This window comes from Lissotriton vulgaris, chromosome 12, assembly GCF_964263255.1.
Source record: "Lissotriton vulgaris chromosome 12, aLisVul1.2, whole genome shotgun sequence".
NCBI lineage: Eukaryota > Metazoa > Chordata > Amphibia > Caudata > Salamandridae > Lissotriton > Lissotriton vulgaris.
The window spans coordinates 581,212,921-581,357,099 of NC_141700.1; the positions used below are offsets into that span (position 1 = coordinate 581,212,921).

The following is a 144,179-nucleotide window of genomic DNA, read 5'->3' on the forward strand; positions in this document are numbered from 1 at the left end:
GTGGATATTCAAAGAAAATGTTGAAAAGGAACGGGGGTGTGGAAGGGTAAGAAATGGTGCATTGCTGGAGTTGAAGACTGAAGGCCTCATTTATGAGGCCATGCGTCACTTTAACGCCACCAGAGCGTCACTTTTTGTGACGCATCAGTACAGTAAAAAATGCACCTTATTCAGTCATATTTACAAAGTGGCGCATCTAGGTAGATGCGTCACTTTGTAAGCCCCTGCTCCACATTATTCCTACGTCAGGTGTAATGTATGCAAAAGGGACGTATTGGCGCAAGAAAGGGTCGTAGAGGTGACGCAGTGAAATCTATGAGATATCACTGCGTCACTTTTATGTCGCTGTTGCCTCCAAATATTACGCCTGTTTCACAGCAGACGTGCAGGCCCTTTCACATGGGCCTGGCCCCATGTGAAAGGATGCATTGCTGGATTTGCATCATTTTTGAGACACACTCCAGCAATGCATCACTTTTGCGCTTACAGATACGTCTGAAATACTGACGTATCTGTAAGAACTTCCAACATAATAGATCATAAATTTAATATGACGCATGAGTAGAAGACTAAAGGCCTCATTTATGAGGCCATGCATCACTTTAACACCACAGGTGAGTCACTTTTTGTGACGCACCAGTGCTGTAAATAATGCACCTTATTCAGTCATATTTACAAAGTGACGCATCTAGGTAGATTTGTCACTTTGTTAGCCCCTGCGCCACATTATACCTACGTCAGGTGTAATGTATGCAAAAGGGACGTATTGACGCAAGAAAGGGTCGTAGAGGTGACGCAGTGAAATCTATGAGATATCACTGCGTCACTTTTATGACGCTGTTGCTTCCAAATATTACGCCTGTTTCCCAGCAGGCGTGCAGGCCCTTTCACATGGGGCTTGGCCCCATGTGAAAAGATGCATTGCTGGAGTTGCTTCATTTTTGTGACACACTCCAGCAATGCATCACTTTTGCGCTTACAGATACGTCTGAAATACTGACGTATCTGTAAGAACTTCCAACATAATACGTCATAAATTTAATATGACGCATGTGTAGAAGACTGAAGGCCTCATTTATGAGGCCATGCGTCACTTTAACGCCACCGGAGCGTCACTTTTTGTGACGCACCAGTGCTGTAAAAAATGCACCTTATTCAGTCATATTTACAAAGTGGCGCATCTAGGAAGATGTGTCACTTTGTAAGCCCCTGCGCCACATTATTCCTAAGTCAGGTGTAATGTATGCAAAAGGGACGTATTGACGCAAGAAAGGGTCATAAAGGTGACACAGTGAATAAACTGGGGGCCTCGTTTATGAAAAGTGACGCATCGCTGCGTGAAAACAGCGATGCGTCACTTTTCAGTGCGCACTCCTTACGACATTCCTGATGCGTCATATTTAATGTATGACGCATCATGTCGCAAGGAGTTACCGATACGTCAGTATTTCTGACGTATCTGTAAGCGCAAAAGTGACGCATTGCTGGAGTGTGTCACAAAAGTGACGCAACTCCAGTAATGCGTCCTTTCACATGGGGAAAGCCCCATGTGAAAGGGCTTGCGTCAGTCTTACGCCTGCTGTGAGGCAGGCGCAAGATTTTGACGCAACTTTTAGGACGCGTTTCGAGGCTGAACTCCCCATAATCATGGGCAGCACACCAAGAATGCAAGAATGCAAAATCAACACTGAGAATGGCGAACCTACTCAAGGCTATCACTGCAACTCACCTGAAAGGACTACAACGACCATCATGCCATTAGGCATCTGTTGTGTGCCACACCCAACCAGGGCGTTTTTTCCATTAAAAAACGAATGGATAAACAAATCAGGTGAGCTCTCGCATTCTTGGTGTGCTGCCCATGATTACGGGGCGTTCAGCCTCGAAACGCGTCGGGATGGAATTAATGAAGAAGAGGATGCAATGAGCGAGTTACAGCGAGGCATGAAAGCCGGATGGTTGGTGTCAGCGTGTGTGACCTCTGCAAGCACAAGGGCGTTTGGTGGCAAAACATTTACACGGCAGCTCTGGCCGTGGCAGAGGAGCACCATTTCCCTTCAAAGTGTAAACGGGAAAGGCTTAGGAGTGAAACTTCTTCTCTCTGTTCAAGCGCGCTATACCCAGGAGTACATAACTCGCTCTATTGACAATTCTTGCCTACTCAAGGTTTAAATAGACTTTGCAAAATCAACACTGAGAATGGCGAACCTACTCAAGGCTATCACTGCAACTCACCTGAAAGGACCACAACGACCATCATGCCATCAGGCATCTGTTGTGTGCCACGCCCAACCAGGGCATTTTTTCCATTAAAAAAAATGGATAAACAAATCAGGTGAGCTCTCGCATTCTTGGTGTGCTGCCCATGATTACGGGGCGTTCAGCCTCGAAACTCGTCGGGATGGAATTAATGAAGAAGAGGATGCAATGAGCGAGTTACAGCGAGGCATGAAAGCCGGATGGTTGGTGACAGCGTGTGTGACCTCTGCAAGCACAAGGGCGTTTGGTGGCAAAACATTTACACGGCAGCTCTGGCCGTGGCAGAGGAGCACCATTTCCCTTCAAAGTGTAAACGGGAAAGGCTTAGGAGTGAAACTTCTTCTCTCTGTTCAAGCACGCAGTACCCAGGAGTACATAACTCGCTCTATTGACAATTCCTGCCTACTCAAGGTTTAAATAGACTTTGCAAAATCAACACTGAGAATGGCGAACCTACTCAAGGCTATCACTGTAACTCACCTGAAAGGACTACAACGACCATCATGCCATTAGGCATCTGTTGTGTGCCACGCCCAATCAGGGCCTTTTTTCCATTAAAAAACGAATGGATAAACAAATCAGGTGAGCTCTCGCATTCTTGGTGTGCTGCCCATGATTACGGGGCGTTCAGCCTCGAAACGCGTCGGGATGGACTTAATGAAGAAGAGGATGCAATGAGCGAGTTACAGCGAGGCATGAAAGCCGGATGGTTGGTGACAGTGTGTGTGACCTCTGCAAGCACAAGGGCGTTTGGTGGCTAAATATATATATATATATATATATATTACCTACTGGCGGTCGCCAGTAGGTATATATAGTTAGGACCTAGTTTCCATAGGAAATCCGCAACATTCTATTGGGAATAACTTTGGCGCTGGTTGATGAATCTTAGCAAATTTCTTAAAGAAGATGGCCCACTCTGCTCCTCTCCTTCCCTGAAAGTTTTGGGGGGATTAGTCAAGTGGGGGCTGAGAAAAAAGGGGGGTCCCAAAACGTGTCTTTCCCATGTTAATTTCAAAAGGACCTTTAGACACGGCTACAGCTTGAACCGCTGAACGGAATTACACCAAACTTGTCAAAATGGTAGAGTCTGGTACTCAGATCACGCCGTGCGCGCACCCCGCGATTTTTCGGAAAAAAAAATTGGGGGGGGGGGGGCCTTGGGGGGCTTCTCTATTTTATTTTAATCTCGAGGGTGCCCACTCCTCGTTTTGCCCCCGAGATCACCGCCGCGGCCCGAGCCGCCTCAAGATGGCCGCCGCCTGGTTGTGGGCGGGGCCGGGAGGACGTGGTTTCCCCTTCCCCCTGCCTGGGGGAAGCCTTTGATGTGCCCGTCCGGTTCCCGTGCCGCGGGGGAGACCGGGTGATGCTGCCGGCCCGAGGAAGAAGTGTGGGCTGGTGCGGGGCTCCCGTGTGCTGAGGGAGCCCCGGGAAAAGAGGAGATGCCGCCCGTACCTCAGCGGGGACCCCTGGTGTTGGGAGAGCCCCGCAGCTGCCGGCGGAGAAGAGAAGGCGAGCCACAGGAGAAGAGCCCCGCCGCACCTGAGGAGTGCCTCCTCCGTACCGGTGAGTGCGGGAAAGTACTGTGTGGCCCAGCCGGTCTAGTGGAGTTTCCAGGCACGCTGCAAAGTGAGTGCCCTAGGGCTGGGCCATTCTTTTTTTTTTCTAACACCCAACCTGAATAATGAATTCATTTGTGTATGTATGAATGTATCTGCCTGCGCATGTGTGGGTTGTGAAAGGATGTGTGCGCATGTATAAGCTTATGAATGGTGGGTGTATGTGTGCGCTTGTGAATTATGTGGATTTGTGTGAGTATATGTGTGTCTTTGTGGAAGAGACTGCATGTGTGCCTACCCTGTCACTGCTGCTTATTTCGGGTTGCAACAACTACCAATATTACTAGGAGCGTTTTACTATTCAAGACATTCAACTCATTGGATCATAAAAATGCAAAATAACTGGAAGTGTTCTACACTCTTGATTTGTTAAAATAACTGCTACTTTGATAACAGTGCTTTGGATGAGAACATGAATGTGCCTGAAAGTGAACCAATTCATGACAAAGATTGACTTAAATGAAGTCTTTGTTCCTGTAGAACTTCACTGAAAGAATTGCCTTTGGTGATTTGTTGTAAATTGGTTCAGTAATTTTTCAGCAGTTACCATTTAAAAAGTGTTCCTGTCTGGGCATGAAGGGGTTACATTTTACAGATCTCTTAACAGTTGGAAAGGTATTTTTTTGATTTGCGTTAAGTGTTAGCGCTGACAAATTTGCACAAAATCCAGCAGATGCTTAACATGTTTAGTTTACTCTTAGTATGTTTATATTTGTGCAGATTCGTCAAGGGAGGCACATTTTAAAGAGCCAAAAAATGTCCATTGCTAATAACTATGACATCATTTCGCATAATTTGCTGAATCCAAATGAGATTTGGCAGACATTTAGTATGTTTGCTTGCTATGCAAATGGTAGTCTGTATTTAACACTGGGTGTATCAAAGGTTATATTAGAGTGTGAGGAGGTGCATTGTATTATCACATGAATGATGTAATCAGTGATGTCATCAGTGATGTCAAATGAGATGTCATCAGTGATGTCATCAGTGATGTCATTTGAGATATCATCAGTGATGTCATCAGTGATGTCACTGACCATGTCATGAATGATGTAATATGTGACATCATCAGCAGTGGATTGCGGGTGCGCCAAATATAGTTAGTCCAACTAACTATATAGGAGCAATTTCAATGGTTTTTTATATGTTAATTCCTAACTATATAAGGCCTGAAGCCTATGTTTTTTTCAGTGAATATATATATATATATATATATATATATATATATATATATATATATATATATATATATATATATATATATTCAATGAAAAAACCATAGGTTAAAGACCATATATAGTTAGGGATTTGCATTTACAAAACCTTATTTTACTCGCATAAAACCATTGAAATTCCATATATAGTTAGTTGCGCTAACTATATATCGCGCACCCGCAATCCACTGCTGATGATGTCACATATTACATCATTCATGACATGGTCAGTGACATCACTGATGACATCACTGATGACAACTCAAATGACATCCCTGACAACATCACAGATGACATCATTCATGTGTTAATACGATGAACCTCTACAGACTCTGATTTAACCTTAGATACACTCAGTGAAAACAGACACTCACAGATTGTCACTCATCCATGGAGTTACTCATACACCTAGACAGTCATGCAAAGAATCAATCACACCTCCAATTCCTCAACTATACAGTTATACACACCTTACTTATTCAAACATATACTAACACATATTTACTCTCTTATACAATCCCTGATACAAGTTCACAATGATCAATACAGCCACTCACACATTCACTGGCTCTTATGCACAGTTATTTATATATGTCAACTCTCACATGTACTGTGTTTTAAATATGTACTTACTTTGACATGTAGCACTGAGATATCCATTCACTCACCAATACACTCATGCACACAGTCAACCGCCCATACAGCTGTTTCCACATGCACTTTTGAACCCATACATCTAGTGTATCAACTGCTCACACATCTATGCACAGAGTCATACACCTCCCAGCCACCCACACACACACTCAGTCTCCCATACAAATACTTGGGCAACCAATCAATAATCCATATAGTTACTCATATAGCTACTGATCAACACATGCAGCAGTTTACAGAACAACAGACATAATGATGCACAAATTAAGACAGTTTAGTCACTAACCCATGCACTCAGTGAGACACATTTAATCACTCACTCATACAGTCAGTCATGCACCTACTAAATCCTTCATCCAGACACTTATACATCCACTCATTCTTCAATATGTAAGACATATTTTAACTTCACAGAAACATACAGTCACTGGATGTTGTCATCAGTGATGTCATCAGTGATGTCACTGACCATGTCATGAATGATGTAATATGTGACATCATCAGCAGTGGATTGCGGGTGCGCGATATATAGTTAGCGCAACTAACTATATATGGAATTTCAATGGTTTTATGCGAGTAAAATAAGGTTTTGTAAATGCAAATCCCTAACTATATATGGTCTATAACCTATGGTTTTTTCATTGAATTTCAATGGTTTTTTAAATGCAAATTTCTAACTATATATGGTCTATAACCTATGGTTTTTTCTGTGAATTTCATTGGTTTTTTAAAAGCTAACATCTGTAGCTGTAAAATGTATTCTTCTTTAAATCCCAAAATATATTTAGATGTTTATTGATAATTTTTTTTTAAATATTTTTTTTCTTCGCTTCTAGTTCGCGAACCGGGAAGCTTTCCGTTAGCTCATCTTGATGCCGCGATCTAGTCCGCGAACCGGTCAACGTTACGTTAGCGGAACTGTGACGCGTCGCGGAAGCGCGACGTATCACGTTATCGCGTAATGCGTCTAATGACGCGCCGCGTTAGCGCTCCCGGAAGTGCTCCGGACCGCGAACCGGAAGCGATCTGGGACGCGGCGCGCGCCGCGTAACGTAAGCGGAACAGGTCATGTGACTTGTTTATCAAACTTTTCATTGGTTCATTTCACTTTTGGTTTCCAAATGATGTATGACTAGGTCATGTGACCTAAAAATAACACTTTTCATTGGTTCAGAACTTTTGCTTTCCCCAAATCATGTAAACCCCTCCTTATTTCCTCACTCTGACTTTCATCTTGGTGAGAGAAAGACCATTTAGCTAGAATTGAACAATGGCTTCTGTACTTGCTGCAGCTGGTGGAACCCCACCACCACCTCCACCTCCTCATAAGAAGAGAGGACCACCTAGTCAATTTATCACTAACAGAGAGGAGGAAGAGGAGGAAGAAGAAGAAGAGGACAGAGAGGAACAACAATTTGTCCAAGAGTTGCCCCGGGTTTCAAAGCGAAAAACAAGTTTCATCTGGCAGTTTTTCTCCATCCCTCCTGGATCAAAGAAGGTGAATGCTAAATATGCCACCTGCCTCATCTGTGATTACAGATTGTCGAGAGGCACAGATAAGAAATACAGTATGGGCAACTATACGATGCATCGACACATGAGCAGGTGGCATCCCTTAAACTACAGCCGGGCTGAGTTAAGGGATCTTCAAGACAATCCCACGACAACTCCTGTGGCCAGATCTACCTCCACAATGTCTTTGACGGGAAGAGAGGCACAAGAAACTGTGCCAAACATTCAACCCAACTTCCAGCATATGAAGTTAATTTGTATATACTGTGGTGGTATGCTGTCGTATGGCAACATGAGCGTCAACCTGATGAACATGGCGTTCGAAAATCATAAATGCCCTAATGCACCCAAGAAGTAATTTTTTTTTTTGCTCCAGTTGAGCCGTTTTCAATGCCTGTTTTTTGTTGTCTCCCCTCCATAAAAAACACAAAAAAAAACATAAAACAGTTCTAAAAATACAAAAAAATCAAAAAATGTTAAAAAAAAAAAAAATAAATAAAACAACAAAAACAAAAAAAAACAGTTCTTTTCAGAACTACCTCCCCTTTCAAACAAAATTGCTAGAATGTTTATCACTCTGGCAAGCTCTATTTCTTTTGGTTCGCTTCAAGTTCGCTGACCGGTTCGCGAACTTTAAGCGAACTAAAAAAATATTTTTTTTAAAAAAAGAAGAGTTAGTATAAGGGAAGTAAACAGAGAATAATGTAAAAAGAAAGACAGCTATAGAGAAACCAACACAGAAAAAGTTATTGCGGACAATGATGACTCAGATTTCATGGATGAATCACGGGACCATGAATTAGTTCAATGTGTAGAATCAGTGGATCATTTACTTCATTATGATGACGGTCAAATGTTTGAACTTATGTTCACTGAACAAGAACACATATCAGACAGTGAAATGCTAGACGTTGTATTAAATTTCGAAAAACAATCCGAAAAATAAAATTGTATGTAATATTAAAAAATTGTTTGAGTCTTTAATCATTTTTATATGTAATTCATAAACTAGTTAAATGTTAGAAATGTTATTAAATTTTGAAACACAATCACAACAATAAAAAATTGCTTAAAAAATAAAAAAATTAAAAAATAATCAACAAAACCAACAAATAATTAACATACAGTATTAGAAAAGTCTTTCATTCTTTTATCCATAAAGTTCGCTGCCCAGAACGCTTTCCGGTTCGCGAACTTGGCGCTTACCACGCAAAAAAAAAATTTTTTTTTTTTTTTTGGACCCTCCTAGGCCCTTTTAAAACCTCCACATAAAACCTAGGGGGTCAACGAGGATCTACTATGCCCCCTTATGGTAATTTCCCCCTTTGTTTTGGCCTCCTCTTGTCTCTCGATCCTACCGAGAGACAAGATGGCGGCCGCTCCGGACTGTTTAGAATGTTGACAGACACCGGAGGGCCAATCAGCTTCGCATCGCAAAGTTCCGATACGCGAAAGGTTCGCTAACCGGATCGCTGCCCGGAGCGCTGTTACAGATATATATCTTGATTTAAACGTTAATTTCTCAAAATCCACTGAAGCACATATATTGAGACCTAGCAAAGGCACATCGGGCTAACAGTCCCTACAATTTTGCCAAGTTTCGTGAAAATCCATTCAGCCGTTCGGGCTAAAAGTGAGTCCAACCGCCCTATGGAAAACTCAATGCAAAAAACGCGTTTTGGGACCCCCCTTTTTTCTCAGCCCCCCCTTGACGAAACCCCACCAAATTTTCAGGGGCTGCTCAGAAACAAAATGTGCCATTTTCCTGAAAATTTCAGCCAATTCCGTCCACAAACGCAAAAGTTATTAGGCATAGAATTTTCAGAAATCCCATAGGGAAAAAATCCTAACTATATATACCTACTGGCGACCGCCAGTAGGTAATATATATATATATATATATAAAAATATATATATATATATCACTCGTTCCGCTTCCAAAACGCTTTCTGGAGTCTCGCCAGCCGGCAAGGAGACACGGACACGGACCAATTAGGTGCTGAAGTTCTTTATTCGCAGAGAATAGTCAAAGACGTTTCGGCTCAACGGAGCCTTGTTCACATGACAATGTTGTCTTGAAAGGACAGCCCTTTTAAAGTGCAAGTGTTGAATAAAATTAACATCACCTGTGCATTTTTAGTATGGACATAGAAAACATACTACCTTCACTTAGTAGTTAACCTAAAGCAACCAAATTATAGTCACTTCATTGTAATATCAGTAAAATACCCTGATAAACACACTTGATAATATAATATCACAAAATGTAAAATTACGTGGTTCGCTAGAAAAAGAAATCACAGTAAAATACTTGTTTTTATCTAATATATCATGTTCCAGGTATTTACATTTTATACAAAGCTTTAAAAAGGTAATATTTATCTGACATTTCAAAGTATTGCATGAATTAACAAATTGTCTGGACATATGGTCGAGAGTAAAAAATAAAGTGCAAATGCATAATTAAGGATGTGCAAATGTTGCTTTCAGTGCTTAGTCATGTGCAAATATCGCAAAATGTGCAAATATGGCAAATTGGGCATACTGTCCACCATTGATATGTGCAAAATACGCTATTATCTCTAATTCTAGACCTAAATCCACATTCATGGCTGATATTACTTTCATAACCAGTAAGTGAAGAATAAAATATACACCTGGGGTCGCAGCACACCCTGTAGGCACTCGGCCTATGGGGTGGGACCCCGATGATGAAGCATGTCACCAACTAGGTTGGTGAGTGGGGGGTCTTCTATAAGGACTATGATTGTCCAATATAAAAAGGTTGGGGCAATTTTTTGCTAAAACCAGAGCCTTAAGCTCCCGATACTGAAGGAATCTCTTCTGAGTATAAATTCTTTTTGGCCCATAGGGGGTACTCCTCCACTGTTTGTTTAATTCTAGTTTAGGGGACCAGGAGTTCCCACCACACATAAGACTGTGCAAACTTCCCTTACTCTCCCTTTTTGTTATACACATCGTCAGATAAAAACCTGTCAAATTTATATCAAATATAAAACCTGTCAATTCTCTATCATTTGTGCAGTTCAACAACCCACCTAATTCACAGTCTCAAAATAATCAAAATACATTGTTTCTAGTCCATGTTTTGTGATACCACACAAAAAAATTCCTAAAACAATAAATCACAGAGGACTGATTGGATATCAGGGTCCACACAGTCCCTATCTGTATAAAGTGCTCAAAGTGGTGAATTTAAAATCAATGTCATATCAATATAAGTAGCAGCTTAAATCAGTTACTGTTCTCGGATATATGTCAGGTCGCAGCCTCCCCATGGTGCACATATGTAGTCATCCAGCCGGGTGACTCCTATATGTGCTATCCACAGGGAGGAGACCTCTGACATAAAAAGTCTTTTATTTATGAGATCTTCAGGCAAGCATGTGTATAGATCTTCTGTAATATTAAGGCCTGCAGGGGTCTTTGTGTAAAGTAAGAGGATGTATTTAGTTTCGAGCCTTCTAAGTTTTGCGTCCCTGTCCCCTCCTCTTCTACTGTTCATGACTGCGTCAATCACCCAATATTTCAGGCTGATATTGTTGCTCTGATGACACTCCCTAAAGTGGAGTGCCACAGGATAGGTGTTGTCACCATTCGTGATTGCACGCAGATGTTGGAGGATGCGTTTGTGGACAGCATGTTTGGTGCTGCCCACATATCTGAGCTGGCAGGGGCACTGTAAAATGTAGACTGCAAATTCCGTTTTGCAGGTAAGGACCTGTGTGATCTGATGTTGAATATCTGAAAAACCATCCTTGTAAGTTTTGGTGTTTACTCCGTGGAGGCAGGCCTTACAGGTTCTGCATTTGTAAAAGCCTTTGTTTTCCTGCCACCATGAAGATTTTACAAAGGGTTCGGGGTTTGTTACCACTATGTGATCACGTAAGGATGGAGCTTTGCTAAAGGTGAGGGATACTCTTTTTGGAATATCTTTACCAATGATATTATCCTTCATCACCAATGGCCAGTGTCTATCAATGATCCTGCGCACTTGCCGATGTTGTTTGTTGTATCCTGTTATTATTCGGAAACAACTAGCTCCCTTCTTCCCAACATTCTGTGTATCACTAGTAGATATTGTCTGTCGATCAGATTTCTTCACCAGGAGTTCTTCCGTAGAAAGTACCATGGATTTCTGTTTGGCCCTTTTTATTAATTGGCTCGAATATCCTCGCTCAAGAAGGCGCAACTCGCTTTCTCCCTGGGCCTTCTCTAAATCTACAGAGTTGCTACAGACTCGTCGTAGTCGTAGCATTTCCCCATAGGGGATGCTGGAAACCAAATGTGCCGGATGTGCACTTGCAGCATGAAGAATGCTATTGCCAGCAGTCGCCTTGCGGAAAATTCTGGATTCTAGGTGTCCATTATTAATATACAGTTCAGTGTCAAGGAATGTTACCTTCTCCTGACTACGGGTAGCTGTAAACTTAAAATGTAATTTGTTTTCATTGATGTCATGGATGAACTTAAGTGCATCATCCTGACTACCCCTCCAAATAACCAACAAGTCGTCGATAAAACGAAACCATGCCACCAAGTTGTTGCGAATGTTGTGTTGGTATTCAAAGCCAAGGACCAGCTCCTCCCAAGCCCCCATGTGTAAACATGCGAAGCTTGGGGAGAAGCTGGCCCGCATTGCTACTCCCTGTAGTTGGCGGTATAATTGCTGGTTGAACAGGAAAACATTATTGACCAAACAAAATTCTAACATTTCTAGATGCATTGCATTGTGTTCATTACATTCAGGGCCCCTTCTAGATAGATAATGTTGAACTGCATTCAAGCCATCACTGTGAGCTATACTTGTGTAAAGTGATGACACATCAAGGGCGATTAGCGAATCCCCAGTAACCCATTCAACATCCTTGATTTTCAGTAAAAAGTCCCCTGTGTCTTGAACATATGATCCAAGTTGTTGCACATACCCCTGTAAAAAATAATCTATATACACAGAGGTATGTTCCAGGAGACTGCCTCTGGCAGAGATGATAGGTCTTCCCGGTGGGTGCAAGGAGTCCTTATGTACTTTAGGTATAAAGTACAATATTGGTGTGATGGGGTTGTCATTTCTGAGGTATTTAAATTCAGCTTCTGTGATTAATTTAGAAGATCTCCACTTTGACAGTTTACGATGGTATTCCTCTTTGATGGTCATCAATACGCGAGTATGAATGCGTTCATAACAAGTTCGGTCATTCAACTGAATGTATGCTATCATAGTCAGTTTTGGTCATTAGGACTACATTCCCACCTTTATCACTGTTCCTCACCACTAGATCCTTTTCCTTTCTCAATCTGTTGGTGAGTGCTGTATATTGCTGGGACTGGCTGTCAAATTGTCTTTTATTTTTGCCCATACACATTTGAAGTTCTTTTAAATCTGCAACCACATTCTCATGAAATATATCAAGGTTGTCACGTGGTAGGATGGGGTAAAAGGTTGAGGGTGGCCTAAATTGGGTGTTTAATGAGGTTCTGTTCCCCCATTGATCAATCTCATTTGTTTTCATGTTTGTACCACATGTATTCTCATAACCTTCTCCATCAGTTTCCCATAGTTCTGTAATAATACGTGTACCTTGTGATGCATTGGTATTGCTGTTATTACTAGTGGGTGCATTATGTTGTGTATCTTCAGAATTTTCCTTCATAGTATAACATTTTCGAAGTTTAAGTTTCCTTACTGCCTTGTAAATATCGCATCTTATTGCTGGGTAATTGAAATTGCAAGGTGCCGCATAAGTGAGTCCCAATTTGAGGATTTCCTCTTCTTTCGTTGTCAATTTTAATGATGTTAAATTGACAATTGTTCGACTAGTGGCGTTTACTAATCCTGTTGGGTGACAGATCCCCGTCCCCTTCCGCCTCTTTTCCTCTTTTGGTATCCTCCTCTTTGCCGCCCTCCACCTCTGGCGTCGTCGGTCGTTGGCCCGCTGTTTTCTTGTTCTCTTTGTGTGTGGGACCTTAACGTTTTGAGTCTTTCCTGACATAAAAAAAGTAATTTCCTGGCCAGGAGATGGTTTCGGGGCTCCTCCCGCCTGTTCCTGTTTGCGGCGGTCAGAATCCGATTCTGTTTCTGGATCGGAACTTAGAGTAACATTGGATGAGTCACTCTGCGTGTTTTTTCCTTGCTGCTGACGTGTATTTTTGACTTTGGGTTGTGGTTTCGATAGGTCTTTACGGAGAGCCTCATATTTGCGTGAAAAGGTGAATATTTGTCCCAATTCATAATCGTTGCGGTCCCTTTGGAACTTGTATGCCTTTCTGTCAACGATTTGGGTTTCCTCTTTCTTGAGGTGATCATTCATCATTTTGTTTAGTTTAGTTCTTTCCTCTTCCTCCCCTAAGGCCTCCAGTTCTTCATAAATGGCTGCTATTTCTGCCAACAACCTAGCCCTGTCTATGTAAGCATATTTATTCAATATTTGCACTTGTCGGCGTGATGCCTCGAGGTTGCTCTCCGCCCACTCCTTCATAAGTTCAGGGTTAGGGTCCTCGTATGTGGGCGCCATGAGAATTCTTAGCCCCCGAGGTATACGATTGACTTCAATGTACCTTTGTAACGATTTAGATTCCCACCATTTTGCTTGCTCCTGGTGAGATTTTTTCTCCAGTGTTTTAAACAGTTCCTTAATAACTGATGTGCCGCTACCGCTATATATATATATATATATATAATACCTTCTTGCTAGCACCCCTCACCGGGCCGGTGCATCAGAATTGCCAAGTGTGTTCCCAGTCCGGCCCTGAGGCTTGGGGCTTTCATACCGACCTAGCAACTAAAAGCTGAGACCCTCCGGCATGCATGCTTTAGAGCAGAGATCTGAAATTAGTTAGGGCATTATTTTGACATTAAGTGAGGGTCAGCATCGTCAGATGGGTTTCAATGCGACCTTCTGAAAGTGTTGGAGGGGGCCCCTGTATAGGTACACTCCAATGGGTTTGGCTTAAGTAGTAATCAAATATTTTGTACTTTGTAGATGAAGGCGTTACAGAGGTCAGAATGTGGTAGTAAAATTGATGAACAGAGATGTAAATTGTAAAACCTTAATGTATCCTGCAATAAATATTCTGGGAGGATGTTGACTATTATTGAAAATGGGATTTCTAGAGGTAATGTATTGCATATCATTGATAAACTTGGGATGGCAGAACACAAGCAGGTGGTATTTACCAGGCACTTCCTGCGTTTCTTGGAGACAATGTGTACACAGACCTTTAACCCAAACTTGGAGCCAATACATGACTTCACAGAGATCACATTTGAGAATAGAGATTATTTATGTCCTGCTCACTAGAAGAAACTGCCAGCTTCACTTAGTGGTATGCAGAAGAGGAAGATCCTTGCCAGGGACTACTTCTTGTAGTTTACTTTCAGGATGCCTTAGACTTATTGGTGAACAGATTTTTGGAAGTGCATATTTAAGCATCAGAAAAAAGAAACTTTTAAACACCGTCCATTTTCTTTGAGGGAAATGGGCTGCATTAAAAAAATGTCTGCTTTATTAAAAAGCAATCACAGACATTGTGGCATGCTGACCCCAGCTGGCCACCATCCTGCAATGGCTGCGATTCCTAGTGGGTCACAAAAATGGTACCTACCTAATTAATATTCATGAGGTAGGTCAATTTGTGACTCCCTAGGAATCACTATTTTAAAAACAAAACAGTCCTACATTAGGAATTGTCATTTCCAAATTTCGATTTGGTGATCACTATTCCTAATCCTAGTGTTGCTACAACTACCCCTAAATGAATTAATAGTGATGGTCTCCAAACCTGAATAGGACCCTGTTGACTTTAATTCATGTAGCCCATTGTCTTGGATGAATACAAAATGTCCATTCACTCAGTAAAGACATTGTAGGAAGATTTATGTGGGTCTTTCCAATGTTTATATATTCTTATTAGTCCTGGTTAAATCTGTGATAATTAGCTCATGCAAAAGTTTTTTTAAATGAATGAGGAGGATTATCCTGCTTCATCTTTAGACATCAAAAAAGTCTCAACTTCTTTTGTGTGTGAAGTTTATTTCAGGCTTTGGAAAGGATTGAACATTTGTGTACAATGTCCCTGAGTGGGAAAAGGTAGAGAAATCTCTAGAAGCTGGGCATACAGTTGAGACCCAGAATGTAGTATGTAAGAAAATGGGTAACTGGTTGACTGGGTTATAAGCCCTGGTCAGGCACTAACCCCAATTCTAGTCAGGGTATGGCACAAACAAACCCCAAATTAACCTGTGCTCAACCCCCTGGTATCTGGGCACAGAACAGTTTGGCTTAACTTAGAGGTAATATATGAAGTATTTGTGCAACACTTAAAACAGCTAAACAGTAAAAAAAAACACACAAAAAGGATCCCACACCCCCATGTTATAAAAATAGAGGAAAAAGTAATAAATAAAACAAGACCAAAATAATAATAATCCAAGAAGTGGGTCGGATAATGTTCCAGATCAGTCCCACTGAAGGTTTGACATCCCACGTTTTGAACCAAGAGTCCCGTTCGCATTAGAGAGGGCTGTCAGGAGCAAAGAGGTGATTGCAGGGGGCATGGGGCAAAGATCAGACCGGGCATCATGGACCGGCCTATTGCAGCTTCTTGATGGCAGTCTTCCACATTCTTAGACATGTCATCCTTAGGGTGGTCTTTCCCCCATTTTCTTTTCCTTTTCCCCCCTCTCATTTCTGCTGGTTCTTTTTGTTGGCCTTAGGACTCTGACCACTTTACCACAGCTAACCTGTGCTAAAGTGCATGTGCTCCTCCGCTAAACATGATGACATTGGTGTATTCCTGAATGACATATTTGATGTACTGGGATGTCCTTTGTAGAGTCTTATACCACATACCCAGGGCCTGTATTTGATAAATGCTACTACTAAGCTGCAGCACTGATTGTGCCACCCACAGAAGTAGCCTTTCAAACCTGTCTCAGGTTTGACACTGCAGTACCTGTGTGTGCAGTTTACTGCCACTTCGACTTGACACTTAAAAACCACTTTCCAAGCCTTAAACTCCCCTACCATCACATATAAGTGACTCCTAAGGTAGACCCGAAGTAACCATAAGGGCAGGATGCTATGTAGGTAAAAGGTAGGACATGTATCTATATGTGTTTCATGGCCTGATAGTGACAAAAAATATATTTAGTTTTTCATTACTGTGTGGGCTACCCCTTTCGTAGGCCAGCATTTAGAATTCCGCAATACACTTTTAATCTGTACTTCCTAATCAGAGAGGAGTAGGTTTTTCATGTTTGATATACTTGAAATGGTAATGATAAATCCTCTTTGCTGGTGAAGCTGGATTAAACATTACTGTTTTAGAAATGCCATGTTTAGAAAGTCGACTTTTCTCTGTACCTACTGCTCTCTTGTGCCTGACAGCCTCGCTCCAATACATGTCTGGGCTGAGTGAAAGCTACACTTTGTGCATTCCCTCTTGACAGCCACTAAAAGAAGAAGGTGAGGCTCATCTGCATTCTAAACACTCACCTGAATCCTGATGGGTCTTCCTGGGCAGGGAGAAATGGGAGGGGCTGACACTTGCACTTCAATAGGTAGTGTCCTGTCCAGAAACAAAGCACTGATCTACCCACCTGGGTTTGCCTGGCCGGACAGGACTGGGTTGAAATAGAACCTTTTGCACTTCAGAGTTTTCTTTTGATGTTGCACCCTACATTATTTTTGCTGGTGAAGCTGGATTAAACATTACTGTTTTAGAAATGCCATGTTTAGAAAGTCGACTTTTCTCTGTACCTACTGCTCTCTTGTGCCTGACAGCCTCGCTCCAATACATGTCTGGGCTGAGTGAAAGCTACACTTTGTGCATTCCCTCTTGACAGCCACTAAAACAAGAAGGTGAGGCTCATCTGCATTCTAAACACTCACCTGAATCCTGATGGGTCTTCCTGGGCAGGGAGGAATGGGAGGGGCTGACACTTGCACTTCAATAGGTAGTGTCCTGTCCAGAAACAAAGCACTGATCTACCCACCTGGGTTTGCCTGGCCGTACAGGACTGGGTTTAAATAGAACCTTTTGCACTTCAGAGTTTTCTTTTGATGTTACACCCTACATCAAAGGTACTTTTGGGTATAAGTACTGGGTCTCTAACCCCCTAAAATCAGGCACTTCTGGATCTTGAACTGAACCGCTGCCAGAATTGCTTTTCTGGAAGGACTGCTTTTCTAATGCTCCCTGACTCTGCTGGAAGGACTCTGCCTTCCCTCCAGGTGATCTCCAATGGCTTGCTGGCTTCCTTTTTGTTTTCTTAAGTCTCAGGGACACAAAAGACTTCGTACAATTCTGCTGGTGTTGCTGGACTCTACCTTCTGTGAGTCCTACCATTGCCTGAGGTGCCCCCTCCAAGCTCTGACCCTCAGAATTGGGTTCTGCAGCTGCTTTAATCAAAAACTGATGCATTGCATCTACTGTGTGAGAAATTGGTTGCATTGCTCTTTGATGCCAACCCAGAGGTGGCCCGACAACCGTGATTCCACAGCCTGTGAGGCTCAATGACGACACTTTATGCAGTTTGACGATGACGCATAGCATTCACTTCAACAGAGTTCGACGATGACTTGGAATCCCCTCTGCGCAGCCTGACCATGATGCAGTAGACCCTTGACTAGGCCCGGGAGTCGTTTACAAAGCCATGCCACACAGAACTAAGCAAAGTGGTAAAAAACTCTGCAGGACTACACAGAGTTTTGCAAACATGCGAAATTGTTTGCCGCGCCTTTTCGGGTAATGCTTTGCATCATACGTAACACAAGGTATGTTCTTGTGCCAGAAATCGCACATGAATGGCACCCTCGCAATTCGTATGGGAGTGGCCAGCTTGTTTTTTGCTGTGTTTTTAGTGCTAGGCCTGTTTTCAATCCCTTTCTAATCCTCTTAGTCCTACTTCTCTGAAACCTATACTTTTATATCTATACCTTACCCTGTGCCTTTGTGTTTTTATATTTTCAAATTTTTGTGTTTTTGCTTCACTTTTGTACTTTTTTATTTTTTGCTTTACTTTCTTACTCTTTTCCTTCCTTCCTTCTTTTTCCTTCTCATTTCATTCTTCTACCTCCTTCTCTTCTCCTGCCCTCACCTAGCGCCATGGAAGAGAGGAAGAGCTGCAGTGCCAGGCCCCCTAGAACCATCTCCCATAGATGCTTAGCTTGCAATAGGCTATGCAGCGAAGGGGTGCAGCCCAGTGCCTTATTCACGGAGGTGGAGGTAGTTGCACTAGTGTTTTATGTGCATGTGCAGAGTCACCTCCCATCCACCCTGACAGCAGACAGCAGGCCTTGTAGTAGGTACGCACTCAAGGAGCGAAAGCAGCAGTGGGAAAGGGTATACCGGGCTCTGGAATCTGGCGCGCCCAACAACAGCTTATGTACCGGTGTGCAGACATCCTGGATAGCGACCAGGAATTGCTTGACCTGCCTGGGCATAGAGGTTGTGGGGCTTGGTGAGTAATATTTATTTATTTGTTGTGGTCTATCTATGCTATTTTTTACAACTAGCGAGCATATTATTTACTTTCCTTTTTCTGTGCATGTCTCCTAATGTTTTCCAATTACACTTTGATCTGTTCCTAAATCCTTCTTATACCTGCATTATCCTATTTGTTACTTACATGCTCTATATTTCAAGTTTGTGTACTTGACTGCAAAACTATATGTATTAATCTGTAGCTTCCCTTTTCATCTGCTTTATCAATAAGCTTTTCATCTCCCCTTATAGGCTGGTGGTACAGCAAGTCTCAGGAACCCATTTTATGTCAGGTACTAATGTGAAGATTGCATGCCCAGTTAAGTTATTTTACGCATGTTTGTTGAGAAGGTTTTCTTTTTCTTGCGCATGCTCAAACAGTAAAACAAGGGAGTGTCCATGGTCATGTTAGACCCCCTAGTCTTGTGTATGTATTATTATCATAGTATACCGGCAATTTTTGACAGTCTAGCATGGCTGAAAGTAAAATAAGGAGAATGGCCCCATTCCACTTACCAACTAAAACCATACGTCCTTCATTGATCAATTATTGTACAACTTTATTGCACTTCAATAATTCAGATACATTATAGCTGTGCCCCCCATTACAAAAAAGTTTTTGTTTGGCTGGACTACCGGGCTTTTCAATGAGTGCCGACTAACAAAATGCCAAATGTGATATTTTAAATTTTTTATAGAAATTGAGATACTGTGACCGAACTGTAGGGATGTTTTGTGGTTGTATTTTGCCTTAAAAAAATAGGGGTAGGAATATCTGGCATCCAATATTATAAATGTTTAATGTTTATTTTACTTACACAGATCACCAGATGGCACCAGCTGGGGCGGGCAGTAGTAAGTCACAATGCTTACTAATTGACAAAGAGCAATATACTCACTGCAAGGGTGTTGGCTGACTCGTGAACAACCTGCTTTATCAGATATAATGGCAGTTGAGTAGTTATGTTCTCTTCTATCTGTAACTCAGCCGACAAAGGTTCATAGATGAACTTTAAGAATAAAGGGTTAATGGGAAAGGCAAAAATGGATGGTGAAAGGATGGGTGAAATATGTGTAATATATTAGTGAAAAAATGCATATAATGGGTGATGATGATATTAATCAATGTGCACGGCTGGGTGAAGTATTATTAAAATGGTGTATATTGGTGAAACTGGAGGGATGATTGTCTCAGTGGGTGTGTGGTTGAATGGAATACATGTGGGTTAAGGTAAAGCAGGATGGGTGAATGGAATGGGTAAAAGCAATGTTCCCATGGGTGGGTCAATGGATGGTGAAAAGTTTGTTCTGAACTATGTTTGGGTGGATGTATTGAGTGGATAATGAAGACTAGTTTTCTATGGTGAAAAAGTGGATGAGAGAATGCAAAGCTTATATGGTGCATGTGAAAGCCAAGGATGAAGATGGTGAAGATTAGGAATACTAGAACAACAATGCAATGCTGATTGGATAATACAATTTGCTGGGCTTCAGTGGATGCGCTAGTTTGCGATGAACTTGCCAAAGCTATGCACCGGTCCTTAATCCTTTCACTATCTGTACTGCAGTACATTGCTTTTCCTACTGCATACTTGTAACAAAATTAACATGCACATAGCAACACAAGAATTCTTGTTTGGTAATCTCTGTTGACAGCTTGTATGACCAGCTACCTAACAGAAAATACAAATACCTTAACCCAAGATCCAGAAGGCTTGCAGAGATAAAGTTCCAATCACTTTGGACAGTTTGTAGCGGACTTATCTACTATAAAAAAATGTGCAAATTAAAAGGTCAGACTACAGGTGCTATTAAAAAATTTAAGTTGTCTGATAATACCAAAATCATTTTTGTATCAAAAACTAGGACATTCATTAGTAAATGGGCCTAATTCATGAAGCTCCTAACCATCTAAACACTTTCCTAGGAAATCCTTCAAAAGAAGAGAAAAACTGCAGTTTACAAAAAAGCTGTGTTGCTGTGTTTATTCTCCCTTAATTCCCTTTAGAAAGTTAGAGCATTTGCCACTTGCCTTTAGTTTTATGAGAGTGGGTAATGGTGGCTGTGACTCTAATCACATCAAATTAAAAGGCCCTAGGGGAACATCAATGTATTGCTACTGTGCCACGCACTACATAATTTTAAACAAGTTTGTGGTGCAGAATATTCTTAAAAATTTATTTTTGTCTTTCTAGCTGCTGTTATCACCAGAATCCATCTCATCAGGATGCAGCAGCCCAGTTGGGGCAGCAGAAGCTGTAGACAATGCAGGCCGAATATGAGAGGCTTATGGCCCAGGAGGAGGAGGAGGCAACTACCCAGGCCCGAGTGAGGCACCAGCACCTCTAGCTTTCCAAGCACAACAACAGCGCCACAGTCTGTAGGCAGCTGTACGCCAGCCAACACACACTGCTGCCCCCCTCTACGACCACATCCTACTCCACATTATCCTTTTGAAGGCTGGTGCAGATTGAAGCCCAGCAGAGACGAATGGACCAGCACCCCAATGAGGTCCTGAGCCTGATCTGCCATGCCTAGTTCCCTCAACCCCTTTTTCACTTTCATTTTGGTAGTTGGAATGTGTTTGATGTTGTGGGGGGGGGTGATGTGGGAGTTGGGGATCGGAGTTCCATTTCTTTCTACAGTTAAAGTAAAAATTGGCTGATAGTGTGAAACAACAATTAGGCATGTGCTATGCCTATATGGTACAACCTTTGTCCAACTACTCTCTTAGTGTCTACAGTCTGCGGATCTATGACAAAATACCGAGAAAAAAAAATCAACCTACTAAATAATCGAGTCCTAAACATCGATGACAAATAAATCGACCTCCTATAGTTAACTAACAAACAACATAAATATTGAGTTAACAATATCGTTAAACACTAATATCGATCACAAAAAAATTGTGAGCACACATTTCGAAAACAATTATATCGACAGTCTTAAATAAATATATCACATATCAAAAATATTGTTAACAAAAATATAGACATCAATATTATCGACAATACATAAATATCGACAGCTACAAAATACAAATAAATCCGTGGTTTCCACACTATAATTGTAAATAATTAAATATACACTCATAAAGATTTGAAATAAACATAAAAAACACAAATAAAACAAAACGTTCCCAATAAAAATAAATAACCATACTAAATAAACTAAAACATTTTCAATAAACACACTTAATTTATAAAATAATTATTAACAATATAATACCTTTTCAAAAATAACATACCTTAAATAAACCTTTCATAAAAAGACAAAAACACAGCAAAATTCGACGTAACAAATTCACATACAATTAACATAATTAACAAACTTAAAAAATTCAAACTAACCAATAGAAACACATATAAACATAACTAACCAATAAAAATCAACAACTATTTAAATACTCACTATATAAAGAACCAAACTGATAACTATCACACCTTCAAGGAAAGAAACAAGGAGAAACTCTACCATAACTAGTACAACTTTAAGGACTAAAGTGAAAACGAGACAACTACAAATATCAAAAAGTAAGTAAATAAAAATGTATAAATAAACTAACAATTTACTTGTAACCTGCCTTTCATCATCAAAACATAAATAAAAATGTATATTTCTATCTCTCTATATAGCCACAACAAACCCAACTGCAAAAAATGGATGAACATTTTCTACCTACAAAAACAAGAAACGTAAAAAGTAAGTATACTATTCTAATTCCTTAAACACTAAATAAAAGACAAGTAAACAACTAAAATGTTCCAACTTTAAAACAAATGCCATTCTAACTTTTAATATTTTCTAAAAATGTTAACACATTTTTTAAACACAAATTAAATAAATCCAGTCTTTAAAAAATGTGAACAGTTTGTAAAAATAAAATTCAGCAAATAAAATACAAATTACTTTCTCTGCACAGCCAACTGAAGAAATAAAGCAGAAAAACATTACAAGAACATCAAAACTGAAGTGCAAAGGAACAACAATTGGTAAGTATATAATAAAAAACACATGTACTACTAATAATGCTTAATGTTTAAACATTTCTAAAGTTAAGTTAATGAAACAACGTTTCCATGTTTTTGAATACTTTTATGAAATACTTATAAAATAAAATTAATATGCTAGTCATAAAACATAGAATCCTACAAAATGCTACCACCAAAAAAATATTTAAAAAAGAACTAAAATGTAATCATTTTATTTCCACAGATCACTAACATACAAAACAGCATCAACCAAAGAAAACCAAAACTGCATTCAAAATCTACAAAAATATAAGTGGTAAGTATATATTAAAAATGCATAAATTATTACTAATACCTAAAATATAAAAACATTTGCTTATAATCTTTTCAACATTTATTCTAGAAATAACAAATCCACAATGACTGAAGATGCAAAATGTATCACATCTCAAAAAGGCAAATTTCTGTTATGCTATATGGGGTATATTTATACTCAAGAGAAACAAAAAGACCTTAAAGTAAATTGGAATTGTATTACTCTAATAAATGTTATGGTTGTGCAACAACTAGGGAAACAAGTGTGATAAATACAACTGAACACAACCATCCACCTAATCTATCAGAAATAGAAGTTAGATCCACTATGGAAAATATTAAAGAATTAAGTAGCACATCAGAACTACCAACAAGTGTAATACTTAAAGAAGTACTTCCTAAAGTACCTACAGAAGCTAGAGGTCAACTACCAACTATATCTTCTATAAAAAGAACTATAACTATAACTAAAAAATCTACTAGACCCACAATACCAACAGCTAAAACTTTTGAAGAAATAATAATTCCCCCTGACCTTACCGTAACTCATAATGACGAACCTTTTATCTTTTATGATAACAACAATAAAGATAAAAGAATAACTATGTTTTCTACAATAAACAATATAAACAAGTTAAAACAAAGCCAAACATGGCTGATGGATGGCGCTTTTAGTATATGTCCCAAGCCATTCTACCAATTATATACAATACATGGACAATACCATAATACCTGCATTCCATTTATCTATTGTTTGTTACCAAACAAACAAACTTCAACATACACAGAAATCTTGACCAAAATAAAAGAAGAAAAAGCAGACTTCTTTCCCCTAAAAATAATAATTGACTTTGAACAAGCCATAATAAATACCATCCTTAAAATAGTCCCTCACACATCCATACAGGGATTTTACTTCCACTTTAATCAATGTCTATGGAGACATTTACAAAAATCAACACTAAGGGGCTCATTAGGATGGCCGCCCGCCACCCTAATGGAAAACGGGACTGCCTGCCATAAGTGCGGGGGTCCCGTAGGGGGAATTAGGATGTGCCCGCCACAGTGGCGGGCCCATCCTGTATTTTCAGTATTGTGGCGGGCGGTGCTCTCTGCACCGCCTGCCACAATACTGAAAATGACATGCAGCATTTGCATAACCAAAGCGGCAGGCACCGTGCAGTGCCTGCCGCTTTGATTATGTAAATGTGAGGGGGTACCACAGGTACCCCCTGTGCACCCCCCATTCTCCTTCACTCTGGGGGCCCGCAGGGGGCCCCCAGAGTGAAGACCGCCTGCATTTCTGTGGCAGCATTGATGCCACGGAAAGGCATGTCAATTTGCCCATTGTAATATGGCTGGCAGTGTTATGAAACAATTTCCGCCCCGGCCGCAACCACACCACAGTTTAAAATTTTGGTCAGCCAGCACACACACCCAACAACATTCCTTTTTCCATTTTCCAAATCAAGTAAAATCAACGGACCTCTCTCACCTCACCACAACTCCACAGAGTTGGGTAGGCCTCTTTAAAAGTCATCACCAAATCGGTTGGTTTCAGTGAAGTTGATAACTTCCTTCTTCTAGTGGTACTTGTTAAAAGTAGTTATCACTTCCTACCATCATCTTCCTGACTTGTAGTACAATGCTGTTGATGAACAACAAGAGAAACACATTAGGTCGGTTTTTGTGTAGACTAGATTTGTGTTTGTTAACTAAAGAGAGTGGTCTAATCTGTGAGGAGTGTGAATCAGTAAACAAAGCAGTGTGGACCCGACAAACAAATCTCACTAAGTTTCAAAGGGGAAGGAAAAAAAATCACCTTCAGGAAAAAAAATGATTAGCTGTTGTTGGGCCACCAACATTCTAAATCATACCAAACTCAATCAAGCCTAAAAGTTATAGTAATAAAAATACAAATAAAAAATATATATATGTAAAATAAAAAACCTAAAATTAAAAATGATAAATAAGTAAAATTATCCTAAAGTATATAATTTATTAAACTGCTATCTCATTTCTCAACCATCCATGCAAGCCTATGGCAAAGAGTCACAGTAGCTGGATACACAAAAAGGCTGCAAGCCAGTGCCACATGGCCATCAACAATAACACTACTGAGTAAGAAGGCATGGGGAACAAAGAGAAGACATGCAGGCCTAAGGCAAAAGCACACTGGCTGCCTATAGAAAATGGCCACCGACCACATGGTGAAACAGCAAGCAAGGAGGGATGTCCACAACATAATAAGAGAAGAACAACACATGCAGGCCTATGGCAAAATCACACTGGCTGGCTACAAAAAATGGCCGCCAGCCACGTGGCGACTCACAATAAGCAGGAGGCCTGGAAAACAAAAAACACACCCATCGACACTGACTAAACAAAATGGGCCCTGGCCCTGATTTGGCTAAAGCAACACCCCCAGGATTTCTGTTTTACCTTGAATAGGCCTCTGAGGAGGGGTGGGGGCCTAGCAGTCATATATCATGACTCTATGAATCCCATTTTTCACCCAGCTTCCAATACGTTTTGCGAGGCGCTATCCTTCAATTTCACTATGGAGCATTATAAAAAAGTTCAAAGGGCTATTTTTTTATCGCCCTCCAGGCCCCAGAGCTGGGTTCCTGGAAACAATAGGCACCCTTCTTGAAGACAGAATGTGCTCAGCAATATTTGCGGCATTAGGGGATTTGAACTGTTTCCTTGAGGATACCTTCGACCCGGATACCATTAATCTTGATAGAATAATGGAGACTGGGGAATTGAAGCAGTTGGTGGAAGGTTCCACGCATTTTAAAGGGCATAATCTGGACAGGATTTATTCTAACAATCCTGATATTTCCTGGTACAAGGTTTAACACTCGGCCTGGTCCGATCTCATGGCCATCATTTTTAAGCTGCAGGAATCAAATGCCCCTAAATCCAAATCCTTGCCCACAAAGATGCTGGAAAAAAGAATATGGAAGGACTTAGACGGGCCTAGTTAGAAGAGGAATTGTAGAGATCCTCTCTCCCACTCCCACTGGAGGTAGATAAAGCTGTTGTGACGTACACAGACTGGCTAGATAAAGCCTGTAAAAAACTGGTCCCCGTAAAAAGGTGGACCCCAAGGCGGGCCAAACCCTTGTCCCCTTGGTATTCAGACAAACTTAAATCTCAGAAATTGGTCTGTAAAAAATTCTAACAGGCTTGGAAGATGGCATATAAAAACACTGATAAAGAAATTTACAAGCACAGTCTTAAATGTTACAAAGAACTGTTGCTGGAAACCAAAAAGAACTTCTACGCGCATGAAATCCTTCTAGCGAAGTCTAACGCCAAAAATTATTTAAAATGGTTAAAAAACTTGCCTCACCTAACACTCCTAAGATTGCTAGTAGTCCAGAAGTGTGCAATAAATTGGCCATTTTATTCCAACATAAGGTGGAAGGTATATATTCCACTTTTTCTCCAGCTCAGAAGGGAGAAGGAACACTATAATTGGAAATGGCTCAGACAGAACCCAACATGGGGCTTGTATTTGATCAGTTCATGCCACTAGAAAGATCAGATACTATTAAACTCCTGAATTCCATACACTCAGGCTCACCTACAGACCCTTGTCAAGTCTCAATCCTGAAAACCATTTCAGAAACTATAGGATCCGCCTTACACCCCCTGATTAATAATATCTTTGACTCTGGGTGTTTCCTTAAAGAATGGAAAAGAGCTTCTATTCTTCCCCTATTGAAAAAACCAACAATGGACCCCTCAGACCCCAGTAGTTATAGCCCAGCAAAAATCATTGAGAAGGCAATGAACATCCAGCTTAGTTCTTATTTTCAAACCAATCATTTACTTGATCGAACACAATATGGTTTCAGAGCTGAACACAACCATAACCAAGAACTGGCTCTAATTAAATCTATAGAAGAAGTAAGGGAGGCGCTGGACGGTGGAGGGAAGGTGGTATTGATCTTGTTAGATCTATCGGCACGGTCCATCAAATGGTTTTGATGGATCGATTGTCAGAGGTAGGAGTACAAGGTGTGGCGTGGAAACTACTGCAATCCTTTATCTCCAATAGATCACAGACCCTCGACTTAGACAATAACAAATCCCATCCATTCTGCCTTCCTTGCGGGGTCCCTCAGAGATCCTCACTGAGCCCCACTCTTTTCAATATTTACATGATATCGCTGACAGGCCTAATAAAATCTTACAGTTTTCAGCTAACCTCATACGCGGATGACACTCAAATAGTGTTATCATTTATTGATGGCGAGGAAAAAGAAACAGAAGTGCGCTTTCATGATTGTATGAAGGAGATAGCTGGATGGATGGCATCAAGTTGTTTAAACTAAATTCCACCAAAACTAAGATCATTGTTTTCGGAAATAATCCCCATATTTGGACGCCTGACAGGTGGTTAGCAGATTTGGGCAATTGCCCCTCCCTGACACTGAAAGCCAAGATTTTGGGTGTAACATTTGACAGTAGATTGACATTTAGCGATCACATAGGTGCCGTGGTCTCTGCCTGTTTCCTGATATTACTCATTTTAAGGAAAATTAAACCTTACCTTTCAGAAGAAAATTTCAGGGCAGTGGTCACGTTACTCGTTATGTCAAGACTGGACTACTGCAATGGTATCTATCTGAACCCCAAAACAACTTATGAACAGGCTTCAGATAGCACAAAATGCAGCAGCAGGCTGCCGTCAGGCACTCCCAAATTTGTTTCAGTGAAAAAAGAATTAATCAGGTTACATTGACTCGCTTTAGGTTCGCTTTAAGGCCTTATGTGTAGCTTTTAAGGCCCATATTGGTATAGGCCCTGACCACTCGCAGAATAAATTCAAGTGGTATGTCCCCGACAGGACTCTTCAGTCTACTGGAGCAAAAAATATCCTAACCCCTATTGTTATAAAGACCAGTTGGGGAACTAGGAGTTTTATTGCATGTACATCTAAGGCTTGGAATGATCTGCCATTCGATCTGAGGAATGCTTCGATCTCCTTCCTTTCAGGAAGGGATTGAAGACCTGGTTGTTTAGCCAATGACCCTTTCTCCATTACGGCTACGCAGGACACCCCAGGGTAACTGCCTCGCTCAACAAATTCAATTAACATAACATAACTCATGGCATCGGGAAAAAAGGCAAATAGTGGCCTATGGCAAACACACACACACACTAGCCAGACAAAGGAGGCATGGTAACACAAATAACACAGCCTTAATCAAGCAATTCCAAAAATGAACATGAACATGGCTAAAAATGTTTACAGTAACACACATCCTCCATGGGCATTTCCCCACCTATACATTGTGTGCAGGAAGAAATTAAATGTGAAATACAACAAAAAGACATTTTGCACCCTAATCCAATGCCATCCATGGCCTAAATGATGTTTAAATTCAACAGACACCACAGAAACAGATGTTGCATGCACCCACAACTAGTACTGGGACTACTGGCTGTAAGGCCCATTGGCAGTCTAGACCAAATTGTGAATTAAAGGATTTTTGCAAACATGGGCATCTACAGGGGGGGGGAAAGGGGGGGGGCGTCACTATTGACAGCCCCCAGAGTGGTATTTGTCTGCAGGGCCGACAATATTAAGAGCGTGAGAAAGCACTTGCAATGACGGTCCTGCTTGATGACCGGGAAAACTGCTGCTGATCAGCATGAGAGAAGGTCCGGGCCTGGCTGCTGCCATAGCTTGAATTAAGCATAACGTCTCCTGTTTTCTAGCTAGCTCTCACTTGCTGAAAACCGTGACTCCAAGGCTTCCCTCTCCTTCCTTTGCTTCATTCATTCTTTTGAAATGGATCTAAAAAGGAAGTAATACATTTGCTGGAAACAGTACCGGCTTTAGGGCGGTGTGGGTGGCACCGGTGCCAGAATTGGGGTGGGGGGCACCATTTGCACGGCTGTACCGAAAGCACATACCATTGTGAATCCGAAAAGAATGTGCTTTCAAAGTGCATAAACAAAATTCCCTGTGTCCGGTGGGGGGCACAGTGCTTAATTTGTGCCAACCACCAGCATGTATTTTTCAGCACCAGCATTCTGCTCCTACTACGAGCCAATATTACCAGTAAAAAAAAATGATCTATGTAGTTACCCCAGCATTCACACCTTTGGCATTGGGGAAAGGCCGTGACATTATAATAAACAGAGCATTTGATCGCGCCTCAGCCTTGCCTACCTTCAATTTATTAATGGAAATTGGGGCGGGCGCGCTCTGTGGGACGAGTTGCCTGCGGTGGCATGTGCGCTATAAGAGTGATTTGAGAGCATATGTATAGTGGTTATGGTTCCTACAGAGTGTTATGTTCTGAGAGGGATCGTGCTCTAGCCCTATTTCTCAACCTGTACCACCTGTCTGAAGTCCCTTCATTTTTAAAGACTGCTTAAAGATGTCTCTGTGTTCCATCGACTAAGTACCCTCTGCTTGGAGCAGTCCTCTGAACCCATAGCAATATTGCACCTTGGCTTCACCACATTCCAATTGATCTCAGCGAGAATAGGTGTGGTGTCCTTTGTGCTTACTGGCAAATTGTGTGTATGGGTGAATGTGTAACAGACACTACACAGCTATAAAAGTTCAAATGATGTGTTTTATGTTTCAGTATAACTGCATTGTATGTGTGTGCAACATTGTGCATGTATGATTGTGTAATGCAGCACTGTGTTTGAGTAAGAATGACAGTGAGAGAGTGTGCGTGGCCTTTTGCATGATACATCAGTGTGCAGTCCATAGTGTATCAGACAACAGCCATGTATGTGGTAAGAGAGCCTCGTGCCGGACTGCCCTCGCAACTTGCTGTCTGTGACACTTCTGTACCTATGCCCAAGTGTCTGGAAGGAAACTGTATATTGGATTGTGCAAAATAGTGATGCATGAAGAAGCTTAGTATGAGTTGCAGCTTTTACCATGGCAGGAACTAATTCGAGAAGTCTGAATCTGTAGCCTTTTTTTGTACGTTTGAGAGAAAATTGTGTATTGCTATACGTGCTGCAAAGTATGGCAGAAATGTGTCTGGAAAGATACATTTTATTAAGGGTTGTGGTTCAGAAAAGTATGTCTGCCTCTGAAATGGCAAATGTGTGAGGTTGAGTCTCTGAAACAGCACTTTGTATGCTTTGAATCTGTGTCGCTAAAAGCACGCATACCATGTTTCCACGCGATTAATTTAGTGTTGCTGTATCTAGGTTGGTTGAATTTGAAGTAAAAAAGTTTTTACAGCATCGCTGTTTTCATTAAACCTGAACAGGTCTGGCTCAATATTGTTGTCAACATGTGAGAGGCATATTCCCAGCTGATGGCTGGTGTGGTCATGTGATTTATGTCTCCTTTTGGTCATGTGTGGTATACATGTTTGTAACGAAGCCTTGTCTGCCACATACCTGACCATCAAGAAAGCTCAGTGGCCCTCAACAAAAGGTAAAACTTACTCAGATAGCAGTAAAACACAATGCATCTATCTTGGACTGCAACGTGGCATTAACCCAATGTACATACAGTTTTCTAACTTGCCATTGGGCTCAGCTGCAAGCGCTGTTATTTGTAGTACCTGACTTGACACTCCCAGCTCTGTCACTACAACCTCAAGAAGTGTGTCTACACAGGCTGCCAGGAAGTGCTCAACCTGAAGGAAACAGAATGGCACATGTATAAGAACTATGTGCAGAGATCGCTGGCATCCTAAATGTATCTGTTAGCCCTGGGCATCTGTGTCCTAGCTTTAGCAACACCAGAAACACCAGAATGAGCTGAAGCTACCTCATACCCCCCTCCCCCCATCTATAGTACTTTTTTACTCTCACCACGTCACCTTTTTTTAAGTGACCTCAAAACACGGTTTCTTCTCTAGAATGGGCAAGGCCCCTGAATAACGTAAAATATGACATCAAGCTTGTCCACCATTCCTAGCTGAATGTAACTCCCAAGTCTGTCAGAACTCCATCTCACCAAACCCATGAATTCCATTCTGTCCATCTTTAATGTTGCCTTTTGGTCTCTGCCTCTGTTTTAAAGAGGTGTGCATTAGAGGACATGTAGCCCTGCCATTTTCTTATTCAATGACTTGTAGAGTACACCTAAAACCTACTAATTTATCAGTCCCCTGCTGTCCTTGTTTCAGTTTTCCTGCACCTGCCCTTTACTTCTGCACTGAGATCTCCCTCTCTTGCTTTTCTACAGACTTTAAAGGGGGCACTCCTCTGTGAGTTTCTTTCCAAGTAGCTAGATGGAATCAGTGATAGCTTAGGTACTTAATGAGTTTCTTCATCAATATTGTTCCAGACAATGTGGCTTGGCAAGGCTGCTCCTACAAGCTCTTGAAAGTGACACAATCACCCACTGTATCATCAATGAAAGGTTTGCTGATGTGGATCTCTCTAGAACCACATCAATCAGATTTAGATTTTTGTTTTCCGGCCATTTTTTATTTTTTTCTCTGTTTCATCGGAGTTGCCAGGTCATCTGCTGTGGAGCCTCACAAGATGTCCTCAATCATGTCGGAGGATGGTGATGTTCCCCCCCGGAAACATTTCTGCGGATGCCCCTGGAACAGGCCAGACTTTGTCAGACTCCTATGATGAGTGTTGGGTTCCTAGAAAAGCGTGCTGACTATCCCGCTTTTGTTCACCCTTGCTATTGAGCCATTGTAGCTGTGTAGATTGCGGGGACAGGGAAGGGGTAGTCGGGTGGCTGGTACTGAACATTTGATATCACTATGTGCTGATGATCTGTGGCTGTATGTGTGCGACATGGCAACTGATGTCTTTTTAATTTTTAAGCTTTTACGCTAGTTCTGGGAGATATCTGGACTTTGGGTGAACCTCACAAAGAGGTGTGTTTCTCGTGCCACCTGGCTCGGGCAGACGGCAGACTTTCATTCCGTAAATCAGCTGGGCTCCCTCAATGTTCCAGTACCTATTTACCATAACCTAGAAGATCCATGGAAGGGCAATTTGGGGTTGATATACTGCTCCTTGAATGGATAAGTAGCCTTTAGGCGCTCGCTCCAACTCCCCACTATGGCACGGATTGCATTAGCTAAGATGATTATGCTATCTCAGTTGCTTTTTATTTTACCAGCCTCCCAGCCTGTGTACCTATCCAATGGTTTCAGCAATTAAACTTGTTGTTGGGAGAGCTTATATGGGATGGGGGTGTCAGATATTGGGATCACTACCAGTATGGAAGGCAGACGAAATGAACGAGGAGAGGAGTGATAGGGTTCCAGATGTTTATTTACTATACGCATGTTTCACAATGTTCACTCAACAAGCTTCCTGGTTTGTTGATCCCGTCTTCACAGGACTCTTCTTGGGCGAGGGGGTTCGCTCTCGGTTCCACCCTCTTCCCAGGAGTCGGTATTGGTTGTGGAATACTCCGGATATTCAAAAAGAAAACAATATCGGGGTCAGTGGTTGGAAAGTATATACTTCCTGACTCAGGGGAACAGGAGTGAAGGAAGTAGTCACCGCTAATCCAACACCAAGTGGACCCCGTTGTGACCTCCCTCCATGCCACAGCCCTCCCTCCATGCCACAGCCCTCCCTCTCCTGTGCCCCGTGAACCCTTGGAATTTCGCCCGTACCTTGGCAAGCCACCCCCCTCCTGGAGGCTGGCTGGGCGAGACGCGGTCCGGTTGGACTCCCGGCTTGATGTGCTCGTCTGCGGCAATGCCTCTCGACTTAGCGTCTTCCTCTACAGTAGCTCCTCCGTTCTCGTCAGGTATCCTGCTTTCCTATCCTGCGTTTACTGTCCACGCCACAATATCTCCTCCCCTGGGGAATCCAGCTTCCGTCTTCGGCCAGAGACCCGGCCCGCTTGTGTCGCCCGCCTACTCATCCGATAGGCCGGCTTCTGGCAGTGTCATGGGCCACTCCCCCAAGGATTCTTCTTGGTGTTTCCCATTAAAGGGCCGAGACCTGCCTGCATAGAGGGCGATATGATGTCTGTAAACATCCTGTCAGTGTCAAAGGGTAACAAGGTCCGCAGCTTGTCATTGGATTTGTGACAGGGGGTGACACAGGATGTCCCTGGACATGCTTCGATAGCCTTTCTTGGAGGGAGGCCTGGTGGTGCCTGACTTTAAATTATACTATCTGGCTGCCGAACTACAATGAATTATGCTCTGGCTGGATGGCACAAACTTGGCTGAGCTGGGACTCATGGGGTCTGTGCCTAACCAGGGAGCACTCCAGGCATGACTATTTCAGCAAGTACTGGGGAAGGGGAGAGATGTCTTGCTCTTGATGACAGAGCTCCGGTGCTGGTGGTGCAGTGTTTGACAGACTCTGGAGTGCCTACTGTAAACCCCGCCCTTTCACTGGTGGGGTTACCACATGGGGCCTTCCTATTATCTAGGAGGCACTCTTGGTGGCTTGGATGGAAATGGGACTGGTGACAGTTGCTGAATGTCATGAGGCCTCCACATTGATACTCTTGGACGTTCTTGTTGAGGTGCATAGCTTCCTACCTTTTCAATTTCTTAAATACGATGCATAAGTCCGGACCTTTACAGCCCTATGGGATGCAGGAGTGGATGAGCCAAGGGCACATAACATCTTACATGTACTGCTGTCCCTAAGAAAGAGAAGACACCTTGTTAAAGACTGTATAGTGTCCTTAATGGAATGATGTGGAAACCTAAGATCATCCTCCAGCAAAATTGGAATATCATATTGGGCAGGGAGGTTAGCTTGAAGATGTTTGCCTACCCACAGAAAGTCTCCCAGAATACCCATTTTACAGTTATCCAATTAAACTACCTCTGTCAGACGTATCTCACTCTGAAGAAGCTGACTACAATAAATGGAGGGGAGGCTAAACAGTGCCCTGCTGTGCACTGGTGGAGGCAGATTTTTGTCACGTGACCTGTGCTCCCATAAGGGTTTTTTGGACTTTGGTGGTGCAGAGGCTGAATGTGACGCTAGGCCGGGTTGTGCCATTTACCTTGGAGGTGTGCCTTTTGGGACCCTTCCTCTGCCTGATATCCACACAAGCAGTGAACCATTTAATTGATTTGGCCTTTATAATTAGACATGAGGCAGATTTCCATGGTGTGGAAATCAGCAGTAGCGGCCCATGGTGGGAGTGCTGCTGGGTGCTGACGTGGGGCAGGGGAAGGGCGGGGTGGGGGGTAGTAAACTGCAGAATACGGCCGCACAGAGGTAAGTACACAAACAAATGAATAAAACAAATTTCGTTGCGCACCCTGCATCGCATTTGGCGATGCAGCACGAGCAACAAAATTTGTTTTATTTATTTGTTTGTGTACTTACCTCTGTGTGGCCGTATTCTGCAGTTTACTACCCCCCACAATGTCCCTCCCCCACCCCACGTCAGCGTCCAGTAGCACTCCCACCACGGGCCACTACTGGAAGTCAGCAGTTGTCCCAGTAATAGTCAGGTGGGAGGCTGCAGTCAGAGATTGGACCCTGGTAGAGGCTCAAGTGCTCTGCAGGAGATGGCTGATAGCACCTCTATGGACAGAAGTGCTGAATGCATTTGCAAACTCTGGGAGGCGTAGTCACTCACCATCAGAGAGCTCAGGATCTAGGAGTGAGAATGGAATAGCTGTTTAGGAGCAAACATGGGGATATGGCTGAAGCTTCAGGAAGGTGATGCCACTGTGGCTGGTTTCCTGTAGCTATGGAAAGCCGCAGCCTGGGTGTGCTGCTGTTAGATACAGTGATTATGCAAGAGACCTATGTTATGTAACTGATTCTTAGGGAGGGGCTCCCCTTACCACAACCAAGTTCCTGATAGAGGTGCTGGATGATGGCCCACTTGGAACCCACTGTTCGAACTGTTGGTTACCCTAATGTTGTCAATGTTTTTTAATATTAATATACGTGCACTACACATTTGGATGCTGTACATTGTGGTTATAAACGTTCTACTGGTTCAAAGGAATGGTACTGGAAGCAGTGGGAATGTGATCAATGGAATAATAGCATGTAATCTGGAATCACACAGTTGACTTCTCGAGATGCCACTCCATGGGAGGGAGGACAAACTGAAAAGGACAGAATGATGTGTTGTTATTATCTGTAAATGTGCAGTGCTATGAAATTGCTAATAAAAGGACCTTTTAAAAAAACAACTGGATTGGCATGCTGCCCCAAGCAATCACCAGTGACAATATAATTCAAGAATTCCATCCATCATTTTGTTTTTTGATGCCCTAAATAGCAACTGGGTGGTAACTTTTGGGATCATTACGCCTCACCTTTTTTTAGAGAGGTATGATGTTACTCCCTCTCCACAAATTAGGCATAGAGCAGTGGCGGCTGGCACGGATCGGAGGTGGCAGAGCAAGGCGTGGGCAGGGAGGAGGAAGGGGAATGTCTAAGAAATTTCCTGATTTCCACTTCCTGCATCTCTGCTCTGTCTCTTCTCATCAGACTGGGGCTGGAACAGCACCAGGAAGCACGCTCAGGCTCTGCTGACCAATCACAACACTGCAAGGCAGCTTTGTGTTTGGTCTGAGCATCGTGGTTCGGCACTCAGAAGGAGACTGGGTACCTGGGCATGTTCTACACTCAGGCTGTAAGGATGTAATGCTGTCTGCGTGCAGAACATGCAAAGTTTGCATGACTGTTTGGCCAGCCCCAGAGGCCCCATCCAGAAACTGGAGCAAAGTCGCAGAGGAGCAGCTTATCACCACCCTCAACCACGACACCCCCACCACCTCGACCAACTCCAACCTTGCAGCCAAAAACTCCACAGATGGATTTTGAATTGCACAGACAAGCTTGCACCTCTACGTCACCCCAACAGACAGAACCCCAGGTAGGCGACCTGGTTCGCCACCGACCTCCAAGAATCCAGACACCCCTGCAGACGGGTTGAGAAGAGCTGAAGAAACATCAAAATGCCAGAAGACCACACCGCCTACAAGAACATGCTGACAAATCACCACCAACGCATCTGATCCACCAACAGAGCCATCATTCAAAACAAGGTCCTTGCTAACTCCAGCAACTCGAAAGAACTCTTCAGTGTCATGCAGGAATTCACAAAGCCCCCCAGTGACACCACAGATATCACCCCATCCCAGGAAGTCTGCATCAAGCTCAGTGCCTATTTTCACCTGAAAATTAAAGGCCTCTATGACCACTTCAACGACCAGACTCCCGATTCCAAAACCACCTCCCTCTCCAACACATGCCTGCCCACCATCTCTGCCTGGATCCTAGTCACCACTAAAGACACCATTTTGACCACGAAAGCCCCACGACCCCTGCCCGCCGCATATCTTCCACAGAGTCGCCATTGCTCCAGAACTACGACGCACTATCAAAGCCACCCTCAAGACTGGTATCTGTCCCGAAGACTGGAAACGTTTCAAAAGTCAGACGCCTGCTCAAGAAGCCCACAGCAGATTCCACAGATCTCAAGACCTAGCGCCACATCTTCCACCTTAAGAATCACCCTTGACTGGATTTGATTGTTCCTCACTGGCAGAACCCATGGAATCAGACTCCCACCCTTTCTCTTGGACCCCACGGAAAGCAACTGCACAGTACCCAAAGGTTCGTCGTCCAGCCCCACGCTCTTCTACATGGCCCCCCTGGCCACCATTGTCAGACAGCACAGACTCAGCATAATATTCTACGCAGATTACACCCAGCTCATCCTCTCCCTCACCAAATACCCCATCACCACCAGAATCAATTTCCAGGAAGGAATGAAGAACGTTGCTTCTTGGGTGTGCAGCAGCTGCATGAAGCTCAACTCGGAGACGACCGAGGTCCTCATCCTCGGACCATCTCCATCTGCATGGGACATCACCTAGTGGCCCACCGCCCTTGGCAGCCCTCCCATCCCCATGGACCACGCCCGGAACCTCGGCATTGTACTCAACTCCTCCCTCTCCTTTACACAACAGGTCAGCGGTGTCGCATACAGCTGTTTCAACACCCTCCGCATCCTCGAAAAGATCTTCAAATAGATCCCCCCGAATTAAGAAATACCATCACCCACGCACTCATAACCAGCCGACTCAACTACAGAAATGCCCTCTACACCCGGATCAACAAGCCTTTACTCCGCAAACTCCAGACCATACATAAATTGCAGCCAGACTCGTACTCAATATCCCACAACACAAACACATCACCCAACACCTACGAGACCTCCACTAGCTCCCCATTGAGAAGAGAGTTACTTTCAAGATGCTTACCCATGCCACAAATGCCTCCACAACATCAGACCCAATACCTCAATGAAAGAATCTCTTTCTACCTACGCAAGAGATTCCTACAATCAACAGACCTCGCTCTCGCTGAAACCCCACGCATCTGCAGAGCAAGAACAGGCAGAAGGGCCTACTCCTACATCACGTCCAAGACCTGGAATGAGCTCCTGATCGATATCAGACATGCCCTCTGCCTAAGCATGGGCGAATTTTGCGAATCTCGCGTTAGCAAATTTTGCGGATTTGCGAACTCGCAATCCGCAAAATCCGCGAATTCCCGCGAATTTGCGGATTTTTTTTTTTTGTGTTCGCCCGTGTTTCTGCCAGTTCGCGAGGGTTTTTACAATTTCGCAATTTGCGAACTTACCTGTCGGGTCGCAAGTTTTGCGAACTTGTTGTTTCTACGTGTCCAGCCTGTTTGGGACACTCTTCTTCATCACTGCCACTCTCTGTCACCACTGCCACTCTCTGACTACTCATGCCACCCTCTGGCCCACCCATGCCACCCTCTGTTTCATCACCACACCCTCTGGTTGTCCAGTGTACATTATTTTCGGCAAAGCAAAGCACACCTTCCCTGCCTCAAGTGACCTGAATTAATTTGGGGCTGATTAATGTGTCACAGAATATTTTTTTAGCTGGCACCTGCTTCCTTAGTGCGCCCTGATTAGTGATCTTTTGCACTTGCTAAGTGCTTTCATTGTTGCAAAATTAGTTACAACACCTGCCCTGCCCCAACTGACAATAATGAATTAGGGGCTGATTAATGGATTTTAACTTCCAGCCTGGCTCCTGCTTGTCTCCCTTAGCTGTAATTCAGGACCTTTGTGGCATATGTGTAACTATTCTGAGGTTCAGAGCAGGGTCACATAATAGTTGCAACTGGCAACTGAACTCTGGAGGGGCCCCTCAGGAAGCACTACAGGAAATGGCTACTAATGATGAGCCTGAACTTTTGAACCTGGTAAGTAGTTTCAGTTTTGCTAAGATCGTATTTCTGCAATTTAGCACTTATTCGCGGGGCGCGAAGTTGTACTGGGAAGCCGCGAACTCACGCGAACAGTGCGAGCAGTGCGAGCAAAATCCGCTGCTCGTGGATTTGCGGATTTTGCGGGAGATTCGCGAATCTCGCGGATTGCGAATTTCCCGAAAATCCGCAAAATCCGCGAGCGGAACGGATTTTCCGCCCATGCCTACCTCTGCCTGAACACCTTCAGGAAGACACTCATGACCTAGCTTTCAACTGAATGGAGCTGCCTACCTCCCCCCAGTGCCTTGAGACTCTCACGGGTGAGTATTGCGCTTACAATTCCCCTGATTGTTTTATTGATTGATTCATGCGCAATTGTGGGCAAACCAGACCTCCCCTGCACTGCTCTGAGAGCAGAGCAGTCCCCGCCTACCTACAAAGCAGCTGGAAACAATAAAATGATAATAACAAGTTATCTTTATTTTATTTTTCCTTTCATCACACTGCTTAAAAGCTGTGGAGCGACACTCCTCTTTTTAGCTGAGGAACTACCACTGTTAAAGAGCCAGATTTTATACAATAGTCAAATGGTTGCTCTAAGGTACAATGCCCAGGTGTTGGGACAAGATCTTTAAACAGCTACGCTAATTTCATCTGGGCCAAAAGCTTTTGAGTTCCTCAGTTCCTTATGTACCTAAATAACTTAACCTGAAGACAGATCATCCCAGCTCATGACATGCAACATAGGTGGCATTGACTTGAAAAAGTAGTATATTAGACACAGCATACAGTTCTTCTATGTGGGCCCACCAACAAAATGCAGTAATGCACCAAAAATGTACTTATTTTTAATAGCTGAAGCACTCTAAAGGGACCACCAAAGTTTTGCAATGTTGATTTGTTGGAAAGTCATCCTGTCCCCTTTTCACCTCCCAACTTTTTGATGACTGGTACTGGTGGTAACTGAATCTGACTGATGCTGGGCTCTGCCTAACCGGGCCCAGGGCCAGTGCTATGCTGAATGTGGCACATTTAGAATACAGTGAAAACATCTACATACACTAGGGCACACTCTGGGTTGGGGTACCCCTGTGATTGGCAAGGCCAACCCAATTAGACCCTAGTACATAATAGGGTAGGATGATTGAAACTACCTATCAGTCCCTAGTATATAATAGTGTATGCCACTTTAGAGGCCAGCAGCCCTTTCTGCACTTTCATGTGTGCACTGCTGCAGCCTGACGTCAGTTTAAAAGTGTGGGTCACTTAAATATGGTTGACCTACAAGGTTTAGGAATATTAGATACCCCCAGGGTCTCCAATAGGTGTCCTAGGGGTAGGGGATCAGGTATTTATAAGGAGGACCTGAAGGACGGGCCCTCCAGGGCCATGCCGGTTATATACAACCACCTGCTATGCCTTCCCAAAATGAAGAGTCAGTCAGACAATAGAGAATATAAACTTACTTTACTCAATATGTACTCTGCAGAGGAGCCCAGTCAGGCCTTCACTCTAAGATGTCTACCAAGGGGGACTAATTCCCCAAGGTACGCTAATACATAATAAAACCTTCTGGAGACTTTGGCTACGCCTCTAACGGAAAGTTAAAGGCTTGAACTGGGCATGAACCAAGGAAGTACAGGGAGATGAGCTAACACCTGTCAGATGGGCGCACTATCAGTACTCCAAGGCAAATGTGCCGAGTCTCAGCGTCTCCTAAAGTGGGAGCAGAACTACAGTTTGAAATTGGAATGCAGAGAAAGAACATCAGTTCATTAGCAAGTCGGGTTATAGCCTTGAGCAAGAGAGAAAATATTAACGAAATACAGTGCTCTGCTGAGGCAAGAGAATTAGCAAATATGACCTAATATGAATACAGCCTAAGCAGTCTTCAAGTGGTTGCGAAATACAAAATGGAGTAGCACTGGCTAACTAAAGCTTACATACGGCAAGGATAATTCAATGGGTTACATAACATGAATTTAAATGGCGTCTATTTGATCACACATTGCTAACCTAATACAGCACAAGTGCATTTTAGGAAGGGGGAATTTCAGACCTAACAGACCCTTATAAAATGAGTTTTATATGCCCTGGGTTAAGTGAAATTTTACATTTTACTCCCCACATTCTGATAAAGTGCTGCCCATGACTTTAGCAGTAGAAGCACTGGGGAGGGAGGATTTGCAATATTTGTACATATTCTGAACCCCTAAGGCAGTGGTTCACAAAGTTTTTTGACCTGGGGCTCCCTTGAACTAATTGGCAGTTGGCCGTGGCTCCCCACCATTTTTTACTGGTGGGGGATGCAAGCCTGACCTCTGGAGTACTTCCAGTTGTCTCCCTGAAATTAATTGGGATGCGGTGAAGGTATTATAACCATATTTGTAACAAAATAAAAATATAACAGTTGTTTAATAAAAACTTTAGGTTGCCGTTCCTTGATGGAATTCAGGCCTTCTGCATCCAAGATCAGGAGTGGTATTTCCATATCCATTACGAATTCCCCAACCCTGCTCCAATAATATAGTAACAAGCTGAAGAGACAAGTTTTTTTCAATAGCACTGCATCATGATGTAGTAAAAGTCCATACTTAGAAACCATGCACATGTTGACTGTGTGTCTTTATATTAGATAGGGTTTGAGGGTGCAGACAGCGAGTATATATACTCGCAGATTTTGTGTTGCACTGAAACATTTGAGTGTGCGTTGCACTCAGGAAAAGAGGGCCTAACCCCCAACTATCCAACCTTAGAGTGAATGAGCAGGCCATGGAGACAAACGTTTGATTTGCATTCTGGTGCCAGAATCAGCCGCCAGACACTATGCTTTCCTATGCATAAACGGCTTTACATTACATACACAGGACTAGCAAAGCAAAACAGAACCAGATTTACAAAAACCAGAATGTAAACATAAAAGTAGGACTGGGAGAGTCATTCGCAGAACACACGAAACAACTGAAGCCCTCTTGTGTTTTACAGAACACTTCCATTAATAATCATGACCCATACGTAACGGCATGCACATGCGCAGCTAACCAAACATTTAACATGGTTAAACTCACATAAAAGACAATGACATGGCAGCCAAAGGGATAAAAGGACATTATCATAAATTGCAACCAGGAGCTCCCAGGAAGTGCCCGCATGTAAAGGCTGCTGCTGCTGTGCGCTCTCCTGGGCCTGGCCGGGAGTGAGCATGCTTGCCAGGCCCTAACATGCTGCTAACATCAGGGTAATGAGGACTTGCATTCAGCAGATTATGTGGTTGTAGGGCAGGCCCCGAACCCTCTTCTTAGTGCTGTCACCTGTCATAAGCGAGCAGCCAGCCCTAATCACTACCCCGCCTCCTAAAAGACATGTAAATTAAATGAAGTTTGCAGCACTTGACTTTCCTGGCTTTGGCACTTGCTGGCCTTGCTGCACAGGCCCAGCCGAAGCTCACCCTAACAACACGGTTGTGCGGCGAGGCCAGCAATTGCCAGGGCCAGGAAGGTTGAGTGTTGCAGCCCACATTTTAATTTACATGTCATTCATTTTACAGGGTTTGTGCCATCATGTTTGGGATGGAGATGGTGAACTACGAAGAACTACCACACCCAGAGGAGTCTGTCAGTAACTCCGAAGTTAAGAAGCCAGCCCTTTTAGAAGGAGAAAGGTGCTCAGATTCGAAGTTTTAAATTGCCATTACTTCAGCAAGAACGTATACGTATACAGAACCTGTTTTGAGGCCATAAACCTTGTCAAGTGCACTTTAAGTGTGGAATTTCTGCCTACGGGTGGCACATTCAGGCATGGAAAGCGTTAACTTCTATGCAGCGTTAATCATTCGGGGTTTTTGTGCATGCTGTGTTAGTTGGCAAAGTCACCCACTGTACTTGTACACAGTCTGACCTTTTTGGATACAGTAAGAGCGGGCGAGATTATTATACTGATGCTTGTGCAGGATGCAGGACACCTAGCGTGAATGAAACTTGCTAAATTAAATTCAGCTCAGTTTATGGCGGGGTTGTGTGTGGATGCAAGTGCTACACTAGGCTCAACGCTAGTTATTAGCATGGACAGGTATTCAGGTAACTACATTTCTTAAAGTGGTTGTCTCGCTTTGTTGAGGATTGTGTTCAACTTCTCCTACCTATTTACTTATTTTACATTTCTACCGCTGACGATGCGCATGGGACATAGGTGAACTTTGTACTTACTTAATGTAATGAAGAGCGTCAGAACCCGGGAAGCAATAACGCTTGGCATCGCTGTATGTGTGCGTCGTATGCCTGACCCACCTAAACTACGTAAAACATGTACGCACGTATGGCGGGCGTACTCTTTGGACCAAATCACGATTCCTGATTTTACAGGTGGCATGTTTAACTCCCCCCCCTTATGTTGCGCTGCAGCTGGGCCAAACCACAATTCCCAATGCCGGCTGACAGGTACCACTTTTATCTCCCCGGTATTTATGCGCTGCGGCTGGGCCAAACCACACTGGCTGACACTGGCTACCTAGAGCTTTTAATTCCCCACCCACCCTCAGGACATACTCGGGCGACCATTGATTTTATCATTACAACACCCGATTTCTGGCCTAAATTTCAAAGATGTGCGCTGCACCCCTTGCTAGTCCTAATGGCGCACCAGGGCGCCGGGCCGCACAGTTTGGGAACCACTGCCCTAAAGTCTCCTCTAGGTGTTACTGGGGTGGGGGTCCTGTAGATATATGCAGAGTACTTATAAAAAAATGTATGAGCCCTGGTGCTGGAAAAATGTCTCAAGACATTTCTTCCATTGCAAATCCCCTGCCCCATAGGTTAACATGGCAGGAAGTCATTAACTAATAACTCTAGATAGGAAAAGGCTAAAAGCACCATTCAAAGACTTCACAGAATAGCATTAATAAACTCAACAATATGATATTGTTCAATTTCTCCTAAAATGTACATACAAGTAGTTATAAGAATTTCTTGTTTGTAAGCCCAGATTCAGCCTTCCAATTGTCTGTCCTGATTGGTCAGAGTTAAATGGATTAGCCAGGCTGCTTTGAAGAGGTGATAAAGAGCCCCTGAGGTTGACCAGCTGTGCTGGGAGGGCAGTGTTCTGTTACACAGGAATGACAGAGCAGGGGGCGGAGTCGTGAACAATGGACTTCAAGGGACGGGGACAACATCAGTGTCCTTTACAACACCACTCTTTTGACCCCAGCCAGATGCTAGGATTAAGGAAGAAATAAACAGATGCAAGGGGGAAAGACTATGGAGATTAGCCATCCTATGGGTGTGTTTAGCCAGCTCTTCTCTCCCTGCTGGAAAATCAGCCATTATGAACTTGGAAGAATTGGTGCACTCTGGGGCAAAATAGTGCCACACTCTCCAGGAAGTGGTCAGTCCTTTGGGTGGTACCCTGCAGCCCATTGGACAGGAGTAACATCATGCTTGACCCGAAAAATTGTTATATGTATCTGAGGAGGGCAGAGCCCCTCAGATCTGCTGCTTGAAACTCATGAAAGCAAGACGGCCCATGCTGGAAGTTTGATGAGCATTTCCTAAGGCCTGCACTCTGAAGACTTCACCTTCTGAAACAACAGCCTGTGGATAACCTTGCTGTAAAAGTACTAAAGAGTGGACTCCCTGCAAGCTACAGGTTAACAGAGCTCACCTGGAACATCACCACCAAGGATCCTCAACCTGGAGAACTATCAGTGGATTTGTAAGGGTTTTGTCCAAGTGGATTGTGGGAACTTAAGTCTTCAAATTTCAAGGACCATCTTGAGACACTTTGGGACCCTTTGGGGAACTTTAGGAAGAAGTTCCAGGAGTTTGGAGAACTTTGGAGCAACTTTGGAAAAAAGCTCCATAAGGGTACCGACTCAACCTGGCCAGCCAAGCCGCCTGCCTTCAACCTCAAGTCGGCCGCCGCCCAGGTTTTCCCCGCTGAAAAGCTCCGTAGGTCCTACTTCCAGAGTTTGATCGGGAGTAGTCAAAATCCGAGGCCAATGAGCCCTCACCGAATCCGGCCTGGTGAAGAGAATTGAGGGACCCCGCGAGAAAAAGCTCTATAAATGTTTCCAGGTTAGAACGAAGAAAAGGTGACCGGGAGTAACCGCGAAAGCCAAGTCTCCTGCCTTCAACCGCGTGCCAGCTTGAATCCTTGGTTTGTCCCGCTGGAATGCTACGGAGGTCAGACTTCCATAAGTTTGACATGGAACTCATCGCAAGGAAATATGGCGAACCCTCTCCGAATCCAGACTAGCTGAGAGCTTCGAGACACCCAGGGAAGAAAAGCTCCAGAAAAGTTTACAAGTCCGAAGGTAAAAACTGTGACCAAGACCTACCGCGAGGGATAGCCGAGTTGGGCTCCATCACAGTCGGCTTGAAACTTTGACTTTGACCCGGTTTATTGCAACCAGATGTCCTGATAAGGCGCTATAGGTTTCTATGTGCTAGAAATTGCTAAATCTTTGACAATTCATATCTCCGGTTACCCACATTGGATTTTTGTCCTTTTAGTGCCATTTTAAGGATAAAAATAGTTCCTATTGTCATAAATTGGTGTTGAATTTTTATTGTTTATTGTGGCTTAATTATTTACTGAAATTGTGTTTTTAAATGCTTTACATGGTGAACAACCTTTACAACGAAACTTTTACAACGCACTACCATTACAACGCAGGCATTACAACGCAAACCATTACAACGCATTGCTCTGGGGGGGGCTCTAGGATAGGGAATACGTTTCATTTTCTATCCAACACCTTCCCTAGTGTCCACGGGGACTGGAGTTGGAATAGAAAATTAAACTTTTCACTATCCAGCACCTCTAAGCGCTATGCGTTGTAATGGATTGCGATGTAAAAACCGCGTTGTAAAGGCATTTGTGGTAAAAGCATGTGTTGTAACGTCATAGATCCGCTTTACATACCTGTCTTTGAGGTTAAGCCTGCCTGCTCGCAGCCAAACTACCAAGGGTTGAGCTTATGGATAAATTTCTAAGACCCATTCTGAGCCCCATACTGCGGTAGTGGCCTTATTGCCAATGGCAGACATACATTTGCCCCTACCAATAATCCACTTTCCATCATGATTTTTTTTCTGTTGTCCTTAATTAGTTTTGTGAGTAGGTAGAGCCTTGTATTGCTTGTTAGTAAAAGTGGAGGAGGAAGTTGGGGAGTTGGTTAATAGCTTACGAATTTGAAACACCAATTAATCAAAGGATAAAATGTTCATATTCCCACCCATATCATCTATTATGACTTGAATTTGTAGCTTTATCTAAAGCTTTCCGGCTGGAATAGACACCTTTTGCCTGAATTCTTATATCACCAATGCCGGGTGGACCAATTTCTACTATTTCTCCTAGTGATTAGAAGACCACAACTAACTGATGATGGTCACGCCAATAATTCGCACCTCACGTTTGGCTGAAATAATGTCGGAAACTAAGTAGTGGATAAATGCATTATCCTATTGCCAGCAATGTTGTGCCAAAATTGGTTTGCAGCTTACATCCAAATTCAGAGTGAGCAGAGCTTTTGGTCTGTTGGGTGCACAGAACCCTTGTATGAATTAATGAATGAAACTGTAAACAAGCATCATAAAAGCACACAGGCAAAAAATACATTAATATGCACAATTAGTACAATTAAAAAATATTACAAATTACAATAAAATTTACTGATTTTCATATTATTGGAAGTCTTTCCCTGTCATATTATTATAGATTTCCTGCATTTAACAACATTTTTCAGAAACCCTTGTATAAAAATCGTCTCCCATGCAAAGTCAAAGGAAGAAAAATATACAACCTACAATTTTCAACACTAGCTCTGGGAATTATTTCCAAATAGTTGTTCTGTACTTGATGTTAGTCAGAATTATTTTTTTTATGGGTCGATTACTACTATAACATCAGAGTACTGAAAAATATTTTTTAACTGTGAAAAATCAGCCTCTTGGTCAAATACTCTGGTGTTTTTAGCAGGAGAGACAGGTTTATTTGGAGTTGATGTGATAATATTAATAATAATAATAATTATAATATTCATGCAGTAATTGCCACTCTTTAAAATATTCACCTGGCAGATCTTGGCAAGTTAAATCTGGTAAAATTTACAGACAGAACACATGCAGTAAGTTCCCATACATGTAGCAAACGCGCAAAAAGCCCACAAAAACCTGATGATTCCACATGTAATTCCCCATTCTGGGAGGAAACACAGATTATAAGGTAATTTCTGACCCCATGAATACCGCACCAGGACATCATGAATGACCAAGTGAGGTAAATACTTCACTCTTTACAGGTCCCCTTGCAACGAGAGCCTAGTGAACTATTACATTCCTCGTACATATAGAGTTTTATTGGCAAGCTTGCCACTCGTAAAGCATCCTCTTCGATGACGTCATAGGGCAGCACGTAGAGAGGCAAAGGGAATTGCTGATGAAGCCGCAATTGTGCTGCGCAATCAAGTCTTAGATGCTCAGACTAGATCGAGTCTAACAAACAGTTCAGATTGAATACTCTCCATAGTCAGCCCGGAACTCATGTGTATAAACATTACAAAATAATGCGCCATCCTATTGACTTTTAGCAACCACTGGATCCCGCGGGTAGAAATTACGTGAGCCCTATTATAGTCAGAACCGAAACCACACAGGTCTACGGCGCGCCGCCAAGAGGGCATATTTCACTTTTACACCGCGCGAATGGCATTGTAAGCTTCAGCGCGAGCTCCAGAGAACGCCGACCTCACAAGCTCAGCACATCTCTGGCCAAATCATAATTTGTCATACTTGAAAAAACATACCTCCTGCGAACCTCTAAAGAGTTATCGTTTCCATTACCAGCAGAGAAAGCGAGAGCTGGAGTTCGCCAATAAGAAGTTAGACAAAGGCAACTATCTGCTTTATTGAACATTTATTTATTTGGAAATTCAGCTGTTTTACCTTCAGGCGCAGTCTCACATAGATTTTTTTCGTACATGGGGAGGAAGATATGTCTTTGGAAATCAGCACAACACGTTAATGCACAGAATGTTCACCACAGTGCGCGTCACTAGCGTTCATTCAGGAAAGCCACGTGAAGGAAGGGTTAACTTCCTCTACTCCTTGAGATCCTAATGCCTTTGCCCGAGTCGATTTTATGTCCTTTAAATATGGGATACAATACCCCACCCCAACTGTACATCACGAGAATGCTCCAAGTCACTAGATTCGAGCATTATTGTCAGAGCTAGGTATGGGCAGTGTGGGCAGCTACCCAGGCCCTCGCACTCAGCCCACCAGCAGGGGGCCCGCACCAGTGCAACCCACCACCAGCCCTCTTGTGCTCCTGCTGATCCAACTGAAAGAAAGGTGTCTGCTTGCAATTGGGAATATGGGAGGGGGCCCCCTCCCTGGGACTTTCAGGGATGGTGTGGACTGGTGAGGCCTAGTGGAGGGAGAAACTTCCTCTTGTCCCAGTTGCAAGGAGACACATTTTCCAGGTCAGTCCTGAAATTAGGCCTCCTGTCCAGCTGCCCATTCATAGACACTGCAGGAAGCCATTTGTCCAGCACCCTGGCGCCCCCACCTTTTTGACTTTCAGCCCACAAACAATTCTCACACCTTCTGCTAGATAAGAGTTGTAGAACGGTGCTCGTAGGTGGCTGAGTGGAGGAGCTGCGACCCAGTAGGAGTCTGCACTAAGCAACGTCCGGAGCCCTGAATGTGTCATTTATGTAAAGTAAAGGGGCCTCGAACATTCCCTTTCTACCCAGGGCCCCCAAAACCTAGAACCGGCCCTGATTGCTGTAACGTAAAAAGATGCCACACCCCGCAGAACGTGTGAGTGTGAGGTGCAGAGTCTCCCAAATCTCACAAATATTTCTAGGCCTTGGACTGAAATTCAACCCCTGAAGTGTTGTCCCCCCACCCCACCGCAGGAGCTGCAGGGGCCTTCTCTAACCTGAAGACGCAAATTCAGAACAAGGGCATATATAAAGGCCAGGAATGCCATCATCATTAAAGCCTTTTAAAATGTTTCCCGCCATGGTTTTAAACTACTGTTACAAGAAAAGCTTTTTTTTGAACTTTTAAAGATAAATATTGCCAGTCTCCACTGAGCTAACTTAGAAACGAAATTTCATAGTTATTATTGTGAGTGAAGACCTGAAAGCAGAGGGGACAATGTTCAAAGTCACTAGCCAGTGACTACCGTGGAACCAGGATGGAACCAGGCGATGTCGGGTGCAAACAGGTGAAGAAGTGAAGATTGTCTCTGCAGCCAGGTGGGCACGAAGAGGTCGAGGACATCCAGGGGTCGATCATGAGCTGTCCCATGAAGGCTCTAGCTGATGGCGGTGTCGGCTTCTTGATTGGAGCAAACAGACCTTGGCTAATGCAAGCCGCCCAGGAAACAATGCAAGCTTCTCACTCGGACCAGCAAGGTCAAAGGGGCTGCTCCTTTTTACAGGAGCGAGGGCCAGTCTGGAGCAACCAGATCAGCGGTGTTGATTTCGGATTTCGTTGCCAAGATGGCCACTAGCCAGCGGGCCAGTAACCGGGATGACGCGTCGAGTGGCAAAATGCAAAGGGGCTGCTGGGGGCTGATCTTCGGTGCAGATGCTGCTCGCTGGTGGGGCTTCTCAAACCCCAAAGCACAGCGTAGAGGGTGACTCGGGTGCTGTGCAGTCAGCTTCTCGTGAATCTTCAAAGATGGCCGGTCCCACGTCTCTCGGTGCCTCCATGGGTCTCTTCTTTTAAGGGACTGTGGATCGGGCTCTGAGATGTCTGGAAATCCAGGTCTTGTTGGGCTCTGGGTTCGGGCTCCGTCAGGAGGCGGCAGCAAAGCAGACGTCAAGTTGCTGGATGGTGCCTGTATTCACAGGGTGGTCACTCCTTGGCCACAAGGGAGATGCTCTTCACTCTTCTGTGCAGCAGAATGTCGAAGTCTAGTTTTCTTCTTAGTTTTAAGTCGAATTCAGGATGATCTGAAGTCTTGGGACACAGCTCCTACTCTTATTCCATATCTAAGGGCTGGATCACCTGCTAGGTCCCTCCACTGGGTGGGACCAGGAAGGGGGGTGGTTACACCCCCTTTCCTTTGTCCAGCTCAGCGCCAGGACTGGGGCTGGAAAGCCCCAGCACTGGTTTGGACTGGCTTATGCACGGGGACACCTTGTGCGCCCCAGGCATGTCTCATTCTATTCAGCCCTGTCCTACCCAATACACAAAATCCTGTCTGGGGTGGTGCTCGCACCTCCCAATGCAGGAAACCCTTTGTCCAAGCCTCCCTCGCTGGAAGGACTCCCAGCAGCAGGAGGTCAGACTTGTGTCTGTGGTGGCAGCATCCATTTTGTGATGCTGAGGCTCGAGTTAACTTTAACCGGGGTTTAGGGTATGTACATGTCGTGTCCCTCTAGAAGGGTGGAATGCTACCACCTTTGCCAGAATTGGCAAGGGGGTAGTATCCCAATTCGTATGACACCTTACTCGACATGTTTTGATAAAGCCAAACCAAAGTTAGCAAGTAACCGTGAGGATTATAATGCACTTAAGAATATATGGTATGGTCATATCCCGGAACAGCTAAGGGAGTTGTTCCCGACAGCTGCAGACAGGCTCAGCTCGTGCCAGAGCACCATCTCACGTAAAACCAAGCACTCTGCCTCCAGGATTGTCGAGGCCTTCCATAGGAGTGGCTTATAGGTTAACACGTGTCCAGATATGTTAGATGTAGATATACTATACCTAAATAAGAGGTGATTAAACCAACTTACCCCAGCTGATTAACCAGCCAGTTGTGTCAAATATGGAGGCCAGGCCAGGGGTGCATAATACATGCTGCAGCGCCTGGTAGGCCTTGTATACACCTATGCCCTGGGTACCTAGGGTACACTGTTACAGGGGCCTATAAGGTGAACCAGTTCCAATTGTCTATGTACCTAAGGTACATGGTGTGAGAAGTTGGCCTGATATGCAGTGCTCACTATTCTAGTGATCACTATGTATCATTCCAAACGACCCTTATTGATGATTGGTTGTAAGTCAACCTTATAGACCAGCTATCCTAGTAGCATGGACAAGAGCAGTCTTTAGGCTAAACTCTAGAGGGTGTGTTAAGCCAGCTGTTATACCATCACATATACGCCTTGAACACCAAGTGAAAGGACACCACACAAGTTGTTATGAAAATAAAAGGATATTTATTTATAACAAGTCTACCCTGATCTCTTTATGAGTCAGGGAGCTAAGCACACAACAAAACTCTTACGAAAATACTTTAAGTTACACAATTTACACAAATGCCCGAGGGGCACGAAAAACCATATACTACAAAAGTGGAATGCGAAATACTAGCAGGTAAGTAACAAGATCCTGAGACTTCAGGATCGGTAGGACTACACTACAGAACCTTCAGTTTAGGAGCAGGAGGCCTAGGGAGATCGGGTGCAGAGTGTGCACTCTCACACGGGATGCGGGACAAAGTCTATGGATGCTAGATTTCGTAAAGTTAGTGTTATCGGACGAATCCGACTAGTTAGGCTGAAAACGAAAAAGGATCTGGACACTTAGATAGTGAACCTAGGTTGGAGCACCGAAATGCTCAGGTTACCTAGCCCAGGGGCTGCGGCTGCATAGGGTTCAAAAGACGTCGGGAATCCTCGTTACAGTCTATGGAGCCTGAGAGAAGAAGTTGCTGGCAGGCGACCAGTGATGATGTTCGATGTGATCCAAGCCTGGATCGATGATGGAGACGACCTGAAAGCAGAGGGGACTCAGTTCTTAATCACTAGCCAGTGATCAGATGGGCACCAGGATGGCACCGGATGAAGTCACCTCGACCAGGTGAGTGGGCGACGCTGGGCTCTGCAGTCTCTCGGACCAGGAGGCGTTGTCGGCGACCAGGATGGAGGTGCGAGCTGTCCTATGAAGGTATCTGCTGTCGGCAATGCTGGACCCAGGATTGGGGCTACAACTCTTGGCAAATGCAAGCCCACGCGGTGGACTCAAAATGGCGTCTGGAGTGGACCAGGAGGGTCCCGGGTGCTCCTCTGTTGGAGGGGAGCAAGGGCCAGTCTGGAGCAACCAGACCAGCGATGGAAGTGTCGTGGTTCGTCATCAGGAGGGCTACAAGCCAGCAGGCAAGTGGCCGGACAACGCAATGAGCAGCAAAGAGCAGAAGGGCCCCACGCAGATCTCGTGGATGCTGGGGGGCTGGACTTCGATGCTGGAGCTGCTCAGGGTTAGGGCTTCTCAAACCCCAAAGCACTCACTCGAGGATCCCTTGGCGGTCGTGCTGGATAAGCGTTGTGCAGGTCTTGAAGATGGCCGGTCCCTCGGGTCTCGTCACACCCACGAATCTCAGCTGGGCTGATGATGTAGGTAGAGGTCAGAGATGGCAGGGAATCCGGGTCTCGTCAAGCTGGGCAGTCTTGATCCGGAGGATGGACTTGCAGCAAACCGCATGCGCTTAGATGGTGCCCGCTGGTGTAGGGTGGCTACTCCTTAGCCACAAGGGAGAGTCTTCAGAAATGTTCAAGAGTTCTTTCGTGGAAAGTAGTCAAGATTCAGAATTATCTAATTTGGGAAGGGGGCCCGCTCCTACCTTTATACTAAAGAAAGGGGCTGGCACGCGACTAGGTCCTGCCCATAGGTGGGACCATGAAGGGGGGTGGTTACACCCCTCTCCCCTGTCCGGACTTTCCCCAGCTCAGGGGCTGATGTGCCCCTGGAACTGGTTCAAGCCGGCATATGCACAGTGAGCACTGGGGTGCCACTTGCAGTCATCTTCCTCTCAGCCCTGCCTACCTGGGATACACAAAACCCTGTCTGGGATGGTGCTAGCACCGCCCCTGACAGGAAACCCTTTGTCCAAGCTCTCCTCGCTGGAAGGACTCCCAGCATCAGGAGGTCAGACTTGTGTCTGTGGTGACAGCATCCATTTTGTGATGCTGAGGCTCGAGTTAACTTTAACTGGGGTTCACAGTTACATACATGTCGTGTCCCTCTAGAAGGGTGGAATGCTAACCCCGTCGCCAGAATTGGCGAGGGGTTAGTATTCCAATTCGTATGACACCTTACTAGACATGTTTTGATAAAGCGATACCAAAGATTATAAGGCACTGAAGAGTATATGGTATGCGTTATCATGGAACAGCTATTAGGACTTGGCTCCGCAAGCTGCAGACGGGCTCAGCTCATGCCAGAGCACCATCTCACATAATTCCAAGCACTCTGCCTTCAGGATTGATAAGGCCTGCCATAGGAGTGACTGATAGGAATACATGTGTCCATTTTAGGGTTAGATATAGGAATACTGTATCTAAAGCAAAGGGTGTTTACACCACCTTGCCCCAGCTGTCGTGCAGCCAGTTGTGTCAGATTTAGATGGCCACCCAGGGGTGGCATAATACATGCTGCAGCCCCTGGTAGGCCCTGGGTACACCTATGCCCTGTGTACAGGGACTGATAAGGTGGCCCAGTACCAATTGTTAAATGCACCTAAGGTACACGTGTCAATTTAGAGAGAGAACAGCTAGGCTGTGGGTCTAATTAGCAGGCCCACAGCCAGGGAAAGTCGTAAACCAGTGAAGCAAAAAGCAAAAATCTGGGGTGATCATAGGATTGCAGACCCTACTCTCCTACACATGGAGTCCATTTTAAGGAGAGAGCAATTAGCCTGGGGCCCTGAATAGCAGGATCCCAGGCCAACTAAGTCAAAAACCAGCTAAACACCAGGCAAAAAGTTTGGGGGTAACCATAGTCAGATATCCACCTTCCTACAATTATGACCCCAGTTTAATTTATATTTTTAGCTACTAAGTGATGAGCCTATTTGTTAGTGCTATTTTGCTGTGGCAATGGGCTGTTTTTGCCCCAAAAGCAGTCTGACACCAATCAATGCCCGTGGTGACAGCTGGAAATTTCAAATTGGCCAAAGTGTGCTCTACTACATAAGTATCAAACGGCAGCTCTTCCACCATTTTTACTGGATTTTGTGCTATGTATAAAGGTTTTGTGATGACTATTGCTGCAGCTAACCGTTCTATGCATTCAGAACAGTACAAATTTGAAGGCCTCGTGCTTAGCGACATTACTCCCTCATATGTCCTCCTCGTCCCAGTCCTTACACAAGTGAGGAGGCAATCCTGCCTCCTGACAGGCTCAACACTAATATTTTTTCTATGTTTATCACATAAACCCCTCTGACCCACCGCCATGCCTGTTTTTATTCCTGTCCGACTGTTGGAATGCTAGGTTTGTTCCTCTGTCAGTCTGCAGTAATGTGAGTGGTTTCCACTTTTTTTGCATTTGTCTGACTACTTGTTTTTGGTGTTTTATTTCTGTGCCTGCACTGGCCTAACCAATGTCTCTGTGGGTTGTGTCCCTGCTATGCTCCTGACCTGCTCCCTGCGCATGTGCTTGGCTGGGGCGGGGAGCCTTCTCTTCGGTTGGGGAGGCTGGCCACTCCGGTGCTGAGGGCTTCCAGCAGCACCTGCCTCCCGCGGCCTGTTTTGTTTGTATGTGGCTGTGGAGGAGAGGGCAGGACTGGCAATCCAAGTCTTTTGGATTTTGAGACGGAGTTGCTAGGAGATGGTACATTTAGAGAGTGCTGGCCACTTCGTCTTTGACTGGTTGGTTCATGTTTGGTGTCATGGGGGATGAGGAGTCCCTCCCGATGTAAGCCGAATCTGTTTCCAAGGGAAACATGCAGGGCCTGCAGAAGATTCAGGTGGAGAAGCTGTCTGTTCTCCTGATTGCTCCTTTTTGGCCTTGCTGCCTTTGGTTCCCACTGTTAATGCAGCTGTCCTGGGGCAGGTTCATCCGGCTTCCTGTGATCCCATCACCACTTCAATTTCCCCTTCTGTCATTGCCTCGCCTCCATCAATTAAAGCTGACAGTCTGACCCTTGAACGTTTGAAGTTGGAGTTTTTGAATTGTTCTTCCTTGGTGGCCATGGGTATCAAGTGTTCCCATAGGCTAAGTGTCCCTTGGTGTGCCTCTTATGGTGTGGATCCTGTAGTTGGTGATCCAGCCTCTGTTTTTGAGCTTCTCAGGCATGGTTTTCTGAAAGATCTTTCCCCTTCTACTTTGTCCAGCTCAGTAGGCTGCTGTCCGGGTGTGTAGTGGTTCAGGGGCCTCCTTAGAGGGTATTACACTTTTGATGGGTCAGCTCCTAGAATTTTTGGCTTAGTCGGCCTGTCACTCTTGTGATTGTGCCCTCTTGGAATTTGCTGACTGTTCTGCAGGGTCTCTGATTGTTCCCTTTTGAGCTTTTGTTGGAGGTAGGTTTTTCTGTGTATCTGCTAAGTTGGCCATCATCTCTGCTCAGAGGTTGGGCGAATTGGGGGCCTTGCTTATTTCTCTTCCTTATTTGCAGTTCTTGCTTGACAGGGTGGTGTTGCGGCTTGACCCGACCTTTCTCAAAAAGTTCTCCTCCAAATTCTATTTGCAGCTGGAGGCGGTTCTTTCTGATTTTCCTGGGGATGAGGGTGCTCTAGTTCCTTCTACCTTGGATATTCGCTGGGCCCTTCAGGTTTTCCTCCAGCGTACCCAGGGTTTTCGCTATTCTCCTTCCCTATTAGTTTCCTTTGGTGGTGTGGCTAAGGGGGAGACCGGTCTACATCCACCATCAATCAGTGGGTGCCTTTGGCAGTTTGCTAGTCCTATAAGTCAGTGGGTATGGCTCCTCTGGCTCAGGTACAGGGGCGTTCAACACAGTCGGTGTCCGCTTCCTGGGCTGCGGCTGCTGGTGTTTCTATCCCAGAGATTTGTAGGGTGGCTACCTGGCGGTCCCATCATACTTTTGTCTGGCATTATCACCTTGATGTCTTGCATTTCTCTGTGGACAATTTTGCTGTTGGCATTATGAACGCTGCTGTGGCTTGATCTTGTTTTTGATTAAACTTTATATACTGCATGGATCCCTTTGTCATGCGTTTCTCCTGGTGTTCTTGCTTGTGAGGTCCTCACTTGTGTTTGGACTGGGGAGTAGAGGACATTTGAAGGGGTAATGTGTTGTTACTTACCTCTGATCTTCATTACCCCGATTAAGGTCCTCCTTGTCCCAGTACTATTCCCTCCCTCCCCAATACTGCTGTGGTTGTGTCTGGTCTTGTTGATAACAGGCATGGTGGTGGGTGGGAAGGGTTTATAAACACAGATAAAAATACTAGCTTTGAGATAGCCTGTCAGGAGGCAGGATTGCTTCCTCACTTGTGTAAGGACTGGGACAAGGAGGACCTTAATCAGGGTAATGAAGATTACCGGTTAGTAAAAACACATTAATGAATGGTGCACAAGTTGCCAGAGAGGCCTGCCAGGGAGACCTGACATGTAGCAAAAGAGTTCAGAAACAATAAGATTGAGCAATTAAAGAAAGAGAATATTGTCTGAAAATAGAGCAAAGCTAGGGAGGTGCATGGTAAATGGGATAGTGAACATTCCAGCAGGTTGAAGGGAAGATTTAGTCCATGGAAAGGAAGGACGGCAGAGCATAAAAACAATGAAAGGGACAATGAAAATGGGAGGAAATATTAGACATTTGGAGGCTAAAATGAGATCAATCATACATGAAGGATAAGGGGAATATTCGACATACAGGAAAAGGGAGAGTGAGAGACTGGCAGGGGGACATTTGTGCTTGAATGCAGGAAGAGGGTGATGTATGTCTCCAAAACATTAATTGCAAATATGTGGCAGGGTCAGACCTGCCTGTGCACATAATATTTCCAAAACCTAATTATATTTAGTGAAGGCATAAGCAAGGATTTCTGCCACCATAGAATTCATTCAGTTTACAATTGTGGATTCAAGCATCCAATTGCTGATCTTCACTCTTGCAAGCACGATTGTATTTTGGAAATAAGGCAACGTTTCAGTTTTAAATATACATGAAGCACATTTTAAGATGTGTATCGTTTTATTTAGTTCTTGCCAACAGTTGGGAGTAAAACATTGTACTTGTCATGTCCAGTATTATTAGTCTTGTCACACAGGTTCTGATCAAACGATAAATTTATAACCAGGTAATAAGCTAATGATGTTATATTGAACAGTTATAATACAATAATTCCTTAGGCAAACGCTTCCTTGTTATTGTTAATGCCTGAGGAGGTGAGAAGTAGATCATATGTTATGAGATTGTTCAAGAAACTAGTTGTAGTAATGGGATTATGCAGAAACCAGGCAACACGTTTCAGTCCTCTTGGAACTTTTGCATGGTTGCAAAGAAAAAAATAAATTTTTTGGTCCTCTTTGGTCTACACAATAAAGAGTTGTCTCCCATACGCCATGGTCAGTCCCAATGTTCAGTGAGGGACTTCATCTCTAATGTAGTCAGTCTATTCAGGTTCTTAGTTGAGTAAAACAAGAATGTTTAGTAGGCCAGATGTGCAGAGACAAATCAACCTGCATGTTCCATTACTTGAAATGTGCAATATTGAAATGGTAGAAGGTAGTAAGAGTTAGAAAGAGCTGATCTGATTCCCATTAGGTGGATGTTGCGCTCAGAAGAAACTTGCGAGAGACTACGTCGGGGTAAAGCACGTTTTATTTTGTAATAGATTCGCTTTCTGCGATCAGCCAGTCTGAATATAAAATAAGGGGAATTAACGAGACTCCTCTCTGGTCCTACCGGCTCCCAGAGGGGTCTTCCTCTTTCAGCACTCGGTCTTCCTCCTTCTCTCCCCGGGCTGGAGACGTACATGGGCTTTCCTCCTCTCCTCCCGGGCATGATGGTCTGGCTTCTCCGTATCTTGTCCTGACTCTGGTTCTCCCTTCTTCCGCTTTTCCCTCGCTCCTTCCAACCTCCGGTGTCAGTGCACCCCTTGTTCCGGTCATCGTCTTCTCTTATTGGAGTATAGGGGATGACGTCCTCAATCGGGGGTGGAGTCTGCAGCCAGCGAGCTCTAGTTAACCACATCCGCGCTAGTTGAATTCTCCTCCTGTGCTCAGATTTACAAAATCCCATGCTTCATGACGAGCTGGGCTCGGCATCAGCGTGCGAGGAGGCTACGCCATGACGAGCCCAGCTCGTCATGAGCCTGGAAGGGGTTAAATGGACCAGCGTCTGTTTCCGATAGGTCCAGTTGGGATGAATGGAACCACTTGTCGTGCCGAGGAGAAATAACAGGGGTGATAACATCACAGGTCTCCCACCAGTCTCTTGTCAGCCCAGTTGTTACCCTCGGTATACCCGCCCTGTGACAGTGGAACAAAACCATTGTGATACAATACTACCAAATTGATGATGATGAAGATTAAAATAGGTGAAAGAAAAGAAGATCTGAGCAGAAAAGTTGCCTCTACAGTTTGTTTAATTTAAGGTAACCTGAAAAGGTGTTCACTCAATTTTCCTTAAGAAATGGTATAGAGCAAATAGTATGTATTTATTAGAAAGAAAGGGACTATGCTGTTAAAGATCAAAGTAAGATATACAACTTTACAACATGTATGTGTAGGTACTATGAAGTAAGGGTATTTTTTAAATCTATCTCAATCAAAGTTATTGATTACATTTTTGAGGATAAAAAGCCTGTATGACAAAATTGCTCTGATGTAATGAATCTATAAAATAGACATATTTGCATGAATGTTACATGTTTAACTGTTCACTACTCATTTGTTTAAGGGCAATAATTGGCATGAAAAAGGAAATCACCGAACAAAAGTTAATTTTCGTTGTTGACTGGGACCCAGGCATGATTTTACACGGACTGTCCTGGGGAGAAGGTTGGATACACCAAGTGGGTCTTTCCAGTAAAAGATTAAACCTTCTGACATAGTCTCTGAAATAGAAGTTGAATATCCTCCATTGAGGGAAAGGATGAAGTCATCTCTAAGTTGCATAGCCATTGGTTTTGTAATGAAAAGCTCAGAGAAGTAACTTTCAAATTTTGTGCTCATTAAAAAGGAATTGCAAACAAAACAGGTGATGGACAGAATGTGGATCAATGTCACACATTCACCCCAGTCCAAAGATCTGGGCCTAAATCCATCGTTTTTTTGCACTCCACACCACCCTGGGTTAGACAATGGCGATATGCAAATCAGCTCTGACCCTCTGCCCCATGGGAACAGTCCAGTCCGAACTACAAAAGCCATGTCCTTCCCAGAACGGAATCAAGCATCCGAGGACCGGACCGGTTTCGAGGTACACCTCTCATAAGCCCGGCTAGCTTGACTCCAGTGGTGTGGAGTGCCTGGGACCCACGTCTGAGCATCCCCAGCGCACTTATGGCGGCAATTGCAAACAAAACAGGTGATGGACAGAATGTGGATCAATGTCACACATTCACCCCAGTCCAAAGATCTGGGCCCAAATCCATCGTTTTTTTGCACTCCACACCACCCTGGGTTAGACAATGGCGATATGCAAATCAGCTCTGACCCTGTGCCCCATGGGAACAGTCCAGTCCGAACTACAAAAGCCATGTCCTTCCCAGAACGGAATCAAGCATCCGAGGACCGGACCGGTTTCGAGGTAACACCTCTCATCAGCCCGGCTAGCTTGACTCCAGTGGTGTGGAGTGCCTGGGACCCACGTCTGAGCATCCCCAGCGCACTTATGGCGGCAATTGCAAACAAAACAGGTGATGGACAGAATGTGGATCAATGTCACACATTCACCCCAGTCCAAAGATCTGGGCCCAAATCCATCGTTTTTTTGCACTCCACACCACCCTGGGTTAGACAATGGCGATATGCAAATCAGCTCTGACCCTGTGCCCCATGGGAACAGTCCAGTCCGAACTACAAAAGCCATGTCCTTCCCAGAACGGAATCAAGCATCCGAGTTCTTTACTTGTCGGAATTTTTTGCTGGTCATATTTTTCCCAGTTCATAGAGTAACGGCTGGGTTTAGTGCAATGTTTACTGACTTCATGAAGTAAACCAGTCTGCAAGCTAATTGAATGTCCTCCCCGTTAAAACAGGCCAGCAATGCCTGTCTACGGGTTCGCAGGAGTTTTTGGTTCCACAGTTGTGTTAGATGTCACATAGGTGAATGGTCGCTGGCAGACTTTTCCCATTACACACGGCCTGCAAGATTTAACAGCTTGATTCTGGTCACATTGCAATAAGCATTTAATTATACTGAGCCTTTGATTTTCTTGGTCTGTCTCTAGACAAATCTTTCTTTTTGCTTTGTGTGAACTGTTAACCCCTTCCATGCTGATGACGGAATCGCTCCGTCATCAGCTACAGTTGAGCTGTGCTGATGACGGAGCGGTTCCGTCATGGCCCGGCCGCCGCGCCTGCGCGGCGCTGATTTCGCGCCTGCGCGGGCGTTCTAAAGAGCGGGGCGGGTCATGACGGAACCGCTCCGTCACCAGCACAGCTCAACTGTAGCTGGTGACGGAGCGGTTCTGTCACCAGCATGCGGCGGCCGCGCGGCCGCCCCGCCCCTTTAGCGCTGCGGCGGAATAGCCGCCGCAGCGAAGGGGTTAATGATCATTTTGACCAATCTCCTTTCAAGGCTCGAGAAAACCTTTATGTTTTCCTTCTGTGCCCTTCCCAAATAAACAACCTCCTTTTTGGAAAAAAATTCGCAACAGACATTTCATCAGGTTTAATAGAAATTGGGTGTTTTGTAGTTGGATTGTCTATCACACAGATCATTTTTTGGGAAATATTAGCAATGATGCTATTTAGAGTTGCAAGAATTTCCCAGTGCTCATGTTGGTTGTCCCTAAAGAGCGGAATGTTTGAAATAGGAAGATATAAAATATTGTCTTCGTTCATCCCCTCACAATGAATCTTAGAAAATAGATAACTTTCATAAAAGTCACACTCTGCAAAGTACATAGAAGCAAATACATTTTGAATCCCACCTATGATTAATGTCATTAACATTGAGATGGTTTTTACACCAGTGGCAGCACTGTACTCTGTCGGTAGATTGAAGTGTTATGTTCATACTTTCACTTAGAAATCACAACAGACAGGTTCTCTCTGCTGTGCCTATGATGTCAGTCTTCATCAAGACAGTCAAACAGATGTTAACTTTGCCATGCATCAGTTCATGAGAATCCATGCACACGCGGAGGGTGTTCTACAGATGTTCATCAAAAATTCTCCTCTTAGGGTTTTCCTCCAACATACGACTGAGGAGCAACAGACTTGAGGTAATAGCTATTTTGTGCTTCATATTTTCCTCTTGTGCCATTCATGTATAGCGCCATGAATTGTTATCCTCAAAAGCTGGGTATCTGCACATTAGAGCATAGGCCGGCATTCCCATGCTCCAAAAATCTGCCTCCAATCCATCCACTGTACATTTCTCCCTGGGCTAGCTGAGGTATGACATAGGCCTGGCTTTGACAGCTTGTTACTAGTAGATGAAGATAAGCAGCCCACCTGTAGCTTGGGCACAGGGCGCGACATCAATCATTTATAGGTTACTGCCTTCATCAGTGGGTAGACATTCTCATTTCAGATCGTGTTAAACATACCTCTCTCCGTGAATGGAAGCCACTGTTGACACTCTGGGTGAAAAAGACATAGGCTTTGTCTTCTGTTAGAGGGTCTTTAGCAATTGGGTAATCAATAACTCTCTCGCCAGGACAGTGTCCCAAAATCATGAAGCTCTTCTTCGACCTTTCAAAGACATCATTCAATTGACCTGCATGCTGAAGTCCGTCATTGCTTTCATGTACTTGGTGTCAGCCTCTAGGACGCTCATCCTACGTTCTGTACCTACAGCACACATCAGCAATATGAATATATTAACCGGAGTTCCCCATTCCACCCGCCTGGCTGGGATCATATATGCACATTTTACATATTTGATTTCTGTCAAGAGTATCAGATGCATGTATTTGTGGAGCCATCGCCACCTTCTTTAATTGATGAGACTGTCAAAAATATAAACGTCAATAAATGTCAAGAACTCGTTTAAAATTATACTTATAATCACCTAAAAGGACAACTTCAGCAAATGTACTAGCGGGAAGGGGGCCGTGTTACTAGTCTGTTTAGGAGGCTTGCGACATTTCTGTGCTTTGGTTTATGTAATTAAATATGTGCTGTTCCGCCCCCAAAAAGTGTGCATTGTTTGAAGTCACTAAATGTATTGCTTTGAATGTGACTAAATTGCATGTTAAGCGATACAAAACTGAATAAGACACGATCGGCCACATGCATCATTGTAAGGTTTTGCGATTCCATATTTGCGATTTTTAGGGAATCGCAAATAAGGAATCGCAAAATGGGATGCATGATTTTAATCGCATAATATTTGCAATTCGGTAAAAATCGCAATTTTTACCGAATCGCAAATATTATGCGAATTCTAATTTGCGATTTCACAATTCCCAATGATTCCTATGGGCCAAAAGGCCCATAGGAATCAATGGGAAGGTATTGACATTTTGCGAATTTCAATTAGCGATTCGTAAAATGTTAATGCATTCCATGGGTGCAGGGGGGGGGGGTCCGAAGGACCCCCCCCTGCACTTCTGAAATGTATGTTAAAGTGCATGTTTCACACACTCATGTCCTAAGGACATCTGTGTCTGTAACATGACAGTGTTTAAAATGCAAATTTGAGCATTTAAATACTTTTTCGCAAATTACCACGAGGTTCACCCTCGTGGTAATTTGCACCCCCTAATTGCGAATTCGCAATTTTAAAAACAATCATGCATTGCTTTTAAGGAATCGCAAATTTGCGATTCCTTAAAAGCAATCGCATTTTTGGAAATCTCTAAAAATAGCGAATTTCACAAAAATGCATGATGCATCCCAAAAACTTATTTAGGAATAGCAAACGGCCGAATTAACCGATTCGCACCGTTTGCACTTCCTAAATAGGTTCATGCATGTGGCCGGATGTGGCGAGCGGCCTGGGGGAAAAGGCTGCTCTTTCACTGTGTAAACACGTATTAGGAAAAACATTGGAATGTAAAAAAAAAAAAAAAATTTTTTTACTTTGGTCAGCACACGCAGCATATGACAGATGAAAAGCACCGGTTTAGGTGAGTTTTAATAGATTGTCTGTGACGAGTGAAATAACAAGGACACGAGCCATTACATTGCATGTATGAAATGCCCCGATGGTCCATCAAATGCCAAATGAAATATTGTCACAAATGGCGATCTATCACTTTTAATGATGTACTCTGGTTTCCTACCAGCGCTGTCTGTAAAATTAAACCTGTACATTGTTCGGCACCCCCTGCCTTTATGTGTGTAGCAAACCAATGTTCTTTACGCCATTTTGTTTAGTCTTTTAATATATCCCATCATTTAAAGTGCAATTTTGCTGAACAGCTTGCACGTTTCTTTCTTCCGAAAGTGAGCCCATTGTACGGCTCGAATCTTCGAAGGAGCAAAGATGGGAGAAAACCTACAAATCGCCGCCTGCCCCCCTCTGAGAAGCAATGCAATTATTTATGGTGCACTAAAGAAGGGCCATAGCTCTACATTATGTCACAAGGGAGTTTCTTTTTTTTCTTAGCTGTTCATTGAACTATTGTCCCTTCTGTTTTAATTGCAGTTTAGTGTCTTCTGTCGGTGTTTACATAGTACAAGCCTAGCTTTGCATCAACTGAACCCTGCACATCAATGGCAGATTGAGTGGCTATTCGATGCCATTTGCATCGGTGGGCTTTTACATATTAACATTACTCTATTCCATTTTAAGTGTGCTTTAGATGAATGAAGATTGGATGAGGTGCCCAGATTCAGTCTTTTCTTTTCTCAATTGCTGAAAGGGGTATGAATATCTTGGTCGCCTTGTTCTAAAGTTCTCAATCTAGCCATTAGAAAACAGCTGTCACAATGGCACCACTGCCTACCTGGAGCCATATTATGTATTAGCGGTACAAAAGGGGGTGGTGATGGACGGAGCATCTGAATCAATCAAACACTCACACCCAGTCAAAAGATCTGGGTTTAATCCATCACCATTCTTTAGCCCACTCTGCCACTCCAGTTCAGACATGGCTTTATGCAAATCAGTCTGACCCTGTGCCTCACGAGAACAGTCCAGCCCGAACTGCCAAGCCATGCCTTCCCTGGACCGGAAACAAGCTTCCGAGGACCGTTTTCTGGCATTCCAGCCGTCTTCAGCCCGGCTTGCTTGAATCTAGTGGCAAAGTGAGCAGTCCCTTGCTCACTATGCCACTAGATTCAAGCAAGCCGGGCTGAAGACGGCTGGAATGCCAGAAAACGGTCCTCTGAAGCTTGTTTCCAGTCCAGGGAAGGCATGGCTCGGCAGTTCGGGCTGGACTGTTCTCGTGAGGCACAGGGTCAGACTGATTTGCATATAGCCATGTCTGAACTGGGGTGGCAGAGTGGGCTACAGAACGGTGATGGATTAAACCCAGATATTTTGACTGGGTGTGAGTGTTTGATTGGTTCAGATGCTCCGTCCATTACCACCCCCTTTTGTACCGCTTTTGGCCGCCATAAGTGCGGCAGGGTATGCTCAGACGTGAGTCCCTTGCTCACTTTGCCACTAGATTCAAGCAAGCCGGGCTGAAGACGGCTGGAATGCCAGAAAACGGTCCTCGGAAGCTTGTTTCCGGTCCAGGGAAGGCATGGCTTGGCAGTTCGGGCTGGACTGTTCTCGTGAGGCACAGGGTCAGACTGATTTGCATAAAGCCATGTCTGAACTGGAGTGGCAGAGTGGGCTAAAGAACGGTGATGGATTAAACCCAGATCTTTTGACTGGGTGTGAGTGTTTGATTGGTTCAGATGCTCCGTCCATTACCACCCCTTTTGTACCGCTTTTGGCCGCCATAAGTGTGGCAGAGTATGCTCAGACGTGAGTCCCTTGCTCACTTTGCCACTAGATTCAAGCAAGCCGGGCTAAAGACGGCTGGAATGCCAGAAAACGGTCCTCGGAAGCTTGTTTCCAGTCCAGGGAAGGCATGGCTCGGCAGTTCGGGCTGGACTGTTCCCGTGAGGCACAGGGTCAGACTGATTTGCATAAAGCCATGTCTGAACTGGAGTGGCAGAGTGGGCTAAAGAACGGTGATGGATTAAACCCAGATCTTTTGACTGGGTGTGAGTGTTTGATTGGTTCAGATGCTCCGTCCATTACCACCCCCTTTTGTACCGCTTTTGGCCGCCATAAGTGTGGCAGGGTATGCTCAGACGTGAGTCCCTTGCTCACTTTGCCACTGGATTCAAGCAAGCCGGGCTGAGGACAGCTGGAATGCCAGAAACCGGTCCTCGGAAGCTTATTTCCGGTCCAGGGAAGGCATGGCTTGGCAGTTCGGGCTGGACTGTTCCCTTGAGGCACAGGGTCAGACTGATTTGCATATAGCCATGTCTGAACCGGGGTGGCAGAGTGGGCTACAGAACGGTGATGGATTAAACCCATATCTTTTGACTGGGTGTGAGTGTTTGATTGGTTCAGATGCTCCGTCCATTACCAACCCCTTTTGTACCGCTTTTGGCCGCCATTAGGGTGGCAGGGTATGCTCAGACGTGAGTCCCTTGCTCACTTTTCCACTGGATTCAAGCAAGCCGGGCTGAAGATGGCTGGATTGCCAGAAACCGGTCCTCAGAAGCTTGTTTCCGGTCCAGGGAAGGCATGGCTTGGCAGTTCGGGCTGGACTGTTCCCATGAGGCACAGGGTCAGACTGATTTGCATAAAGCCATGTCTGAACTGGGGTAGCAGAGTGGGCTAAAGAACGGTGATGGATTAATCCCAGATCTTTTGACTGGGTGTGAGTGTTTGATTGGTTCAGATGCTCTGTCCATTACCACCCCCTTTTGTACCGCTTTTGGCCGCCATAAGTGTGGCAGGGTATGCTCAGACGTGAGTCCCTTGCTCACTTTGCCACTGGATTCAAGCAAGCCGGGCTGAAGACGGCTGGAATGCCAGAAACAGGTCCTCGGAAGCTTATTTCTGGTCCAGGGAAGGCATGGCTTGGCAGTTCGGGCTGGACTGTTCTCGTGAGGCACAGGGTCAGACTGATTTGCATAAAGCCATGTCTGAACTGGAGTGGCAGAGTGGGCTAAAGAACGGTGATGGATTAAACCCAGATCTTTTGACTGGGTGTGAGTGTTTGATTGGTTCAGATGCTCCGTCCATTACCACCCCTTTTGTACCGCTTTTGGCCGCCATAAGTGTGGCAGAGTATGCTCAGACGTGAGTCCCTTGCTCACTTTGCCACTAGATTCAAGCAAGCCGGGCTAAAGACGGCTGGAATGCCAGAAAACGGTCCTCGGAAGCTTGTTTCCAGTCCAGGGAAGGCATGGCTCGGCAGTTCGGGCTGGACTGTTCCCGTGAGGCACAGGGTCAGACTGATTTGCATAAAGCCATGTCTGAACTGGAGTGGCAGAGTGGGCTAAAGAACGGTGATGGATTAAACCCAGATCTTTTGACTGGGTGTGAGTGTTTGATTGGTTCAGATGCTCCGTCCATTACCACCCCCTTTTGTACCGCTTTTGGCCGCCATAAGTGTGGCAGGGTATGCTCAGACGTGAGTCCCTTGCTCACTTTGCCACTGGATTCAAGCAAGCCGGGCTGAGGACAGCTGGAATGCCAGAAACCGGTCCTCGGAAGCTTATTTCCGGTCCAGGGAAGGCATGGCTTGGCAGTTCGGGCTGGACTGTTCCCTTGAGGCACAGGGTCAGACTGATTTGCATATAGCCATGTCTGAACCGGGGTGGCAGAGTGGGCTACAGAACGGTGATGGATTAAACCCATATCTTTTGACTGGGTGTGAGTGTTTGATTGGTTCAGATGCTCCGTCCATTACCAACCCCTTTTGTACCGCTTTTGGCCGCCATTAGGGTGGCAGGGTATGCTCAGACGTGAGTCCCTTGCTCACTTTTCCACTGGATTCAAGCAAGCCGGGCTGAAGATGGCTGGATTGCCAGAAACCGGTCCTCAGAAGCTTGTTTCCGGTCCAGGGAAGGCATGGCTTGGCAGTTCGGGCTGGACTGTTCCCATGAGGCACAGGGTCAGACTGATTTGCATAAAGCCATGTCTGAACTGGGGTAGCAGAGTGGGCTAAAGAACGGTGATGGATTAATCCCAGATCTTTTGACTGGGTGTGAGTGTTTGATTGGTTCAGATGCTCTGTCCATTACCACCCCCTTTTGTACCGCTTTTGGCCGCCATAAGTGTGGCAGGGTATGCTCAGACGTGAGTCCCTTGCTCACTTTGCCACTGGATTCAAGCAAGCCGGGCTGAAGACGGCTGGAATGCCAGAAACAGGTCCTCGGAAGCTTATTTCTGGTCCAGGGAAGGCATGGCTTGGCAGTTCGGGCTGGACTGTTCCCATGAGGCACAGGGTCAGACTGATTTGCATATAGCCATGTCTGAACTGGGGTGTCAGAGTGGGCTACAGAACAGTGATGGATTAAACCCAGATATTTTGACTGGGTGTGAGTGTTTGATTGGTTCAGATGCTCCGTCCATTACCAACCCCTTTTGTACTGCTTTTGGCCGCCATAAGTGTGGCAGGGTATGCTCAGACGTGAGTCCCTTGCTCACTTTGCCACTGGATTCAAGCAAGCCGGGCTGAAGACAACTGGAATGCCAGAAACCGGTCCTCAGAAGCTTGTTTCCGGTCCATGGAAGGCATGGCTTGCCAGTTCGGGCTGGACTGTTCCCATGAGGCACAGGGTCAGACTGATTTGCATATAGCCATGTCTGAACTGGGGTGGCAGAGTGGGCTAAAGAACAGTGATGGATTAATCCCAGATCTTTTGACTGGGTGTGAGTGTTTGATTGGTTCAGATGCTCCCTCCATTACCACCCCTTTTTGTACCGCTTTTGGCCGCCATAAGTGTGGCAGGGTATGCTCAGACGTGAGTCTCTTGCTCACTTTGCCACTGGATTCAAGCAAGCCGGGCTGAAGACGGCTGGAATGCCAGAAACCGGTCCTCAGAAGCTTGTTTCTGGTCCAGGGAAGGCATGGCTTGGCAGTTCGGGCTGGACTGTTCCCATGAGGCACAGGGTCAGACTGATTTGCATATAGCCATGTCTGAACTGGGGTGGCAGAGTGGGCTAAAGAACGGTGATGGAGTAAACCCAGATCTTTTGACTGGGTGAGAGTGTTTGATTGGTTCAGATGCTCCGTCCATTACCACCCCATTTTGTACCATATTATGTATTACGGCGCACTTCACCTGTTTGTGCTTGGCGCACCTTAAAACAGGTGCGCCGGTCACAAACAGAGAATGTCTGCTAGATTACATAGAATGCCCTGCCCGCAGGGCAGCAAACTTGTGGTGCTCTGGGGGCTGTGCATTCAAGGGTAATACTGAGCAGCTATGAAGCATCCACTACGTGTTTTCACTTTGCAGGCGGCACCCATCTGCACTTTGAAAAGGCACTAGAGTTCCCCTTGCAAGTGGGTGCAGTCAGTGATTGCGACTGTCTGCATGGGGAGTCCTGGGCGGGTCCATGGGTCCTCCTTTCCCTCCTCCAGAGGGCTGCTTTCAGGGAGCTCATTGACATTGCCCCTCTCGAGGGCTTCTTGGAATCTGAATTCACTTCTGTAATAGGTCGTGGGCACAAAGACAAAGGGATTCTCTCATTTGGCATGCCCCCAGGCAAATCAGAGAACACCCCCTGCACATAGCACAAGTGCTTTACGTGCACCAGCGCTATCTGATTTACAGAAGGGGCCGCACAAGCATCTACTGCCCCTTCTGTAATACCAAAGTTCCCCGGGGGCGCGCAAAGTGGGCGCAAACGCCCGTTGCGCCTCAGGGCACTCTCTGTAATACGGCCCCTGGTATTGTATTGTACTGTGTGGTCATTTATACAGTGCTTTCAATGCCTCCTTTCATGCCTTAAGTGCTTTTGGATTGTTGAGTTTCTACTCCATGTGTATCATTGATATTGTGCTTCATTCTCCAGGAGGCCACCTGACTACTCCATCTTTCATAGACTTCATGGTTGCCCTTCTGATGAATTGTAGAAAAGATGTTGTCTAATACTGAGTGTACTGCTTGTGGTTTATAGGTAGGTAGAGATGTGGTGTGAGCTTAATTGTATCTGAGCATAAGTGTTGCACCGTAGTGGAAGGATGCACACAGCCACACATGCAGCACTTACAATTTCAGAATATTTATTATAGAGTATGTGATTCTGTTTACAGCATTCCCTGTGTGGTTAAACCTGTGATGTAGTCATGGATGATTGTGGTTGTAAGTGGAAAATACTCCAATATGTTTGACCCATAAAGGGGTGTTCTTGGCTAATCCCCGGTGACCTGAAGATTCAGCGAGTAGTATATTTATCCATGTTCTGCATCGTAACACAGCCCTGCGTCAGTTACTTTGCAGGTGGTCTGTAAAGAGTATTTACCAAAAAGAGAGAGGGGGGTACCAAGGAGATAATTCAGGTCCAGTGTCCTCGCTCCTTATACTCATAATTAAGTCAACAGGAGGACAAAGTTCCTATGCCAGGGTGCAAAAAGTCACCTATGTAGTGCAAAAAAGAAAAAAAGAGAGAAAAGAGGAAAAGGAATCCTAGGTGTCGAAGTCCCAAACATGAGAGGGAAAATCATTCTGCATCCTCTGCTGCCCTCACACACCCCGAGGGGTGTCATGCTTCATCATCGGGCATTTGCTCCTCGTAGGGCCGGCGCTGCAACTCCCTGCAAGCGCCGGCAATTCTCTATGGAGTTCCATGATCATATCGATGAACAAGGTCCCACTCCAAATATATTTCTAAGATAAAAACAAAATCCTAAGATACTTCCAATAGTTTTCTGTGCTTAAATGTGGTGGTATTTCAATCTATATGTATGTATTGATTGATATTTGGATAGTAGGAACCTAGCTGGGAATGAAAGGAGTGAGGATCAGTGGGTTAAGGTCTCAGAGTACAATTCAGATAATTTACAGGAGGCAGGCAGCACATAGATATTATTGAGTGGAAGGGTAATGGTCCTTGAAGGTATGTGTCTGCATATGGGTATAAGCATTTCTAATCTCGGTGGGGATGTATTTTCAGATCCTGGGAGAACTAAATGTGAAGATATTTTTCCTGTACCTTTCCTTTCTAGCTAAATTGTGTCTCTGATATTGCAATATCCAGGCTTCTAGTGTATTGCCTGTACGAGATGGTTAGTTTATTGGCAGGGTAGGAGTGGGTGTAGTTTCTGATGGCTTTATAGTTGATTCAGCTGGCCCTGAAGATGATAAAGGCCTGAAGGGGAGTTAATGTAGTTCCTGGAGTGTAGGGGTGATATAGTCCATTTTCTTCTAGCCAGTGATGATGCATAAGGTGCACACAGATGCCTTTCAGAGGTGTCAAAGTGGAGCCTGGGAGGTTACTTACTAAACCTCTCCTCCATTCATATATAGGAGAAACAGTGTTTGAACTGTTGTTCTGGAATCAGTTTAACAAAGAAAGAATTTCACTTTCTTCAGGAGGAATAACTCATACCACGCTGGATTGGTTTTCCTGATAATGTAAAATCTTTGTTATCGGCGAAACTAAGAAATTTAGCTTTGATTGTCAGTAGGGTGTGAAGCCATGTAGGTTTATGTTAGAAAATCATGCTAGCCAACATATTGCATGATTCATTTAATTTGTGGATATAAAAACAATGAAATATCCAAGATTAAATGCACAAAAATTCGACATCAACACCCATTGGATACAAAATGAAAACCGACTCATAAAATAAATTATGAAAATTGTGGAAAAGTAGAATTCTTTTCACGTTGTCGGTCTGATGAACTTGCAACAAAATACTAAATAAGACCTGCTCCTGTAGTGCTTTCTTTGTTCGGCCGTGTGAATGTCATTAAAAATTAATTTTTCCGAAGTTTTTATATTTGTTTCTCACAATCCCTTTACTAATTTCATCACATTTTTTTACTAAAATTGATAGAATGGTATATAGATTCCTCTGAGGCTACCATCGCTCAAGACGTGCCTTAAAATGGTGTATTCTGCCAAGATCAAGAGGCGGCTGGAGAGTCCCTAATTTCCGGCTGTATTATTGGCTTATCCTTTTAAGACATATGGGTATATTACTTTTTAGGGATGTTACCATTGAGGAGTCAGTGTATTCGTCTGTTTATGAATTACTGTTAGGTGATAAAGTATCACAAAGCTTGGTAAAAATATTAGAACCCAGCTATTACAAAAAAAACTATTTTAAAATGACTTTAGGGGCAATTACTGTTTGGCGACAAATAAAGAGGAAAATGGTAGGTTTAAAAGAATTTCACTCCTATTCTCCTATTCTGGACAACCATAACTTGCCAGCAGTTTTTCATGATCAAATTATCAAAAGATGGTATCAATCTGGCATTTACGTACTAGGAGATTTATATCAAGATTCTAAACGTATTTCTTTTGCAGATCTTCGAGCTAGATATAGTTTGTCTAAAAATGATTTTTTTAAATACCTTCAGATTCAAAGTTTTTTAGAATCTAAAAGCCTTCTTGATCATAGCTTTATGAATAAAAATTCTATTTTAGAAATAAGTAAGAAAGTTAAAAAAATAGGTTTAGTTTACGCTACTGCAATTAATCAATTTGAAGATGATATTTTATTAGTAGAGAGCAAATGGAAAAGGAAATTTGAACTTGAGAGTGTGGATATTGGAAGATCAATTGAACTATCAATTAAGATTCTTTTTAACGGCTCACTACAAAGTCAACATTACATGTCAATCTTTAAATTTGTATTATTCTCCTATTAAAATAGCGAGATGGAAAACAGGTGCTGATGATAGCTGTAACCGATGTAACCAGACCGGGGCTGATTCTATTCATATGTTTTTTAACTGTCGGAAACTTTCACGATTTATTGCTGATATAGAACTTTTCATTAATAATTGTTTGAAACTCAATGTAAAGTTAACCCCTGAATTAGTAATTTTAGGTATACAAACGGATCACATAGGTACTAGATCGACAGCTGAAGAAGCCTTTTTGTTTATTTGTATGTCAATTTTTCGTTATTGTATTACTTCTAGATGGATTGATGTTGAACCTCCAATTTTCCATCATTGGCGCTCCAAATTGCTCTCTATCTACCGTTTAGAAATTGCAATGTATAAACTTAAAGGGATAAAACGATGGTCATTGGGTTTAAAAATATGGGAGCCTATGATCAACTGGGTTTAATGTGATTTAAGTACCTTATAATAATTGTTTGTATGTCAGAAGTATCATTTAAAATTTAATATCCTGATTCATTTGCTTTGGTCTTGATATTTATTTATTTGTTTGCTCAGTGTACAGCTGACTGTTGAAATAAATGCAAAATAAAATATAAAAAAAAGAAGCAGGCAGCCATATTTCTCACTAGCACTTGCTGAATAATTGGGCATTAGCCGCCACTGGTGAAAAAGAAATAACTATCAAACAACAGTTGCTTGAGCTGAAATTTATTTTGCGGTCGTTTGGAAAAGTCAAGCAAAGTGCTCATCTCCTAGTGTTCGCCTGCCTTTCATTGCACACTCAGTGGCTGACAGAAGGGAACAGGGAACTGTGTGCAGTACAGTCAGTCACTATTTTGATAGAATTAGGGCCATATTATCAAGAAAGGGCCATACATTATCTCCGCTTTTATCGGCAGGATATTGCCGCTAAAGCAGTGATAATGGGCTTGATATTATGCCCTTGTGAATTCCCATAGAAACCCAGGTTAACACCAGAACCTGGGCTTCTACGGGCATTCACAAGGGCATATTATCAAGCCCATTATTGCTGCTTTAGCAGCAGTTTCCTGCCGATAAAAGCAGCGATAATGTATCTCCCTTTCTTGATAATATGGCCCTTAGTTTCTTGTGCCAATTTGTTATAGCTGCCAGTGATGTGATTTTTTTGTTATATTCCACTTCTGACATCAGAAAGTTTGAAGTACTACATTGTATTATAACGTTGCTTGCTTCTTCCAAATTGATGAAGTCAACTAGATTACAGCACCTAATTGAAAACCAGTGGAATCTCGATAGACCCCCCTACAAGGGCACTGCCACTGCATCTGCGGACGTCAATTTGCTCCCCGGGTCTGGTAACCTTTCCCTCTCTAATGGGATCCTAAAAACCTCTTTTAACACCTTCGATGCTGATGACAAGCTCAGCTCGTCATCAGCTACTGCGTTCGTATGCTGATGACGAGCTGAGCTCGTCATGTAACGCAGTATTTTAAAAAATGCCGCACACAGCGGGAAAAGCCGCCGCAGCGATGTAGTTAAAATGAAGAGAAAGACGAGAAATGTTGCTTTGATTGTCAGTAGGGTGTGACGCCATGTAGGTTTATGTTAGAAAATCGTGCTAGCCAACATATTGCATGATTCATTTAATTTGTGGATATAAAAACAATGAAAATCCAAGATTAAATGCACAAAAATTCGACATCAACACCCATTGGATACACAATGAAAACCGACTCATAAAATGAATTATGAAAATTGTGGAAAAGTAGAATTCTTTTCACGTTGTTGGTCTGATGAGCTTGCAACAAAATACTAAATAAGACCTGCTCCTGTAGTGCTGGTTTTGTGGTGAAAAAACCCGTAGTTTTGAGTTGAAGTAGATACATTTTCTTTCCATGTTTGTGCAAGGGATTTTCAACTAAATACTTCAGATATTGTTTGAAGCAGGCAGCAATATTTCTCACCAGCACTTGTGGAAGAATGGGGCATTAGCAGCCACTGGTGAAAAAGAAATAACTATCAAACAACAGTTGCTGAAATTTATTTTGCGGTTGTTTGGAAAAGTCAAACAAAGTGCTCATCTGCTAGTGTTCGCCTACCTTTCATTGCACACTCAGTGGCTGACAGAAGGGAACAGGGAACTGTGTGCAGTACAGTCAGTCGCTATTTTGATAGAATTAGTTTATTGTGCCAATTTGTTATAGCTGCCAGTGATGTGATTTTTTTGTTATATTCCACTTCTGACATCAGAAAGTTTACAGTCCTACATTGTATTATAACGTTACTTGCTTCTTCCAAATTGATGAAGTCAACTAGATTACAGCACCTAATTGAAAACCAGTGGAATCTCGATAGACCCTGCAAGGGCACTGCCACTGCATCTGCGAACGTCGATTTGGCCCACAGGTCTGGTACCCTTCACCTATCTAATGGGATTCTAACAACCTCTCTTAAAATGAAGAGAAAGACAAGAGATGTGCAAGCACATGCTCCCTTATGGCTGATGAAGAAACAAGAACTATTTTTGTCATTAAAAATATATTATTAAAATAACCCTCAAATCAAAATAAATATTTTGTAAGGTCTATGAAATTTATCTAAAAGAAAAATATTTCATATGCTAAAGCAAACTTCCGCAAATGCCAGTTAGACCTACAAAACCTTTTGAAATATTGAATTATTTTTTATCCAATGTGTTAGACCTGCCCAGTTTGCAGGGTTATCCCCAAAACCTATTGCCTTCTTTCAGATTTTTTTTTTTTCTGTTTTTGTTGACTTGAGAACTCTTGGCACTTTCTCACTGCTAGTCAGTGCTAAAGAGTTTGCGTCCTCTCCTTTGGCATATTTAATTTACCTATAAGTCCCTTGTAGAGTGGTATCCCAGATGCCCTGGGCCTGTACATTGGATGCTACTAGTAGGGGGCCTGCTGCGCCGCTTGAGCCACCCATAGAAGTAGCCTTTCAAATTTGTCTCAGGCCTGCCACTGCAGGGCCTGCGTGTGCAGATTACTGCCACTGTGGCGTAGAATTTAAAGTTACTTGCCAAGCCTTCCAAAGATAAACAAGCCTGAAACTCCCCTTTTACTCCGTATAGGTCACCCATAAGCTTGGCCTTATGTAACCCAATGGGCATGGTGCTGTGTAGGTAAAAGTTAGGACATGTGCCTTCATTGAGTACCATGTCCTGATACTGAAAAACAGCGTATTTGTTTTCTCACTGCTGCTCCTCTCATAGGTTTGCATTGGGAATTCCCTAATATGGTTTCCAGTGGTAATTTCTGATCTGGAAGGAGTAGCTTTGCCATGTTTGGGATGGTGGGAATAGTGGTGAGAAATCCTGATTATTGGTGTAGGTTGACTTTTCATTACTATTTCAGAAATGTCACTTTCAGAAAGTCAAATCCGAGCCCGGGTGTGCCGCCTGGACGGAGTACCCTTCACACAAGCGCCAATGAGGGTGTTGCTAGTATGGTCCTGCCGGGAAACATCACTTACAACGCAACTTTTACAACGACATACCATTACAACGGAACCTTTACAACGCAAAAACTTTTACAACGCATGTATTTACAACGCATGTATTTACAATGCAGGTACCTTTACAACGCATACCATTACAACGTAAGTATTGGTAAGTATATAATTATATTTTACATGTTATATGTTTGGGGTAAAGGGGTATTTTTAGGGTTCAGGGTCAGTTTGGGGTTTTTGGGTAAAGGGTTATTTTTGGGGTTCAGGGTCAGTTTTTAGTTTTTGGGTAAAGGGGTATTTTTGGGGTTCAGGGTCAGTTTTTTGTTTTTGGGTAAAGGGGTATTTTTGGGGTTCAGGGTCAGTTTTTAGTTTTTGGGTAAAGGGGTATTTTTAGCGTTCAGGGTCAGTTTTTAGTTTTTGGGTAAAGGGGTATTTTTGGGGTTCAGGGTCAGTTTTTAGTTTTTGGGTAAAGGGGTATTTTTAGGGTTCAGGGTCAGTTTTTAGTTTTTGGGTAAAGGGGTATTTTGGGGGTTCAGGGTCAGTTTTTAGTTTTTGGGTAAAGGGGTATTTTTGGAGTTCAGGGTCAGTTTTTAGTTTTTGGGTAAAGGGGTATTTTTGGGGTTCAGGGTCAGTTTTTAGTTTTTGGGTAAAGGGGTATTTTTGGGGTTCAGGGTTAGTTTTTGGGTAAAGGGGTATTTTTGGGGTTCAGGGTCAGTTTTTAGTTTTTGGGTAAAGGGGTATTTTTGGGGTTCAGGGTCAGTTTTGGGTTTTTGGGTAAAGGGGTATTTTTGGGGTTCAGGGTAAAGGGGTATTTTTGGGGTTCAGGGTCAGTTTTGGGTTTTTGGGTAAAGGGGTATTTTTGGGGTTTAGGGTCAGTTTTGGGTTTTTGGGTAAAGGGGTATTTTTGGGGTTGAGGGTCAGTTTTGGGTTTTTGGGGTACAGGGGTACAGGGTAAAAATAAATTAAAATTACATTTAAATTAAATTACATTAAATTATATTTTTTTTAAATTAAAATTTACGATTTTTAAATTAATATATATTTACCAATACTTATGTTGTAATGGTATGCGTTGTAAAGGTACCTGCGTTGTAAAAACATTCGTTGTAAATACATGCGTTGTAAAAGTTTTTGCGTTGTAAAAAATGCGATGTAAAAGCATGCTTTGTAATAACATGCATTGTATCATCATATATCCGGTCCTGCCCATTGCTGATGTAACAAGAGGCACAGCTGCGGTGCCACAGCTGACTGGCCAATCACGTGGGGAGACCAATCGCAGTGGACCAAACCAAGCAGCTGTGAGAAAGGAGACTGTTGTTGCCTTGCCTAGACCCCGGGAGGGTCCCCATGCCCAATGGACCACCTTAAGTCTGTAAAGGACTGAGTCTCGCCACTGCACAGCGCAACTGCAGGCAGGTGGGTTTCAGCATTGGGAGCAAGGTTGCCGAGCACCTGCAAGTGGTACCTCCTCCCCATGTAGTCCTCACTGAAGGGGGGCTGCAGTGTGTGTTTGGCAGCTGCAACTGCACATCCGCGGGCAGCTGCAGTGGTAAAGTGAGTATGGGGCGGACTGGGAGAGGTCTCTCCCTATTTGCCCTGCAATTGTTTTTCTTCTTTCTCCCCTGGGATGTGCCGAAATGGGGGGGAGGAAGACATACCTTGGGGGGACTTATTCCTTGATGGTGGCATTATGGGGTGAGTCCTTGATGAGCCCCAATTGAAAACATGCTGCACATTAGGAAAACTACCTACATTACCGTATTCCTAGTAGTAGGTGTGCAGGTGCACCTGCGACCTACATGTTACATCAGCAAGCCATCTGTTCTTTTGCAGCCAGGCTCACTAGGATTACCATAACCCGTTAATTGGAGCACAGGGTTTCCAGCCTGTATGAGATTATTGTTGCTGATGTGGTCATGGTGTTAACAAGTACTGAGAGTTGTACCTGGTGACATGTGAGGATTAATGTGATTTATTACATTATATTATGTGTTTGTTTATGCTTGATATTATGTGTTTGTTTATGCCTTGCAGTGATAAGATAAAACATATTATTTCAGGAGCTGCTGAATATGTACAGTGATAGTGCTTTTATGATGTGTGCAAAATATACGTCTTTATCTTATTGCAATAACTGTAATGTTATAAGAATTGCCTAGCTGGCAAACTGATTTATGGTTTACGTCATGTTTGGTCTATGAGTTATATAAAATATGCAGTATTTTTATATAATATTATGTGGAGTCTCTTTTGTGGTGTATTTATTGTGTCACTGTTGTGTGTGTGTGTTGCGCAATGTTTCAAGCATTGCTTCTGGGATAAGCCTGACTGGTGGTGCCAAGCTAGCAAGGGGGCGGGCAGGGTTATCTTGGGTGTGTAACTCCCTTATCCTGACCAGAGTGGTAGGTTCTGCCTGGCTTAGGTGCATACCATAGCCAACTGGAACCCCCATTTTTAACACAAAACACCTACCAATATGGACAAATGTTACACATTTGCTGAGTTATCTGATTTTTTCCAGTAAAATTAACTTGATTGCGAAGGTGTTTTGATGAATGAATGTCAAATCTGTAAAAATAAAATCTTCATAGACTCATTTCATATGTCTGAAGTCTTGCTCACTAAACTCAAGACATCAGTAGTCTCACCAAAACATTGAGCTAAGTGGTGGGCTTGAAATGACACAATATAAATATTGGCTAGAATAGAGACTACCCAATTATTGTAAAGTTAAGAATAGTAAAACTACCATTACCAATACATAATTACCTTTGCATTATTCTAGTTATAGTCTTTAACAGAAATATTTAGATATGTTGATATTTTTGTTCTTGATAGTCTGATTTACAAGTCATGAAACACCCTGCTCTGGCCATACAAATAAGAAGACCAGAGAGGTGTGCTAAAGAGATAGAATATACATCTATTGCACAGAGTGTGCCTGCACTAGGCGAAGGCACTGCTGTAGAAGCCAGCTTTACATCATTCACTTTGCTGTGCATAAGGCTGAATATGTACATGAACATTTTTCTTGTGTCTGCTGCTACTAGTTACAGGAATGAATGAGTCCCACAAAACATTCATTTCCATTTGTTTGCATCACATATTTCCATTGTTTGAAGTCTTTGAAAATAACATAGTTTATGACTGTTTTCACAGTTTTATGGTTCCAATCCGTTTCATTGCTTTCAGAAGATACAATACAAACACACTCATCAGAATAATCCCTTAGTGGTGTCCAGCAGGGGAATGACAAAACAAGAACAAACCTTACCATGTCCCCAACTACCCACCACCCCTCTCGCTTCTCTTCCCTTGGTACTTACTCTAACATTTAGCACCTAATCATCAGTCGACCCTTCTGTCACTAGCACCCCATTAGATGTCTGCCGGATGCTCATCTCATCCTTTGGTTCCATCAAGTGCAATAAGCACAAACACTTTGGGAAAATCAGTTTGTAAAAGGTTGCAGAAAGCAGGGAGATTAACAGTAGCCACAAATCTCGGTAATCAATTTACCTGAACTGTTAAGGCAAGGGTCATGTTTTCCATGCACAGTATATGCCACATTCTGTGGCGCCAGTCAAAAAACTGCTCTCGGTGCTAAACCAACATGCTGACCTCACCTAGTTCTAAGGGTAAAAGTAGGGTTGGGAAGCCTCAGGATAATATATACAGGGAAGTGGGGGAGCTGTAGGTTGCAATCCGCATCTATATTTGTCAAAACTGTCTCAGTATTGTTTCAGCTTTGGACACATCCAAGTAGGTGAAGTAAGGTCCCTCGAGCACCACAGCCTCTCCAGCATTCACTAATATGAGAGGGGTTCCCTCTATGCAATCTAGCTAGTGTTAAAAACTACTAATTTACAACTTTAGAGGAAGATTTTATACTTGTGATGTTGCACGCTGTATGTCTTGTCCTATAGTATATGTCCTCCCATTTCCTGCGCATCAGAGTCCACCCCAATTCAAGCTTCCATTGTCTCTGTCCCACTATTTTCTCCTCCAAGTGGGGTGGTAGCAGAAGGGCATATAATTGGTGATAATGCACCCTTCACTTTCTTTTGACAGCAGCCTTTGTTCAAATGGTACAAGGGCACGTTGCGTGCCAACTGGGATGTCTGGATAGGTGACTCCATGGTGTACATGTAGGTAGCACATCTGTTCTTTCTCTGGCAAGTCATAGCCAGGCGTGAGTTTATTGAAGGAAATAAGCCCCTCTGCATCAAATAAATGACCAATTGACCACCTGCCATGCCGCAAAGGTGGTTGGGGGGAGACCGGGGGCAAACTTCCCCAGAATTTGTGTCAATGGTGAAGGAATCTAGCCGCAAAATCTGTCTCCAAATCTAAAATGGTTCGGCGTACATCTAGGTAGGTCCAAAGCACAGTGTCCAATGCTTTTTCAGCATTGATAACTAAAATAATTATTTCCCACCAGAAGCGTTTGGCTCTGTCCTCAAGGTGGAGAATTTGCTTAATGTTGTTGCCAAATTGTTGGTGAAGGAATCTATCAGGCCGGTAAAAGGGGCCCTAGCCTCAGCACCAAAATGCTGGCAATAAGCTTGCCATTCAAGTTTATAAGTAAAATCGGCCAATATCAGCCACACTGGCATTAATCCTTCCCGGTTTTGGGTTTAACCGTGATGGCTGCCTCCAGCATAAAGTGTGGGGAGGGTGCCTATGTCTGCCAGTGAGTCTAGTGAGGATAGGAGTGAGTACCTGACAAAACGTGTAACAGAAAAGGGTTGCAAAGTCATCCAGGCCTAGGGATTTGAGGAGCATGTGGTGAGTGATCGCCACAATTACTTCCTCCATACGAATAGGCTGGTCAAAGGAAGCAGCCTGTTAGGGTGTCAGCCAGGCTGTGTATGTCTCCTGTAGATAGCCCAATCAATCATTGGTCATGCTGTGTTCTATTTGATGTACTTGCACTGCTCCCGAATATCATTCTGAGAATACGAAATCATTATTACCCTCCAATTTCATACTCCTGTACATTTACAGAGCAAGTTTGAATTTTCAGTAGTATATTTTGCTTCTATATCGATATACACTTTATTATTCAGTCAACATTATTATGTTTATAAACAGTCTTGGACTACTGTGTAGCTGTTGCAACCCCCTAGGGGTCCCTGGAGCACAGGTTAAGAACGCTGATCTAGTTGATTTCAAATCATGCATGTGGGAGAACTTTGTATCATGCTTTGACTAAACCTATTTCAAATTGATTTGGCATTTCACTTACCAATGATTCATTTTATACCTGAATGTAAAAGCATATCCATTTTATCATTGATATCCTGATAGCTGTGATGTTGTTATCTACTACTACCAGATGAACTGGTTCCCTGATGTCATAGGATTTACACTTAAGTGTAACCATGACTGCCAGGTTAATAGACCAGTGTGCCTGCCTACGCTGAATGAATCTAGTGAACCTACCATAGGCAAACACTCCCGGTTTCTGTTTTATATTTCATTACACTTTGGTCTCTCCTCTGACTAAGAGTATAATTTGAGCTGTAAACAAGAACATTGCTTGGTTCTAAACATATTTTGTGATAGGCTCCTACATTAGAGCCTTAAATATGAGTGATATGAGTTACTGGTATATATTCATTCTCCGTTAAGCTGTAGGGGTATGTAGAACCAACGTTGTAAATACAATATAACATTTTTTATTTATCGCTTTTTATTTCTATTATATGAATACATCATACTCTATAACATTCTGCCTCAACACTATCAGGAGGCAAATGATTTTCCATTAACACAGTTATTACTTGTATCATATTTACTGCATCTAGAATGTGTGTTTCTATGCCTACTGTACCATGCACATGTAGTAAAAGGAAACTATTCAGCTCTCCAAAAACAAAACAATTAGTAGTTAACAGAGGCCCTGCTGCTCTTACACTGACTACTAAATGGACCAAGTTGATGAATATTGATTTTCAATTTTTTGCATGTAAATCATCAAACAGTTGCTCAAACAAAAGTAAGCATTGTTTTGCTTAATTTAAATCTTCCTGGGTAATGTTGTCATTTAATATCTTATGAATTGCTGTCACAAAAATGTAAACAGTGTGATCTATCTAAAACTTGTTTTCGCACAGTCATCCCATAAAATAAAAGAACGTTTTGAAACTCAAAGGTCTTCCAGTATGGTAGTTCATCAACAGTCATTGGAACTCAACTTCATTCAATGAATATGATTTTCAAAAATCTTTTTTCTTGTAAATCATTAAACAGTTGCACAAACAAAAGTAAACACTGTTCTGCTTAATTTAAATCTTCATAGGTAATGTTAGCATTTAATAGTTTATGAATTGCTGTCACAACAATGTAAATGGTGTTATCTATCGAATTTCTTTTTAGCACAGTCATTCCATAAAATAATACAAAGTTTTGAAACACAGAGGTCTCCCAGTATGGTAGGTTATCAACAGGCTTTGGAACTTGACTAACATACAGCGTGGGTTTTATCTGTTTCGATATGACATTAACTACTTAGATTTTTCTCATAAAAAAGAGTATGACGGATGCCTATATTCTTTAGTGAACCAGATGGTCAGCAACAATTTCATAATGCCACTAAAGACACCATGCATGTAATCAATCACTAATTCCTTTGCTACACAAAAATGTTTCAAAATCGTGAACCCCTTGGGACCTTTGATTCTTCTTACACTATAATCAGAAAGTCCACTCTCGATATTAGCTATTGCACTGTTTATTACAGGTTTTAGGGTATCAAGTGTCCTTGGTGAGCTTTTGGTTTTTCTGCATTTTAAAGGAAATACTCTACAGTGCCCTTTTCATGAAACAGCGACTTCACCCTGTTGTAGACAATGCCGGCACCCAAACTTGCCATTAAACTGGGTGCTGTTTGAAATGAGACAGCAAGCTGGTAAATTACATGTGATTGTCAGAAGTGTAGGTTGGCAAGATAACTGCAATTGTTGTGATCTTTAAATGGCATTCAACTTTCCAGCTGTGCAAGCTTGCTATTTAAGAGTTTTAAGAAAGACCACATTATTGGCATTTTTGCTGAAACCCAAATACTGTATAGTAATATATTTTCATGCAGATTTTTTTGGGATACAGGTAGCTCGCTTACCATTAAGTACACTAGCCACATTGATATTTGGGAACTTTTAAATACAGGGACACCATCGGAGTTCATTGAAAATGAAAGGCTGTTGGGGTTTTTCAGGAATACACTCTTGAATAAATCCAAAAATATTTTCCCATCTACACCAGCACTAATCCTTTTACAAGACAACAACCCTAGAATACTCTAACTCAGCCTCTCTGTTCCTTCCAACAAATTTCACACAATACATTTATAGACCTGGTCAAGGGAAGCAGGCCTGCCAGCAGCCCTTCTGACCCATGTCCACCACAAACTTTCAAGACAATTCTTCTAACACCTCTGCTGCCAATCCAGTATGAAGAATCATCACCGATTTGTTAACTACCAGAATATTTCCAGGAGGACTCAAAAAGTCATATATACGTCCTTTACTGAAGAAAAGAAACTTGGACCCGTTGAACCCTGACAACTACAGACCTATTACAAATGGACCTTTCCTGGGCAACCTGATAGAAAGAACAGCGTTCGCCCAGATGTCACAATTCATTGAAGACAATGCCATACGTTCAGACTACCAAACGGGATTCCATCTGAGAAGAGGCACAGAATCTGCCCTCCTTGCCATCTGGGATGACCTGAAGTTGACCACAACGGGGTTGCTGCGCTACTCCTCTTGGACCTCTCGGCTGCCTTTGACACAGTTGACCATGACACTCTGGTACAAAGACTCCACGAAGCCGGCATAGAGGGGACTGCTTTAGGCTGGAGCACGTCCTACTTTCAAAACAGAACTAATGTCATCCATAACCCACATTTCTCATCCAAACCGTACTCCACAAAAGCTGGGGTCCCTCAAGGCTCTCTCATCTCACCCATGCTTTTCCACATCTACATGAAATCATTACCAGTACTGATCAATCAATTTCACCTCACGTGCTATAACTGTGCAGATGAACACGCAAATACTCCTTCAACTGGAATGCCCCAAAAACCTCAGAAACTCAACAATTTTCAGTTGTCTCAGAGCCGTGGATCAATGGATGACGTGGAGCCATCTCAAATTGAATGCTTCCAAAACAGAAATACTCACTTGTTTCTATTGGAAACATTATGACCCACTTGCCACCTGACCTGATAAACTGGGATCACCGCCTAAGTTATTGAAGGAATTAAGAAACCTTAGAATGGCCATGGACTCCAAGCTGTTGATGAATGCCCAAGAGGACTAACTTGCAAAGGCCACGCGTTGTTACTATAGAAACTCTGCGACAAATCTTCCCCCACTTGGGGTTTTCACACAAGGTCCAAGCTACCATCTAGCTTGTTCTGTTCAAACTAGATTACGCCTGTAGCCTCTACCATGGATCACCTTTGACAACTAAGAAAAGACTGCAACGGAATCAGAACTCAGCTGCCAGACTACTCTTGCAAATCAAACCGCAAGACCACATCTCCCCTGCCTTGAAAACCCTACATTTGCAAGAGTAGTCTGGCAGCAAGGACAGCGAAGGCTCTGCCACCCATTCTTGTGCGGCGGAAGCGTGGCACAACCATAAGACGTAGGTTGTTGGAGCGTAGGTCTCTGACTGAGTGGGATAGTGTCAGTCTCTTTCTTAAATATTCTGGTCCGGTTCCGTTCAGAGCTCGGAAGGCAAGAGTGAGTGTTTTAAACTTTATGCGGCTGGCTATAGGAAGCCAGTGAAGCTCTTTGCGAAACGTTTAGATCGAGTGTCGGAAAGGGATATTGCCAATCAGTCTTGCTGCCGCATTTTGAACTACTTGAAGGCGTTCAATTAGATACAAAGGGGCCCCGCATAAAGACTGTTGGCATAATCTAGATGGGATGTTATTAAGGCCTGAGTAACTGTTCTGCGCGCGTCCATCGGCAGAAATGGAAAGATTTTTCTCATCATCTTTAATTTTGCAAAGCAAGCAGCAGTTACTTTATTAATTTGAGGGCTACAGGATAGCGTATCGTCGAACTGGCACCCCAAATTGCGGGCGGTGTGTACCGGGATTGGGGGGGGTTGAGTACCGTTGGCCACCATAGTGAGGGGGGTATGGTCATTTTTTGATTAAAAAACAGGACCTCCGTCTTGTCGGTGTTAAGACGGAGATGGTTAGAGGCCATCCAAGAACAGATTTCGCCCAGACAGTGGCGAAAGCTAGAGAGGCTGGAGTCAGAGTGATCTCTAAAGGAGAATATCAGCTGTGTATCATCAGCGTAAGAGATCACTCTGACCCCACATGCCTCCACTACCTTGGCCAGAGGGGCCAGATATACATTGAAAAACAGAGGACTCAGGGACGAGCCCTGCGGGACTCCACGGGCCAGAGGTTTGCATCCCGATTTAAATGGTCTGAGAAGAACCCTCTGTGATCGTCCTTGGAGGAAAGAAGTGATCCACGACAGGGCAGTGCCACCCAGTCCGATCTGCTCCAGGCGATCTAAAAGTATTTTGTGGGACACCGTATCGAAAGCGGCGGATAGGTCGAGGAGAACCAACATGGCCTCCTCGCCCTTATCCACACATTCTCAAACAGTCTCCGCTACTTCCAGCAGTGCGGTTTCCGTGCTAAAACCCGTGCGAAAACCGGACTGGGAGTCATGGAGCAGGGAATTAGTCTGTAGATATTCAGCAAGTTGTAATTGGACGGCCTTTTCCAAGACCTTCGCTGGTTTCGGAAGGAGAGAGATGGGCCGATAATTACAGAATTGTGTGGGGTCCGCATCTGTTTTCTTCAGGATAGGCACAAGCAAGGCTTCTTTCCAGGCAGAGGGGAATTGGCCTAGTTGTAAAGAGGCATTCCAAATGGAAGTGAGTGGTTCTAACAGTAGGGTAGCTAAATCACTCATGATCTTAGGAGGGACCGGGTCCAAAGGAGAGCCCGATTTGCACTGTATAAGAAGTTTAAGTGCAAGATCTGGGGTGAGGTCCTTGAATGCCATAAGGGTAGGAACAGTGTCATGGCTGATAGAAACCAGGGGAAGTGAGGGATCAGATGTCACCACAGGAGGAAAGGAGGATGCGATTTTCTCAATTTTTTCCTGAAAGAAATCTGATAGTCCATTGCAAAGAGACTGGTTGGCTAAATTGTGAGGTGTCATTGCAGGGGGTTTGACATACAGATACATAAAGAAACTAAGTATAAGTAGATTTTTATTGCTTTGTATAATCATGTTGAATAACAATGTTTAAAAAAATGAATAAATATTTACATTTTTAAGTACCACACCCGAAAACTAAAGTTTATCAAATGCATCTTTAATCTACTTATACTTAGTTTCTTTATGTATCTGTATACCTTCCATGTACTTTGATCTGTATTTATTACTTTCCCCTAAAAACAAAAAAATAAAAAGCATATTCAATGCACTGCCCTCTTTCTCGCCCTATACCTCTATCAATATCTTTAATCTACATCTACTTCCTTCCTTTATGCATCTATAAACTTTCCATGTACTTATGAATCTATATATTTATTACTTTCTTCTATTTCAGCATATACAATGCACTACCCTATCTCTCACCCTATACCGCTCTCAATATATCTTCTACCTCAACTCTCTGACTCATTTCAAACCTCTTTCTGCAACAATTTCAAATGCACTACCCTATTTCTCACCTTATACCTCTATCAATATATCCTCTACTAGACTAGTCAATTTGTTGCGGAACATAGAACTAATTGCAATACAATTTCTGTGAGTGGATTGTTATTGAAATTTTTCCATAGAAAACAATGGTAAAAAGTCTACCACTCTCTCATGACGCGTTAATTCAATATGGCGTATTTTTCAAAATGGCTACCCATTATTTGAGATATAGGGTATAACTGTTTATATGCCCTTGTGTGGTATCATTTTATATGTTTTTAGAGACGGAAAGTCAAAAATAACATCAAAAATTGTTTCTGATGACCATAATGTCAAATAATCGTGGAATATGTCATATAGACAAATTTTGTATAATTTTTTTCGTTGACTTATATGACAAAGTGTAAAGGGACGTAAATATTACAATTAACTTTTTAAATAAAAAGTTTGCTTTAGTTTGTGTTTTGTTTTGTAATGTTGTTGTTATTGTTTGTTTTTTTGTTAATCAAAAATTCAAAAAACATGCAAGGAGAGAAAAATATCTAAGTTTCACCTTTGTGTTGGGCAGAAAGTTCACAAGAAATGTAGAGCACTTTTTGTTAACTTGAAAACTCCGTTCCAGGAGAAAGAATCAGATCCCACAACTTCTCGTGTTCTATGGTTGTGTGAAACCCTGTTTGATTTTAGAAACAATTGTTTTTTCTGTGGTACTGAGTTAAGTTTATACTTCAGGAAGAGGAATAAAAATGCGTAGTTTAATGCACGAACAGTTGAATTGAAATCACCAGTTTTACAAAAATGCAACGAACGCAATGATAAATGGGCAGACAAAACAATGTTTTTGAGTGAGACAGCAACCTGCGTATCATTGTCACGGGAGTTACTTATGGCAGTGATGTTAATCCTGAATTTGCAGAAGAAATTGGCAATGGAATTCTTAATGAGATGACGGACAAAAGAGTCTTTGAGTTCTCTTTCAGAAAAAGCAACCAGGTGAAGGTAACAAAATCTGTTCAATCTGTTAAATTGAAAGAAGAAACCTTTGTTATGGATCCTGAACTATTGTTTCAGCGCTTGTTGTTTTGTGCTCAGACTAGCGGCGTGGATTTGCAGGAGGTGTTTCGTTATGAGCTTTGCTCATGTCCAGCTAGTTGATTCAATAAGCATTGACTTATGAGGGAATCTGGAAAGTCGCAGCTTGCAAATTATAATAAAGAGTAAGTACCAGCCATTGCTAACATGCCTGAAAATATGCAGTTCGTCATTGATGGTGGGTGGTTACTACATCGCCTTCCTTGGAGTCCGAATCAGACATTCCATGAGCTGCTTTGTGCCTATGAGAGATATGTGCTAACAAAGTATGGCCAGGCAATAATAGCATTCGACGGATATGGAGATACGTTTTCTACAAAATCAGAAGCCCATCTAAAAAGAAACTGAGGTATTGTAGGAGCTAACGTAAATTTCCTAACTTCTACCTCCATCACCATCCAGAAACAATTATTTCTGAGTAATAATGAAAACAAACAAGCCTTCATTGCTCAATTATCACAAAAGTTACAAGAAGCTGGGTGTAAAACAAAGCAAGCTGATAGTGATGCAGACTTCATGGTCGTTTTAGAAGCTATTGAGTCGACCAAAACTCCTCCTACAGCCATTGTTGGCGAGGACACCGATCTTCTTATACTACTCCATCATCATTTTCAAGAAAACCAATTTGATATTTTCCTTTGCCCAGACCTAATAAATCTTCCAAAAACATAACTGTGTATGATATTAGGAAATTAGCAAAAGCTTTAGGTAATGACGTCTGCTCTCACATCTTATTTGCTCACACTGTATTAGGATGTGATGCCACCTCCAAACCATTTGGATTAGGAAAACGTGACTCCATAAAGTTGCTAAGAAAATCAGGCAACTTCAAAGAAAGTGCTGCCGTATTCCAAGCTTCACAAAAATCAACAGAAGAAATTAAAAATGATGGTCTTAATGCTGTTATATTGTTGTATGGAGTAATAACAGGAGACAGCACACTACATGATATGAGACTTCGAACTTTCACTTCAAAGGCAACAAAATCAACAATACATGTGAACCCGGGAGTCTTGCCTTCTACAGAGGATGCCTGCAAATTACATTCGCTCAGAGTATATCATCAAGTGCAGCAGTGGATGGGTATTCATATTACCATAAAATTATTGTTTCCATCCCTAAAAACATATAAAATGATACCACACATGGGCATATAAACAGTTATACCCTGTATCTCAAATAATGGGCAGCCATTTTGAAAAACCTGGTAAATACACCAACTTCTCAAAAGGGGGGGGGGTCCAAGGGATATAGAGTTTAAAGACCCACACCTGGTTTTATCCCCAGCTCCAAATAGATATACACCATAAGAAACACAGGGGGTCTATTAGCTAACTATTAGAGCTATGCTATCACTACGGAGTCACCTAGATCTCAACGTGTGTGCAAAAGAATAAGGACAAAGTAAGAAAACAAGTGGATACAAAGGTGAAAAAGAGATCGATACATTATAGACTATTCATCAGTGGCTGACCAGTCCAAAAGAGTGATGTAGGGTTTCCATCAAAAAAGACTTTTGTGATCAGTCATATCATCTGGCCAAACCCTGGAGTGTGAGACCCCCTGTGTTTCTTATGGTGTATATTTTGAAAAACCTGCCATATTGGATTAACGTGTCATGATAGAGTGGTAGACTTTTCACCATCGTTTTCTACAGAAAATTTTCAATAAGAATCCACTCACAGAAATTGTATTGCAATTAGTTCTAGGTTAGCCCATTTTTTTAAACTAATTTGACTAGACTATACATCCACTCTATCATTCATCTCAAACCCCATACCACTACAATGACACTCAAAATTGCCCTTTCTAGACTCTTCCCTACTCTAACCCTCCTTGCACCACCTGACACCTCTTTTTACTATACTGATCCCTCAAAACAAGCCTTTCTAAACTCTTCCCTCTGACTCTTCCCCTCCACATTCCATTTTACTCATCCCAAACCTCACACTACTGCTGTGACGTAAAAAAAAATCCCAAACAAATTCTAAATCCTTCACTCTTTAAGCCCTCCACGATCCTTTTCAATCAAAATAACAGACTCATGTCCAATTATCAAATTTCATATGTCACTATACTAATTCACCTCTAATCCTTTTATGTGTTCCCAATAGCGTGCTGCTCACTGAAATAAGTGATTCAACACCTCATTAGGGGTCACAAGCACTATATAAATGCAACCCTTTTTCCATCTTTTATCTCCCTGCACTTCTCATCGAAATAACTGACTAATATCCACCACTCAAATTACTTTCATATTTCACCATACTAATTCACCACTAATTGTTTATAGGTTCCGGAGTCGAGTGCTACTCGCTGAAAATGCACTTTAACATCCAATCAGGGGTAACATGCGCTATATACATATGCAAGCCTCTGTCCCTCTTCTAGCCCTCTGCTACCTTTCTCAATCTAAATAACCTACTTACGTGTCATCCACCACTCAAGTTAGTTTCATATTTCACCATACTAATGCAACACTAACTCTTTTATGGGTTCCGGCGTGGCGTGCTACTCGCCAAAAAATTACTTCAATGCCCCAACAGGGGTAACAAGTGCTATATAAAGGCAAACATTTTTCCCTCCGCTATCCCTTTCAATCCAAATAACTGATTAATATCCACCACTCAAATTACTTTCTTATTTCACTATACTAAGTCACCACTAGTCCTTATGGGTCCGGACTAGTGTGCTACTCACCAAGAAAGTGCTTCAACGCCTTGTCCGGGATAGTAAGCGCTATGAAAATGCAATTACTATACAATACAATATACATCTTTTATTGTTTTTCATTCTCCATATAGTGATCAAATTGATCTTTCCTCACCTTTTCTGGAAAATGTGTTTGCCTAAACATAGTCTGTAACTGTAATTAGGCTATGCTGAATGAAATAAGACCCTGAGTCCCTTTGAGACAAATCTTTCACACAATGTTAGTTAGGACAGTTAAGACTGTTTGTATCAATGTGTGTATAGCAAGAGGCACAATAGTAAGTGATATTAGGGGCCTTTACACTTTTTAAAATATATTTGTGAAGGTGATACATAGTTCTGAGCATTCTATTATCACGTGGTAAGATCAAATAGATGATGTTTAGTTATTGCCAGCTGCCTCATCGCTCAAGCAAAAACAAATAATGAAGCAACAAAGCAATAGTATGACCAGCCCTTAGCATTTGGAGGAGCCGTCAAAAATAGGTGATTTACAAAAAGGGGATGGTGATGAACAGAGTGTCTGAGTTAAACAGACCACTCTTACCCAGTCCAAAGATCAGGGCTTGATCCATCACCGTTATTTATCTCACTGCCCCATCCCAGCTCAGAACCTGGCTATATGCAAATCAGTCTGTCCCTGGCCCAGTGCATCATGGGAACAGGGCAGACTAAACTACCAAGCCAATTCTTCACCAGAAAGGAGACAAGCTACCGGGGACCGGTTTCTGGCATTTCAGCCTTCTTCGGCCCGGCTTGCTTGAATCCTGATGGAGCAGTGAGAAAGGGACTCAAAAATAGGTGATCATTCATCTGTGGTATTAGTTTGATTAGAACAATTTTGAATTTCCTCTTACTCCTTTTGAATGGTGTATCCAACTTGATCCATAACTTGCTCAAAACCAGAATCTGAGTCATTAAATAAATCATCTTTGAGCTGAACATACATTTCATCTTTTAACTGGTACAAAGCTTATCCCAAACAATGGTAATTGGATCTTCATCTAAAATTGTAAATTGATACTTGTGAGAGCGCACTACTCACCCACAAGGGTCCCAAGGCGCTTGTAAGAATACCGCTGTGGAACCCATCTTGGCTTTCCCTGTGAGGCGTCCTCTCCTGGGCACCCCCAAGGTGGAGGCCAGGTATCCTTAGCATTGTGGGGGTTGTTGTGGAGATTAAGCAGGCTATTGCCCAGAGTTGGACTCCATGATTGGAATAGGCACTGAGGCGAGAATTATCAGGTCCGTGGAATTTTGAGCCCAAGACCCACCGAGACGGGGAATTGAACCCTGGTCCCGGGCCAGACTTCTGTATCAGGGTCTGCCACTCTAATCATTGAGCCACACTTCTCCATCTATGTTGTCTACTGGCGGTGTAATCGGGTAATGATGTACTGTTGTATGAATGTAATGTGTACTGCTTTGCAGAAGTTCATGTATGAAGAACTAAAAGAAAGAATGCTATTGAACATTTTGTAGGTAAAACATGTTTAATTAAATTGTAAATGTGTTATGTGTCAGTAACCAACTACATTTTTGGTGACAGAAACGGAATATGGGTTGATGAGGATCTTCATTTTTACTTTTGACACACATTCTTACCATACACTTTCATGCTTTTAATTGTTAATGCAAGCAGTGTAAAAAGGAGTTTATAGTTTCAAACAGTACCTTTTGGGATAATGTCTTCTGCTCTGCTTGGAGTCTGCAAGAATCCTTCTTTCACTTTCTTCAGTGCTGTATACTTTACAATGTTGTTGTTTGCTTCTTTCATGAAATGTTCGGTCTGCAATCATGCAGAGAAGTGACCAATTAATGCAATTCTGCAGTTGGTAACGTGTAGCACTCGACTTTTTTGACTTCTAAAAGTCCCACTTGTTGAGCAATTCTTGTAGCCACAGCATGAAATATTTTGTATATTGTATGCATTCCCCACTTTTGCAGGGCTATTAGGATGGGACATGAGAATTAAGCGTGGGCGGAAAATCCGTTCCGCTCGCGGATTTTGCGGATTTTCGGGAAATCCGCAATCCGCGAGATTTGCGGATTTCCCGCAAAATCCGCAAATTCGCACGCAGCGGATTTTTTTGGCGGCGCGCGGCGTTGGTGATACAATTTTTGCGGCGCGCGGCGTTTATCATCGTTTGCCGAGTTGTTTTTTTCGATAGTTTGCGAGTGCTGCGCCATTTTGGATCTTGCTGTGTGATCCCGCGGGAAATGGCGAGCGCGATTACGTCATCGCGGCTTGCCAGCGATAGTTTGTCAACGCGAGTACGACGAGATCACGTCTCGCGGTACTTCGCAATTGCGAGATTTGAGATGCGGCGCGCGAAAATATAAATTTGCAATTCTGCACAAGAAATCCACCAGCAAGCAGCATAAACCTTCTAGAAATGATGATTTTTATGTGAATAACTCCTTAGTTTGACATTTGCCTGCACTTTTTTAGCGAGGAGTCCATTTTGGGGAGGGGGGCAGGGGGGTGGGAGGAAGGAAGTGCCCCATAGTCTTCAACTTCCTGTTCCTGTTCAGCAGGCTCCTCCCAGTGCTTTGTCCATCTCCTGGTCACTTTTCATTCGGATGTGGACCTGGAAGGATTACCTTTTGTGGATGCTGCTGGATCTTTGGATTTGAGGCCTTTTTGACTTTCTTTGGATCACTGTTGGATTAGAAATTTTACAAGTAAGTTTGTTTGGGGCATTACAGTTGCTGCAACTAAAATTTTGGGATTTTCGATTTTTGGGCTGTTTTGGGGCCTTTTCCCAGGGGTACTCAGTGGTGGGTGGACTGATTCTTTCTGTGGGTTGTCTTGAACTTAAACATCATGGAGGCCATAGATGAATTGGGATTGTGCTGATTTTTCTGTGTTTTTCGATTTTTTTTTGTTGTAAAATTTTGTGTTTTTCGATTTTTGACCTGTTGTTGGGGCCTTGACCAGGGGTAGTGAGTGGTGCATGGGCCTAGTCTTTCTGTGGGCTGTCTTGAATTTAAACATCACGGAGGCCATGGATGGAATGGGATTGTGCTGATTTTGCAGTGTTTTTCGATTTTTGGGGGTGTTCATGGGGAGGGACATGCCATGTGGCTGGTGGCCATTTTGAGTGCAGCTACAGGCACTGGCCATGTGCTGGCAGGCAAGTGGCCATTTTGAATGCAGGCTTTGTTGTTAGGCCTCCAACCATTTTGCCTACTTTTCAACCTTTATTTATGCCAGGGGTAGTGAGTCTTGCATGGGCCTAGTATTTCTGTGGGTTGTCTTGAATTTAAACATCATGGAGGCCATAGATGAATTGGGATTGTGCTGATTTTTCTGTGTTTTTCGATTTTTTTTTTTTGTAAAATTTTGTGTTTTTCGATTTTTGACCTGTTGTTGGGGCCTTGACCAGGGGTAGTGAGTGGTGCATGGGCCTAGTCTTTCTGTGGGCTGTCTTGAATTTAAACATCATGGAGGCCATGGATGGAATGGGATTGTGCTGATTTTGCAGTGTTTTTCGATTTTTGGGGGTGTTCATGGGGAGGGACATGCCATGTGGCTGGTGGCCATTTTGAGTGCAGCTACAGGCACTGGCCATGTGCTGGCAGGCAAGTGGCCATTTTGAATGCAGGCTTTGTTGTTAGGCCTCCAACCATTTTGCCTACTTTTCAACCTTTATTTATGCCAGGGGTAGTGAGTCTTGCATGGGCCTAGTATTTCTGTGGGTTGTCTTGAATTTAAACATCATGGAGGCCATGGATGGAATGGGATTGTGCTGATTTTGCAGTGTTTTTCGATTTTTGGGGGTGTTCATGGGGAGGGACATGCCATGTGGCTGGTGGCCATTTTGAGTGCAGCTACAGGCACTGGCCATGTGCTGGCAGGCAAGTGGCCATTTTGAATGCAGGCTTTGTTGTTAGGCCTCCAACCATTTTGCCTACTTTTCAACCTTTATTTATGCCAGGGGTAGTGAGTCTTGCATGGGCCTAGTATTTCTGTGGGTTGTCTTGAATTTAAACATCATGGAGGCCATGGATGGAATGGGATTGTGCTGATTTTGCAGTGTTTTTCGATTTTTGGGGGTGTTCATGGGGAGGGACATGCCATGTGGCTGGTGGCCATTTTGAGTGCAGCTACAGGCACTGGCCATGTGCTGGCAGGCAAGTGGCCATTTTGAATGCAGGCTTTGTTGTTAGGCCTCCAACCATTTTGCCTACTTTTCAACCTTTATTTATGCCAGGGGTAGTGAGTCTTGCATGGGCCTAGTATTTCTGTGGGTTGTCTTGAATTTAAACATCATGGAGGCCATAGATGAATTGGGATTGTGCTGATTTTTCTGTGTTTTTCGATTATTTTTTTTTGTAAAATTTTGTGTTTTTCGATTTTTGACCTGTTGTTGGGGCCTTGACCAGGGGTAGTGAGTGGTGCATGGGCCTAGTCTTTCTGTGGGCTGTCTTGAATTTAAACATCATGGAGGCCATGGATGGAATGGGATTGTGCTGATTTTGCAGTGTTTTTCGATTTTTGGGGGTGTTCATGGGGAGGGACATGCCATGTGGCTGGTGGCCATTTTGAGTGCAGCTACAGGCACTGGCCATGTGCTGGCAGGCAAGTGGCCATTTTGAATGCAGGCTTTGTTGTTAGGCCTCCAACCATTTTGCCTACTTTTCAACCTTTATTTATGCCAGGGGTAGTGAGTCTTGCATGGGCCTAGTATTTCTGTGGGTTGTCTTGAATTTAAACATCATGGAGGCCATAGATGAATTGGGATTGTGCTGATTTTTCTGTGTTTTTCGATTTTTTTTTTTTGTAAAATTTTGTGTTTTTCGATTTTTGACCTGTTGTTGGGGCCTTGACCAGGGGTAGTGAGTGGTGCATGGGCCTAGTCTTTCTGTGGGCTGTCTTGAATTTAAACATCATGGAGGCCATGGATGGAATGGGATTGTGCTGATTTTGCAGTGTTTTTCGATTTTTGGGGGTGTTCATGGGGAGGGACATGCCATGTGGCTGGTGGCCATTTTGAGTGCAGCTACAGGCACTGGCCATGTGCTGGCAGGCAAGTGGCCATTTTGAATGCAGGCTTTGTTGTTAGGCCTCCAACCATTTTGCCTACTTTTCAACCTTTATTTATGCCAGGGGTAGTGAGTCTTGCATGGGCCTAGTCTTTCTGTGGGTTGTCTTGAATTTAAACATTATGGAGGGCATGGATGGATTGGGATTGTGCTGATTTTGCAGTGTTTTTCGATTTTTTTGTGCTCTATAACTGAACTGATGTTCCTCTGTCTTCCATTTTTTTTAGGTGCACAAGACTCAAGAGAACCACCAGTGCCAGGAAGAAGTCCTGCAGCGGTGTGTGTGTGCAGCATAACGTCACGCGACGTCACGTCTGGCCTCAGACAACTCTACAATTCGTGCAACTGCGGCCTGCTGTCTGACCTGCTCTGAAGAAGATGGCCCCAAAGAAAGTTCTCCGTAGCTCCTCTAGCAAGAAAGTTGCTAGTAAGGAGCAGAAGAAGCAAGTTACCAAGGAGGCTGGTGTGCCACCCGCCACTTTTTTTGGGAGCAAAAAAAAAAGTACGCCTGCAGCAGCAGGATCTGCTGGGGACCAACCTGAGAGCAGCACCCCTGCTCCATTGGGTTCAGTGCCTCCACCACCACGCCAACTTAAGTCAAAGCCCTTGAGTGCTTCAGAGGCAGTCAGTGTACTTCTCCAATCACCATCGACCAGTGATGTTGGCTCATCGCAAGAAAGTAGCAGCAATGTCCCTGAATCAACACAGGTTGTTGTAACTCATCTGACAAGTGTTGAACAACCACAGCCGCAACAACAACACCATGTGCAAGTACACGCCCAAGTACATGTGGAAGGAGAGGCAGCAAAAGGAGATGCGCAAGCAAAGGTGCATGGACGTTCACAAGTGCCCACAATAGTTGTTCCTCCCGAAGTAGGGGCACATTTGGAAATCGACAATGAAGCTGAGGTATCATTGGAAGCCACTCCTCCTGATGATCATTCATTGTCTTCCACATCCCTAGCAAGGAAAAGATCAAGGGGGGTGTCTACATCTTCTTCAAGCCCACCTCGTTCTGGTGCAAGTGATCTGTCTTGGGAACCACAACTGCGGTCTGACAGTGAGGCAGAGGCACACCATGATCTGACACCGTTACCTAAGCGTAAAAGGAAGGTCGTCCAAAAACTCAAACCTATGGAGTGTGATGAGGCTCAACAAGAAGTGACAGATACTGCTGGTGATGAAGCCTCTCACGATGACGACGAGCCAGTCATCACAAAGGTCACTGCAGCCCCACCGGGCATGCAGCAAAGAGACATTTTGACCCTATCCCGAGAAGCTGCTGAGCGTGATGACGATGTCGGCAAGGAGGCAATGGAAATGGAATCATTAGATTTGGAGTTAAGTAGTACACCAAAACCTACCGCTTCCATATTTCTTCGCAAGAAGGTACCCACCTCGTCCTCGACCTCAATTCGTGGTGGTGAAAGTGCAAAACGTACTGAAGTTCGGCAATCCACATCCTCCACTTCATCTGTCATTAGCAGCAGGACCACCACCACCAGTATCGCCGCCTCCTCCGGCCCCCGAAGACATTTCAAGTCTCCAGTTTGGGACTTCTTTAGTGTTTGCCCAAAAAAGGAAAACGTAGCCATTTGTAGCCTTTGTAAGCTTCGATTTAGTCGTGGTAAGCTTGGTTCTAACTATGGTACCGGAGGCCAGAGAGGTCATCTTGAGAGAAGGCACCCTGTCGAATGGTTTCCGCACCTAGAGGCGGTCAAGAAAGCCGGAATTGCACGTAATGAAAACGTTGATTTGTCATCTGCTGATGACGAGGTAGAAGACGATTCAAACACTTCACTTACACCCAGTTCCCATGTCAGCAGCACACCCCATGGGAGCCACACTAAGAGTGTGGGAGAGAGTGAGACATCAATGCGGAAAAGTTCATCAGCGAGCGTAACTGGGTCGAAGAGATCATCATCATCCCGTAAATCATTGGTCCAGGGCAACATTAAAAAGATGTTGTTTACAGAAGCGCAATATGAACGCAACCACCCAATGACCCGTCTGTATAACACTAAGCTGGCTAAAATGCTAGCTCTGGACCTTCTCCCTTTTTCTTTTGTAGAAGGGGTTGGTTTTCTAGAATTAGTGACAGCGCTCTGCCCTAAATGGAAGGTTCCTAGCCGGTTCTATTTTGCCCGAGTTGCGGTTCCAGCACTACATGAAGATGTTCTGAAGGTGATTGGGGCAGCTTTGCAGAAGAGTGCTGTTCACACTATACATCTGACAACAGACATGTGGACCAGTGGCGCAGGCGCTGATTACATGTGCATCACTGCACACTGGGTCTCTTTTTCAGGGGCTAAAGCAAAGCTAAACTCAGGTGTTGACACTAACATTGTTTTTAAAGGTGCTCGGAAACATGCAACACTAGCCATGTTTGGTTTGGAGAAACGTCACACAGCAGAAAACATTTTGGATGTCTTTAACACAAAGGTCCTTAACTGTCTGTCCCCACTAAAACGCAAGGTTGGTTATGTTTCCACAGACAATGGCTCCAATATAGTTAAGGCCATGAGGGACGGTTACTATTTCAGAGTGCCGTGTTTGGCGCACTGTATAAACATGGTTGTCCAAAAATTCTTGGGTAATAAACGCAGTGCAGCGTACAGTGTATTGGAGAACTGCCGAAAAATATGCAAGCATTTCAGGCATTCTTTTAAGGCCCGCAAGCAGCTGAGGAGCATGCTATATCAAAGTCAAATGCCAGTGAAAGCACTCATCCAGGAGGTGGTAACACGTTGGAACTCAACCTTCTACATGCTTGAGCGTCTGTATGAGCAGTATACGCAACTCGATCAATATTTCTTGAAAGAGGGTATAGAGGAGCTGAGGATGGGTGGGCCGCAATGGAACATAGTTGAAAGCCTAACACGCATGCTTCGTCCTTTTGAGGTCTTCACACGTGCAGTCAGCAAGGAGGACTCTAATTTGGGAAAAGCTATCCCATTGTTGTACATGCTGGAGGACCAACTGAAGGAGGTGTGTTCTGTGTTTCGAAAAGATGACAAAAAGAAAGACTCTTTGCTTCTGGCTGAGAAATTATTAGAGCTCCTACAAGGTGATGAACGTCTTCAAAAGATCCACTCAGAACAGCATTACATTTGTGCTACTATTCTGGATCCACGCTACAAAAAGGCGCTGGCAGGCAGAGCATTCTTTCCTTTTGCTGATGAAGATGTTACAAAGTACAAACGTTGGCTAGCCTTGTCAGCCAAGAAGTTTGAAACAGAACGGCTGGAAATTGAAGGAAATGGCAGTACATCAGCAGGCCATCCCCAGTCAAAACAATCCACTTCTGCACCTGTGGCTGTGGCACAAGTGACCTCTCAGCCGTTAAAGACACCGGCAACCGCATCATCTGCACGAAAGACAGCAGAAACATTGGAGGCTGAAGAGGATTGGCTAGCTCTGCGTGGGTTTGGTTCTCAAAAGGTCAGAGGCACAGCAAGAGCTACGCAAAGTGGAGGAACCTTGGAGGAGGACCTTGAGTCGATGGTGAAGGACTATCTGAATGACTCCACAGAGGTCTATGTTAATTCTGACCCATTGGCGTATTGGCATGGGAAAAAAGAATTGTGGCCACAGCTCACCAACCTGGCTTTAAACTACTTGTCTTGCCCACTCGCAAGTGTGTCTTCTGAACGGGTTTTCAGTGCGGCTGGTGGGATTGTAACTCCCAAACGGAGCCGCCTCTCGCCCAAAAATGTGGAGAGGTTAACAATGATCAAGATGAATCAGCACCTCATACCACCAGATATAAGAGTAAGAGAGAGCGTGCCGGATGAAGAGGAGGTGGCCAGCACCATAGATGAGGGAATTTCTACTCTGTCAGGTGGCACTGACCTCACCCGGGCTGAATTCGCAGAGTATGATGACGAAGCCTTATTCTTATTCCTGGACCGTGATTCCGACTTCGAGCCCTGAAAATGAGACAACGAATCAATAACTTTCTTTTTCATCCTTATTCACTTTTATTCCTGTGTGTCTGTCTTTCTTTGTTGTGCACAGTTAATATAATTCAAACTTTAATCAGATAATCACAAAGACAAGCCCATCAGCAGAACTGTCTTCACTTGTTTGCTAATTTATTTGAAGGTGCCGCAGTCTGCATTCCTCAGGTTCACAAGTTCAGAAGAACATGCTCCTCTATCCTCCTCCTCCAGACTCCTATTTCCATCAAAGCAGAGGGCTGGTTTACGCCCAATGAAGAAAGACTCAGCACTTGTGGGGGTGTTGTTCTACCTCTTTGCAGGTGAGTTGACGGGTCTGGGGCCATTGCTGGGAAGCACTAAAAGTGGTTTGTGCCAAATCCGAGGCGGAAATTTTTTTGTGTTTTTGATGACTTGCTTGCCTTTGAGGTGCTCTTAGGGGGGGTTCCGTCTGTTTGTGGGTGAGTTTCATGGTCTGAGAGCATTGCTGGGACACTCTAATCTTGATTGCATTTGCTTTTCAGGAAATCCGTCGTGCCAACCCCGACTTATGGCCTAGCTACGCAGCGCGTTTGGACCGAAGGCCCAGAAATATTGCAAGTATGAGATTTTGCTTTTGGCCTGTTTGGGGGTGTTATGCTTCTTGGCGGGTGGGTTGCCGGGTCTTGGGGCATTCCTGGGAAGGTCTAATACCGGGTAGAAGTGGTTGGGACAAAATCCGCGCGGAAAAGCCTTTAGTTTTGGCACTTTTTGTAACTTAGGGTTCGTTAGGGTTAGCCCTAGCAGCAGGATTGCATGTGTATCGGGGTGTTCTAGATTTTTCAAACTGAGTTCTGGGGTCTTAGAGCACTCGTGAGAATGTGTAATTTTGGTTGCAAGTCATTTGAAGAAAATCCATGGTGGGAAAGGGGGGATTTGGCATAGTTAAAGAAAGCCTTTGCCACTATTCTTAACTTAGGGTTCGTTAGGGTTAGCAGTATTTCTATTGCATGTGTTTGAGTGGGGGGGATTTCGAGTCTTGGAGCGATGCTGGCTATGGCTACTTTTGCTTGGTTGCTTGCAAGTGGTTTGAATGCAATCCACGGGGGGTAATGGGTAATTAGGGTACTTCGGCCTACTTTTACTTTCAAAGTAAGTTTTGTCTCCAGTTTTCTGCTAGGCCTCGTTTTTTGGGTGGGAGCACTGCTAGGAAGATCTATTTTTGTTCTAAAACACAGTTTACAGTACACCTAGCTTGAGGGGCAAGATCCGCTACATTAATTTGCCCATACTTATTTATCCTTCAAAAGGTGACTCAGAGTACGCACTTTCAAAAACATTGTACTGTCTGTCTACTAGGAAAAACAAATCGTGACTTTTTGCACTCCACAGCCTACATACCTTATATTTATTTATCAGTGGTGTTGTAATATTATATCACTTCCTGTTTTTCGTTGAATAATTACAGGCCGGGTTTCAGTCTCTGCAATGGGGAAAAAAGGATGGAGTCAGGCTTCACAGTAGCGAGCCACAATTCAGCATCAGGCAGGCAGTGGACAGGGTGTCTTCTGGTGACCAACATCGGTGGACGAAGCGTCGGCTGCAATGGAGGAGTGCCGCTAATAGGAGGATTTTTTTTCTGCGGGCAACTTACTTACCACTTCCAACAGGACCACTACAACCACATAGATACAGTATCCCTTGCCTTTTTCTCTGACTGTGACTGCATTTCTTTGCTCTCTCTCGGCTTCTACATTGATCCCTTAACACATCACTTAGTCCACTCCACTATCTGCACCACACATAGTCATTTGTAAGTGCTCCTACGTAATTCGCAAGTCGCAGCACGCCCCAGGCCGTAGAGGACTGGGATGGCCCCAATGATGAAGCATGTCACCAAGGGGCAACCCTGGTGAGTGAGGGGACACCTAGAAAAAAAGCAATTTCTCCTTTTCTATCTACTATACCTTCTGTCAGGTTACGCAGCCCCTAAGCGCCTACCGTACTATGAAACTACATTTCCCATGAGTAGGCGGGAGACTTGCAGACTATTTAGTGAGACTATATGAGAGTACCCTTGTATGTTAGGACATCACTTCACTGATGCCTGTCTTGTCTTCTCTTACAGGTATCCTTTCCCTGCTGACCCTACCTTTACCCATCCCACATTTTTTATTTTAGTTTGTTATTTTTCTCCCTCGCCTAATGCCTCGAACACCCTGTGTTTACACTTCTGGGTGTTGGTGACATTTGGAGGTGGAACCATATTTGCATCGACTGGATCACGGGGAGTAAACGTGACACCTTCCAGACCAACCCCATTGAGTGTTGTTGTGAATGGATTTATAGTGACCAGCAAGGCTCTCGGGTATCTGGCTACAGAGACCTTATGTTGAATATAGTTATCAATAATTCCACACAGGCCCTGTACTGTCGCATTCTTTCTTTCCACAGTTGTCGATGATATATTCTTACTCTGCTTGACAAAGAACCATTGCTAATGTGAAAGAACTTCAACCGAATTAGTAGTTATACTTTACCATTTGTTAGGCTACAATGTGGCACTGCTCTACTGTACTTCTGTCACCTGCTATATTCTCAGTTGTACCGTTGAATTGCTCAGGAGGACAAACCAGATTTCATTTTCTTTTTTTTCATAGGCATGCAACTGCCACTGTGTCACACCACTAGTACCACCGCTATGAGGAAATTTTATCCGACCAAGATTGCCAACGTTATTCGGTGTTTCCCGTGGAGCCAGCCCTGGGCCTAGCCCTACTTTCAAACACAAATTACAGGTAAGATAAGCGTTTGGTGGTTTGGGGGTATAATGGAGTATTAGTACGAGAGACGAGAGACTGAAGGTAGTACTACTAAAGTCCTAGGACTCTTGGATTCACTTCACTTAGTCTGTGAGAGGCACTTAGTGTTGAAAACATTTGGGCATTTACACTTAAAGGAAGAAAATGGAACTAAACTTTCAGGAAAACAGTCAACGTTAAACCCCCACCCACCAGGCAAGCAGTAAAAAACAGGTATGCTCAGATAAAGTTTGAAAAAGTATATTTATATCCCTAACAAAATAATCTCCCGCAAGACCCTCCCTAACCCCAACGATTGTCCTTCAAAAGTCCCCAAAAACCCAACTCCCAATTCCCACCCCCCAAAAGTCTCTAAAAAAGGGGCAAGGGACACTATGGGTGGATGCTGTTAACTTTTTGGGCCAGGGCATCATGCTCCTCGCGGAGCAAGGCGAGCTCCTGCTGAAGGCGGGACACCATCAGGGTAGTGCGGCGCAGGCGTGCCTTCACTGCCTTGCAGGTGCAAGGCCTGTGAGAAGCAGCTGTTGGCCTTGCTGCTCGGCGGTGGCGTTTGCCTTTGGCAGCCCGGCTCAGTCTCGGTGGACCACTGTGCTGGGTGGCAGCCGGTGGGGCCACGGAGGCCGATGCAGACGACGTTGTCGTTGTTGTCGACCGCACACTTTCCTCGTCCTCCAGGGCCACCAGCCGCCGATATTCCGCAACAGTGGCCTCGATTCTCCGTTGCCGGGCCGCTCTAGCCAGCTCCTTCCTCCTTGTTCGTTTGGAAGGAGAACCTATATGAAGAAAGAAAGACATAGTCTGTAACCAATGCTCTTTAAGATTAACTCAATCATTCAGCAGAAATGTGTGCTGCAGTACAACTAGCAACTTGCAAGCGCATTACATAACTATTGAGGCCAGTATCTATCTAACCTCACACTTCTTCATCCTTGCTCTAACATTAGTGGGAGTTTAAGGAACAAATTCTATGAGCACTGTGGACTTCCATTGGAGTCGACTATGAAAGTACACCAGTCTTATTCTTCTTCTTGTCTCTTGTTTTGGAAAATTGGTACGTTATTTTCTGCAAGCCGGCATAATGCCAGCGCGGTAAACTTGCACCCGAGAAAAAGAGACGCACGCCATGAGGAGTGACCTAGACTTGCGTTGCCGTTGCGTTACTGTACCCGTCCAGTACATGCAGGTGGTGAATCTCTTACTTTTCTATTACGGGTGGCACTGAGAATACTCTGTTACAACTCAAGGGCTACTGCTTAATTAATTTAACTTTCACCCTACAGTGGAAATGAGTACTAGAAATGGAAAATTGAAGAAGATAAATAATCTGATTATCTATCACTTCACATGGGATGTTTTTGCTTATATATGGGATGACTTTAGGTGCTTTGCTTTTTATTGAGTGACAGGCAGTGATACATCCACACATGAATGACTGAGTACTACTAAACTTATTAAGAGAGGTAGGGAGTGGCCACCATAATAACCGGATCTATGCAGTGCTTGCAATACAAACTACTGCTACTATTTATGGTAGTATTTGGACAAAATTAAAAGTTCTTTTCCTTGCCTTTCCTACACTGGAACGGACGTGCGGGTGCAGTGTTACATGCTCTTCAAAGTTACACTTAGTTCATCCACTGACCATCTACTCTCTCTAGATCATGGGTACTCACAAACTTTCTCTCAGGGGCTACATTTACAGTGTAGTTTGAGGCCGAGGGCCGCACTGGTGGGGGCGGAGTCAGAGGGGGCGGGGCTAAAGCAAAACGATAACTTGTGACCATGAGGTTGCACACAGGTCCCTGCAGCAGATGCCCTCATCCACTGAGCCACCAGACCCAGCATTTACATACATCTCTCTCCCTCCTGCTGTCCCTCCTGCCCTCCCTCCATCTCTCTCTCCCTCCTGCCCTCCCTCTCCCTCTGTCATCTCACTGTGTGTGTGTCTATCTGTGTCAGCCTTCAGCCCGGGTTGAGACCGCTTCCTCAACGCGCACACACAGACAACAACACCAAAGTACTTAACAGGTCTTTAAAAGACCATTAACATATTATTGAGGCTTTGTTTGTTTTAGCGCCCCTGCTTCTCCACCCTGACAATCACTGCTTGCCCGGCCCCACAGAGCAGAGGCTTTGTTCTATTTCACCTCTTTGTGGCCTTGCATCTCCACTCTGCTCTGTGGGGGCCGGGGGAGCAGTGATTGTCAGAGTGGAGATGCAGGGGCGCTAACAGGTGAAATACAAAAAAGCCTCTGCTCTGTGGGGGCCGGGGGAGCAGTGATTGTCTGCAAGGTCTGCGCACCGCCAAGAAAGGCTTGCCGGGCCACCACCGGCCCGCGGGCCGTACTATGAGTACCCCTGCTCTAGATACACATATGCTATCTAAGAGTCAGATAGTAGCATGATCCAGGTATATGGACACATACAGTTTCTGTGTCACCCACCCAGGCTGTTGTCCTTCCACCCATCATTGCTTCATCATTCACCCAGCCATGCATCTCATATTCTTGCCTTCCCAGCTAGTCTTCAATCTCAATAAGTAAGGAATATATAAGAGCTTACCTCTGGCCGCCACCACCGTCTCAACTCTCACAGCCGCCGCCGCCGCCTCCTCCCCTGATGAATTGCCCTCCGCCTCCGTGTCGAGCACCACCACCACACTGGCCCCGCCACCAGATGTTCCACCTACAAAGTACATTTAAGAATCTTAGAATAAAGCACTCACTAGTCACTAGTATTTGGTCTAGGAATGAAGACATGTGAAAACAATGTAATTTGTGACTGTCTACGTTAAAGTTAAAAAAAATGTCCCTTTTTCCAGGGAAGGTTGTCTTGCTGCACTTTTTGGCACAACTGATGAAGGCTGATTTTTTAACACGCACCATTTTTCTCCACACAGACAGAAGATGGACTTCTAACAACAAGATCAAGTTGAAACCAGGTGAGAGCTCGGCTCGACCACAAGAAATGTCTTCAATTAATCGTCAGCACTAACCACTTTTCCATTATCAGTTAAACGTTTAGTTTTATTATGACTTCATTTTAATAAATGTGTTTACTTTTAATAAAGCTTTTAAATTTAAATACAATCTGTGTTTTTTGGTCCTCCAGACTAGAGTGACTGAGCGAAAGGTTTTGCAATTTTTGCAAGCATGAGTCCAGATAGAACACTTCAAAAGACATTATGGACAATCCCAGAGGACTGCACTAAGTTGATAGAGCTATTGCTGACTAGAATCATGGGAGTTTCGCCAACCGTGCAATCTTAGTTAGCTACACAGACAGACTAATAAGAATAATCTAGTAATACCACAGGGAGTCATAGTAGAGGCAGGATAAGAATTTAGATACAGTCTACAAGAAGAGCAAAGACAATTTTGAAAAAATTCAAATGAGGAACGCTAGGAAAAATAGGTACTAGTCTAAAATGAAAACTTACTGGGGCCAGCAGAGGAGCCCTCGCCTGCCCGATCCTGGCCCTGTTGAACAGCATCCGCCGCCTGCTGCTCCTGTGTCCTCCTCTCGCCCCTGGGGGGAGCTGACGTACAACATGAAAGAAAGAACAGAAAACATGGATGATTGTTGCTTGTCAATGTCAACCAAATCAAACATTTCAAAAGAACAATAACAAAATATTTCCGCGAAATTATATTGATTATGGTTACTTTTTATTTATTTGCGGACCTGTGACTTCGAAAGTCACGTAACTCACTAAACAAAGTACTGAAACGTTCACCTAGGACTGGCAGGCAGCAGTCCGCAGGCAAGACGCAAAGTGACAGACAAACTCCATTGTGATTTCAGTCAGATCAGTGACAACACTAACAGTTGCCTGCTACATTACCAGTCATTTAAATAGTCAAACTATCAATCCACCGCCACTATTTTTCTTATTGTCAGGGTTACAAAGGAAGGGGCAGATTTAAGCCCTTGCGGCTCTTTTGCGCCGTTCTTGCGTGACTTTTGTGACGCAGCAGCTAAACAAAAAAGGGCGCCATGGTGCGGCGTATAATATTATAACAACATGACGCATTTGGGAGATGCATCCCGTTATAAAGCCCTGCGCCATCAGGGGGCGTTCCGGCGCAAGGGAGGGCATTCCTGCGCTGGAACACATCCTAATAGTGGCTGAGGGAAATCTACAAAATATCAATCAGTCACCTTTAGGACAATGATGCGTCACACAAACCCTGCACCTGCTTGAAGCAGACGTACGGCTTGACCCAGCATTGGGGAGATAGGGTACCCCAGAGCATTGATGGAGCTGCGCCATCGTTGCGACGCAACTCCAGCAGTAAAGCTTCGGTGACGTTTTGGGCCCATGGGGCGCCGCATTGCAAATACGGCGCACCATGTTTGGTGGTGGTAGCGGGCCGCACAATTAATGGCGCATCCCTGCTACTTTGCAGGGATGCGACGGTAATTGCAATTCTGCCCCTTAGGGGCATACTTACTTACGCGTTCTGGCGCATCTCCAGAGATGCGCCAGATCAAATGCGTCACGCAAAACTACCCTTGCGACACGGCAGATGTGCCTCATTTACAATGCGGCGCGCCCTGGCGCAAGGGTAGGCACTTGCGTGACGCATCTCGTCACGTAAGAGCGGCGCATCGCTGGAGTCACGTCGCCAACGCAATGCAACTCCAGTAATGCTCAGGGCCACCCAATACTTTACATGCTGTGTCAGTCCTTTCGCCTGCTTCGAGCAGACATAAGGAATTGAATTGACGTAGCAGCGTCGCAGAAGTGCCTGCGTTAAATCTTGTAGATTTCACGCAGGCAATTTTGCGAGGCGCACAGCCGCTGGACCGCCCACCCTGCGTACTAGGAACGCACCCATTGTGGTGCAGGCCCATGGCTTTATAACGTGACGCATCTCCCTAGATGCGTCATGCTGTAAATGACTTGCAGGGATGCGGCACGTTTACGCCGCTGTTGCGTCACGCAAGGCAACGTAAACGTGGCGCAAGGGGCTTGTAAATGTAATCTGCCCCCTAGTGTCTAGCATTACGCAGTTCTGTTAAGTACACTCATACATAATAGTTACTCAGGCCAATGAGACCACGAAATAGAAAACAAATAAGCATAGTAGCAACCCCACTGAGAAGGAGAGCAGTGCACCTGAAATGCACAGAAGATTTTGAAATATAATTTAACTACAATGTAATCGTCATCAGCGGCATTATTGGCTTGCTCCATGTAAAAAACAAATATTTGCAATACAACAACACAGAGCAGGAGAAAACATCATAGTAGTGAGTGATTAAATGCCAATGGCTACTACTACTCACCAAGCCCGGGGATCTCCAAGCCGAGCTGGTCCAGCAGGTCGCGCTCGCAGTCCAGGAGGTCCATCCAGCGATGGGTGACCTGGCTGTAGGTGCGCTGGACCCCGTAGAGGTGGGATATGGCCCAGCACACCTTCTCCCACCGCTTCCGGCGCTCCCGCATGTTGTAGCCGCCGGCCGCGATCCTGCCGCCTCCCGCGATGGTCCTGGGCAGGCGGCGCTGGACGAAGTAGACCAGCGCGCCCACTTCCTCCGGGCTGAATATCTCCCGGCGCGTCACCTGCTCCCCCCTCGATCTCACGCCTGCTGTCCTGCCACTGGGTCCAGCACTACTCCCCGCCGCCGCTGCGGCCCTCAAGTGCCTGGGCAGCTTCACGGCGCCTGGCTTGACCATGGTCTGGGCAGGTAAGGTAGGAAGAAGTAGAAAATTAAGAAAGAATAGGATAGGGAAGAAGAAAAGAAAAGAGTTTACAAAAGTAGTTTAAAAGTAAAGAAAAATAGCAGAAAAGACAAAAATATACAGCTAGGAAAAGAGAGGGATAGATAAGAAGCAAAATCGTAAAAAAAAAACTGAAAACAAGCAAAGGATGGGAAAGATATCAAGAGGATTAAACACCATGCCCAGACACAGGAAATGAATGAAAAACAAGATGGCCGGCGCCCGTTTCCGAGCGCGAAAGTCAGTTCGCGCGAGATTTTCCTCGCGATCTCGTGCGAACCTCTAGATTTCCCGCGCGATCTCGTGCGAACCTCTACTCGCAATGCGCTTACTGTGCGAGAATATACATAGCGGGCGGAAACGGAAATACGTCACGCAAACAAAATGGCCGCGCCCGTACTCGACCTTGGGGTAAATTTGCGTGTTGCGCTGCAAGCGGCTCGCGAATACTGCAAAAAAACTTGCGAAACAACAAGCCGCAAAAAAATAAAATGCTCATTCGCACGAATTGGCGGCTTCCGCGGTCGGTTTCGCACGACGCCGCGCCCCGCGAATAGCGCGAAAAAAACCGCAAAACGATTTCAGCAAAAGCAAAAGCAATGAGCAGGTGCAAAAGGTCAACCTCATGATTTGTAACGATTCTTTGTATTGCTTCCTGAGGGGGCCCTCCAGAATTCGGTTGCCTGCTTGCAACTATTGTGTGACCCTGCTCTGACCTTAACTGTATGCCACAAAGGTCCTGATTTACAGCTAAAGGAGCAGACAAGCAGGTGCCAGGCTGGAACTTTAAATTCTTTCAGTGACACATTAATTAGCCCCTAATTCATTATTGTCAGTTGGGGCAGGGCAGGTGTTGTAACTAATTTTGCAACAATGAAAGCACTTAGCAAGTGCAAAAGATCACTAATCAGGGCGCACTAAGGAAGCAGGTGCCAGCTAAAAAAATATTCTGTGACACATTAATCAGCCCCAAATTAATTCAGGTCACTTGAGGCAGGGAAGGTGTGCTTTGCTTTGCCGAAAATAATGTACACTGGACAACCAGAGGGTGTGGTGATGAAACAGAGGGTGGCATGGGTGGGCCAGAGGGTGGCATGAGTAGTCAGAGAGTGGCAGTGGTGACAGAGAGTGGCAGTGATGAAGAAGAGTGTCCCAAACAGGCTGGACATGTAGAAACAACAAGTTCGCAAAACTTGCGACCCGACAGGTAAGTTCGCAAATTGCGAAATTGTAAAAACCCTCGCGAACTGGCAGAAACACGGGCGAACACAAAAAAAAAAAAATCCGCAAATTCGCGGGAATTCGCGGATTTTGCGGATTGCGAATCCGCAAATCCGCAAAATTCGCGAACGCGAGATCCGCAAAATTCGCCCATGCTTAATGAGAATGAACAAATAGTGTCTTAGTACATCCTCCATATGTTTGAGTGCAGTAGTACTGATTTAGCTGCATGAAAATCATTGCAGCTGGTCTGTTGGCATACTAGCTTAATGTATTTTCAATGCTAGGCAATTTAACCTTGTGATCACATTAAAATTACAGCACCATTTCATTCTTTTAGGTTTATGAAAGGGGCATTTGTAAGTTTGGTGAAACAATGTCAGTGGACCACCTCATTTTCAATGTACCATCTCCTCAATACCATCCACATGACTGATATTACACTAAGGGCCTTCCAGCCCACTCTGTAGACCAAAGATGATCTCTAATACACTGTTATGCCACCCACATAAGTAGCCTCTCAAACCAGTCTCAGGCCTGCCATTCCCTGTGTGTGCAGTTTACTGAAACTTTGACTTGTCATTTAAAACTACTTGCCAAGCCTGAAACTCCCCGTTTATTACATATAAGTCACATCGAGGTCAATTTAAGAGCAGAGTGCCATTTAAGTAAAAGGTAGGACTTGTGTGCTTAATCTTTACATACCCTGGTATTGACAAACAGCTAAAGTAGTTTTTTACTACTGTGAGGCCTACTCATCCCATAAGTTAACATTGGAAATTCCTTGATACACTTTCAAGCTGTAATTCCTGATTGGAAAGGAGTAGTTCATTTATGTTTTCTATCTTTGGATTTGTAATGACATATTCTCTTTACAGGTAAAGTTGGACTTGACATTAGTAGTTTATAAATATCCCTTTTGGAAAGTGGACATTTCTCTGCTCTTATCTCTTTTCTGCCAAACAGTCTGGCTTCAATACATTTCTGGGGGTGGGTGACAGCTACACTTTCTGCATTCCCTCTAGACAGCCATAAACCCAGGAAGCTTAGCTGTACTTCAATGCGAGACCTTGAGAGCCCGACGCAGTGGAAGCTCATATCACGGCACCAGCAATTTTGAGAGATCAACGCATCCCTCGACTGCGTGGAGAAACCCGACGCATCGTTTCTATGAACCAACACATCGTAACCTCAATCACATTTATTTATACAGTTTTTATGTAGTGCAAACTGGACATAAGGCCATCACAGCGCTTTACTTGCAAAAATGTTACACAGTCAGATCTGTTTTTTAAGCATGTGGAGAGAAACAACTTGCTAGACTCACCGTATGCCGACGAGGCACTGGGACTCAAACCCAGTTCTTCAATGAATTGTAATTGTGTTTATACAGTTCTTGCCAAGGAAAAAGGTGCAAGTATTTACCTTATGGGTGGTAGCAATAAATGTCTTTTTTTTATGTCCCACAGACTTCATCTGGGTAATATTTTGCTTTTTTTTAAACCATTGTTACTAACTTTTCCTAGCAATGCACTGGAATATATAGAGTATGCTGGTTTTTATCGTCAGATGCACTGGATCTGTGAAGACTTGGAAGATGATTTTAAAACCTGTTCTGAATCTTTTGTATCACCACCCCTTTCACTCCAGATCCCCATTCCTTTCCACCGATCCATTAAACAATTGTTCTGGAGATGGTAAAAACTGGTAAACATATTAGGCGAGAAATGAGGGAGATTAAAGGGAGCGACAGACCATGAAAGGCAGGAAGAAGAAAATGGAAGGAAATGGTTAAAGGGATAATAATGAAGAGCTGGAGAGATTGCATGTGGTGCAAGAGACTTGAAGGGATGGGGAAGGGTAGTAGGCGCTGCTACTGGTAAGGGTTGGGAAACTGAAAGGTATAAGATGTAGAAATGTGAGAGGAATAGAGTAAAGAAAAGTTGGAATTTTTCGGGTGTGATACAACTTGAAGGAGAGCAGGATAGTGAGTGGGGTTTACGAGGAAGAGTGAAAGTGACAAAACGCTGTAGGTTAGTGGAGAGATGACATAAGCAGGGTGTGGGGACTGGGATCAGAAAGCTCTAGGTTTGACTTAGTTACTTTTAAGCTCCTGCTATACAAATTATAATGCATACTCACTAAAATATGGGAGTAATATTTTTAGACCACTTCAGCTGAATCCTGTCTAAGCTAGTACTAAATGTATAATTGACTAGGTGGCATTGCAGAACTGTCTTTGGTAAGCATCTGTAATGCAACCTAAATATTCCTTTGGATGTGTTAATCTGGCAGAGCACAAATAGGCTGTTTTCAAATATTCCTATTTCATTGATATTCAAAAAGCAGGATCCCTTTTTTAAATACTTGGAAACAGCTGAAATTCATGGATGGGGGATTGCAAAGGACAGCAGACTTTCATTACCGTCAGTGCACTGGAACTACAGCCCTTGGGGCATATTATCAAGAAAGGCCATTATATTATCGCCGCTTTTATCGGCAGGAAACTGCCGATAAAGCGGCGATAATGGGCTTGATAATATGCTCTATGGAATTCCAATCGAAGCCCATGTTACATGTCTTTACATCTAACATGGGCTTCGATTTGAAATCATAGAGCATATTATCAAGCCCCGTTATCGCTGCTTTATCGGCAGTTTCCTACCGATAAAAGCGGCGATAATGTAAGGCCCTTTCTTGATAATATGCCCCCTTGTTTCTCAAAAGATTAAGGATTAAAGCACAATACAGTTGGCCCACCGTAAAAGTGACAATTGGGGGCGAGCAAAGCAGCAGTCCTAAGAGCAGTTGTATGCTCCTTCCAATTCCAACAGCTGCCACTTTGATAGAGGAAGCTGGCCCTCAAAGAGATTTTGCACTATGCTAATAGTTACCAAATTCCATGGCTGTTATGGAGCTCTTCCATTGTACGAATATTTACCAAGTGCTGTTGTCAAGCAGTAACCAATTAATGCTGTGCAACAGCAGAGTGAATCAGAAATCATGAACATAATTCCTGGCAGGTTGCAATATTAAAATTTTGAGTCACAAAGACATAAGCATTTCGTGCAGTCACTTTGGTACATTGCATTTTTGTTTCTCTACCACATATATAACTTAAGCTTTGCTCATTTGTTTAGTTGAGTCACAAAGAAATAGACCAAATGAAATGTCACTATGGTACATTGGATTTTTGTTTCTCTAGGTGAAAAGTGGTCGGGAACAGTACTACAGAGTTGTGGGTCCCTGGCTCGCTTTACCGCTGGATTCAAGCTAGCCTGGCTGTTGAGGGTGATACCCTGAAACCGGTCCCAGGATGCTTGTTGCCGATCCAGGCAGGACAGTCAACAGCCAATTGACCCACTTCCTTGAGGAGAACAACATCCTGGACCAGTCCCAATCCAGATTCCCCAGCAATCACAGCACTGAAACCGCCCTCATCGCTGCCACCGACAACATCAGGAACCTACTGGACAATGCCGAAACCGTGGCCCTCATCCTCCTGGACCTCTCAGCTGCCTTCGACACCATCTGCCACCACATCCTACGCACATGCCTACACAATGCAGGAATATACGACAAAGCCCTGGACTGGATCACCTCCTTCCTCAACCACAGAACCCAGAGGGTCTGCCCCCTCCCTTTCCGTTCCAAAGCCACCTAGATCATCTGCGGTGTTCCCCAAGGATCATCCCTCAGCCCCACCCTTTTCAGTGTCTACATGGCACCGCTCACCAACATCATCCACTCGCACAACCTCAACATCGTCTCTTATGCAGACAACACTCTTCTGATCCTCCCACTCACCAAAAACCCTGCCACCGCCAAAACCAACCTCCACAAAATAATGAAGGCTGTTACCAGCTGGATGCAGACCAGCCGCCTGAAACTCAACTCCGAGAAGACAGAGGTCCTCATCCTCGAATCCACGCCCACTGCCTGGGACAACTCTTGTTGGCCGGCCGCCCTGGGAGCTGCACCCGCCGACTATGCCCGCAACCTGGGTTCATCCTGGACTCTTCGCTCTCAATAACCCAGCAATTCAACGCCATCTCCTCCTCCTGCTTCAACACCCCCTGCATGCTCCGTAAAATCTACAGAAGGATAACCACCAGAACCAGGAAGACGGTCACACAGGCCCTCGTCAACAGCGGACTAGACTACGGCAATGCAATCTACGTAGAGACCGCGATCAAACTCCAAAAGAGGCTCCAATGCATACAAAACGCCTCCGCAAGCCTCTTCCTCGACATTCCTCACCACACCCACATCACTGCCCACCTGAAAGACCTGCAGTGGCTCCCAGTCAAGAAGAGGATCACCTTGAAGCTCCTCACCCACACCCACAAAGCACTACACAATGAAGGACCAGCATACCTCAACAAGCGTCTCATCTACTACACCCCGAACCGCCAGCTTCGCTCTGCAGACCTCGCCCTCGCCGCCGTCCCAAGCTTCCACTGGACCTCTACCAGTGGTTGATCCTTCTCCTACCTCGCTGCCAAGACATGGAACACCCTCCCTACACAGCTGCGACAGACCCCGGACCTGCTGACCTTCAGGGTACTGCTCAAGACCTGGCTGTTTGAGCTGTAGCTTCACCCCCACCCCTTGCTCAGTGCCTTGAGACCCTAATGGGTGATTATCGTGCTCTACAAATAAGTGATTGATTGATTGACATGTCCTGGCTGTTCGGGCTGGACTGTTCCAATGAACCCCTGGGTAAAGACTGATTTTTCATATGGCTGGGTCAGAACTGGGGTGAAATAGTGAGCAAAAGAACAATGGATTCAACCCAGATCTCTTGACTGGATGTGAGCGGTTGAAAAGTTTTACCCCTCCATCCATAATCTTGTTTTATTTGTTGCTAATTATGCATGGCCTACAACTGATTTAGCGAGGAAGAAAAATATTTAATAAATTCGGCTATACATAAAAAATGTCCTAACATGAAGTCATTTTAAAAGCATAGACAGAAAGATGGTGTTGGTGAGCAGAAAGTGGCATGGAACAGTACTACAGAGAGGAAGGGACCAGTGGAAACATTGGAGATGGACAGAAAAGAACGAAATGTAGAGGGTGGTGGGGAGTGAGGTTCATACTTTACCAAATCTGACATCTAGAGATGGGGAGAGAAGGAAAAAAATAAAGATTGAGACAGTTACCAGCTCTGTTTATTCTTACACTATGTTTATATGATATAGAGATGAAGCTAAACAGATATTCAACACCCTGTAAGACATGACAGACTCATCTGCCTTTCATTCCATTTTCTTTCAAGAAATCCAAAATCTAGCTTTTTATTTTACAGCAATCTGCCATTTTCCTTTGAGGCTCACAGTGGTCACTTTCTACCTTTAGAAGCATGTGATAGAATGGATGTGTTGGGCCATGGTTTCTGGTATGGACAGCTGTATTGTGCTACCAAGCAACACCAACTTCAGTGCAGAGTAGTATGATGGCAGTAAGACAGATGATTGGATCTTATTCAATGGCCTAATAATTGAAATCTGAAGTGCTGTTAGTCTAGTAACCACATGCTGGATATTTATGCAGTTTCCCCAATGCCCTACAGTAGAGGCCTAAACACTTCTTTATATTCCAGAATATTTGCATGATATAGATAAACTGCACCAGGTCAGTGTACTTTGTATGATGTTTTTCTCCAAATAAATGATACATGAATCAGTTTGTGATGTGTTCTGTATCATACCTCCAAAACTTAAACCAGCCACAAACTAATTCTGAATTTTTATATCTAGCATGACAGAATCATAACTTCATTCAAAATGCTATTTTTTGCTTTCAATTGTTCAGTTTGTGTTAGAAAAGATGGAGAATTTATGCTTTTAGACAATACCAGTGAAGTTCTTTTATTTGGCTGGTCGAAAATATATATGAAACTGTTTGGCCAATCACTGAGGAGAGCGATTTCAAAGCTATAGTTCTTTTCAAATTATGTCTTAGGCAAAATAAGTAAAAACCTCTGTATTGGGATTGCAACTGCAGAGTAGAGTATTGTTTCAACTTACCAACATGATTCAGTGAAAACCTACATTCAGAAATAAGTTTCATAAGTAAATCATGCATGCCTTCACTAATGCCTTACAACTATCTCCGGAGACAAACGTAACAATTTTATGAAAGGGGCTAAAACATGTAATTTGTGGCACTACTATAAGGCAGCCATTTTTAAATAAAGAGCTATTTTAGTCAGATGAGTTGTTTCAGGTAGTTTAAGTTCAGGCTTGCAATGTGTACTGTGTACTGTCCATTAAGGCCAACTTAATTTGTTATGGCTAGATTGTACATGTGTGTCCTTTAATATCAATACATGTTTATTTGCATATTTCTGGCAATCAAGTGAAGATATTGCAAATGCTCACTGTGTTCTTTTCTCAATTCTGACGTTTTTATGTGTGAAGAAACAGTCTCCTATGATTCAAAAACCTAATTGCAAGCTATTCTGGCACAATGGAGGGTCTAAAACAGGTGTTATTTCAAAGGGCATAGGAGGAAGAGTAGTAGTTACTAGACTGTGGCAGTCGGGGAAGTGCTGGAAGACTTAAGAAGGTGTTACGTGAACTCCAAGAGGAAGAGATTGCAGAGAATACATGCAAGGAAAAAATATAAAGTCAAGCATAGTGGGCAGGAGAATATAAGCATTTCTAACCAAGCTCATGCTGAAAGGACAGCTTCTCAGGATGCTGATGTGAATCCACAGACAAACTTACAGAAACTTGAAAACCTAGCCCTTTAGCAGGGATGGCTTGTGTCATTCACCAAAAATTTACAAGTAAATATGGAGCAGCAGAGCATGAAAATGAAACTGTCTTGGAGTCCCCTCTTAAATTCAAGGATCAATAACCACCTCACCAGTTAATACCCAAAACACTATGTCCTACAGAAGAGCTGGCTGCTTTAAGCAATGCAGTTATAACTACTAGACCCTGCAAACAAGATCACAAAATGATAGTACACTTGGCACCGACTGTTTTGACACTGCAAAGTTTTTTAGCTCACTCACAAAGCCTGGCCTACCGTGAATTTCCAATTATAATAGATGTGCATGTGAACCATACCCCTTGCCATGATGACCAATTTTCAAGCAATGAAAGTGGTGACTATGATGTAAGCAGAGCTAAATGAGTGCAGTCATCATACACAATTGCATATTGTTACGCCTGCATGCCAGCCTTTTTATCTTTGTGACCATAACATGCCTTTTACTGCCAAAACCTACTTTAATACCTACATATCTTCTGCCTATTATCATACCAACAGCCTTGATTCTTACTACAACACAGAATTAATATGGTGCATTAACTTCTTCAACATTAAGATACATACACCCAACTTTCAAAATGTGAATAAACAAATGGAAAACTGCTTGAACTGTATAGGATAAATGATGGCCTAATGTTTGCTTTTTTATGTGTTCTTTTTCCCCTCAGCCAGTGTAGAACCCTTTCATTTGATAACTGAGAAAAGTCCATCATTTAACCCTGAGACATTTTTTTCTTATATGTTTAATGTACATGGGATATTGCATAGTTATGATTTGCTTTCTCTCCAAGGAAATGGTATATAATTCATTGTCCATTATTAACCTATTCTGTTGGTTCTGGTTCCTGCCTGAATGCGGCTTGCGTACAGTTACAAGCAGAAGGGAATGCTTTATAAGCTGAAAATGAACACTTAAAAGGTGAGTGACTGATATTCTGCTAACCACGCAAACTGCAACAATTTTCCATTCACAAAATCTTTTTTTTCCACCCAAAAACATGCACTGCCAAAATGTATGCTTGTTTTATGTGTATACTGTATTATCTGTTGCCTTTAATAACTCTATTTATTTAATGATAGCACAGTTACAAGGCACTTGCAACAGTTCGGTGAATATACACCATTTGGAATCTGTGCTGTCTGATTTGACAAGTTCAAGGAACTTAACATGTACAGCAACCTCAAAAATATGGAGTCTATCATTCACAGTACAAAAGGTACTTGCTTTCTTTCCCACTATTTTGACATATTGTTTGTGTTGTAATTTGTAAACCCTCTGTACAATTAAAGTGTATATAGGCCAAACTGTGTAGATTTTGTGCATCAGGAGACTTTCAAATCTTTCTGCATTTAATGTGTTTTAAATATGGCTGCTTGATATTTATGGAGCTAAATTATTAGCCATGTACAGATGCCAAATCAACATCCAAAATTCACCACTTCTAATATAATTCTTTAGTATGTAACCTAACATGATGGCAAATACTCAATAGTTGTGCTATTGTGCAGACTGATATGCAGCAACTGGGGAATGATTTAAATGAGCCTTCACAGTTCAGAAATATTCTTTTGTCAAAGAGAGAATTGCACAAATTATTGGAGGAAGGTCTGGCAGCCAGGGACAGTACAGGTTTTCCTCTGAACAAAGTTTTGGAGGGGCTCAACTTCAAAACATTTTACATCAAGGGGGCTAATTGCACAATAGTTAAGACCTTTGTAGTAGATGAACCTTTTCGGTACTCTTCCTGAATCCATAACTTGCTGCTTCATTCTTATGTTCATAAAGGAATATTTTCTTTCTTCACCCTCTGTCCCCCTCTTCATCCTTGCCTTTCTCTCACCTGTGCCTCCCTGACCAAGTGTCCTTAATATTAAACTTATAAACCCTTGCATCAATAACTATATCTGATCGGCACACTGGCGATCGACCCCCCGCGCAGCTGAGCCAGGCGCTGAGGTGGGTTGAGGACAGCCGCCGTGAAACCCCAGGGACACCCCCACTGAGTTAGGCCACGCCCCCTTCGCTATAAAATCGTGCGCTTTCCGGTCAGCGCTTGATAAAAGATAGAGCTCTTGAGGCGGAAGCCGAGAGCACGGAAAAACGCAATTTTAAGATTACTTTTAAACATTGTGTGTGTGAATACTGTGTTACTTCATTTTTAAAGATTAATTTTAAAACTGATTGAGTGTGATTTAAAACTGTATTCTCCTGAAGCCTAACTACTGCCCCTTGGCGATCGACCCCCCGCGCAGCTGAGCCAGGCGCTGAGGTGGGTTGAGGACAGCCGCCGTGAAACCCCAGGGACACGCCCACTGAGTTAGGCCACACCCCCCCCCCCCCATCTCCCTCATTTAAGAATGTGCTGTTTCCGGAGGCGCAGCGGACGGGCGCAGCGGGCACGCCGGCGGTGCGCCGAAGGCGCGCCAAACGCAAGCCCGTCTGCGCCCATCCGCGACCTGACGGGACCAGGGGCCACAACCCCTGCCCCCCACACCATCCAGGTCAGGACATACAGCTCAGCCGCTATAAAAAAGATAAGGCCCCCCATCATGGCGCAATGCCCGCTTTTCTTCCTTCCAGCCGACCTCCCCATTCAATGCCCTGGCTGCAAACACTCCTTTGACACCAGTGAGTCACCAGCCACGCCACAGGAATACCAGATGTACCTGTTAAATTGTCGATCTCTTCCTCGGCACAGCATGCAAATATGTCTACTCCTAGAGAATCACAACCCAGACGCCATCTTTCTGACCGAGACATGGCTCACGTCCCATTCAGAGCCAGACATAGTCACCGCCCTACCCCCCGGGTTCCAAATCCATAGACTGGACCGGACCAAGGGAAGAGGGGGAGGCCTGGCTATTATTCTAAAAGAGAAATACTGCTGCCGCATTACTACCAAAGCTATTCCTGAATGCGAAAGCCTAGCATTCAGAATAGACTTCTCTGCGAACAGCTCCCTCTCTGGCACCCTGATATACTGCCCCCCAGACTCAGGAAAGCTGTTCCTTAGGTCTCTACCAGATATCATCGCGAATCGGCTTCTAACCCCGGCTAACTATACAGTTCTAGGAGACTTCAACTTTCATTTTGACTCCCCCACAGACCTTGTTGCTAGGGAACTAACAGAGGACCTAGCAGCTCTGCAACTGATTCAGTTGGTTAGGTCCCCTACCCATGAAAAGGGAAACTTGCTCGACCCAATCTTTAGTAACTGCACCGGACTAGCGGTCGGGCAACCTACTCGCCTCCCATGGACAGACCATTTCCTTATCCCATTCACCTGGTCTACCACCAAACTTCCCTCACTGCCCCCCCGTCCCATAACCAAGAGGAACTGGAAAAAACTTCCCATAGAGCCCTGGACAATTATCCTTGAAGGCTCTCGCCCACCTCCCTGTACAAACCCCAACCAAGCAAATAACAACTATGAGGGTTGGATCAGGAAATCACTGGACACGATCCTCCCTTTACGGAAATCTGCTCCCAAGAGACTACACAAATCTGCTCCCTGGTTCTCAGATTCCCTGAGAGACTTGAAACGCCTCTGCAGGAAAAAAGAGAGAGCCTGGAGAATAGACTTCCTCCCGGAAAATAAAAAACAATACAAAGAGGCTATTAAGGCCTACAGAAATGGGGTGAGAACAGCTCAGACCTCCTACTTTGCAGACCAAATAATGGCAGCAAAATCAAAACCCAAGGAAATCTTCCATCTGGTCAAAAAATGCATTACCGTCAATACTGCCCCCCCCCCAGCCCCGAAAACGTTAGAGCAATGTAATGAACTTGCAGACTTTTTCCACAATAAAGTCACTCAGATCTATTCTGCTTTCCCGGTAACAGCTAACAACTCAACTAATCAAAGCCCCCTAACTAATTCCCCCCTGCAAGGACAGCCTATGCTGGATCACTTTCCCCCACTAAACCTGGAGACACTGCAACAACTGGCAGGCCAAGTTAAATCTGGGTCCCCCCTCGACCCTACCCCACCAGAAATATTGCTCCAGGCAGGCCAAGCCATCTTTCCAGTGGTACTAGAGCTCCTTAACTCATCTATATCCTCCTGCACAGTACCAACTGGATGGAAGAGAGCCATGGTACGGGCTCTGCTAAAGAAACCCACCCTCAATCCAGAAGATCACTCTAGCTACCGTCCAATTTCATTACTTCCCTGGGTAAGTATGGTGCTAGAGAAACACATAAACACCCAGTTGACACAATTTCTGGAAAGCCATGCACTCCTGGACCCATCCCAGACAGGTTTCAGGCCAAAACATGGTACTGAAACTGCTTTGCTGGCAGTTGTCGAAGAGTCTCGAAGGATACTGGATCAGGGGGGATCAGTGGCAGTGATCCTCCTTGATCTAAGTGCAGCCTTCGACACTGTCAGCCATGCCACTCTGCTGAACCGTCTGCATAACATCGGTGTCGGAGGCGACGCACTAAAATGGCTGGAATCATTCCTGCATAATAGATCCTTCCAGATCTTCGATGGGGACACAACATCAGCCAAAAAACCCCTAGACTGTGGAGTACCACAGGGCTCCTCTCTGAGCCCTGCGCTCTTCAATGTCTATATGAAACCATTGGCTGGGCTCTTCGAACCGTCGGGCATAAAAATTGTATCATATGCTGACGATACCCAGCTAGTGGTTTCATTGACTCAGGAAAGCACCGGTCACACCTCAGGAAATCTGATGAACTGCCTAGAGGATATAAAAAAGTGGATGACAGGCTCTTCATTAAAGTTGAATGGAGACAAAACAGAGCTCATGCTCCTAGGCTCTGCTTCACCCACTTCACTCCCCTCCATGTGGCCTGGATGTTTGGGCACTCCTCCCACCCCCAAAGAGAATGTAAAAAGCCTGGGAGTATGGCTGGATAAAAACCTCTCCTTCTCCACCCAGGCCACTAAATTATCCGCCATCTGTTTTGGCTTACTTAGAACACTAAGGAAGGTCCTCCCCCTCCTCCCAATGGAAGCCAAACAAGTGGCAGTTCAGGGCCTGATCCAGTCCCGGCTGGACTCAAATAACGCTCTGTATGTGGGGGCCCCAGAGCTGTCCATGCGAAAACTTCAGGTGGTCCAGAACTGCGCAGCCCGCGCGTTGTTACAGATTCCGAGGACGCAGTCTGCAAAACCCGCCCTGGTCGCCCTACACTGGCTCCCAGTAAAGCAGAGAGTGGCATTTAAGGCACTATGCATCGCCCATCGAGCTTTCTGGGGGTCAGGTCCAACGATCCTTAACAAACTGGTCACTCAATACCATCCTAACAGAACCCTCCGATCTATAGAAGCCTTTCTGGCCGTAGTCCCAAGAGTGCGGAGAGCCAGGACCGGAGGAAGGATGTTCTCCTTAAACGCCGCGAAGATGTGGAACACACTCCCGCTACAAATCAGGTCCAATCCCAACCTACTCTCATTCCGCAAGCAGCTGAAAACTTACTTGTTTGCTAGGTCCACCTAAAGCTCGTTTTCCGTCATTCCTCAGTTCTGTTTTTTATGCTTTAGCGCTTGGACGCCCATTGGGCAGCAATCGCGCTCTACAAATCACAATACAATACAATACAATACACTATATGATATAATAGGATTTGAACATTTTAAAGGCAGCCCAGTCCAAATGAGAGGTTTAGAGCAATAAAATTACATGTTTCATCCTTTTTCCTTTAACCACAGTTGTGTTCAGTCGTTTGCAACTGGTCATCATGTAAAACATCTTCAGGTAATGCTCTGTGCTTCAAAGTAAGGCAAGTCCCACCCAGTGAGTCAGGAGTATAAGAGTAGCAGCACAAATTGTTAAGCTTTTCTGAATGCAAAGTATAACATTGTTGCAGACAGCTACTTCTGTGTGTATATGGCATTTCTTCAGCACAGACCTAGCCAAAAAAAGTTTCTCTGATATATTTTATACAGGTGCCCACCTCTCTCTGTAGAGTTCAAAAAGCAGGAGAATATTGATCTGATTATTAGGATGAGATTTATGGAAGTTTTGTGTTTGCTTTGCTTAAGTTTTATAATGCAGACCTACAGCAAAATCCTTTTTAGGAAATACAAACCAAAGAAAATTGGCATTTGATGCATCACTCATTTAAAGTGAAAAAAGTTTTCAAGTTTGTCTAGTCATGGTATTTTTTGTACTGGAAGGTGACCCTTACTGTACAAAATCTAAGCTAGACTCTGGCAGACACCTTTACACTACAGTGCAAATGTGCTTGTGTGGCACGCAGCTGCTTAATGGTGCAGCAGTGCAAGTGAGAGTGGTAGACATGGCACTAACCTGCTCTCTCCCTCTTACACAATGCAGCAAATGTGGGTGCTGCAGCGCGTTAGGTGGAAGATTTGTAAATCTGGGCCTTACTTTAGAACTCATGGCATTGCAAATAATTCATGGCATTGTGTAAAGAAGGCATATTATATCTTAGAGGCCTATTTTTTACCGAAAGGTACATTGAGGAGGTGGTCCTCTAAATATTTCCCTGCAAGCAAATCCATATTCCAAGACTACTAGTGGGATCCTGCAAAGGAAAACTGACAGTCAGCTAATGTGCTTGTAACATGGAATTGTCAAGGTATAATCCAACCCTTAATGGTTTATCAGTGATCCAAAGCCATTCAAAATTATTCATTAAATTGTCTGGGAGTAATCTACACTTGGCTTGCGGTTGGCATAAAATCATCCAATAGTATTGCACAATCATCTAGTCGTCCTAAAATTATCCTGAGTAATCCATGCTCATTCTTGAGTTGTCATTAAATCATCCTAGAGTAATCGACAGTCATCCTGAAATTGTCATTGGATCATTCCAGAGTAATCAACAGCCATCTTACAGTGATAATAGAATCATTCAGCAATAATTGGCAGTCGTCCTGACATTGTCATTGTATCATTCCAGAGTAATTAACCGCTATCCTGAAGTGGTAATAGGATCATCCAGGAATAATTGACAGTTACCATGAAATTGCTGTAGAATCATCCTAGAGTAATTCAGAGTAATTGTTTATTTATTTAATTTATTTAGAGAGTTTTGTATAGCGCGAACAAGACCCTTGGGTATCAGAGCGCTTTACATTGAAGGAGGTAAAATAGATACAGTCAAGTATATTTCAACAGATACAGCTTTCTAAAATAGAACTATGCCTGGTTAAATAACGTCGAAAAGTACAAATCAATAAACAGAATAAACAGTTACCATGGTCAACATGGAGCTTAAAAAAGAGTTGTCTCGTCTATGGAAGGTATTTGCTCATTAGGAAATTTTTTAATTCCCTCTTGAATGATTCTGTGTTTGTTATTTTTCTAATGTTTGGTAGGAGAGAGTTACAGATTCTGGGTGCTGCTCCTGCGAAGGCTCTATCATAGGTTTTCTTCTTCCTTAAGATGGGTGGTCTCAGTACTAACTCCTTGGCACTCCTTGCTGGTCTGATTCCTCCAGATAGTTCAATTTTCTGGGCCAGGTATCTAGGTGACCTGTAGGGAAGTGCTTTGTGAGTGATACATGCCATTTTTAGTTGAATTCTGGCTTCGTACGGTAACCAGTTTAATGCTTTCAAGTGTGGAGAGATATGGTCGAACTTTCTAATGTAGTTAAAATGGAAGCAGGCACTTTTTGCCATTGCTTTGATGTGGGTTTTCATATCAAGATTCTCATCGAGTGTGATTCCTAGCGATTTCGCCGACTCAACTAACTTGGCGGGGTGTAGTTAAGCGCCGTGATCATTTTTGACCATTCCTTAGTGGTTCTTAAGAGGTGAGATTAGTAGAAATTCTGTTTTCTGGGTGTTTAGCTTCAGATGATTGCTTGTTAACCATTGTATTGTTGATTGTAAAGCCTCGTTCATTAGCTTGATGTCTTCCAGAGATGCGATTTTAATGTATAGTTGTGGGTCATCTACGTACATATGAAAGGCTATTTTTGAATTTCGAAGAATTTCCGTAAGAGGTTCGACATACAGGTTAAACAATGAAGGAGATAATGAAGATCCTTGGGGAACTCCAATCGTGTTAGGACATGAAGGCGATAGATTTTGGTTGATCAGGAATCTTTGCGTTCTGTTTTTGAGGAAGGAATCAAACCAATTCAGGACATTGCCGGATATTCCCATCCTGTCCTGGAGTCTGTTCAGCAATTTGTGATGATTTACCGTGTCAAATGCAGAAGACAGGTCTAGGAGGATGAGTAGACATGATCTATTTTGGTCTAGGGCCTGTAGAGCATCATCGACTATATGTAGGATTGCTGTTTCCATGCTGTGACCTGTTCTGAAACCCGATTGGCATTCATCCAACAGGGAGAAATTGTCTATGTGTTCACTAAGTTATTTTTGTACACATTTCTCTATTAGTTTGGCCAGAATAGGGATGTTGGTCACTGGGCGAAAGTTATTCGGATCATCTGGGTTCGCGGTCGTTTTTTTGATAATGGGGACCACTTGTCCGGTTTTTAGGCATTCCGGAAGAATCCCTTGTGATAGAGAGGCGTTAATAATTTTTTTCCATATAGGAATCAGGATGTGGCTGACTTCTTTCATGAATTTTGATGGGAGATGGTCATTATAATGGGTATTAGGTTTGATGTCTAGTAGCGTTTTGGTGAAGTTATTCTGTTCCAACAACTTGAATGTATTCCAGTGGGCTTTATTTTTTGTCTTGTCCTCTTTTATTATTGAGTTGGTAGAGTTGGTATTGTTCGTTGTGTGTCTTTGGGTATCTAGGATGTCCGCTGCGCTCCTAAGCTCTCTTTCCACCGTATTGGCTGTGTTGGTGAAGAATGTTGAGAATTCTTCGCAACTTAGATGTGTTTTTGTGATTTATTGTGAAGATTTGGCAAATTTGTTGGATTGTTGTTTTAATATTTCAAATAGTTTCCGTGGTCTGTTTTTGGCGAGATCCAGTTCTGCTCTTATAAATTCTTTTTTGGAGTTGAGGATCTTCTTATTGTATTCTTTTCTGTTTTTTCTGAGGGTTTTCAGTTCGGGAGAAGATGGGTGTTGTCTCCATTTTCTCTCTGCTTGTCTCAATTTCCTTCTTTCCTCATTCAGTGTTCCGTTAAACCATGGGTTTTTGTCCTTCTCTGTGAGTTTTCTTCTGTTTCAGAGGCATAGTGGTATTCACTATATCCTTTATTGAATTAGTGTAGTGGTCCGTTAGATCATTCACATTCTGCACGTTGTTAGGTGGGAACAGTTCCTTCTCGCATCTATCTATTAGGAGTTCCATGTTCGGTTCTCTTGTGTCTCGTATCCATTTTTTTTACTTTGTTCGTTTGAGAGTGTTTTATTCTTTTTCCATGTAGGAATCCGGAAGGTTATGGCATGGTGATCCGACCAGTCGCATGGTTCAATTGATAGGATTGAAGAATTCTCTTTTTTTTTTATTATCCAATCCAACGTAGCTCCTTTCGAGTGTGTTGGCTGTCTGCATGCTTGAGATCGGTTTAGCTCGGTTAAGAAATCTTTAAGAGTGTTGACCTGTTTGTCATTATTGTCGTTCCAATGCAGATTAAAATCTCCTATGAATATATTATTTGCGTCGGTGTTAGTGTTTGCCGTAATGATCTCCATTAGTTGTTCTATAAAAGAAATATTGTTACCTGGTGGGTGATAAATTGCATGCAAGTTGCAACTTTGGTTGTTAGCCGATCTTATATTTAGACCTAGGTATTCACAGGATTTGAGTGGTTCTGATTGTATTTGGTTTACTTCTATGTCAGAGCGGTGGATGCAGGCTAAGCCGCCCCCTGTTTTTTTTAATCTATCCAGTCTTACAATTTTGTATGAAGGGGGCACTAGTAAGTTCATGACAGGAGATGATGATTCCGATAGCCATGTTTCCGTCAGGATTGTTATAGCAATTTCCTTGTTAATGATGATGTCAGCTATGTCTGATGCATGTTTAGTAGCAGATCTACAGTTGATCAGAAGACATTTTAGTGATTTCCCAATGTTGTTTGAGTTTAGGTTTTGCTGTTCGGTGTTTATATGCATTTGTTGTAAGTTGTTAAGGTTGGGTTTCCTATCATTCTGTCTTGATGTTCTATTGGTATTGATCTGGACTGTTCTGGTTACCTCCCCTATCCTGCTTTCCATTTCCTCATACTCCCGAAGTAAAGATAGGGTTTCTTCTTCAGTTAAGTCATTGCGTTTCCTGTCAGGTCGATTACGCCTGTTTGATAATGGCATCACAGTCACCATATTCTTTCTTTGTGCGCTATACATTAGATCTATGATGTGCTCAACTTTCTTGTGGGTGCTGTCTAAAGCTTCCTTTAACTTTCCCATCTCAAGCAAAGATCTTGTCGTGTCTTGTGCTATTTTGTCTATTTTTGTATGAAGTTCTTTGATTTCTCTCCGGGTCTGGGGTGGTGTGTTGAGTGTGTTCCCCTGCTTTTTTCGGGATTGAAATTTTGTTTTCCTCTTTTTTTGCTCTGTTCTCTTCATCTGGTTCTTTTTCTTTTTGGAATTGGTTCGGTTGGCTGATTCTCTTTTATTTGTGTTGTTGGATGTGCTATCCAAGCTTAGTGCACTTAATACCATGTTTGGAAGAGATGCATTTCTTGTCGTTCTCGAATACCTTTGAGCTGGAGTAGACTGAGGTGCAGCTGGAGAGGAGTCTTCTATGTCTTGTATTTCGCTGTCTTCAGCATTCATCCTTATCGTCGGTGCAGCCCTTTGATTGAGGCGGGGTGATGTTTCCTCTCTTTGATTTCCTATGTTGTTTCCTGCTTCATTTTCCTCAAGACGCGTAGATATTTCTGTTGTTATTGCCCTCTTCGAACGACGCATTTCCAATTTCGCAAGATCCTACTACTTTTGTAGGCAGTTGTGGCTGATGAGGTTCTCTAACTATTATGATGTCTGTGTTAGTAATTTCCCTGTGGTCTGTATTGACATCTAGTTGACTCAAGTGTTGTTCCTGTCTTGTGTTCTCAGTTTGCCTTTTTAATGTTGGGAATAAGTTACCAAATTCTTCTAGTTCGATGTTAGAGGCTTGAATCAGAACTATTCCGGTCTTGTATAAAGTTATGCAGAGGTCTGCTCTGCATCTAGGTGATGAGATGGTCATAATTTTTATGCCATGAGGTATATTGTTTATTGCTTTTATGTTGAGCGTATTCGCAATGGCAATGCACCATTTAGCCGTTCTTCTTGTAAAGAATATCATGCCATTTATGATAATGCCATTACCTGTGTTCACTGTGTTGCGAGTAGGGTCAGATATCAGTATGTCAGGGTTTTTCCTCATTAAGTTATGCTTGACTTTTTTTGATGCATTCTTGGTCATTTTGGTGGGGTACTTTATTATGTGGGTGTTCATGTTTACTGGCTCCAAGTAATTGTCCGTCATGATAGTTTAGTGGCCGGGGGAGTAGTAATAGAACAGAAAAAGTTGTTAATTAATTATTAACAGTGATAAAAGTTCCAGTAATCTCCTTATTTGGTTAGATAATGGTTTCTTTTTGTTACCTTGAACATGTTTCAAGATGGCCGTCGCTTTTGCTAGACTTCTCTGAGACTTTTCGCCTTTCTCTCTTTCTGTTGTTGTGTAGTCCACTTTCACTTGCCTTTACATTAGTGGAGAAGTGTGGCTCAAGGGTTAGAGGCGGCAGACCCGGAAACTGAGATCGGTCCTGGACCAGGGTTCAATTCCCTACCTCGGCGGGTCTTGGGCTCAAAAATTCCACGGACTCGATAATTCTCGTTCAGGTGCCTACTCGACTCACGGGTTCACACTCTGCGACTCTGGGCAATAGCTTGCTTAATCTCCACTTCGGCCCCTCGCGGCGGGATGCCTGGCTTTCACCTTGTGGATAACCTGCTGGGGTTATCTCACAGGGGAATACCAGGACGGGTTCCCAAGGCAAGCGCCTTGATGCCTTCGGGTGATACGTGCGCTATATAAATCGCAATACATTTACATTTACATTTACATAGTGCTACTTGGAGGTCCTTAGTGGTCCTTTTTCCTTTTCTCTTAATGTATGCTTCCATATTGGACTATTAATCCACAGACTTGAATTTATTTTCTCTTTGGACCCCTTCAATCATGATGTCTGTATACGCTGTCCTGGAGTGTGTGCAGATTAGAGCTGCATATTCATCATTGAGGGGTGGGAACGGCTGCTATCATTATTCACTTTGCTGGATGTCCTCAGCGGCCGCCATATAAAGTTCAGGCGTCCCGGGGAAAAACTCTGCAGTTATCAATTGTTAAATTGTTCGAGGCCCATCCTGGAGTAATTCTAACTCATCCTGAAGTTGTTAATTAGTATTTGTGGAGATGTAAAAGGTCATCACTCCCTGCCAGTGAACGTCATCAGAACACCATTATTGAGTACGTTTTGTGGTGACTCTAGAGTCATCTTATTTAAATATAACGCCCTATACACATAATTCAGGATGGTTTAGGATGACTTCTCCAGATAATAACATGACTAGCTCAGCAGAAGTCATCATGACTCCTTTTTGACCAGGGATGGTCTATTATCTCTGTTAGGCCTTCTACTTTGACCTTCTGCACCATATAGCAAAAAGAGACCTACAAGCAGAGAAGTATCTACTATCTCAGCTCTTATTGAGAAAAATGAATTAAAGCTTACCAACAATGCAGTTCAGCTATTCTCACTTTATTGCCCCCGATATTGGCTTGTGGATTACTGTAATGCACTCTCAATTGGTAAAAACCCCAAATCTATGTGCATCCAAGAGCAAAGTCATTTTTGCTCAGTCTTTTGTTCGACCATGATCCGTTGGTTCATCAAACATGTCTCGTGCGCTATCGTTGGTTCCTCCTCATTTGAAAACAATTCTGTATATTTGATATACTGCTTCTTAGTTCATCATCACAAAGGTTTTAACTTTTCATGGTGCAATCTCCCTGATGCCGTTGGACAAATATATACATGGATTGAGTATCCTTCAAGGCATTTAATTTATGAGCCTCCAACAGTCTTCCTCATTTTACCTGCATGACTGCCATATTTGCAAACATGTGTTCAAACAATCACTGCACATCTTAGGGTTTGTATTTCAGGTTATTGCCTGACTATCTAACAGCATATTGCTCACATCCCCCATATAGAATCTAGCCACTAAAAGCTTTTTAATTACCTTCCAATATGTAGTGTTATCTAGCCCCTTCCTGATGAACTATGTGTCACACATGGCTGTCATCTTTACTTCATGCAGCCCTTCATAAAAATATGTCAACTGGGGGCACTGTATTAAATATAACACTATCCATTCTCCACTACCTATTCCCATTTCATAGATTTGTGCTATCCTAAGGCCTCGATGAGGCCTCTACCTTGGGCTGGGAAGTCTAATGCAATATTTCATTCATAACAATCGGATTCTGATCAATTTTACTACCAAAAACCCATATTTCACACTATTCATAATAATTTAAACTACCTTATTTCATTCTTCCCTACTATTTAAACTTACTAAAGTGCACTATTACTAGTTGAGCTGTTACTTTTCTTGCAGGTAAGAGGCATGCACAGCTGCTAATCTCCTGTATCTGTTTTGATGGAACATTGCTACTTTACCAAGGGAGGCATTTCAATTGATCTCAAGATACTAATTACCCCACTGGATCTTGCACAGCTCTACCTCCCATTAACTCTGTGGGACTTCTGCTACTAGCGCCCTGTGCTACAGTCGATGACTGCTCTTCCACCGCGCTCCTCCATTTATCTTCCCTGCACTTTTCAGCACTCGTGACCTTGCCTTGTTATCAGCCACCTTGACTTTGCTCTGCTACCTACAACTGTGAGCATGCCTGCACCCTTTCCTTTTGGATACATGGATGCTCCACAGCTACCTGTTGACCCTCCATTGCCCCAATGAGCCTTGAATTTCTAGCTTCCCTGTACCATGCATAGATTCTTGCTAGCCCTGCAATTCTTTTATTTCACAACTTAAATATGACCTAATTTTCAATTGTAGGATTTCAGAATGTTATGTATCTTTTTTGCTTATTGATTATGCTTTTTGACATAAACTTTCTTCTGAGTAATACTAGTTTAAATTAAAAATGTGTTACAAAACCATCAATGTAATGGCATTTTCTGTTCTAACAAGTCCTGCATGACTTTGTATTCAAGGCAGTGGAGTAGCAAGGAAACAAATTACTAACCCTAGGCAAAGCACTATGCTACGCTTGCATAGTTTTTGAAGTTTGCGCTACTTCGCGCTATGCAAACTGCATGTAGAACAGTGCAAACATGCATAGTAGAGCCTAGCATAGTGCAGCTGTCATTTTTTGCTTGCTCGCGGTCCTCAATGTCAAGTTGGCGACCGCGAACAAGCAAAATGACATCCCGGAGAGACTTTTTCCCCATTCGCGATCAGCAACATCAAGTTGTCGATCGCGAGCATGGAAAATAAACCTCCTGGGGAGATTCTCAACACAGGGAGGTGAGGATTCTCATTGCGAGTGGTCGCGTATGCTTGCAACCGCTCGCAATGAGAAACTACCAGTTCTCGTTGAGAAAACTGCAGCTGGAGTAAAAATCTACTCGAGCAGCAGAAAAAAACAGGTTGCACTGTGCAAGATGCCGTTCTCAATGATTGCATAGTGCCGTATGCTTGTCCGCACTGTGCAATCATTGAAAACGGCATCTTGCACAGTACGAACAGGGTACTACGCAGTTCGCGTAGTGCTAATCGTAGCTCGCGAAGTGCGAAGTGCACTATGCATAGCTTCGCGTATCGCTACTTCGCAAACTACGCCCAGCCCTACAAATTACCCCCACTTTGAACCATACCTCAAGTGGCATTAAGCAAGTCATCTAAGTTGTGCTTCAGGGCGTTGCTCCCCTAAGCAGAAAAATAAAATGTCCTTCTTTCCCTCCACCCTTCTTCATTTTTCCTTTCTCTCCTTTCTTCTTTTATTCCTTATTTCTATTTGCCTATCCTTATTTCTATCTTTCTCTTTGCTATTCTTTTTGACATTTTATACATCCATCCATCTCTCAGCCATATCTCGGTTCCTCCTTTTCACACTCACATTCTGTTTTTTTCCTTCCCTCTAGAGTTTCAAAAAAGGTATCCTTTTCCAGTGGTATGTATGAGTTTTCGATTAGAGGCCATCTGTCTGTGATCAAAGTCCAAGAAACTATAAACAAATGTAAATGTTTAAGTAACTCAGAATTGCTTAATTCCCTGCACAAGCTGATAAAGTGTGGGAGGGGAGAGGTTTCCTGATGTCCTTGATCCAAAGTTTCTCTCAGTCAAATTTCCATAGAGTTTCTAGCCAAGTACTTTTTGCATAATACGCATCATTTGTTTGAAAATTACAAATATTATACAAGGAAACAATTAACAATTTCTCTCTAGTTCTATTTAAATTCAAATTGACACTCTAACTATTGCCTTTGCTGCTTAGTACTGAAAATCAAAAGTATAAAGAATTTTGAATCTGTGGTACTCATCATTGCACAATGCGGCCATGGCCGGACTGGACATTGTAGGACTCGGGCATTTTCCCAGGAGGCTGTAAGGTTAGGGGGCTGGTTTTCTTAGTGGGACCGGGGTTTGTAGCAGTGCAGCAGTTTCAAGGGCCTCTGCACAGTTCCTTGTCTATCCAGAAGTTTTCAGGCAACAATAAAAATGTTGAGTTAACCAGTGGCGTACCTAGACGTTGAGCTGCCTGTGGCAGTCACTGCATTTGCCACCTGGCCGCTGCATGTAACAGCAGGGGGAGTGAGGAGGTGCTGCCGATTTACGCTCCGACCGCCCACACTGAAATTAACTCTGCTGATTAATGTACCTGATGAGAGAGATGGGAGTTTTGTCTAGGAGCAGTTTTGACTCATCCAAGGTAGCACAGACAGATAATATGCGTGCTGCAAAGAAGGTGCACCATCTATATAAAAGAACAATAGTCAAAGAGATTATTTTATTACTCTGCCATTCATAAATTAAAATCATAATCTGGCACAGTGAGCTATAAACTGCCATCAAAGAGCTGCACACAAACTGCCTAGTACAGGTTAGGAAGTTATGTTTTTTTCCCTGTCTTTCCTTATCCTGATGTTGATAAAAAAGGTTTCTTTTGGTAGAAATACATTCTTATTATAACAACCAACCATACACTGTGCTATGTTCTGAATCCAGAGTTAGTGCTTATCCAGACCAATCACTCTTATATAATGCTTACCAGTATGGATTTGGGGATGATGTGTGAATCCTACACCTTGTAGTCCCCTTTGCTTATGTAACATTTTATATATGCTGATTTACACATGTATGATTAATTGTCTTTGTCTCTGTATGTGTATTATATAAGTGCTCCAACACCTGACACTGTATGACAGATGCTATAAAACAAATGGAATACATGTGAGAGAAGGGCCATGGAGAGATCAGAGGAACTATCGGAGGGTGATAGTGAGGGAATCATTGAAGAGCCCCAATAAAGACTGTTGTATCCTAGTGCACTAGAAGATCATCATTTACGATGCTTTAAAAGTTAATACAATTGAATATATAATTACATATGTGTTGTAGAAACCACCATAATTTGCCACATTTTCTTGAGGGGAAGGACCGTCTGAACCACCTTTGTAGTAGACATGCTCACTCACCATGCACTGCATGAGGGCTGATCTGACAAAATCAGCCAGGGCTGCTTTGGGTCCCCAGTCCAGCCCTGAACGCAGCAAATCTTTCACCATAGTTAAGTTTGCTTTAGTTAGCCTTTGTTTTGTAAGCAGCCAGTGTGCCGTGTTTTCTTCTGAGCATAGCTTGAAAATGAAAGCAGATGTTGTCATTTTGACTTTCAGACTAATTAGCCTGCTGAATATTCTTTGAACACATTACAGTGTTATGTACTGCTGCGAGCCCTTTATGGGTGTTCGCTTCCTGCTTCTTAGTCAATGATACAGCTAATAAATGTTCACAGTTTTTAAACTGCTTAATGTATGGTTTGGGATTTTAGGAGCCTGGAATATATTAGCAGTGTTATGGAGGTAGTTGAAACATTTCACCTCCTACCTGTGCATAAAAACACATCACTCTAATCTGCTGCCTTTTGTTCTGGTGTAGAAATATAGTTTGTACAGCACAGTGGCATACCTCAGGTCTTTTTGCTCATAAATTTAAGGTATTACCTTGAGTTTGACTGAACAGACTTCACCGTTTTCAATAGAAAACAAGTTCTGCCTATTTTACACATTCTTTACACAAAAGATGTTGTGTTGTATAGGGTAATTTAATGTGTGGCGGATTGGTGGCTTGTACAGTAGGTGAGCTGAGGCTTTGCCTTTACTCCTTTGGTGGAGAACTCCCTACCCTATTATGAGATTCTAACCTGCAAGGCCTGGATCTCACGGTCTTCAATGCAATCTCTAATATGGCAGTTGCAATGATGGCAGAACACTTACTTTACCAAGTTGGCAACTATTTTTGATTTCAAAAACAAATTCCCAAGTGGAAGTTTGTTTATGAATAAAAAAAAAAGTACTTGCGCTGACTCACAGAGAGGTTTCGTCATGCATGTCAGGGTTACTGATTGATTTCCATGCTGTAAAAAACCATGCCCCATGTGGCATTCCCTGCTAGGGATGATGGCCAAACACCCTAAATAAGGCGGTGCACCAATTACTATGACTTGGCAGCCCTACATGGGTGGGCTGCCAGGTCAAGGGTTTCCATGGCAATAGACAGCCAAGGCTCCACTGTTGGAAATCATGCAGCTCCCCTACCTCCAAATTAGGTAGGAGAACCACAAATTTGGAGGGGTGGGTAGTTTCATCATCCGCTTCTGGGTTAGAAGTTGGCAGTTGACTGGGAAAAGTTTGTATGTATCAACAACTGTCTTCCAAAACATATTGAGTCCCATTCACACCACTTTACTGCTGCTATGTGCAGAACTTCATCTGAAGAACATCTCAATTTAATCCATGTGGTAGACTTCTCACAAAAGTGTGAAGATTCAGTTGCACGTGAAACTGTTAGGGACTACTGAAGTGTAGGAAAATGAGGCACAGTTGGAAAGCAAACCCCATCTACCTCTTCTGAGCACACATATGTATGCAGTCCTCACTTAAGCTACCTTCTCTTTATGGTGGTGCCAAACAATCACAAGACTACAAGTGTATGTTGAGCACAATTATCCAGAATGTGAAGTTATGGTTTAGGAAAAAGAATAATCCAGGCAATGGCAACAAAATATAGAGAGGCGACATATAAACTCAGAAGAGGTGGGACGATTACATTGAATTTGTGCCACTGAAATACACTAAGATTACACAATACCTAAATCAAGCTTCTTATTCTAGTTTACTGCTGATAATATTAATTTGAATTCCAAGAGTGATAGAGTGATGTAGGAATGACATTGAACAATATCAATGTGGGAGAAGAAGGGACTGCCAACAACTTCACTCCTGCCAAGAATAGGTAGGCAAGGAATAATTTGTTCCTTTTCCCAGTAATTCTTTGCTGCACTAGGAGAACAAGTGTTTACTGAGAGGGTATGAAAATTGTATTCATACATTCATAAATTGTATTTCTACAGTAAAATATTACAGACTAAATTCACAGGAAAGAAGTATTTAAAGCTACATTCCTGGTGTTGAGAGGTGTGCATATTATAAGGGCTGTCACCGAAACTGACAGGAGTAATCCTGTTCTTGGATATAAGAAGCTATATCATCTTTAGTTGATAATTATGCATTTGCGTGTGGCTTGACTTGTGTACTCTCCATTTCAGAAAGGATGATAAATTGAAAAGCACTTGCTTTCAATAATAAACAGACCATTTTCAATGAGTGTTTATCAAAAACCAGGGTAGGTGAATGTTGCACCCACAATACAGGAAGCAATGGTATTGCACATAGAGTAGACCTTAAATATGGATTTGTCAATGCATTGAAAAAACTGTGAGGAAAACATGTTTAATGGGATTCACAGAGTTGGGAAAATAACGGTTATTAGGACAATGGAATGGTAAAGAGAAATGAGTGACTGACCATGAAATCAATTGGAGCAACCAGCGAAAAACACAGAGCTGACATTACACACATGTTGCTTTCAGAAATATACCCTGCGGAGAAATTGCCATAAAATTGCTGTAATATCATGGGGCATTTTGCAGCAATGTTTAAAAAAAAGAAGGGAAGCAGTGTGACATACCTGAGAGACATTCCTCTGAGGATATTTAGCATTGTCTGTGATTGTGGAAAGGACCAATGGCTAATTCCTGAGGTATTATAGAAATCCTTGTTGTAAGCTTAAATGTGATTAAGGATCACCTACGCTAATATAGCTGGGAAAGTCTAGAAAGAAAGATTTATGGGGTTTAGGATACAAAACTATCCCCTACAGCCCTTCATACATTTGGGTCTTGCGCATGAGGAGCTGCTTCTTAACATTTCGAGAAGTGCATGGTAAAAATGTGTAGGAAATTGAGGGGCATATTACCAACAACTAGCGATAATTTTTGTCTCTAACTTGTTTAGAGACAAAAATTATCGCCGCACATCGGCGATTTTTATCGCAGATAAACCTTGCTATTAACAAGGTTTATCGCAAATGCGATAAAAAACGGCCGAAATGCATGAATATCGCTGAAAAGTCAGCGATATTCATGCATTATCGAGCAAATGCTCTTAGCCATGTTATCCACCTCCCATTGGATAACATGGCTAAGAACTGCTCAGGGCAGGTGTTAGCTTTTGGAGATATTCCCGCTTAGCGCGAATATCTCCAAAAGTTGGTAATAGGAGATAGCGATGTTAGCGACTGTTTTCAGTCTCTAACATCTTGGCACACCCACTTTGCATCTCATTAGTGATAAATATCACTGACATGCAAAGCGGGGCCCAAGATGGTCGCTATCTCCTACTAGCTGTCGCTAACTGGTGTTAGCGACAGCTTGGTAATAGGGAGATAATTTTATCTCCGCTTTCTTGGCTTTTAAAGCCAAAAAAGCGGAGATAAACCCCCTTGATAATATGCCCCTGAGTTATTAGAAGTGCAGGGTGTGAGGCCTTTACATGTAATAGGTTCTCAATAGCCCCTTACTGGGAACCAAGTACCCCATTGTAGAGCTTGACTCTCTCAAGGTAGCAAAACAGAACAGTCCAAGGTCTACTCAGGTGAAGTGGTGTGACCTAGTGATCACTATTTGCTGGAACGCAATAATAACACTCAATAAAGGATTGTTAATTGAGTGCTTTTTTGTTAGAGAAAGGAAAATTACATTTATTACACACACACCACTAAACAATACACATTATTTTTCAAATATATACATAAGGCAGATTGAAAATACCATTAATGACATTGTGAAATCACATTTGACCCCCCAAAGGGCAATGACCCCAAAAACTCCAAAGAGTCATGATCCGCAAAACCCTACTGCCCCCCCACCAATATCTGACAGCATATCACAATATAGAATATAGAGGGGTAATCACTTTAGATGAAATAGATCTATTGGCTTCATCAAAGCATCACCATATTACAAGAGCAACAAATCACATGTTATAAACTCCATCATTTTGTGTGTAAATGCAATAATAAATAATAACCATGCACTAAAGCAATTATTAATGTTAATAACGCATATCAACATTGATATGCGTTAAAATTAAATCTGCTTTTTTGTACACTTTCAGGCCACGTACAATGCAGTCATAAAAACAGCCCCCATAGGGTGTCACGTTTTGAATACATAAAATGCAGCCACAGATCTAAACCCTAGAGGGTGCTTCACCCCATGTATCGTCCTTATACAACTCCAGGCCTCATTAAATGGAGCCATAGAATTAGCCTTTAGTGAACACTGAACTCCCTATTGTAGAACAAAACCTTCAACCTTGGGATCTCTTTAAATAAGTTGTGGGAAAATCCTAGAGTGTCATGCATTTCTTGACCCTGCAAAGGCAGATGGAGGCAATAGCCCCCGATCTGCACCCCCCCCCCCTCCCGGGGGACAGAAAACCCACTAGATGCCAGGGATTTGTTTTCTTATTTTATTTTGGGGTGGGGTCTGCCTGAGATGGGCATGCCAATGCCACCACCCCCTGGCAAAATTCCACAGTCTTTCTTCCCCTCTGGAAGGCAGATGGGGGCAGCAGCCCCATATCTGTCCCCCGGGGGGCAGAAAGCACACTAGACGCCAGGTATTTTCTTTTATACACACACATATATATATATATATATATATTACCTACTGGCAATAGCCAGTAGGTATATATAGTTAGGATTAATTCCCTATGGGATTTCTGAAAATTCTATGCCTAATAACTTTGGCGTTTGAGGACGGAATCGGCTGAAATTTTCAGGAAAATGGCACATTTTGTTTCTGAGCAGCCCCTGAAAATTTGGTGGAGTTTCGTCAAGGGGGGGCTGAGAAAAAAGGGGGGTCCCAAAACGCGTTTTTTCCATTCATTTTTCCATAGGGCGGTTGGACTCACTTTTAGCTCGAACGGCTGAATGGATTTGCACGAAACTTGGCAAAATTGTAGGGACTGTTAGCCCGATGTGCCTTTGCTAGGTCTCAATATATGTGCTCCAGTAGTTTTTGAGAAATTAACGTTCAAACCAAGATATATATCTGTAACAGCGCTCCGGGCAGCGATCCGGTCCGCTTACTTTTCGCGAAACGGAACTTTGCGCGCAGAAAGCTGATTGGCTCTCCGGTGTCTGTCAACATTCTAAACAGTCCGGAGCGGCCGCCATCTTATCTCTCGGTAGGATCGAGAGAGAAGAGGTGAAAAACGAAGGGGGAATTTATTGAAAGGGTGCAAGGTATACCCCTCTTGACCCCCTAGGATTGTTGTTGGGGTTATTAAAGGGTCCCGTGGGGAAAATAAAAAAGAATGATTTTTCACGGTAGAAGCGTTTCCCGGGCCGCGAACTGGGCCGCAAACTGGTAGCGAAACGGGAATTCGCCATTTTGTGCTTCGTTTTAATTGTTTAGAGACAAAAATTATCGCCGCACATCGGCCACAATGCATGAATATCGTTGAAAAGTCAGCGATATTCATGCATTATCGAGCAAATGCTCTTAGCCATGTTATCCACCTTCCATTGGATAACAGAAAGCTGATTGGCTCTCCGGTGTCTGTCAACATTCTAAATAGTCCGGAGCGGCCGCCATCTTATCTCTCGGTAGGATCGAGAGAGAAGAAGAGGTGAAAAACGAAGGGGGAATTTATTGAAAGGGGGCAAGGTATACCCCTCTTGACCCCCTAGGAATGTTGTTGAGGTTATTAAAGGGTCCCGTGGGGAAAATAAAAAAAAAATTATTTTTCACGGTAGAAGCGCTTCTCGGGCCGCGAACTGGGCCGCAAACTGGTAGCGAAACGGGAATTCGCCATTTTGTGCTTCGTTTTAATTGTTTAGAGTCAAAAATTATCGCCGCACATCGGCCACAATGCATGAATATCGCTGAAAAGTCAGCGATATTCATGCATTATCCAGCAAATGCTCTTAGCCATGTTATCCACCTTCCATTGGATAACATGGCTAAAAACCGCTCTGTGCGTGGTTTTTTTTTTTTTTTTTTTTTTTTGCTGCGTGACGTTTGTTAACGTTCGATTCGATGGAAATCAGGAAGTGTTGAACACCATTTTGTCACTGCGAGTAAATATTTTGTTATAAATGAATCCTTATTGATAAACATTGTCTGCGCCATCTTGCGTTTTTGTCCAATGCCACAATTTTGTCGTGCACGGCAGCTATTTTAGATGCCTTGACCAGACCCACTCTCTGCACGCCGTCGATTCTCAGCATGGCTCCCCACCCTCGCACGCATCTCCCCCACGCAATGGTCACCCCCGCTCTCTCTCTCTCATGCATGGGCCATATACTTCCCCCATCTGCGCTGCTCTTCTCTGAGAATCACACCCTGTGCCCGTTCGACACCTCCCTTTCACCCTATTCACTACCGCACCCTCTGACACTTCTCTTCCTCTGTGTCCGATTGTCCAGGCCGGACCTAGGCTATCACCTAGCCCTGCGGATGTAGTGTATGGCTCCAGCTGTAGAGTATCCAGACATGCCAACCCTCCCGATTCAGGTGTGAGACTACTGATTTCAGTGCTAGTCTTTCGCTTCTCGATTCCTGCAAGGAAAAATGCGGGGGCATATTACCAACAACTAGCGGTAATTTTTTTCTCTAACTTGTTTAGAGACAATAATTATCGCCGCACTTCGGCGAATTTTATCGCACATAAACCTTGCTATTAGCAAGGTTTATCGCAAATGCGATAAAAAACGGCCGCAATGCATGAATATCGCTGAGAAGTCAGCGATATTCATGCATTAGACAGCAAATGCTCTTAGCCATGTTATCCACTTCCCATTGAACAAGCGCATGGTCTTTTAAAGATTTGTGAAGTACTCGGGGCGGGGGGGGCACTGGCACAATTTGCAGGCCAGGCAGTGTTCAACACGTGCATCACCCTTTCTCTGCCTGCTATTGCGCTCAATGTTTCGGAAAGGTAAGAAAATGAACGTGCATTTGAGTTTGAAATGTCCGATCTTGTAGCAGTACACTTGCAAAGCCCACACATGACAATAACCCGATTCAAGGCCCCATTCACCCGATTTTTTAAAAAAATATAGTACTCCAAGACAGTTACATTTTAAAACTTTATTAATATTTAAATATAACGAACGCAACAAAAACTGTAAATATATTTAACCATTTTTTTAAATTAACCAGAACTATAACGATAACAACAACAACAACAATAATATAACTTTTATGTCTAAATTACGCAAACATTTAGCTAATCTGCTAAAGGGGGGAGTCGCCATTTCTTTACAATAATCAATAATGAAAAATCCACATCAATAGGGTTGCCCGTTTTGTCGATGCAGCACTATACACAGCACCTGGGGTGTCAAGAGTGAACAGGTCTTTCTTTGTTCCTTAAGATGTTATCTCCGAGAATGCTGATGCATTGGTGTCTGTACACTTCTTTGTCAATTCTGTCAAGATGATAACTGCTTTATAAACAGACGATATCTTTGTTTCGTCATTAGTGTTAAGTGTGTCTGAAACTACAGTGCCCTTCTGGTTTTTTTTCTTCTGGCTCTACAGAGTTTTGTGTGTTGTTCTTTTGAGCGACAATTATTCCAGAGGTTTCAGGTTCACTTGTTTTGTTCTGCAGTGAGTTAACAGCTTTAGAGAGTTCATGTTTATTTGCTATGTCCTGCTGTTCGTGAACTGCTTCAGAGACGTCAGCCTCATTTTTTATGTTTCAGTAGATCCTGGACCTGCCCGGCCGCGCCCAAAATGGCGCCGGTGTAAATGGGACTCGTAACTGCTTGTTCTGTACTGGTTGCCCAACCTTGATATCACGAGATACATATGCAGTTTTGAAGCACATGGCGGAGGCTTGTCTGCTGTAGTGGGGCGCCCCTTTATCGTTTCAGTCGCCATTCCGCCCGCTTTTGCTACACTGTGCCTCATCCGCCATTCAGCTGTTTACCGCCCGCTCTTACGGCTACAGCGTCTCGCTCACCATGTAGTTGAGTTGCTCCCACTCTTGCGGTGCAGTGGTAGGCGGCTTCCACAGGACTCTTAAAATGGCGGCCGGCTCTTCGGATTTGGGCCTGGTCCAGTAAAATGGCCCTGGGACACCTTGGAACTCGGTCGCTTGTCTGCCAGGGCTTGGGTTCCATTCTCGAAAGCGTCCCCTCAGCCTTGAAGATTGTACAAAAGTCTTGGGGGCCCTCGACTCCCGCAGGCTTCCGGTGGGGAGCGGCTGCCATGATTGCTTGCGGAATGGCCACGACGGAGCTACGAGATGGTGGTGCTCTCATGGTGACGCCAGCTTCAGTCTGAAACATCCAGAAACAAGGTGGGGCTTTTATCGTTTGGTGAAAAAAAATGTTTTAATCCAATGAAAAGTGTTATTTTTAGGTCACATGACCTAGTCTTACATAATTAGGAAAAGAAAAGTAAAATGAACCAATGAAAAGTTTTATTAACAAGTCACATGACCTGTTATGCTTACGTTACGCGCTGCGCGGCGCGCTCTGGATCGTTTCCGGGAAGCTGCGCCTTGCGCACCGGAGCACATCCGGGTGCGCTAACGCGTCGCGTCATATGACGCATTACGCGACAATGCAGGTGCAGAATATAGTCAAAATGTCTCCACCAACCAGCGGTCGGAATTCCACCGCTTTCAGCAGTCCAAAAAGTTCGGTCAAATCTTAAGAGCGGGAGCACCTCAACTACATGGTGAGCGAGACGTTGTAGTCGCAAGAGCGAGCGGTAAAGAGCTGAATGGCGGAAGAGGCACAGAGTACCAAAAGCGGGCGGAATGGCAACTAAAACGGTAAAGGGGCGCCCTGCGACAGCGTGTCTTCAGGTGAAACGGATTGTGGGACAAGGTCCAGAATGAAAGATTCTTCAAAAGGGAAAAAATTCCGCCGGACCCCGGGAGCCGGCCACCTATGCCGGGGGCGATCTCAGGCCTCACCAGGGCAACACGACTTGGGGAGGGGGCAGGAGCCAAGCGCCCCCTCTCAGTCCGCGCCATCTCACCGCCCCTCGGGAGCCTCCGTCAAGCGGTTTAGGGAGGCACCGTATCACATTGTTTTCCAATGCAGTCAGGTCCACAAATGGACCCCACTACTTTGAATAGTGAAGCTGCAGCAGGTGCAAATAAGGTTTAAACAGTGTTACAAGAACTGCTTAGAACTCTGAAGTATGGCACTCAATAACCAGGACTTATGTCATTTATGTAAGGCAGTGACATGGAAGCAACTCTGGGACAAAAAGCATGAACGAACATTCACGTATGAAAATCTTATTTGGAGAAGGGGTAGAATCCAAACGCCCCCTGCCAGTTCGCGCCACTACACTGTATGTGGAAAATCTGAAGACATCATTCTACAAACTCTCAACGCTCGTTATCAGTGCATGACTTTCATGCTCGATCGATTGAGCTAGCCGGATCGGGCAATAAAAAGTATAAAATAGTTATGTAAATAGTTATTTAATAAAATGTTTTATTCTGTTTCTTTGGTGGTGTGTTGTGTATATTTATAATATTTGCATAGGGTTTGCCGTTATTTTTGGCGGTGTGGGTGGCGGAGTCGAGCTGTTTTGCAGCCCTCATGGTGTGGAGCTCAATTCATTTCACTATTTTCGTATTTCTCATGAAGGGTTATTCCTAATGTTTGTATTTTACCGAGTTTAAAAAGAGATCGAATTAGTGGTCTACTGATTTTGCTCGATTACTTTTATTTTTTTACACGATTTTTCACTATCTGCAAAGACTAAACAGAGTATTGCGACTTTGTGCTTGTTTGTAAATAGACAATGATGCAAAGAGAACCAATTGTAAAACAGTAAATGCTTGGATAATAATCAATCAAATGGAGAGACAAGCAGGTACGACGGATTACAACAGGGGTAAAGGTCTGCGTTAACTACCGTTCACTATCTGCAAAGAGAGAGTACTACTAAGAGAAAAGAGGGGAGTGGGGGGGGGCAGCGTTCAAAGCACATCAGCGTGCATAAACACGAAAACGTTTTTACCTATCACGTACTTGACATTTGACAGCTTTTGATGTTTGCTATTAAAAAACCATTGAAATTCACAGAAAAAACCATAGGTTATACTCGATATATAGTTAGGAATTTGCATTTACAAAACCTTGAATATTCAATGAAAAAACCATTGGTTTTAGGTCATATATAGTTAGGGATTTGCATTTAGAAAACCTTATTTTACTCGCATAAAACCATTGAAATTCCATATATAGTTATAAGCGCTAACTATATATCGCGCACCCGCAATCCACTGCTGATGATGTCACATATTACATCATTCATGACATGGTTAGTGACATCACTGATGACATCACTGATGACATCTCAAATGACATCACTGATGACATCACTGATTACAACATCCAGTGACTGTATGTTTCTGTAAAGTTAAAATATGTTTTACATATTGATGAATGTGTGGATATATAAGTGTCTGGATGAAGGATTTACTAGGTGCATGACTGACTGATTGAGTGAGTGATTAAATGTGTCTCACTGAGTGCATGGGTTAGTGACTAAACTGTTTTAATTTGTGCATCATTATATCTGTTGTTCTACAAACTGCTGCATATGTTGATCAGTAGCTATATGAGTAACTGTATGGGTTGATTGGTTGCCCAAGTATTTGTATGGGAAACTGAGTGTGTGTGTATGGGTGGCTGGAAGGTGTGTGACTCTGTACATAGATGTGTGAGTAGTTGATTCACTATATGTATAGATTCAAAACTGCATGTGGAAACAGCTGTATGGGCGGTTGACTGTGCATGAGTGTATTAGTGAGTGAATGAATATCTCAGTGCTACATGTCAAATTAAGTACATATGTAAAACACAGTACATGTGAGAGTTGACATCTATAAATAACTGTGCATAAGAGCCAGTGAATGTGTGAGTGGCTGTATGGATCATTGTGAACATGTATCAGAGATTGTATAAGAGAGTAAAGTAAATATGTGTTAGTATATGTTTGAATAAGTAAGGTGTGTATAACTGTATAGTTGAGAAAATGGAGGTGTGATTGATTTTTGGCATAACTGACTAGGTGTGTGAGTAACTCCATGGATGAGTGACTGTCTGTTTACACTGATTGTATCTAAGGTTATATTAGAGTCTGAAGAGGTTCATGGTATTATCACATGAATGATATCATCAGTGATGTGATCAGTCATGTCAAATGAGATGTTATCAGTGATGTCATCAGTGATGTCATTTGAGATGTCATCAGTGATGTCATCAGTGATGTCACTAACCATGTCATGAATGATGTAATATGTGACATCATCAGCAGTGGATTGCGGGTGCGCGATATATAGTTAGCGCTTATAACTATATATGGAATTTCAATGGTTTTATGCGAGTAAAATAAGGTTTTCTAAATGCAAATCCCTAACTATATATGGCCTAAAACCAATGGTTTTTTCATTGAATATTCAAGGTTTTGTAAATGCAAATTCCTAACTATATATCGAGTATAACCTATGGTTTTTTCTGTGAATATATATATATATATATATATATATATATATATATATATATATATATATGTGAAGAACTCTGTTTCACTCCTCACGTTTTCCGCCGGTAAAAAACGAACACGGACCCACTCAGGTACTTTGCGTTACTTTATTTCGTGTACAACACAATCACCGCCATGACGCGTTTCGGGCCCTCGAGCCCTTGATCACATGACGTTAGTGAAAAAACCATCCTATTATACAGTGCATGTGCTGGTCACCTGACCTTGGGCCTAAGGACATAGAAAAAAGCTTGCGGTTTCTTCTTTTTTCATTCCTCACGAACCGCTATAGTGCGATCAGACATTTAATACATTGCCACTCATTTAAGATGCCGCAATTATTCCTTACTTGACATGTTTGAATGTTTCATATACGTTTGTGCAAATTTCCGCAAATATTAAAATTCATAAATATTTTGGTAAAAATCATATACAATCCGATGTACAAAAATGTATAAATAAGTATATATACTTTTTGTTAAAAACATTCCTATTACACCCTTAATACAAAAGTGTGCAAAATTGCAAGATATTCAGTGCAACATGGCATTCTAATTTTGTGCAAAATGTGCAACAATGAGCAGCTTTAAACATGTTATATTAGCATTTTGGCATCCTTAATATGGCCCCAGTGGGCAACATTGTTTGAATTGGCACAGTTAGTGTTGCCACTATCGGCACTAATGCGTCCCCTGGAATTGTCGTGTCTCAACCGCCCCTTCTTTTAGGTCAGCTGGTGCTATGCATTCAAATCACAACGAATACAAACAAAAAAAGAAAAACCAAACCCAAACGTGTACCCTTCTATATGATTCACACTATTTTATTTTATTAAATGATCATCTAAAGGGCCTTCCTTAGCGATGTTATCATTTCTCTCTATTCCCCTTTAAAAACTCGGTTCCATGTTCAATGAAATACTTAACTCAGTAACAGTTACTACTCCCCCAGATCATATGAGGTCCCGTAATTGACTCACGGGTCCACAGTTCTCTCCAATTGAGCTCATCCCAGGCAAGGATACATATCTTCCCCCATGTTGAGCCCATTTGGAGTCTTGGTATTGAGATCGAGAATATACTGTGTTTCCAATGTTCTCAACTGGGCCTCCCTGTCACCTCCCCTGTGTAGTGGCAGTACTGTGTCAATGGCAAAGTACGACAAACAACTCATGTCATTGTTGTGACACGAGTTGATATACCTCACATCCGGATAGGACTCATCCCTGTTGACTACCGCGCGCATGTGCTGGAGTATACGTTTGTGGACCTGAAACTTCGTGCTGCCCACATATCGCAGGCCACACACACACTCCAGCACATACACCACAAAATCTGTTTTGCAGGTTATTTTCTTAGTTATCGGGATGGGAACGTCACTAAACGGGGTCAAATACAATGTTTTATTTTTCCCCTGTTTACATGCCTTGCAAACAGCAAATTTGATGAAGCCTTTGGTGGTATTTTTTTTTGGTAGACCTTTATTTAGACCAGCAAATAAACAGTATACACAGCCGGGAGCCTACAACCCTGAGGCCGGCTGCGATATTATGAATGAGCGTTATAATGTAGATATTACACAGCCATTCAGCCGACAACATCCGTCCGGCGGCGTAAAGCACATAAATTAGGCCTTTTTTTTTTTCTTTTTTGTTCCAACTTTGTTGGTGTATTAGAACATACACAGAAAGGAAAAGTCAATGAAATAAAAACAAACCATTCACCACAACAACGAGACCTCCACTGTCAGCTGTACACATGTAGAAGTACAATTGCACATATGCTTTGTCATTTTTCCCGGACCTCTCATGTCCCCCC

At 43.5% G+C, this 144,179-nt stretch overlaps 1 protein-coding gene and 2 pseudogenes across 1 annotated transcript; 1 reads left to right on the forward strand and 2 right to left on the reverse strand.

Moving 5' to 3' along the window:
- Window positions 1–22,671: 22,671 nt before the first annotated feature.
- On the reverse strand, window positions 22,672–90,721 carry LOC147677787 (uncharacterized; annotated as a pseudogene).
- Window positions 90,722–100,416: 9,695 nt separating this feature from the next.
- LOC147677788 (uncharacterized) lies at window positions 100,417–103,275 on the reverse strand. Its single transcript, XM_086946503.1, has 2 exons — window positions 103,140–103,275; window positions 100,417–101,350 (listed from the first exon to the last, which is right to left on the reverse strand). The coding sequence occupies exons 1-2, from the start codon at window positions 103,273–103,275 to the stop codon at window positions 100,950–100,952; spliced, it is 537 nt and encodes a 178-aa protein (XP_086802629.1). The 3' UTR covers window positions 100,417–100,949.
- A 9,626-nt stretch (window positions 103,276–112,901) lies between these two features.
- On the forward strand, window positions 112,902–114,675 carry LOC147677789 (uncharacterized; annotated as a pseudogene).
- Window positions 114,676–144,179: the final 29,504 nt, after the last annotated feature.

Bases quoted from the DNA above. Each gene is read 5' to 3' on its own strand.
- LOC147677788 (XM_086946503.1), bottom strand. From the start codon at position 103,275: ATGTACTTTGTAGGTGGAACATCTGGTGGCGGGGCCAGTGTGGTGGTG. The intron at 101,351-103,139 runs GTAAGCTCTTAT...TTCTTCATATAG, and splicing joins GACGGTGGTGGCGGCCAGAG to GTTCTCCTTCCAAACGAACA.